General features: G+C 39.8%; 2 protein-coding genes across 2 annotated transcripts; both read right to left on the bottom strand.

Annotated features, from left to right (window-relative positions):
* Positions 1-13637: 13637 nt before the first annotated feature.
* Positions 13638-97085, bottom strand: lta4h (leukotriene A4 hydrolase). Its single transcript, XM_073065909.1, has 19 exons — positions 96870-97085; positions 91693-91823; positions 87385-87505; positions 69480-69548; positions 67007-67111; positions 53550-53602; positions 48311-48383; positions 44210-44350; positions 44061-44084; positions 42816-42886; positions 41137-41248; positions 25711-25855; positions 25517-25620; positions 22322-22392; positions 19998-20052; positions 18655-18750; positions 17551-17633; positions 15174-15278; positions 13638-13942 (listed from the first exon to the last, which is right to left on the bottom strand). Exons 1-19 carry the CDS (start codon positions 97047-97049, stop codon positions 13825-13827), a joined length of 1857 nt encoding a protein of 618 aa, XP_072922010.1. The 5' UTR covers positions 97050-97085; the 3' UTR covers positions 13638-13824.
* Positions 97086-105184: 8099 nt separating this feature from the next.
* LOC140738526 (uncharacterized) lies at positions 105185-109231 on the bottom strand. The gene is made up of 2 exons (XM_073065908.1): positions 107193-109231; positions 105185-106325 (listed from the first exon to the last, which is right to left on the bottom strand). The coding sequence occupies exons 1-2, from the start codon at positions 108663-108665 to the stop codon at positions 105345-105347; spliced, it is 2454 nt and encodes an 817-aa protein (XP_072922009.1). The 5' UTR covers positions 108666-109231; the 3' UTR covers positions 105185-105344.
* Between the last annotated feature and the right edge of the window lie 12810 nt (positions 109232-122041).

The following is a 122041-nucleotide window of genomic DNA, read 5'->3' as shown; positions in this document are numbered from 1 at the left end:
TGTGTTATGAACCAGAATTGATTAGAGAGCTTAAGGTAAACGAACTCTTTGGGGCAAGTGGTAACTTGTTAAGACCGAATTCACCCTGAAATTTGAGAAGCTAAAGTCGGATGTATCAGTATTACAGTGGAGTAAAGGGGATTACAGAGGCATGAGAGAGGAGTTGGCCAGAATTGATTGGAAAAGAACACTGGCAGGGATGACAGCAGAGCAGCAATGGCTGGAATTTCTGGAAGCAATTTGGAAGGCACAGGAAATATACATCCCAAAGAGGAAGTATTCTAAAAGAAAGATGACACAACTGTGGCTAACAAGAGAAGTCAAAGTCAACATAAAAGCCAAAGAGAGGGCATACAATTGAGCAAAATTTAGTGGGAAGTTGGAGGGTTGGGAAGCTTTGAAAAAACAACAGAAGGCAACTAAAAAGTCATTAAGATGATGAAGATGGAATATGAAAGTAAGCTAGCTAATAATATTAAAGAGGATACCAGAAGTTTCTTTAGATACATAGTGTAAAAGAGAAGCAAGAGTGGATATTGGACCACTGGAAAACAATGCTAGAGAGGTAGTAATGGGGGACAATGAAATAGTGGATGAACTGAATAAGCATTTTGCATCAGTCATCACTGTGGAACACACTAGCAGTATGGTAGAAGTTCCAGGTGTCAGGCGGCATGAAGTGTGTGAGATTACCATAACTAGAGAGAAGAGTTTTTGGTAAACTGAAAGGTCTGAAGGTAGGTGAGACACCTCAACCTGAAAGAGGTGGCTGAAGAGATCATGGAGGCATCAGTGGTGAACTTTCAGGAATCACTAGATTCTGGAATGTTTCCAAAAGACTGGAAAATTGCAAATGTCTCTCCACTCTTCAAGAAGAGAGAGAGTCAGAAGAAAAGAAAACTATAGGCCAGTTAGTCTGACCTCAATGGTTGGGAGGATGTTGGAGTTGATTGTTGAGGATGAGGTCTCAGGGTACTTGGAGGGTACATTATAAAATAGGCCATAGTCAGCATGGTTTCTTCAAGGGAAAATCTTGCCTGACAAATCTGTTGGAATTCTTTGAGGAAATAATAAACAGAAAAATCAGTTGATGTTGTGCACTTTGATTTTTAGAAGGCCTTTGACAAGATTCCACACATGAGGCTGCTTAACAAGTTACAAGCCCACAATATTACAGTAAAGATTCTAGCATGGATAAAGCAGTGGCTGATTGGCAGGAGGCAAATAGTGGGAATAAAGGGAGCCTCTTCTGTCTGGCTGCCAGTGACTAGTGGTTTTCCACAGGGGTGTGTTGGGACTGACTCTTTTTACATTATATGTCAATGATTTGGAAGATGCCATTCATGATTTTTTTGCAAAGTTTGCAGACGATATGAAGGTAGATGGAGGGGCAGGTAATTTTGAGGAAATAGAGAGGCTACAGAAGAACTTGGATTAGGAGACTGGACAATGGAATGACAGATGGAATACAGTGTTGGGAAGTGTATGGTCATGCACTTTGGTAGAAAAAATGAAAGGTTTGTCTATTTTCTAAATGGAGTGTAAATACAAAAAGAAAACTGAGATGCGAAGGGACTTGTGTAATGTTGAATCAGGTTTGTTGGTCTGACAAGTGAGACAGGAAATGCACTGACTTTGAATATGTATATTAATAATTTATTTACAAATAGAAAAAAATTCGACCAAACATTCATGTTCCCCAAGTTACAGACAATACAAAGCTGAATATTCAACAAACATATGTACATTCAGCAAACATACTTAGTTAAAAGTTCACATAGAGTATATCTTCTCAATTGTCTTGTACATCCTTGCCTTAAACAAAGGAAGAAGAGAGAAAGTCCCTTTCATGTGCAATTTTATATGCTCAGAATATTTGCAACTGGACACCAGGCACCTATCCAATGGGAAAAGCAGCTGCAGCTTCTAAACTAACCAATCACAATGGAAGTGGCTTTTAACAGTCAAAATAAGGCAGGACCCCTCAGGACACCCTACCGCTTGAAAGTTGCGAATGTGATGATCTAACTAGTATGACTCTCACAAACTCCCAACTAAGTTGTAGGTTAAACACAACAGTACAATACCCAGTACTTAAAACTGAATAGTCACCTCCCTGTATACTACAGTAATCCACCACCTCCCTGTGCCCCAAAAAGCTACCAGCCCCACCCTGGAGCAAAGTAACCAATGAACTGGTTCCTCACTTAACCTTATACACTGAGATATGATCAACCAGGTAAGAGATGCTACCCTATCCGTCAGGAATGTACATAAGAAATAGGAGCAGGAGTCGGCCATCTGGCCTGTCAAGCCTGCTCCACCATTCAATAAGATCATGGCTGATCTGGTCATGGACTCACCTCCACCTATCTGCCTTTTTCCCATAACCCTTAACACCCCAACTTTGCAAAAATCTATCCAACCTCATTTTAAATATATTATAGAAAAAGCTACAACACAATACAGGCCCTCCAGCCCACAATGCTGTGTCAACCATATACTCACTTTAGAAATTACTTCGCGTTACCCATAGCACTCTATTTTTCTAAGCTCCATGTACCTATCCAGTAGTCTCTTAACAGACCCCATCGTATCCGCCTCCACCACTGTTGCCGGCAGCCCATTCCATGCACTCACCGCCGTCTGTGTAAAAAACTTACCCCGACATCTCCTCTATACCTACTAAGCACCTTAAAACTGTGCCCTCTCAGGCCAGCCATTTCAGCCCTGGGAAAAAGCCTCTGACTATCCACATGATCAATGCCTCTCATCATCTTATACACCTCCATCAGGTCACCTCTCATCCTCTGTCGCTCCAAGGAGAAAAGGCAAGTTCACTCAACCTTTTCTCATAAGCTACACCCTCCATTCCAGGCAACATCCTTGAAAATCTCCTCTGCACCCTTTCTATAGTTTCCACATCCTTCCTGTAGTGAGGTGAATAGAAATGAGCACAGTACTCCAAGTGGGGTCTGACCAGGGTCCTACATAGAAACATAAAAAACCTACAGCACAATACAGGCCCTTCGGCCCACAAAGCTGTGCCGAACATGTCCTTACCTTAGAAATTACCTAGAGTTAACCATAGTCCTCTAGTTTTCTGAGCTCCATGTACCTGTCCAGAAGTCTCCTAAAAGACCCTGTCATATTCACCTCCACCACCATCGCTGGCAGCCCATTCCACGCACTCACCACTCTCTGCATAAAAAACTTACCCTTGACATCTCCTCTGTACCTACTTCCAAGCACCTTAAAACTGTGTCCTCTTGTGGCAACCATTTCAGCCCTGGGAAAAAGCCTCTGATTATCCACACAATCAATGCCTCTCATCATCTTGTACACCTTTATCAGGTCACCTCTCATTCTCTGTCACTCCAAGGAGAAAAGGCCAAGTTCACTCAACCTATCTCATAAGGTATGCTCCCCAATCCTCTATACCGTGGCGATAGTTTCCACATCCTTCCAGAAGATACCCAAGTGGGGTCTGACCAGGGTCCTATATAGCTGCAACATTACTTCTCAGCTCCTAAACTCAATCCCACGATTGATGAAGGCCAATACACCATATGCTTTCTTAACCACAGAGTCAACCTGCACAGCAGCTTTGAGTGTCTTATGGACTCGGACCCCAAGAACCCTCTCATCCTCCACACTACCAAGAGTCTTAACATTAATACTATATTCTGTCATCATATTTGACCTACCAAAATGAACCACCTCACACTTATCTGGGTTGAACTCCATCTGCCACTTCTCAGCCCAGTTTTGTATCCTATCAATGTCCCACTGTAACCTCTGACACCCCTCCACACTATCCACAACACCTCCAACCTTTGTGCCTTCAGCAAATTTACTAACTTCCTCATCCAGGTAATTTATAAAAATCACAAAGTGTAGGGGTCCCAGAACAGATCGCTGAGGCACTCCACTGGTCACTGACCTCCATGCAGAATATGACCCATCTACAACCACTCTTTGCCTTCTGTGGACAAGCCAGTTCTGGATCCACAAAGCAATGTCCCCTTGGATCCCATGCCTCCTTACTTTCTCAATAAGCCTGGCATGGGATACTTTATCAAATGCCTTGCTGAAATCCAATAAACACTACATCTACTGTTCTACCTTCATCAATGTGTTTATCACATCCTCAAAAAATTCATTCAGGTTCGTAAGGCAGAACTTGCCTTTCACAAAGCCATGCTGACTTTTCCAAGGTAGCCTCCACTGTTTCACTGGGCAGAGAATTCCACAGATTCACCACCCTCTGAGAAAAGCAGTTCTTCCTCATCTCTGTCCTAAATCTACTCCCCTGAATCTTGAGGCTATGTCCCCAAGTTCTAGTCTCACCTACCAGAGGAAACAACTTTCCTGCCTCTATCTTATCTATCCTTTTCATAATTTTAAATGTTTCTTTAAGATCTCCTCTCATTCTTCTGAATTCCTGCGAGTACAGTCCCAGGTGACTTATAGTCTAACCGCACCCCCCCCCCCCCCATCTCTGGAATCAACCTGGTGAACCTCCTCTACACTGCCTCCAAAGCCATTATATCCTTCTTCAAGTTACAAGACCAGAACTGCATGCAGTACTCCAGGTGTGGACCCATCAGTACCCTGTACAGTTGCAGCAAAACCTCCCTGCTCTTAAATTCAATCCCTCCAGCAATGAAGGCCAACATTCCATTTACCTTCTCGATAGCCTGCTGCACTGCAAACCAACCTTTTGTGATTCATGCAGAAGCACTCGCAAGTCCCTCTGCATAGCAGCATGCTGCAATGTTTTTTTACCATTTAAATAATAATCTTCTCTTTCATTTTCCCTTCCAAAGTGGATGACCTCACATTTACCAACATTGTATGCCATCTGCCAGACCCTTGCCCACTCATTTAACCTATCTATATCTCTCTGCAGACTCTCCGTATCTTCTGCACAATTTGCTTTTCCACTCAATTTAATATCATCAGCAAACTTAGATACACTACAATCAGCTCCCTCTTCTAGTTCGTTAATATATATCGTGAACAGTTGTGGGTCCAGCACCAACCTCTGCGGCACACCGCTCACCACTAATTGCCAACTAGAGTAACTCCCATGTATCCCAACTCTCTGCTATCTATTAGTTAACCGATCCTCTATCCATGCTAGTACATCACCCCCAACTCTATGCATCCTTATCTTATGGATGTCTTTTATGTGGTACCTTTTGGAATGCCTTCTGGAAATCCAAGTAAATAATGTCCATCTGTTCTCCTCCATCCACTGCACTCATTATATCCTCAAAGAACTCCAGTAAGTTTGTCAAATAGGACCTGCCTTTGCTGAATCCATGCTGTATCTGCCTGATGGATCCATTTCTTTCCAGATGCCTCGCCATTTCTTCTTTAATAATAGCTTTCCCAACTCCAGATGTTAAACTAACTGGTCTATAGTGACCTGCCTCTCGCTTACATCCTTTTATGAACAGTGGCATGATATTTGCCATAATCCAATCTGCCAAGACCTGCTCAGAGTCCAGACAATTTTGGTAAATCATCACCAAAGCCTCTACTATAACTTCTGCCATTTCTTTCAGTACCCTGGGATGCATTCCATCAGGACCAAGGGACTTGTCTATCTTCAGGCCCACAAGTTTGTTCAGCACTACCTCTTTAGTAATAGTTATTGTATCGAGGTCCTCACCTCTCATTGCATCCATAACTTCTCTCTTTGGCATGTTAGAAGTGTCCTCCACCATGAAGACAGACACAAAATAGCCATTCAAAGCCTCTGCCAGTTCGTCATTACCCAATATCAAATCCCCCTTCTCGTCCTCCAAGGGAACTACATTCACTTTTCTGCTTTATTATCCATTTTTATATTTTGTGCTGGTTTATGTTCATAATCTAGCTTCTCTTTGTTTATTGCTTGCTTAGTGGAACTTTGTTGCTTTTTAAAGTTTTTGCAATCTTCCAGTTTCCCACTACCCTTGGCAACTTTGTACGCACGAGCTTTTAGTTAGATGCCTTCTTTTATTTCCTAAGTTGTCCAAGGCTGGTTCTCCGCACCCTTACTGTCCTTGCTTTTAACTGAAGTATATTTTTGTTGAGCACCGTGAAAAATCTCTTTGAAAGTCTTCCACTGTTCCTCAACTGTCCCGCCATATAGCCTGCGTTCCCAGTCTACACTAGCCAAATCCTGCCTCATCCCATTGTAGACTACATTGTTTAGACTACATTGTTTTGGTACATTGATTTACCAAAATTGTCTGGACTCTGAGCAGGTCTTGGCAGATTGGATTATGGCAAATATCATGCCACTGTTCATAAAAGGATGTAAGCGAGAGGCAGGTCACTATAGACCAGTTAGTTTAACATCTGGAGTTAAAACAATATACTGGTTTTAGATTGAATTATTGCCTCCTCTATTTGTATGAGAAATTCAATCATACTGTGATCACTCTTTCCAAGACATTTCCATAACTATGTTAAAACTAATAGAACTATGGTCACTGGTGACAAAGTGGTCCCCCACTCACACCTTAGTCTTTTGCCCCTTAGCCTATTTCCCAACAGTAGATAGCCTTGCAAAACATAGAGGGAAACCTCTATATATTGTCCAAAGAAAGCTACCCTGAATGCACTTAACAAATCCCACCCCATGTAAGCCCTTAGTACTATGGGAGTCCCAGGTAAATTAGTAAAGTTAAAATCTCTACTATGAGAACCCGAGTATTCTTACAAATCTATACAATCACCCTGCATTTGTTCTTTTAATTCCTGCTGACTACTTGGAGGCCAATTGTGCAATTTCAACAAGATGATTACCACCTAATTTCTCAGCTCCACCACTGTCCCTCTCGAAGATCCCTCCGTAAAATGGCACCGCATGCAGCGGCCATGTTGCGAGCTCCATCCCAACTGTACAGTGTACTGTTGATTTCTGCGATTTCCTTTGCATTTCTTGTTCAAGTAGCTGATAGTCACATCAGATAGACTGACTCTTCTGAAGGCTGGGAAAACTGCATTTACCCCCTATGTGCCTTTTCTACATTGGGAACCCCTACTTGCGCGATCAATGGGAGGCTCACTTACTACTCTGCTGCTATCTCGAAAGTGACATCAAAGGTGAGGGAGAACGGCTGGCATCCTAGTGAGGTTGAGATGGCTGCTAATCAGCCGCCGCTCCCTAGCATATTCCTGGCTAACGTTCAGTCCATTGACAAAAAGTTGTGCAAACTGAGAGCCAGAATCTATCAGTGGGAAACAAAGGGATGTAACATTTTGTGCTTCGTGGAGACCTGGCTGATGGATGAGGTACCAGATCATACTATTGAGCCCTCAGGGTTCTTCCTGTTCCATACAGACAGGTCCAAAAACCTGTCTGGGAGGAGTAAAGGAGGTGGAGTATGCTTCATGGTCAATAATGTCTGGTGTGACCCCTGGAGCGTGCATGCCCTCAAATCCTTTTGTTCCCCAGATCTGAAGTACCTGGTGCCACTGTGTAGATCTTTCTGGCTGCCTAGGGAGTTCATGGCTGTTATTATCACAGCAGCTGTGTATATTCTGTCACAGGCTGATATTGACCTGACTCTCAAGGAACTGTACAAGACCATCAGCACCCTGGAGACTGCACACTCAGAGGTCACTGGTGACTTTAATAGAGTGTCACTGTCTAAAAGTCGCTCCGAAGATTTGCCAACACATCCAGGTGAGCACACAGGAAGATAGTATACTTTACCATTGCTACTCTCCCTTCCACAATGCTTACAAAGAGCTCTTTCACCCCTCCCATTTGGAAAATTGGATCACTCCTCCATCTCCAAGATGGCGGCACGACGCAGCGCACAGCGGCCACTCCAGGAATGAATATCTGTTATCTGTAAGTAGGGGCCGTGTACAATCCTGATTTGATGGAGACGGACATGTGAAGCACAGAGGAACATCTGGTGGAACTTTTGAAATGCCTGTTTCGCTGCCACTGCTACTGTGCGATCGGAGAAATCTCCGGGAGGAAGGCCCCGAATCCTTGGCTTTGCCTGTTGCTTGGCAGCCAGTGCCAGGGTCGAAGCACTCGGCAGAGATGGTGCTCAGTGCCGGAGGGCTGGTCGGAGGCTCTAAGTTTTTGGATGGACTCGGAGTTGGCTGTGGTTGGAGCTCCCAAAGTGCTGTATCGGCAAGCTGCGGCGCTGGAGGTTCATGGCAGGAAGAGTTTTTCTTCCTTCTACCGTCTGCGTGAGATGATGGGCTGTCGGGACTTAGAGACTTTCTTTTAAACCGTGCATGGACTGCTCTTTATCAGATTACGGTATTGCTTTGCACGGTTGAAACTATGTGTTATAATTATGTGGTCTTTGTCAGTTAGTCTTTTATCAATTATGGTATTGTCTGCACTGTTGAAACTATATGTTAACCATATGTAACTCGGTGGTTTTGTGTAGGTCTTATAGCTTTAGGTTTGTCTGATGGGTTTGTAGTTCCTTTCTGGGGAATGTGCTAAGACGGTAGCACGATATTGATACGCAGCAGCCTCTCCGGACTCTGGATTGGGGATTACCAAACGTTATGTGGTTTTTCTTGTGTGGTCAGTTTTGTGCTTTTTCGTGATACCATTCCGGAGAACATTCTCATTTTTTAACTGCATTGTATTTGTGGTTTATAAATGACAATAAACTGAATCTGAATCTGAATCTTGTTCAAGATGAACAAGAAGTACAAGCAGAAGCTGAAACAAGAGGTGGCCATAGTTAAAACCGTCCACTGTTGGTCCAACCAATTGGCCTCCATGATGCAGGACTGCTTTGATGATGTCCACTAAATGTTGTTCATGATGAGGATGTCTCCAAGTTCACGGAAGAATCCATGAGTTTCATCCCCAGAATTTGGTCAGGGTCTATCCAAACCAGAAACCCTGCATCAACAGTTTCATGTAAGCAGCACTTATTGTGCGACAGAGATTAAGTTGCCGGTAATCAGTAAGAGCTCAAGAAATGCTGCTATGATCTGCACTAAGTCATCATGGCAGCGAAACAACAATACAGGGACAAGATCCAGACACAACTCACCAGCAACAACACATGAAGCTTATGGCAAGGTCTGCACACCATTGCAGACTTCAAAGCTCGCAGTGGAGTTTCCAACATCGCTGCCTCTCTCCCAGATGAGCTAGTCATCATTGCCAACACTGAGCCCCTGAAGAGACCTAAAGCTTGGTCATCTCTGAGGCCGAAGTACACTGGTGATTCCAATGAGTGGACAGTCACAAGGCTGCAGCACCAGACGGCATCCCAGGGCAGGTACTCGGAGTGTGTGCGGCACAACTGGCAGGTGTATTTACAGACATTTTTAATCTCTCTCTCTCTCTCTGTAGAGTGATCTCCTGCTTCAAAACATCCACCATTGTTCCTGTACCTAAAAAGACCAAGGTAACATGTCTGAACGACTGGCATCCTTGACTTCTCTAGTGCCTTTAACACCATCCAGCCCAAGATCTTAAGGCACAAACTAACGGAGATGGGAGTAGACTCTCACATGGTGGATTGGATAGTGGACTACTTGACAGATAGACCTCAGTATGTGCGGTTGGGAGACTGTAGGTCTGACACGGTGGTCAGCAGCACAGGGGCGCCGCAGGGAACCGTACTCTCTCCGGTCCTGTTCACCCTGTACACATCAGACTTCCAATATAACTCGGAGTCCTGCCATGTGCAGAAGTTCGCTGATGACACGGCCATAGTGGGGTGTGTAAGGAATGGACAGGAGGAGGAGTATAGGAAACTGATACAGGACTTTGTGATATGGTGCAACTCAAACTACCTGCGTCTCAATATCACCAAGACCAAGGAGATGGTGGTGGACTTTAGGAGATCTAGGCCTCATATGGAGCCAGTGATCATTAATGGAGAATGTGTGGAGCAGGTTAAGACCTACAAGTATCTGGGAGTACAGTTAGACGAGAAGCTAGACTGGACTGCCAACACAGATGCCTTGTGCAGGAAGGCACAGAGTCGACTGTACTTCCTAAGAAGGTTGGCGTCATTCAATGTCTGTAGTGAGATGCTGAAGATGTTCTATAGGTCAGTTGTGGAGAGCGCCCTCTTCTTTGTGGTGGCGTGTTGGGGAGGAAGCATTAAGAAGAGGGACGCCTCACGTCTTAATAAGCTGGTAAGGAAGGCGGGCTCTGTCGTGAGCAAAGTACTCGAGAGTTTAACATCGGTAGCTGAGCGAAGAGCGCTGAGTAGGCTACGGTCAATTATGGATAACTCTGAACATCCTCTACATAGCACCATCCAGAGACAGAGAAGCAGTTTCAGCGACAGGTTACTATCGATGCAATGCTCCTCAGACAGGATGAAGAGGTCAATACTCCCCAATGCCATTAGGCTTTACAATTCTACCGCCAGGACTTAAGAACTTTTTAAAAGCTATTATTAATGCTTTTTGAGATAGTGATTTAGATGCATATCATATTTTTTACTGAGTTAAGTATTGTATGTAATTAGTTTTGCTACAACAAGTGTATGGGACATTGGAAAAAAAGTTGAATTTCCCCATGGGGATGAATAAAGTATCTATCTATCTATCTATCTATCTAATCACCTCAATAATAAGCAAATGCTTTGAGAGGTTGGTCAAGGACATCTGCAGCTTGCTACCACCCACACTGGGCCCCTTACATTTCGCCTACCAACACAACCGATCAACAGATGATGCAACAGACACAGCTCTACACATCGTCCTTACACATCTGGAGAAGGATCCTTATGTGAGAATGCTGTTCTTGGACTACAGTTCAGCATTCAACACCATAATTCCCTCCAAGCTCGACACAAAGCTCAGAGACCTCTGCCTTGTGCAGCTGGATCCTAGATTTATCAGATCGCTAGCAGGTGGTAAGAGTGGGCTCCCTCACCTTTGCCCCTCAACACAGGTGCCCCTCAGGGCTGTGTACTAAGCCCCCTCCTTTACTCTCTGTACAGTTTACCATGACACAGTGGTGTCAAGAAAACAAGCTCTCCCTCAATGTCATGAAAACAAAGGAGCTGGTTGTGGATTACAGGAGGAATGGAGACAAGCTAACTCCTATTGACATCAATGGATCTGGGGTTGAGAGGGTAAACAGCTTTAAGTTCTTCTGCATAAATATCACCGGGGATCTCTCATGGTCTGTACATACCAACTGTGTGGTGAAAAAAGCACAACTGCGCCTCCTGCACCTCAGATGGTTAAAGAAGTTTGGTATGGGCCCCCAAATCCTAAGAACTTTCTACAGGGGCACAATTGAGAGCATCCTGACCAGCTGCATCACTGACTGGTATGAGAACTGTACTTCCCACAATCACAGGACTCTGCAGAGAGTGGTGCGGACAACCCAGCACATCTGTAGATGTGAACTTCCCACTATTCAGGACACTTACAAAGCCAAGTGTGTAAAAAGGGCCCGAAGGATCATTGGGACCCAAGTAACCCCAACCACAAACTGTTCCAGCTGTTACCATCCAGGAAACAGTACCACAGCATAAAAGCAAGGACCAACAGGCGCTGGGACAGCTTCTTCCACCAGGCCATCAGACTGCTTAACTCATGCTGATACAACAATGTTTCTATGTTATATTGACTATCCTGTTATAATAAATAGTATGTATAAGTTACTATAAATGGCACTTTGCACATTTAGATGATGTAACGTAAAGATTTTTACTCATGTATTTGAAGGAGGCAAATAATAGTCAATTCAATAATTTCATCCATCGCTGTGACATTACCCTTAACTAAAAATGCAATTTCCCCCTCCTCTGCCATGCCACCTCAAGCACCTGGATTCAGAACATTAACCTGCTATCTTATCTCCCCCTTAGATATGCTTCCATAATGGCTATAATATCCCAAGGCCACATAGCTATGAAGTCCAAAGTTCATCCATTTTAGCTGTCAGGCTTCTTGCATAGAAGGATCAAAGTGCACTTACAATAGGTTTTCTTTGCTCCTGGCCATTCTCATGTTGGTCAGTCTTATTCAAATTGCTGTCACTGACTCTGCATCACTTTCTGGTCTCTTTATTTTCCTCCCTGAAGCTTAGCATCCTCTGCTGAAGGGGCCTGTCTGATTCATTCTGGGGCAGCTCACTCACCTTTGGTCACTAAGATAGGCAGCCAATCAATTGAGATAGGCAGCTCTCACCTATGCTTCCAAGTAGCTGCAAGAGTGGCCACACCCCAGTATACAACTTTGACAGCTGGGTCTCATTCCCGTGAGGTAGGGACATGGCTGTCCTAGCAAGTGAAGTCAGTTCTTAGCAGACAAGGCGGATAGGATCAACAGCGAGATCTAATGACCAGGAAAACAACTCTGCTGAGTGCAAACTGCATGACAAGACAGAAGTCACAGTCATCCACTGCACTCAAGGAAGATCCCAACTGTGACAAATACTCCTACCACATTTCAAACTCTCCTGCATGTTTCTGACTGTCATTATAGATACGACAGACAACCAATAACACTAGAAAGTCTGCCTGCCAGAATATTGTCAGGAATTGAATAATTAAGATTATGCTACACCTGAGGCATTGGTGAGACCATATACAGATTTGAACTATTTGAAGGAAGTAACAATTAGTAGTTCAGAGGAACTGTAGCTGGAATGAGAATGTTGTCTGATAAGGAAAGATTGAACCAATTAAGCTCATACTTGTTTAAGTATATTAGAGAGAGGTGATTTGACAGGCTGAACGTGAGAAGTCTAGAACAGCAACTGGGAGGTGGGATGCCATTGTTTACAAATATGTAGTCACCAAGAATGAGAATTCTTCTCCCCCCAAAAAAACCCAGATCATACACTTAAGGAACTTGAAAAGTACTGCAGGTGGAAAAGAACATGGAATTGAGGTTACAAATCCGATCCACCAAGGATTTATTGAATGGAAAGGCAAGTTTAAGGGGGCAGGTGGTATACTCTAGTTCCTAACCTGTACAAAATCAGTTGATATTAACCAAGTTTTGGAAGGAGAGGAACTCTGCCCATGACTCTCTACAGAGGCACACTGGGCCGGTGGACACAGGTAGCCCATGGGAGGTTTGGAGCAATAGGTGTGAAGTGGAAGCACTGATCCGAGACCCTGCTTATCTAACCAAACCACTAACCTTAAACACCTCCTTGATTTGCTGCAGATGCTAAGTGGCCAATATTGAGGAATTGTGCATCTTATTCCAGGAGGCATTCCCTGTGGTGAAAAAAATCATGCTATAGACAGTTAGTTAACTACACCCTTGTACCTTTCTAGGTGATCTTTAAGTTGAAGACAGTGGTTTTGGACCAGAGGCAATTGCTCTTGAACTTTATCTGGAATTCTATCCAATTTGTCTTTACTATTACCTTGTAGATCTTGAACACACAACAAATACATAATGTGGTAAATATTTAACACAATGTGTTAACTTCCTTCCATTATTAGCATGTTTAAATTCAAACCTATTCTTCTGAATTAATATACCATGGGTGACATGGTTAAGCTGGTATTTAATGCTCATCCCCAATGTCCAATGGGATTCCCAGTACTAATATCAGGTGAACCAAAATGGCCACTATAGCTGCAAAGATGGAAGCAAAAGGTAACCAATTCCATACAGATAAGCTATAATTAAAAGACAAGCAGAAATGAAAATAATTTTATTTCAAATTTATTTATTCCACAAACAATTCAAGACAGAACAATTCATTCCACTTTAAACCAGCTGAAATCTGTTTGGAATTAATAATCTGATCATAATTTTTGGATTAGCATCAAAGTAACTGAGATGATTTATAATCATTTTAATCCAAAAAGGTACAAATGCACCAACAGTCAATTATCAGACAAGGTGGAGATCCTTGGCCACAAGATTAGCGGTGATCGGATGCATGCTGGGTTTGTTTTTCAGAAAGGTATCAATTGCTTGCTGACGGGCCTTCTCAAAATTGTACAAATCCCTGTAATATTCATTTAATAACAAAGATAATATTACTTAAACATGTAAACAGAAAAAGTAGGGCACTTTAGTCTTAGCATTTAGTTTCATCCTAGTTTTTATACAAACACTAACAAATACAACACTCATTATATTGAAGGAGAGGTCCACCCCCTGACAAAATTCAATCTAGGTTTTACAATTGAAGGTTTCCTGACCACTAATAATTGTATTGTGATAAAAAACATTGTGGCCATTGCTGTCAATTCAGCATCAAAAATAAGAGGTGCACACCACATATTCAAATTTATTAGTTAAATAAAAGGAAGACACTTGCATTTCATACCCAGTGTTTACTTTGATATAACACATCATTAAATTGTAGAAAATAAAACTAAATAATTTTCAGTCCCACACAAAAATATTGCTAAATGACCAACTTTGTCAATTTAACTATTTTCATTTGCTGCATAATTATGTTTTTTAAACATTTAAATCCTCAAGCCTCATTCTTATATCTCCCCCCTTACAACCTGCACCCAACAATACATGAACAGCTAGTCCCCAAGCAGTTCACGTGGACTATTCTGGCTCTTCTCCCTTTTTGGATTTCAAGGAGCATCATCCCACTTTCATGCTTCTATGTAACCCAGACCTCTACTTTCATAATCATTTTAGTAAATCTCAACTGTTCCCTTGAAGACCACTAAAGCATGGTGGCAAAGACAAGATAACTTAGTTTTAGAAAGATGCATTACTTCCTTGCTCTTACACCTCTGTTTATGACGTCCAAGAGTGCACGTTTTTTAATTTTCTCCAATAGCCATGGCATTTTTAACCATGCAAGTCCATATTCCTTTCCATTTTTATACCCCTTTTAGAAATGTGCCCTCAAGATGTGCCTCTCTCATTTTATCAGAATTATGACATATCTTGGCATTAAATTTCATAGACCAACCATCCAACTATTGACATCATGCTGACAATACCTCTGCAAAGTCTTTGACTATCCTGACAATTTACTAGGCCTGCAGATTTTGCCAGACTCATCTGGATATTCAGAAATTATGCTCCATACACAATAAAACATTAAAATCAGTGATCCTTGAGGAACTTCTCCCAGCCGGAAAAAGAACCTTCACTACTATTGTATCACAAATTTAAATGCAGTAATATAATCAAAGATGTATATACCCACTAATTAAACATATATTAAAAATTTACACAGCAACTAATTGTCAAATTAAAAGCACCTGTAAAGAGGACGAGTGAACTTCATTCTGCCTTGCACGGTAACCATTTCCAAAGCAAGAGGAATGGCCTTCTCCCACTGACTCTGGAGGCATAATCGCAACCACCTTACATTGAAAAAAAGAATGTTTACAAAAAAAATTCAAGTAATTACTAAAAATACCATCCAGTTTAAACAGTAAAATGACATGATGCTGTATATGGGGAGATGGCAAGTATAAGATTTAGACAGTTCAGCTCAGATCAGATAGTCTGCTCTTGTGGTGTAAATTCAAGGGTCTAATCTTGATGAATCCATTTAGTTCAATTCAGACCTTATTTTGTGTAATATAAATTACAAAACAATGCAGATTCAACAATATTTACACTTTTAATCTAGGCCATTTTCCTCTGTTTAAGTTATTGTACAAATACTGTGGCAACATGAGGTCCGATGACAAGGATTCAGTAGCAAGTGACTTTCTAAAGCCTTTTCATCTTTGATGAAACAGAAATCAGGAATGTAACTGGATAATACCTCTTTCTTGAATGCATGTAACTTCACCAGAACTACCCAGGTGACAAGACACTTAAAACTGTAAGATGCAGTGTAGCAACTCAAAGCTTCAGCACATGTCCCAAAACTTCAACCTTGACCATTTAGTGCCTGCTGCCTTTGTTCAACAATCACTTGCAAGTTCCCCTTCAAAATGTACATTAACTTAGGAATATATTACTATTACTTCATATCCACTGTTCAATTCCTAGAGGTCCCTTCCCAGCACTACAATTACCTGCAGAACAAAGACAGTGGTGTCACAGGTAGCAATTCATGGCATCTTTAAGGGCAAATAGGGTTGGATATTCATTATCAGCCTTAACAGTTGGACCCAAATCCTGTTAATGTAAAACATTTTTTGCTGAACTCATTGCCAGAATCTGCTTAAATTAAACACTTAGAGTGTTCTCATCTTGCCCTTTCATCTGAAAGAACTGTCTCCAGCAAGAATGTCTGTCCTGGTGTAGTTCTCATTAATGGGTGCTTTATTCAATTGATCAATCATGTGGTGCTGTGAAATCAAGGTGGACAGCTGTTTGGGCACACAAATACTGGAAAAAGTTGTTTTTCCCCAAACATGAATCTAACAGAATAATGTAGTGGAAACCAGTTGATTTCCCACTTTCATCCCAAAATCATTCAAGATTGGATCACCTTGACAATGCAAATATGTCAGGATGCTGATTATTGACTATAGCTAAGCATTTAACACTACACTCCTACAGTCCTGATCAAAAAGCTACAGAACCTAAGCCTCTGTATCTCCTTCTGCAACAGAATCCTCAGCTTCCTAACTGGAAGACCGCAATCTGTAGAGATTGGAAATAACATCTCTACCTTTCTGACAATTAACACTGGCACTCCACAGGGATGTGTGCTTTGCCCACTGCTCTACTCTCTCTACATCCATGACTGTGCGGCAAGGCAGAGCTCAAACAGCATCTACAAATATGCTGATGATACAGCCACTGTTGGCAGAATCTCAAATAGTGACAAAAGGGCATACAGGACTGAGATATACCAGTTAGTTGAGTGGTGTCGCAGCAACAACCTTGTACTCAATGTCAGCAAGACCAAAGAGCTGATTGTGGACTTCAGGAAGGGTAAGACGAGGGAACACAAACCAATCCTCAGTGGGATCAGAAGAGGAGAGAGTGAGCAATTTCAAGCTCTTGGGTGTCAATATCCCTGAGGACCTAACCTGAATGCAACATACTGATGCAGCTATAAAGAAGGCAAGATAGCAGCGACATTTCATTAGGAATTTGAGATTTGGTTTGTCAATTAAAACACTCAGAAACTTCTAATGTACCATGGAGAGCAGTCTGACTGGCTGCACTGTCTGGAATGGGGGGGAGGGGGCTACTGCGCAAGATACAAAAAACAGTTGCAGAAGCTTGTAAAATTAGTCAGCTCTAACTTGAATACCGGCCTCCTCAGTATCCAAGACATCTTCAAGGAAGGTGGCATCCATCATTCAGGATGCCCAACACCTGGTACATAACCTCTTTTCACTGTTACCGAAGGGAAGGAGATGCCGATGCCTGAAGGCACACACTCAATGATTCAGGAACAGCTTCTTCACCTTGGCCACTCAATTTCTAAATGGACATTGAACCCATGAACACGACCTCACTACTTTTTTTAATTATTATTTCTGTTATTTTGCACTTATTTTAATTTAACTATTTAATAGACATATAAACTTAATGTAACTCAGTTTTTTTCCTCGGTAGACATTTATCATCTATTTTATTGTACTGCTGCCATAAAGTTAACAAGTTTCACGACTTATGCTGGTGATATTAAATGTAATTCTGAAGATGTTCAGTGAATTTTACCTGAACTTTATCTCTGCATTTTTGACGTCATCAAATTTGTAAACTTCTTGCATTCTTTTCACACTGTTGAGTCGCAATGGAGGCTAAATCCAAACAGAAAAATATTTACTGGAAAGAATTTATATTAACATTAACTGAACATTCTCACACACTTTAAATGCCATTCCACTTCATTATGAACTGCCACTTTAAAAGCATTTTACATAATTTCTGATTTATTTTGTAACATTCTACAATTAATTTTATAGTATTAAACAGTCTACAGTTTTACTGGAAGGTACAAGATGTTAATCTTCATTTTGGGTGCAATTAATTACTCCATTTAATATCTAAACCTTAAAGCTGTGGTGAATTTAAAATTGCTGTACAAAGGATATATTCATAAAAGTGAAGTTCAGAAAAGCATAAATTTCAACATTAATTGCTTATTCCTCTGCAGGAGTCAAAGGGGAAAACACTATTAAAACATTACACTTCTTTCCACCTTTAGATCTGTCCTTTTGAGTAAATTGTTCAAACTTAGTATCTCAGGAGGCTGAAAGTGAAATGTTTTAGGGATCCCATGTAAAATATCTGAGCATGTCTCACAACATTAAAGACACCTGCATATTGTAAGTAGTGTGTGGATTTAGCTTTAATCACATCTATTTTAAAATAATTTTCAAGATTACAGAATCTGGAAATTTATGAGCACCTTTGCATGACTCAGTGGTGCAACAGGTTGTGTAGATGTCCTACAGCTCCAATGATCCAGATTTCTGTCTGACCCCTGCAGCTCTTTTTGTGGAGTTTGCACAACCATGGGGGATTCCACTGGGTGATCCCACATCCCAAAGATAGCTGCTTACTAAGTGAATTAGCTACTATTTTTTTGCCATGGTATTTGTGGGCTGTGATAGGAAATTGGAAGAGGAGTTATTAATAAAATAAGAGAACAAGGTTGTAAGAAATAAGTGGGAAAATGGGAATAATGGAATTGTTTGGACAAATGGTTGCTTCTGCATAATAAAAAAAATTGCTATTTCTACTGCAATAGGTCAACTCAAGAAGCAATGTTTCCATCATCCTGGATGAATGCACATTAGTCTTAGATTATTTTCTTACCTTCTGTAGTAAAAGAGAAAGAAACTCTATTTTTTGGTGTGATGACATATGCTTCAGATCCACTTCACTAAAGCACCCCAGCTCAGAATCAGATGCCTGCAATTTATTTAACTTATTTTTGTCAAAATAATCTCCACATTCACTTATAAATGTACAGGTACTACCATAAAAAAGATTATCTTACAAAAAATAAAAAACAGATTCAGAAAACTATCTTTAAAATACCAAGCTAAAAGATAATAGATTTAGTTTAGCAAGTATAATAGCAAAAGTAATGATAAATCCAAACACTATGAACATCATTGAAAGTACCAAAATAAACATCAATTTAAAGTTCTGATACAACAAATTGGCACCAAATTCCGGTTGAGCTACATCACACTTCATCATTTGGAGTTGACGGCATCTGAATGAATCATTTCAATGCATTGCTTGAGAAAAAAATTATTTTTGGATTCTTATGGATTACCTGCCCAAGTAAATAAGGACTTGATCAGTCACCATCTTCAACGTATTTAAAACTATAGGATCTTCTTTTAAGAAAGCTAACTTCTTAGTGAGGATTGGACTCAAAGTTAGGTTTTTAATTTGTTCAAGTTTATATTTTAGGTTCTCAATCAAATAAAAGTACAATTGCTGGGAATTGTCTAATATGATCAGATGATCAAAACTGCACAGACAACACTACTCCATTGTGGCAGTTTTAACAAGGTGCACAATCAGATTTGAAGTCCAGAAGGTATGGAAATATACAGATCTGAAGCACTGATGGCTTAAGTTATTAAAGCAAAAAGTGCAGAAAACAATGAGTAGCAACTATGGAAAGAGTCAACATTATCAGAACAAAGACACCACAGCAAAGCCCATAGAACTAATGCCTCTCAACACAGGAGACACGAGCTCAATCCAAATTACAAGATGCTCATGTGAAGTTTTCATCTTCTCCCTATGACCACATAGGTTCCGGTTTCCTCCCATGTCCCACAGTCATATGGGTTGGCAAGTTAACTGGCCACTGTAAATTGCCCCTAGAGTGTAGAATCTGAGGGAAGGTGATGAGCATGGTGGAAGAATGAAAATAGCAGGGTATATATTGGATTGAAGTAAACAGACATGGCCAAAGGACTCCTTTCCATGCTGTACTTCTCCATGTCAATGAAGTGTCTCTGGCATTCTGCATTATTTTCAGGTTTTCCAGTATCTGCAGTTTTTTTTCCATTTCAGACAGTCTAGGTGTTTCCTTAATCATTAACCATACATTTCAGTTTATAATTTGGGGGATGACAGCTTCATATTTTTAGAATTTATGGTTTCTTTTTACAGGACAGATCAATTTTACTCACTGCGATCCACCGTTTACAAAGACATATGCAAGCATCAGCCAAAGAAGTGTCGTAACTGCAAAACAAATGCCACTATATTCACTTTGACTGAACATATATTTAACAAGTTGGATGATTAAATGTTTCACAAAGAAACTAACAATGTACACTGGGACCTTTTCATTAAATGGGAAATTGAAAGATCATTGTTCCCAATCAAATACAGACCCTCTATCAATACTGTACTTGATTTTCAATGGTAATACAACAGAATATCTCTGATCAAAATCCTGAATTTCAAATGTTGAACCAAGTACGTTCAATAGCCCTGATTTTTACTACACTACCTTTGACAGTCATGTTTTCAACTATAATCCAAACACTGGAATTCCCTCTTAAACTGTTCTTATCAAAGTCTGGAAACTCATCTCAGCCCTGATATACATTTGCAAATACCCCTGTGAAGCATCTAGAGATATTTTACTGTATTATTTTTATACAAAGTCTCAATATTGAAATAACCGGTTTTCTGGGCTTTAATGAAGTTCAATTATCTTTCCAACATGCAACCTAAAGAAATATTTTAAATATTTCTAAATGAAATTAGATAATTAAATTCTGGTCAACAGCAGATGCCATTTCATTGGCCCATCACTCAGCTTTGGAACACCTGGACAGTTAAGATGCATACATAAAGATGTTCTTTATTGACTACAGCTCAACATTCAATGCCATCATCCCCTCAAACTCTTCATTGAGCCCCAAGGCCAGGATCCCAATACCTCCCTGTGCAACTGGACCCTGATTTCCACACTTGCAGGCCACAGACAGTTCAGAATGGCAATATCTTCACAATCACCATTAACACAAGGGCACCATAAGGCTCGGTGCTTAGACCCCTGCTTTACTCATTTTATACCTATGATTGTGTGACTAACTACAGCACCAATACCATATTTGGGTTTTCTGACAACAAAACTGCTGCTGGCTGGATCAAAGGTAGTGACAAATCAGCATATAGAAGGGAGATTCAAAATTTGGTTGAATGGTGCCACAATAATCTCTCACTCAACACCAGCAAAATCAATGAGTAACTTTAAATTCCTTGGCCTTGGGATCTGTTTTGGGACTAGCACACAAGTGCCATTTTACAGAAGTTTGTGCAGATTCAGCATGTCACTCAATACTTTGATAGACGCACAGTGGTGAGTATCATGGCCTGGTATGGGAACACCAATGCCCAGGAACAAAAAAGTCTACAGAAAGTGGTGAATACAGCCCAGTCCATCACAGGCAAAGTCTTCCCCACCACTGAGCACATTTACATGGAGTGCCACTATAAGAAAGCAGCAACCATCATCAAGGACCCTCACCATCCAGGCCATGCTACTGTATTTTCTCCCTACTACCATCGGGCAAGAGTTCTTAGGTTCTGATCTCCTTTTTTTGTTATTTGTAGCTTTTCTTCTTTTGCACATAGACTATTTGTCAGTCTCCATATATAGTATGTTTTGTAAACTTTCTATTTTAGTTTTTTGTAAATGTCTCCAATAAAATGATTCTCAAGGTAGTAATATGGTGACATGTGCACTTCTGATAATATATTTTACTTTGACCTTGCTCTTGCTTCTAATGTGAATGGGCATGTAATTCTAAAGCCTTTCAGAATCTCTTCCAAATCAACTGCACATTTGATTTAAAAATTCACATCAGACACAGTTTTACACCTTTTCTAACAGATTATTTAATCTAGTATATACAAATCTGCAAGTTTAAAGAACTAGATTGAAAAGTTAAAATCCAAAACAAGAAATGTGTAGGCACCAGGACATACAAATTATTGGTCACAATATTCAAGCATTACAAAAATTGTATAATGTAATAAAATCTTAAAAGGTAAAAATGAGCTATAATTTTTAACATACAAGTCCACTCAAATTATTACTAGTTACTACTCTATAGCAACTGTTAATTTAGATAGTATTTTAAAATAATGCATAGCTTGCTTTCTGTTAGTGAATAAATCAAAGTAAACTGAACCAAAACCTCTCAATTCAATCTACACCATTTTAAGCAAGGCTTTCTTCTATATACTTAAGGTCTAAGATCCAGTTTACTTGCATTCGAAAATAACTTCCCTTGAACTAAATCCTATGTGGTACATTTTAAAACAGTCAAATTTTGGGATTTTTTGTTGTTTATGAATTTTATTTTATTTTAGTCTTTCCTGATAACATGGCATTGAATTACTGGGTGAACATGCAAACTGACTGAAATTCCACTGATCGTCAGTAAGTGTTAACCTATATGTTTTGGTTTAATTAGAACAAAAGATGACAACTCACCGTGGTGTAAATGGTGGTATCCCAGGAGAATGGAACCAAGCATTCCAGTCAACTTGATTCAAAATGTCAGTCTAGTAGAGAGTGAAAGTATTAGTGAGGTACTGATTGCTACTTTGAAATCTTGACTCTTCATGCAGAAAAAACTAAGCATTAAAGTACCGTAAATTCCAGTATATAAGCCGAGAATATGGCCCTAAATTTTGGTCCTAAAATTAGGGGGTCGGCTTATATAGAGGGTGCCAACTTTGGAAAAACGAATACACGGAAGACAAGTCGTATTTATTGGCTGTTTTTGAGTCAAATACAAGAGAAAATATAAACGCTTATGAGATCTACACAAAAAAAAAGATCTACAAAACACATTGTTTCTCAATTTACTTGTACACACTGTTGTCGTCAAACGTTCAGAGCTTGAAACTCTCACACTCTTCATTAACCGACTCTCCGAAAATCGCATCCCATTCTTCGGCAGTCACCATATCATCGTAAGGATTGTCAATTTCTGCTTCGACATCGTGATTTGCAGCTTTACTGGCTGCCAAATCTCCATCGTCTTCTTCCCAAAGCAAATGATCTTCAGTGCCATCCAAAGCACTGCTGATGCTGCACTTCTTGAAGGTCTTCACAATGTACTCAGCCTTCATTTGCTCCCATGATTGCACTACCCACTTGCAAACTGTAGCTAGAGATGTGACCCTCATATTTCCCACTGGAGTGAATGTCTGATTTCCAGACATCATCCATTCGTTCCACTGTTGACACATGAATTCTTTGAATTGTTTGTTTAAACTCACATCTAGTGGCTGGAGCACAGACGTCAAACCACCGGGGATGACTTCAATGTCCGTATTTTCAGCTTTCAATGCTGCTTTTGTCTCACCTGACAAGTGCGCTTTGAACATGTCCCAGACAAGTAGCGACTTTTCCTTCTTGAAACCTACGGGACGTCGATACCACACCTCTTCAACCCACTTCAAGCAACCCGCTTCATCCATTCAACCGTGTTCTTGAATGTAAACAACACCACCCTGTGGAAATTTTTCTTTGGGAATGTTTTCCTCTTAAAAATCACCATTGGTGGTAGTTTGGTCCCATCGACCATACATGTTAGCACAACAGTAAAAAGTTGCTACTCATGTCCAGTTGTTCTGACAAGGACTGTTTTCTCCCCCTTCTGATTGACAATGTGGTTGCCAGCAAAATCAAAGAATGTCGGTGTCTCGTCCATGTTACCAATCAGTGAGAGCGGTAAGAATGTGCCCTTCGATGCTTGATTACAAACGATTGGAAGGCCATAGTCTTATTCTCAAGGCTGCTTGGCAACTTCTGAGCAATCTTTGTTTTTTGTCTCAACACAAGATCACATCTATTCATAAATCGGGTGCACCAACTTCACGTAGCTTTGAAATTTTCGCTGATCTCAGTGTTTTTCGGCCCATTTCAACACTTGAACTCGAATCATTTCTCTGGTAACAATGTATCCAGACAATCGCTGGTGATTCACCCACTCTAAAACATTTTCTTCCAGTTCTGGCCACTGGCACGTTTTCCCGCGGTTTGCACATTTCGTCTTTGGCATTTCTCTCAGCGTGTCCTCTGCCTTTCTCCACTCTCTCACTTGTTTCTCATTTACACTAAACTTCTTAGCAGCTACAGAATTATTCGCTCCTTTAGCAAAATCAACAACCTTCAGCTTGAAGCCAGCAGCATATCGCATTGTTTTATTCTTTTGTACATGGTGGTCGTAAACTCAATACTGAGTACACATACTGATCCCGCCACCCTGTGTTATGTTTTAATGAGATTACGATGGGCACTAAATGGTTTCACAGGGGTTAGATTTCAGAGGATTCTTTACCATTGGGAACCTAATCCAAAATTTCCAGGTACTGGATCTGGCAAAGCTGAGTACCGGCATGTGAGATCTTGTGATCTTTTCTGGTTAAATCAAAAACCTCTACAAAAGGGGTCGGCTTATACAAAGGTAACATGAAAAAGTCACATTTTTAACCTTGAAAATGGGGGGGGGGGGTCTGCATATACTCAGGGTCGGCTTATACACTGGAATTTACAGTAATTAATAAACATTAAATCAACACTGCAATTGTATTGGGCTCTTAACATTTAAGCTCACATTTTATCCAATTCTACTAAAACCTCTGTGTTGGTCACTATTACAAGGAACTCACTGGCCAATCTTTCTACTTACATGTCAGCAAAAACTAAAGCATAAACAAATTAACTAGGGTAGAATTTAATAATTTAATAAAATGTTATACGTATGGCTCCCTCAAGTACAATAGTTACTTAACTACACAACTCTATCTGTATCCTAACATTTTAATCTACAATCTACACCAACCATTTTCCTTTTCAATTGGGGGAAGGGGGAGAAATTAAAATTACTCTTGGGTCATATTTCCCTAACATGGCATTCAATATTTCACTGTTATTATTAATCAAATTGCCTTAAGTGTAACTGGCTCACTTTTTTTTTTAAATACACAGTCAAGGAAAACACTTCTGGAAAGAACTTTTGAAGGAAGCATAAATGTACCAAAGCAGCATGGATTTTGTCTTCCTAACAATATACTTTTTTAATGTAAATTCAAGCAAGGATGCTCCAAAAGAGTATGTTCACTCCACCTACCGTTCAATATGCACAGTGACTGGTAAACAGGGAGGACACATCTGAATCACCAGGTAAAAGAGTCAACTTTTATTTCAACTCCATTTTCTTAGAAAATCAGCATGTTAGAATAACAAAACAACAAAACTGTTAATTTCCAGAACTTTTATTTTAGTGGAAATTTTAATTTTATTTTAGGTTATTTTAGCGGAAAGGGCTCCAAGGACAAAGGTTAGGTAGTCTTGAGGGAATAAAGTAATCAGTACCCAACTATGTTACATTAATGCAGATGTTAAAGAACCGAAGTGAACTTGGTATTTTAAATCAATGTTACAGAGCAAATGGACAACTGGCCTATTTCCAAGGCTATTCTACAGACATATGGTAGAGATATGGAGAGATTCCAGTGTAAAAATTTCAATAATGTTAACAGGAAAGTTAAAAACAAAACTTGCAACCTGCATCCATAGCTTACTCTCAGATTTCTATTTTAAAGGATCATTATGGTTTACTTTGACAAAATGAGAAATCAAAAATCATCATAATACTATTTTAAAGGCATTCACCTTATTAGAAAAATATGAATACAGGCACTTCTTCCACTCTTCTGTGGTTATGGCACTGTAGGCGAAAGTCTGAATATAGAACTTGAGGAAACCCATGAAGATTTCTAAAAGTAAATACATTGCACAAATTTGTTGCGATTTAGCTTTAAATCCCCAGTTAAGAAACTGAAGAACTTTGAACAGGTAATACATACCTGGCCCACCAAGCAACTCCTCTAAATGATAAAGTAAAGCAAATCCCTTCTCATAAGGAACTGAAGAAAATGCATCATCAGGGTCAGTGTCACGGAGGTCAGGAACAAGACTGGTCAAAGAATTAGAAGGACCAAAAGTCTTAATCTAATGGAAAAAATATATTTTAATTACATTTTTTAAGAAGATATTTACCATAGCATGAGACTAAACATACCTACAATAGATCCTATATACAGAAAATTAAACTGGAATTTTTTTTCATTGCATTAGTGAAGTATCTAGTTTATGCTGATAGGGCTTTCCCTTTTCAGTTAAAATGCAGAATTACACAAATAAAATAATTTAAGGCTTTAAGTTACTTACACATAACTGGTATTAACCTTCAGAATCAATTCCACTGCAGAAATTCTACTACTACAGATATAATTATCACAGTACTTTTAGAACATAGAATATTGCAGCAGAGGAAAGGCCCTTCGGCCCATGATGCTGTGTCAACCTTTTAACCTATTCTACGATTAATCTAACACTTCCTACCTACAGTCTTTCATTTTTCTGTCATCCATTTGCCAGAGTCTCTTAAATGCTTTTAATGAATCTGCCTCTACAACCACACCTGGCAGGGTGTTCCATGCACCTACCATTCTATGTAAAAAAAAAGACCCATGACATTCCCCCCTTTTATACTTTCCTCTAATTGCCTTAAAATGATGCCCCTTTATTCTAGCCATTTCTCCCCTGGGAAAAAAGTCTCTGGCTATCCACTTGATCTATGCTTCTTATCGTCCTGTACATTTCTATCAAATCACTTTTCATCTTCCTTCTCTCCAAAGAGAAAGGCCTTGCTCGCTCAACCTGTCCTTATAAGGCATGCATTTTAGTGGCATGCCTATAAGAGAACATTGTATCCAAACACCTATTTCAAGTGCGGCTGCCCCTCCCAGGATACATTGCTGTAGGTGGATATTCACTGCTACAGGTCCCAAGGGATGCTCACAAAATAGAAAAAACTATCAGACAAAGTTATTATTAAATATGCACAAATTTTGAAACACAGCAAATGGTGTGTTATATTCTGTGGAGATGAAAGAGACACCTGGATGATATGTTGCCTCCCATCGTCAGGGTCAGGAATATCTTGAATCAGGTCCACAGCATTCTAAATGAAGACAGTGAAAAGCTGGAGGTTGTAGTACATTTCAGTACCAATGACATAAGTAGGAAAAGGGAAGAGGACCTGAAGAGAGAATACAGGGCATTAGGTAGAAAGCTGAAAATCAGGACCTCCACGGTAATAACCTCTGGATCGCTGCCTGTGCCACACGTTAGAGGGGGTAAGAATAGGATGTTTTGACAGATGAATGCTGAGCCTGAAGAGTTAGTGTAGGAGTCAGGGTTTCAGATTTCTAGATCATTGGGATTCCTCTTCTTTACAAAATGGATGGGTTACACCTGAACCCAACGGGGACCTTGTGGCCAGGTTTGCTGGAGCTGTTGGGGAGATTTTAAACTAATTTGGGCAGGGAGTGGGAACCAGAATGAGGGCTGAGGATGGGTCAGTTGGTATACAACTAGATGCAGTGAGTAGTGAGTCTGTGAGGAAGGACAGGCAGATGATAAGATAAAGTTGCAGTAACTGGGATGAGCTGAAGTGTAACGGGGTCAAAATAGAAAAGGGTGGTGAATACAGGACTGAATGTATTATATTTGAATATGCACAGAATACTGAATAAGGTAGATGATCTACAAGCCCAGTTAGAGATTGGCAGGTATGATGTTGTGGGCATCATTAAGATGCCTGAAAGAAGATCATAATTGCGTACTTAACATCCAGGCATAAACATTGAAAGGATAGACTGGTAAGAAGAGGGAGTGGGGTGGCTCTGTTGGTAAAAATGAAATTGAATCACTAGAAAGGGGTAACATAGGACCAGAAGATGCAGAATCCTTGTGGGTAGAGTTAAGAAACTGCAAAGGTAAAAAGACACTTGTGGGTGTTATACACAGGCCTCTGAACAGTAGCCAGGATGTGGGTAATAAATTACAATGACAGACAGAAAAGGCATAAAAAAAAGGCAATACTGTGATAGTCATGGGGATTTCAATATGCAGGAAGATTGGAAAAATCAGGCTGGTGCTGGATCCCAAGAGAGGGAATTTGTAGAATGCCTATGAGATGGCTTTTTAGAGTAGCTTGTGGTTGAGCCCAACAGGGAAACAGCAATTCTGGATTGAGTGTTGTGTAATGACCCAGATTTGATTAGACAGCTTAAGGTAAAGGAACCCTTCGGAGACAGTGATCATAATATGGGAGAATTCACCCTGCAGTTTGAGGAGGAGAAGCTAATCTATCAGTATCACAGTGGAGTAAAAGGAATCACAAAGGCATGGGAGGAGCTATCAATATTGATTAGAAAGGGACACTAGCAGGGGTGACAGAACAGCATTAACTGGAATTTCTGAAAGCAATTTGCAAAGTACAGGAAAGATATATCCCAAAGATGAAGTATTCTAAAGGGAGGATGAGGCAACCATGGCAGACATGGGAAGTGAAAGACAGCATAAAAGCAGAGGGCCTGTGATACAGCAAATATTAGTAGGAAGGTATAGGATTGGGAAGCTTTTAAAAACCAATAAAAGGCAACTAAAGAGTCAAAAGGAAACAAAACATGAAATATGAAGGTAAACAGCTAATAAGAGGAACAAAAAGTTTTTTCAGAGATATAACAAGCAAAAGAGAGACAAGAGTAGATATTGGACCACTGGAAAATGATGCTGGACAGGTAGTAATGAGAGATAAAGAAATGGCGAACCAACTAATAAGTATTTTGTGTCAGTTTTCAATGTGGAAGACACTAGCAGAATGCCAGAAATGCTAGATGTCAAGGAGCAGAAATGAGTGTCATTGCTATTACTAAGGAAAAGGTGCTTGGGAAGCTGAAAAATCTGAAATAATTAAGTAACATGGATTACATCCCAAGGTTTTGAGAGAGGTAGCTGAAGAGATTGTGGAGGCATTAATAATGATCTTTCAAGTATCACTCTATTTGGAAATAGTTCCTGAGGACTGGAAAGTTTCAAATGCCACAACAAGAAGGGAGCCAAAAGACACAACATTATAGGCCGGTTTACCTGATTTCAGTGGTTTAGAAGATGTCAGAGTCCATTATTAAGGACAAGGTTATGGGATAATTGGAAGCTAATGACAAAGTAGGCCGAAGTCAGCATTGTTTCCTTAGGGGAAATCTTGCCTGACAAAGTTGTTGGAATCCTTTGAGGAAATAACAGGCAGGATAGTCAGTGGATGTTGTTTATTTGGATTTTTAGAAGGCCTTTGATAAGGTGACCCACATGAGTCTGCTTAATAAAATAATAGCCCTAACAAAGCATTACAGGAAAGTTACTAGCATGAATAAAAACTTGACTGGCAGGAGGTAAAGAATGGAAATAAAGGGGGCCTTTTTTGGTTAGCTGCCATTCTTTGCCTCCTGCCAGTCAACCTTTTATCCATGCTAGTAACTTTCCTGTAACAACACACACAAAATGTTGGTGGAACACAGCAGGCCAGGCAGCATCTATAAGGAGAAGCACTGTTGATGAAATGTCGACAGTGCTTCTCCTTATAGATGCTGCCTGGCCTGCTGTGTTCCAACAGCATTTTGAGTGTGTTGTTTGAATTTCCAGCATCTGCAGATTTCCTCATGTTTGCGTTTTAACTTTCCTGTAACGCTTTGTTAAGACTATTATTTTATTAAGCAGACTCAGTGTTGGGACCACTTCTTTTCATGTTATACATCAATGCTTTGGATGAAGGAATTGATGGCTTTTTGGTCAAGTCTGTGGACGAAATGAGGTGGAGAGAGACAAGTAATGTTGAGAAAAAAGAAAGTCTGCAGGAAAACTTAGATTGGGAGAATGAGAAAAGAAGTGGTAGATGGAGCACAGTGTAGGAAGGTGCATGGTCATGCACTTTGGTAGAAGGAATAAAGGTATAGACTATTTTCTAAATGGGGAGACAATTCAAAAATCAGGTGCAAATGGACTCGGGAGTGCTTGGGCATGATTCTTTAAAGGTTAACTTGCAGATTGAGTCAGTTTGTCCTTGAAATGTCAGTTAAAGTTGATACTTGTACCCAGCTGGAAGCCCGAGGAGAATTTATTCATCATATACACAGGGAAAGCACTAGATCCTGAAGTGTTTTACGTTTAGAAACATAGAAATTGAGAAAACCGACAGCACAATACAGGCTCTTCGGCCCACAAAGTTGTGCCGAACATGTCCTTACCTTAAGATATTACTAGACTTCCCCATAGCCCTCTATTTATCTAAGCTCCATGTACCTATCCAAAATTCTCTTAAAAGACCCTATCATATCCGCCTCCACCACCGTTGCCAGCAGCCCTTTCCACACACTCACCTAGTAAAAAACTTACCCCTGACATCTCCTCTGTACCTACTCCCCAGCACTTTAAACCTGTGTCCTCTTGTGGCAACCATTTCAACCCTGAAAAAGCCTCGGACTATCCACACAATCAATGCCCCTCATCATCTAATACACCTCTATCAGGTCACCTCTCATCCTCCTTCGCTCCAAGGAGAAAAGGCCGAGTTCACTCAACCTATTCTCATAAGGCATGCTCCCCAATCCAGGCAACTTCCTTTTAAATCTCCTCTGCACCCTTTCTATGGCTTCCACATCCTTCCCACAGTGAGGCAACCAGAACTGAGCACAGTACTCCAAGTGGGGTCTGACCAGGGTCCTATATAGACTTCTCAGCTCCTAAATTCAATTCCACGATTGATGAAGGCCAAAACACCGTATGCCTTCTTAACCACAGCGTCAACCTGCACTGCTGCTTTGAGCGTCCTATGGACTTGGACCCCAAGATCCCTCTGATCCTCCACACTGCCAAGAGTCTTACCATTAATACTATATTCTGCCATCATTTAACCTACCAAAATGAACCATTTCACACTTATCTGGGTTGAACTCCATCTGCCACTTCTCAGCCCAGTTTTGCATTCTATCAATGTCCCATTGTAACCTCTGGCAGTCCTCTGCACTATCCACAACACCTCCAACCTTTGTGTCATCAGCACACTTACTAACCCATCCTTCCACTTCCTCATCCAGGTCATTAATAAAAATCACGAAGAGTAAGGGTCCCAGAACAGATCCCTGAACCACACCGCTGGTCACCGACCTCCATGCAGAACATGACCACTTTTTGCCTTCTGTAAGCAAGCCAGTTCTGGATCCACAAAGCAATGTCCCCTTGGATCCCATGCCTCCTTACTTTCTCAATAAGCCTTGCATGGGGTACCTTATCGAAAGCCTTGCTGAAATCCATATACACTACATCTATTGCTCTTCTTTTATCAATGTGTTTAGTCACATCCTCAAAAAATTCAATCAGGCTTGTAAGGCACGGCCTGCCCTTGACAAAGCAATGCTGACTATTCCTAATCTATTATACCTCTCCAAATGTTCATAAATCCTGCCTCTCAGGATCTTCTCCATCAACTTACCAACCACTGAGGTAAGACTCTCTGGTCTCTACTCCCTTTCTTGAATAAAGGAAAAACATCAGCAACCCTCCAATCCTCTGGAACCTCTCCCATCCCCATTGGTGATTCAAAGATCTCAGCAATTCCCCATTCCTCAGCAATCTCTTCCCTCGCCTCCCACAGTAGCCTAGAAACATAACATAGAAAATAGGTGCAGGAGTAGGCCATTCGGCTCTTCGAGCCTGCACTGCCATTCAGTATGATCATGGCTGATCATCCAACTCAGAACCCTGTACCAGCTTTCTCTCCATACTCCCTGATCCCTTTAGCCACAAGGACCATATCTAACTTCCTCTTAAATAAAGCCAATGAACCAGCCTCAACTGTTTCCTGTGGCAGAGAATTCCACAGATTCACCACTCTCTGTGTGAAGAAGTTTTTCCTCATCTCGGTCCTAAAAGGCTTCCCCTTTATCCTTAAACTGTGACCCCTCGTTCTGGACTTCCCCAACATCGGAAACAATCTTCCTGCATCTAGCCTGTCCAATCCCTTTAGAATTTTATATGTTTCAATAAGATCCCCTCTCAATCTTCTAAATTCCAGTGAGTATAAGCCTAGTCGATCCAGTCTTTCTTCACATGAAAGTCCTGCCATCCCAGGAATGAATCTGGGAATCAATCAGTCAGCCTGGGGTACATCTTGTCCGGTTCCGGTGACTCATCCAACGATGCTTTCCAAAAGCTCCAGCACATCCTCTTTCTTAATACCTACATGCTCAAGCTTTTCAGTCTGCTGTAAGTCCACACTACAATCATCAAGATCCTTTTCCATAGTGAATACTGAAGTAAAGTATTCAGTAAGTACCTCTGCTATTTCCTCCAGTTCCATACACACTTTCCCCACTGTCACACTTGATAGGTCCTATTCTTTCACGTTATCCTCTTACTTTTCACATACTTGTAGAATGTCTTGGGGTTTTCTTTAATCCTGTCCACCAAGGCCTTCTCATGGCTCCACAAATATCCCCTGAACATTTGTCACATTTCTTCCGTACTTTTCCCTGAGAACACCTGCTCCCAATTTCCTGCCTGATAGCCTCATAATTCCCCTTACTCCAATTAAACGCTTTTCTAATTTGTCTGTTCCTAGCTCTCTCCAATGCTATTGTAAAGGAGATAGAATTATGATCATTATCTCCAAAATGCTCTCCCACTGAGACCTGACCAGGTTCATTTCCCAATACCAAATCAAGTACAGTCTCTCCTCTTGTAGGCTTTATCTACATAGTGTGTCAAGAAACTTTCCTGAACACACCTAAAAAAACTTGTTTAATGAAACTCATTTTATTGAACTCCAAAACCTAAACACAAAATGGCCCTAAAAATCTTTAACATAGTGTCATCATGTTAGACCAGCCTCTTAAAGTGAAACCTCAACTCAATGTCAGTGGTTGTGACTTACGTACATTTCTCCCAATTATGTTACCCTACATTTTCACCATTTAAATATCTGATCTTCCAGTTTTCCTTCCGAAGTGGATGAGCTCACATTTACCAGCTCTTCCTAATTATTAAAGTATGTATATCATGAACAGTTCAACAGCAACCCATGTGGGACTCTGCTCACAAATGACCGCCAACCAGAAACATGTATTTATCCCAACTCCCTGCTTTCTATTGGGTAATCAATCCATCTATCCACACTAATACATTAACACCAACTCCATGTATCCTTATCTCAATGTTAAGTCTTTTATGCGGCATCTTATTAAACACCTTCTGGAAATCCAAGTATACAACATCTTCCTGTTCCCCTCTATGCAATACACATTATATCCTTGAAGAGTTCCAGTTAGTTTGTCAAACAGGACCTCCCTCTCATGAATCCGTGCTGTGTCGGCCTGATGAAAGCAGATTTGCTGCTATTTCTTCCCTCATGATAGCTTCAAGTATTTCCCAAACTAGACATTAAACAAACTGGCAATAATTACCTGCCTTTTGCCTACATTCTTTTTTAAACAGTAGTGTGACGGTCACCGCCTTCCAGTCCACTGGGACCCACCAATAGTACTGAGAACTTCGGTGAATTATCACAAATGTGTCTAGTATAATTTATGCCATTTCATCTAGTACTCCCGGGTGCATCCCGGGGCACTAAAAGAAACCTTGTCTACCTTTAAGTCCATTAATATGCACATCATTACCTCTTTAATGACACTAACCTCCCATCACATCCCATGCTCTTTGGCGTGATAGATCTGTGAAGATCGGCACAAAACATTTGATGCCTTGGCCATTTCTACATTATCCAATATGAATTCCCCCTTCTCAGCTCATCATCCACATTTCTTTTAGCCACCCTTTCCCATTTTATACAATTTAAAACTTCTACTGTTTCTATATTTTTTGTTATATTTTACTTTCATAAAGTATCTTTCCTATTGTTCCTTTATTTTTTGCTTTTTCAAGTTTTCCCAATCATCTAGATGGAGTTTAATGCTGAGAAGTGTGAGGTTCTACATTTTGGCAGGAATAATCCAAATAGAACATACAGGGTAAATGGTAGGGCATTGAGGAATGCAGTGGAACAGAGAGATCTATGAATAACAGTGCATAGTTCCCTGAAGGTGGAGTCTCATGTAGATAGGGTGGTGAAGAAGGCTTTTGGAACGCTGGCCTTTATAAATCAGAGCATTGAGTACAGAAGTTGGGATGTAATGTTAAAATTGTACAAGGCATTGGTAAGGCCAAATTTGGAATATTGTGTACAGTTCTGGTCACCGAATTATAGGAAAGATATCAATAAATTAGAGAGAGTGCAGAGACGATTTACTAGGATGTTACCAGGGTTTCAGCACTTAAGTTACAGAGAAAGGTTGAACAAGTTAGGTCTCTATTCATTGGAGCGTAGAAGGTTGAGGGGGGATTTGATCGAGGTATTTAAAATGTTGAGAGGGATAGATAGAGTTGACGTAAATAGGCTGTTTCCATTGAGAGTAGGGGAGATTCAAACGAGAGGACATGATTTGAGAGTTAGGGGGCAAAAGTTTAAGGGAAACACGAGGGGGTATTTCTTTACTCAGAGAGTGATAGCTGTGTGGAATGAGCTTCCTGTAGAAGTAGTAGAGGCCAGATCAGTTGTGTCATTTAAGGTAAAATTGGATAGGTATATGGATAGGAAAGGAGTGGAGGGTTATGGGCTGAGTGCGGGTAGGTGGGACTAGGTGAGATTAAGAGTTCGGCACGGACTAGGAGGGCCGGAATGGCCTGTTTCCGTGCTGTGATTGTTATATGGTTATATGGTTATATCTAGTTTCCACTACTCTTGGTAACTTTGCAAGTAATAGGTTTTATTCTGATGCCTTCTTTTATTGTCTTGGTTACCTAAGGCTAGCTCTTCCCACCCTTACTGTCCTTGCTCTTACTTATTTAACGAGATACAGCACAGAATAGGCCTTTCTGGCCCTTTGAGTCACACTGCCTAACAACCGGCCTAATCACTGGACAACTTATAATTATCAATTAACCTATTAACTAGCAAGTCTTTGGAGCGTGGGAAGAAACCACATTGAGAAAACCCACGCATTCTAATGGGAGAACATACAGACTCCTTACAGATGACACCAAAATTAAACTCTTGACATCCCAAGCTTAATAGTGTTGTGCTAACTACTATGCTATTGTGGCTTTGGACTGGAATATACTTTTATTGAGCATTGTGAAAAGTTTCACTGTTCCTTCAACTGTTCCACCATTTAACCTGTGTTCCCAGTCTACACTAGTTAGCTCCTCCCTCACCCCATTGTAATCTCCCTTATTTAGGCATAACATACAGGTTTTAGAACAAACTGTTGCACCCTCTATTTGCATGAGAAATTCAATTGCGACTGTGATCACTACAAGATTGCTCACTTTACCCACGTCAATGCATAAGACTAAATCTCAGAATATTTTCCCTTGTAGGCTCACTAATATGCTGTTTAAGAAAGCCATCATAAATACATTTTATGAATTCATCTTCAGGACCAACTTGATTCACCCAATGTTCAAGCTGAAGGCCCCTATCATAATTGCTGAACCATACTCGCAAGCAGATATTTCTTGGTTTATTACCCATTAACTGTAATGCTAATGTTTGGTGGACTATTGACAACTCCCAGTGACTTTTTTCCACTTTACTATTCCGAATCTCTACCAGATGGACTCAACATTCTACACCTTAGATCTTGTATTGTCTCTCATTATAGCCCTGAATTCATCCTTCATTGAGCACTATCCCACTTCCCTTACTTCCTGTCTATCCTTCCCTATTATCTGATATTCTTGGATATTTAATTCCCATTCATCTCCGCCCTGCAAAAGTGTTCCTGTAATAGCCACTAAATCACTCCTTTGTACTGATTTGTGCCATAAGTTCACAGACCTTATTTCAATACTATAGGCAATCAGATGGAGTGCCTTTACACTCAAGTTGTTTTAGAATGTAGTAACCTTTATGCTCTTTGCATTTGTCTTTGCTGTACTCCACTCTGACTTTCCTCTTTTCTAACTTTTCCTTTGCTTTCTTGATTGTTTTGCTCTGACTTTCTACCCGGATCCCCATCCAGCTACCATATTAGTTTAAATCCTCCCCAACAACACGAGGACATAGATTCCAGTCCTGCCCAAGTATAGACCGCCTGGTTTATACTGTGCCACATCCCCAGAACCAGTTCCGATACTCCAGGAATCTGAAACCCTCCCTCCTATATCACTGGTCAACCACATATTCACCCTATGTTGCTATTCCTACTCTGAACAGCCTGCGCCACAGGTAGCAACCCTGAGATTATTACCATTGAGGACCTACCACTTAGTTATCACCTAGTTCCTAAAATTCACCTTGTAGGGCCTCCACCCACTGCTTTCCTACATTGCTGGTCTCTACAAGAGACAACTAATTCCTGACCCTTGCATCTGGGAGGCAACACACCAACCAGAAGCTCCTGTCTTATTGCCTTTACCATGGAATCCTCTACCACAACAGCTCTGCCATTTTTCTCTGCCCTCCCATTCAAAGCTACTCTGATGCCATGATTCTGACTTCCGCTGCCTTCCCCTGACGAGACATCCCCTTCAACAGTATACAAACTGCTTTGGAGGGAGATGACCACAGGGGTCTCCTACACCACATTCCTTCTACTGCTTTGCCTGCTAGTCACCCATTCCCTAGCTTTCCCTAGATCTCCAAACTGTGTGTGACCAGCTCACATCTTATACACATTCTCAGACTGCGGGTGCTCCAGTATATCCATGCACAGATCTATGGCCATCATGCCATCTGTCAGAAGCTGCCACTTGACACACTTCCTGTACACAGTCAGAAACTCAGGCAGCTTCCCTGAGTTCCCACATTGTGCAGGAGCACGAGACAGGGCTGAGCTCACCTGCCCACAACTTACTTTGGTGTTGCTTGCCTTCCTCACCAAAGCCCAAACTTGGACAACCAGCAGTCACTCTCAAAATAGCCGTGCCAAAATGGTTGCTATACTTGACCAAAGCAAAACGTTACTAAAAATACCTTTTCTGTGTTAAATTATTGCCAGAAACAGTGGAGGGGTGAGTGATGACAAGGCAAGTTCAGGAGATGAGCTGAGATGGTGTTGCAAAATCATTGCGGTTGGAGTTTTGGTGCCAGTACAGCTGGCCTGGGTGTGAGGTTGAATTGCTCTAGAGTCTAAAAGGAGAAGTTGGGCCTGGGCGGAGAAGCAAAGCTGGATTGCTCTGGGCGCTGAGCTGATCTGAAGAGCTTAAGAGCGGCTTCAGGCTGGCTGATGAAATCTAGGCCCAGAGCGAGTTGCTGGCTGGTGTGGTGTTGGCCCAGAGCCTTTCACAGCAGCGATGCCTGGGTCCAAGTGCGAGGTATGATACACTGTCTAGACAATTTAAATGCCCTCCCAGATTGGAGGCAAGGACTAATTTCACTCACTCTCCGTAATCTTCACTCCTCTCTCCAGGGTGCTGGAGCTTTTTGCTGTTCCGTCATTGGGTCAATTTAAACGTCAGCCCAAATAGACTGAAAAGAGAGTGCCGGTTGGGATGAGAGCCGATTTTACTCATTCTCTGCAATGGTTATCTCCATGGCTCTGAAGCTACGAAGACTACCCAGGTTGCTGTGCTCTGTGCCCTCTAATATTATGAGCGAAGCTTTGGGCCTACTCCAGGCTGTTCTGGAGTTCAGATCTGACAACTCAATTTTGTTTCGGAATGCCATTGTTGGCTTCAATTGTTTGAATGATTTGTATTTTTTCCTATTTCTTGCGCATAACGTGTTGGTCTTCTATATATTTTTTATCTTTAAATGGGTTCTTTCAAGTTTCTTGCTTTGTGGTTACCTATCAGCAAATCTCAAGGTTGTATAATTTATACATTCTTCAATAATAAATGAATCTTCATTTCATTTTAAAATCTTAAAATTGATTATTATTGAAAATTAACAAAAAAGATACATTAATTCATATTATATATGAAACTTGAATCATATTGGCTGCTGATATTTAGCTAATTAGACAAACATCCATTAACTAACAATTGAAGGATCTCAGCTCAAAACATTGACTATTTTCTCTTCTCTATAGATGCAGTCTGCCTGCTGTGTTCCTCCAGCATTTTGTGTGTGTTGCTAACAATTTGCAATCTTGCCTCTAAATTCCTGCAAGTGAAACTCTTGTGTAAACAACAGGACTTTTCAATTCTCCTGCTCTCACTCCAAATCCCGAATCCTGCAAGTGAAACTCTCAAATAATTCCCGGTAAGAGAAGCTTACAAAATACTCACCTGAGCCTCTGCCTCTTCTTGCCAGAGCACTGAGCCAAAACTTCAGTTCCCCGCTCCAACCCTGTCCACTCATACTAGGGCTTTCCATTTAAACCAAACTTTTTATTGGCCACAGTGAAACTCAAACAATGAGGCTTGCTCTTTTCACTAATTCCCATTCTCAGAGAGCTCACTCACGATCCTCCAAAGTGAAACTCCCATGCAACGAGACTTGCTCTTTTCAATGCCTCCCACTCCCACTCACTATCTTTCAATGTAAAGGCCATTTCTTTAGAAATCAATCATTCTAGTTAAGGGCCAACATTCAACTGTATGTTATTCTGAGATCTAAGACCCTGCCTTCAAAGTACAGATTCACACATGCATGAATTCCTTTGATTGTACTTTTTCAAGCCACGGTTGCTCAGCTTCCTAGCCTCAGGATTAATTAATGCTACCTTGGCCACATCAGGTAATTAACCAAGAGTTTTTCTACTTCAGCTTTAGTCCACAATGGATAGGTAGAGGTGGCACAAGGGAAGCCAGCACCACTGGCAAATTCAGCCATTCATATACTGCATTCATCAGATGCTGTTCCTGAGAAAGTAATCTCAAGCCCATCACCTTTTCGTGCCTTTAAGCCCTGGAAGGTATCCATGACTCCTCTGCATAAAGAAATTGCCTCCATAGATACTGTTTTATTTAAAAATCGACCTGTCTCGATTCCTCTGAACAGCATTTGCCACCCCACCCTCCCCCATATTCCTGAGAGCATTCACTTTCTCTTCCCATCATGACACGATACATCTTAGCAGTAACCTAAGAGCTGCCTGTAACATGCTCGTTTTTGTTTGATAACTGCAGAGGGTGCAGCTGCAAAATTGTGCAATTAATCTGCAGAGATGTTTGTACCAAAAGTGATGCTGCACGGTGTTACATGGGAAAGCAATGGTATCTTGCATTTATCTGTGCCATAGTATTTATGGTCCTTTCGTCATGGAGTCAGTGCATGAAAACAGCCCCTTTAGACCACCAAGTCTATGCTGACAATCAAGCACGCACTTACTCTAATCCAATTTTGTTCGCTTACAATTCCTGCAGGAGAGATTTACAGCAGCCAATTAAAACACCAACTCATACTTTAGAACACAAGAGGAAACTGCAACACCGGGGGAACCGACACAGGCACAGGGAAAACATTCAAACTGCACACAGGCAGCACAGGAGGTTGAACCTGGGTTTCCAACACCAGCACAGTTCCACCTGGATGAAGCAATACTAATTTAATGCTACTTAAATATAAAACAGTTTCTTGACCAAACACCTGATTGGTAGTTTATGAGGGGCAAAACTAATTAAATATCGCTCCAGCCTCACCTCTGGCTATAAACCTACTCACATGTCTGATGTTGACACCAGCTCTGACCACAAACCACTCACACCGCTGAGTGTGAGCTGCATGCCAAACCAACAGGATATCCAAGCAATTGGATGCTTGGATGGGAGTTTTACTACACCTTTTACAAAAACTTGATCAATTTTGTGTCCATACACAAATTCATCAGCAAATATAACAAAATCTCCATACATAAACTTCCAGATTAATCAGAAAGGCTGTGAATACATGACGGATTAATGCTCCAGACTTGTAATAATATGAGTCATGGCAATAAAAGTTCATCATAACTCAGTTCCTCTCTTCATAGATCACGGCCTAACTTGCTTAGGTTTTTGCTTTTGGATTCCAGATTAATTACCCTGGATTAATTTGGGAGATGAAACATTTCCACTGAAAATTTTCTTATTTTCAATTACAATCTCCAGCAAATGGAAGACATTAGCAGAGAAAATTCAACATTAGAGCAACTTAGAGACACAACTAGTGAATTTCTACTTCACCGCTCCAGAGAACTGAGTTCAAGCCTTACTTCGGGTACCAGCTGTGTGGAATTTGTATGGATTCCCTATTACTGTGTTGGTATCTTCTAGGTGTTCTAGCTTTTCTTCCCACACCCCAAAGTAATTTAATTTAACTTTGCATCATATTTGGCACAGATATTACTGTGCTGTGCTATGTTCTATGTGCAGGTTGGTAGGTTAATTGGATCCTGTAAATTGACTATAATGTTTAGGTAAATGGTAAAATCTGGGGGGTGGGTGGCATCGGAAGTCTTTTTATTTTTCCCATACATGCAAGATCAATGGATAACTGATGATTGGAGTAGACTTGGTAGGCTGAAAGGTCAGTTTCAGTGTTGACTCGATATGAATCTAAAATAGAAGCACTTTGAAAATGGAAGATTTAAAAACAGTTTAAAAGCATTTTAAAAAGGATGCATTCTTTAATGAAATAAAGACTTGTGTTCTGCTGTCAAAAGCATGCTAAAATAGTTCTATCTACTAGATTTGTTCAATTATACTGTACTTGCCATATAATTATACACATTTTGGGAAGTGGTAATGGAATAGGGGAAGGGAGATGGGCTAAAATGCTCAAAGTATGTAAAATTGCAAATGTAATAAACCTATGCAAAATAAGGAAAGAAACCTACAAGCCACTTACTGAATCTGATATGGGAAATGTGTTACAATCCATTTACAATTAGCATAATCAACAGTTTAATGAAAGGGAAATATAGAATATTGTGGTGCACAGCAAATTGGTGTACACAAATCGAAGTTAGCAAACAGGTATAGTAAGCAATTAGAAGTCAAATTAAATATTAGCTTATATTTGAAAGGGCATGCAGTTTTAAAGTATGTACTGTACAAGGTGTGGCAATATAACACATCTCTGATTCTCCAACAAGAGCAGTGAAGATGGAGCCTTCCAGGTATACTTCTGAATGACACAGAACTCAACAATTAGAAAAAGGAGGAAAGCTAGGTTAGATTAACTTTGGACTCAATGCACAATGGAACAGGCTCAAAGGGCTGCTCCTCTATCTTGTATTTTCTTGCACGGTAACGAACAAGACTACAAGTAATTGTACATAACATTTATCTCAATTTTCCCTCCCAATTAACTGTGAAGTGACATACACCAACACTTCTGATGGAAAAATACACTACAGCTACAGAATACAAGCTTATTAGGATTTGTTTAACTATCATGTACTTACTGCTTCCAGTAGATCTTTCCAGCCTCCAATAGCTACAAATTGCCTGAATTTCTCATCATACATACAACGAGCTATCATGCGTTCCAGGTACACTGTATGGCCTTCATTTAACCTAATATCAGGAATAAAGAAATCACTGGTTCATTCCATCAAATGTGATTCCAAAACTTGTTATATGTACTGGAATATAGCAGGCCAACACAAAAATATTGTAGAACATTCTACATGAATGCCGGAACTGGAAGAGTAACTAATCCAGTCATGTGGGGCATGATTTAAAATCAGCAACACCTAATTGGTACAGCAAGGCTTCTGTGGCAGCAGTATTGGATTATGCAGGTGTACTCTAGGATAACAGAATAAAAAATTAAGTATAACTAGCAACATGATTTTAAATGGTAGTTTACAAAGAAATTACATTACATAACACAGAATAGGCAAGAGGTAATATGGAAAGATGCAAAAGCAACAATAGTTGTAGTGGGTGTCTTTAGCTTCCTGAATATTGACTGGGACTCTTAGTTTCAGCAGCTTAGATGAAGCAGAATTGGCAAGATGCCTTCAGAAAGGTTTCTTTACACAGTATATAGATAATCCTTTCAGGAAAGGTTATACTAGATCTTGTATTGTAAAATGAGCCTGGCCAGATCATCAACTGTTCAGTGGGAGAGCATTTTGGAGATAGTGATTATAATTCCAAAAGTCTTCTGACAAGTATAGACAAGGATAAGGCTTTGACTTTTTGGGGGGGCAGGGGGGAGGAGATAAGAGATGGATGGTAGGAGAGCAAAATTGGGGAAAGACTAATTACAGCAGCATTATGCAGGAAATGAGGAGAGTAGTCTGGGAGCACCACTGATACGGAGGCCTGGTCATCTACAGGCCAGCAAAGCAGAATTCAGGACCAACTTGCTCCTGTTTTGAAGAAAGAGAGCAATGGCAAAGGTCAGGGAGCTTGGATGCCCAGAGAAATTTCCTTAAGGTAAATAAATGGAAGTATACATAAGGCTTAGAGAGCTCAAATACTCTATTTTCAGAAACATAAGCAAGCAGGAGAGCTGACTTATCTTTGGCAAATAGGATTAAAGACAATCCCAAACATTTTACAAATACTGTATAATAAAAGTAAGAGCTAATCAGGGAGAGAGTTGGACCTCTTGGAGATAAGGGAAGTCTTGAGCCAAAAGTAGGGAAAGTAATGAGATATTCTCAACACCTAGAAGGACATGGAAAATAGCAAGATCAAGGAGGGAAACGCTGATATTGCAGTGTGTTGGTATCAAGGTGGTGATGGCACTGGGGCTTTTGAAGGACATTAAGATCCTCAAGGCTTGATAGGGTCTAGCCACATTATTGAGAGGCAAAAGATTGCTTGGGGTCTTGACAGATTTTCATTTTCTGAATTTAAAATGAACACTTCAAATTCTTCCACATTGCCAGGAGTGAAGCACATGCATTTACAAATAAGCTGAAAATCTACCCTCTGATTAGATAAGGGGTTCCCAACCTTTTATGCCAGGGGCCCCTATCATTATCCGAGGGGTCCATGGACTCCAGGTTGGAAATCCCTGGATTAGGCAATGAATGATGAAAATTTAAGAAATTGCATCATCTATTGAAAGTGTTAATTACATGATTAACATATAATACAAGAATCCAGTCATCGTTCACGTACATACCAAAAATGCTCCCAGGTTTTGTTGGTGACCAGATTTCCAGTCCAGCTGTGGGAAATTTCATGAGCAATCACCTACAAATACAAATTGTTTATTCAATTAATACTCTGACATTTGACCATGGATGGGTGCACAATTGTTCATCTCCTTCACACAACAAAACTTCAAGCTGCAACATACTGGCAAATGTCAAATTGGATCTCAGTGCATGAAATGTCCCAACAGCCAGCAGGTTACCAACAGCACACCACACCACTTAATTTCCTCACAAAGTGTGAATTTGCTAAAGTGTTTTCAAGCCAAACACAGAAACATTTAAATGCTTTAAATCATTAACACATTTAATTCTTTCACTTTCAGGGAGTCAGGAGTATTAAAATTCTTCAGTTAATTTGAAAGATGTCCAAACTCAGGGTCTTATACAGTGCCTTATCCTTGTGTTAGTTTCTCCCTTTTTACAGAGGAAGTTTGTCAGTGCTGCTGACATGACAATATTTTGTCACAGGAAGATGACCCCGACAGAAACCAAATTAGCAAGCTTATATTTGTCAAGTACTGTAGATCAGCTGCAAATACAGAAGTCTCACTGCTGGTTGAAATCTCTGACCATTAAGTTGAAAAGCTTTTAGTGCAACACTACATAAGAGACTTGAGACTTTAAGAGAATTGTAGATTTTGCAATAATAGACCCAAGTTTTTATTTCCTTGGACACCAATGCTGATTTTCAGAGTGCTCTGGCTGTCTAATCCAGAAGAGGAAGCAGTAGGGAGACAGTATCAGTACTGCAGGATAGAGGTTAAGAATAGAATGGGCTGTAAAGGCCAGAGACCATTAAAGTAGGAAAAGTGAGGAATGCAATGTATTGCTGACAGACATTTGTGGGAGTTGGCCCACCACAATGGCAAGAAGCATTTAGCAGGTCAATGGGTACAGCTCACAAGAATAGTGTGAGGGAACGAAGCTGTCCCTTAATCACAAGCCATCATTACCACCCTGCTCACCCTGATTACCAGAGAGGACAGAACCCAGAGCTCACCAGAAGTCAAAACGCCTTTAGTTACAAGGGTAAAATTATTTTAACAAATTTCATGTGTTTTGTGTTATTTGACCTTAGCAAATCACTTTCTTTAAAGTCAATTTGTTCACTGTGACATTAGCTAACAATACACAGTAAGTTCTATTTTCAGTAAAATTTAAGTAATCACAGAACTTCCAGCAAGATGCATTAAAATAAAATGTTTACTTACATTAGAAAGACTTTTATCACCAGCCTAGAAGAAAATAAAAGCAGATTATACATTCTGCAAACTGGAAATGAAAATTCATTACTGGCAAGAACACAAGCATTTTGGGAGACGGTCAGAAACCCAAAAAACTGAATATTTTCATATCTTACCAGCAAGGTTGGTGTTACAAAAGTGAGACATGGGTTCTCCATCCCACCATATGGAAACGATGGAGGAAGGACCAGCAGATCATACTGTCCCCAGACATATGCACCTACAAGATTTTCAGCGGTTTTCAACATGATTTCAGTCTATCAAGACAAATGGTAAGGATTTAAGACACACTAAACACAGGTATTTTACTTTCAGATATAAATTATTGGAGAGAAGCTCCCGGTATTTAATCTTTTAGAAACACAAACATAGAAAACCTACAGCACAATACAGGCCCTTCGGCCCACAAAGCTGTGCCAGACATGTCCTTAACTTGTAACTACCCAAGGCTTACCCATAGCCCCCTATTTTTCTAAGCTCCATGTATCCATCCAGGAGTCTCTTAAAAGACCCTATCATTTCCGCCTCCACCACCACCGCTAGCAGCCCATTCCATGCACTCACCACTGTCTGTGTAAAAAACTTACCCATGACATCTCCTCTGTACCTACTTCCAAGCACCTTAAAACTATGCCCTCTCATGCTAGCCATTTCAGCCCTGGGAAAAAGCCTCCGACTATCCACACGATCAATGCCTCTCATTATCTTGTACACTATTTTTTATTTAAAAGGTTTATTCCTGCTTTGAAATGAGACAGCATCACCATTTTAAATAAGGACATAAGACGCAGGAGCAGAAATATACCATTCAGCCCAATCTGCCATTTCAACATAGCTAATTAATTATCCCTCACAACCTCCTTCTCGTGCCTTCTCCCCATAACCTTTGGCACCCTTACTAACCAACAGCTTATCAACCTCTTCTTTAAATATACCTAAAGACTTGGCCTCCACAGGCATCTATGGCAATGAATTCCATAGATTCACCACTCTCTAGCTAAAGAAATTCCTCATCTCTGTTCTAAAGGGACATCCTTTTCTGAGGCTGTACCCTCCTAGTCCTAGACTCACCCACTATTAGAAACATACCCTCCACAGCTCCTAAGCCTTTTAATAGTCAATAGCTTTCAATGAGAACCTCCCATTCATATAAACTCCAGCGAGTACAAGTCCACAGCCATCAAATGCTCCTCATATTAATCCTTTCATTCCCTGGATCATTCTGGTGAATCTTCTCTGGACCCTCTCTATAGTCAGCACATTATTTCTTAGGGTGCTAAAGACTGCTCACAATACTTCAAATGTGTCTGACCAATGCCTTATAAAGCCTCAGCATTACATCCTTGCTTTTAAATTCTAGTACTCTGGATATTAATGCTGACATTGCTGAATATCAAACCTGTAGATGCAAACCTTTTGAGCCTGCTTTACCATTCAACAACTATGGTTTACTCTCAATGCTAGGGCATATAACATGCAATTCAACAACTCTCCCTCCAACTTTCTTTACTTTCCTACAGAGGTAAAAAATAGGCCTGGAGGAACCATCTAGAAAAGTACCAATTCTCACCAAAGTTGAATGTATTTTGAAGGAATCATAGCAAACATACTTCGAAGAAAAATGACACACGGTTGGAACTGAACGCTTAAGTAGCACTGGATTACTTGATGTAGGTAGAGTTGGGTGATACAGGTTGAGTACCATTAACTGAATTGCTTGAGCCTGGAAGTGCTTTGGATTTCAGAATATGAGATATGTTGGGATCAGCATCATTTCCAAACTCTGAAATTATGTGTTACTGGTACGCAGTTTTTGTCTTACACATGTTCATCACAAAAGGAGGAGGTCTTGAAAACAGAATACAGTGAGTTAGGAAGTTGAGAAGCAGGACTTCAAGGGTAGTAAAGTTGGGATTGCTGTCTGTGCCACATGACAGTGAGGATAGGAACAGAATAAGGTAGCAGATAAATTTGTGGCCGAAGAATTGGAGCAGAGGGCAGGGATTCAGACTTCTAGATAATTGGGGCAGGTGTGAGATAACAAAGGGGATGGGCTGCACTTGAACCCAAGGGGGACCATATCCTTGTGGACAAATTCACTAGAGCTGTTGGGCGTGGCTTAAACTAATATGGCAGGGGGATGGGAACCAGTATGATCAAGCTGAGGATGAGCCAGCAGGTTTACAAGTAATTGAAGGGTGTAATATGAATGTAAGGAAGGACAAGCCAATGGCTGGGCACAAATGCAGACAGTGCAAAGAGTTAAATTGTACCACAGAAACAAAATTCAAAAGGGCAAAGGTGCTGTATTTAAATGCACATAGTATTTGGAATAAGGTGGATGAACTTGGACTAAGGCGCGATTTAAGATTGGTCAGTATGACGTTGTGAGCATCACTGAGTCGTGGATGAAAGAAGACCATGTTTGGGAGGTGAACATCAAAGGATATACTTTGGATTGAAAAGACAGGCAGGAAGGCAGAGATGGCAGTGTGGCTCTGTTGGTAAGAGATGGAATTACATCTTCAGAAAGAGGTGAAACAGGGTCAGAGAATGCCAAATCTTTTTGGTGGAGTTAAAATGCAAAAGTAAAAAAAAAACATTATGGGAATATATACAGGACTCCAAATAGTATCCAAGACGTGGGGATGAGATTGCAAAGGGAGCTGGAAAGGGCATATACGGGTGTACAATGCTGGCATTTATTTCAAAGGGAATAGAATATAAAAACAAAGAGATAATGCTGTGGCTTTATTAGACACTGGTCAGGCTGCACTTGGAGTAGTTTTCACCCCATATCTCAGAAAAGAGAGTCCAGAGGAGGTTCACAAGGATGATTTCAGGAGTGAAGGAGTTAACATATGAGGAATGTTTGGCAGCTTTGGGCCTGTACTCACTGGAATTTAGATGAATGCAGTGTGATCTCATTGAAACCTACCGAATGTTGAAAGGACTAGATAAGGTGGATGTTTCCTATGGTGGGGGTATCCAGAACTAGAGGATACAGCCTCAAAATTGAGGGGTGACCCTTTAGAACAGAGTTATGGAGGAAATTTTTTTAGCCAGAGTAGCGAGTCTGTGGAATGCTCTGCCAAAGACTGCAGTGGGAGCCAAGACCTCGGGTATATTGAAAATTGATAGTTTCCTGACTGGTTAGGGCTAGAAGCAGGTGTATGGGGTTGAGTGGGATCCAGGATCAGCTATGATGAAACAGGGAGTAGACTCGATAGGCTGAATGGCCTAATTCTTCTTTAAGGTCTTATGATCTTGTGTCCTGATGCAGCCATTCAGCATGTAAAGATTTTCATCAGCAACAATCTTGGCAAAATCAATGAATTTCTGTTACTCTGTGATCAGCAGACGCTTTATCACCACAAATCTTTAAAAATTTAATTCCGTGTTTTTTTTTATATTTCTGCCACCAGCCTGCTGAATATTCACAATTACCTTTAATTTTTAGTTCTTCGTGAGAGATCTGTTTCATGATCAGCACATCACAAAGCAGCGCATGTTCACTCCTACACTGATGAATGCACTCTTTCAAGATCGTGTTTCACTTTACCAAGATTTTTCTATTTTTCATTAACTTCTTTTCATTACATATGAGAGGTCACCTCTCAGAACTGCCTGTGGTGCATAGAGATCTGTGCATGACCTGGTACCTTCTCAGCACCTTGTGGAATTTTCCTGTCATATCATAGATAGCAAAAAAATTGAGATTTTTGGATTTTGGAATTATAGATAAGAGGTACAGGTGTCTCTCCCCCCCCCCTTTACAAAAGTAGAGTGTTCCTATGAAACCTTTCTTAAGCCGAAATGGCGTAAAACAAAGAACCATTAATTTATATGGGAAAAGTTTTTGTAGAAGCAAAAATCCTCTTTGTAATAAGAAAACAGGTTACTAACGTAGGTCTTTTGTAAAATCGAAGCAACGTAAAGCGAACATTCGTAAAGCGGGGGACACCTGCACTCAACCTGTATTAACATATTACATAAAAACTAACCATCCTTCAATCACATTACCAAGGAACTATTAGCAAATCAGGCTGGAGCAGGGAAATGGAAGACAACAGAGATAAAATATAACAAAAGGAAATGTGCTAACTATGGCTTAATTAGAAGAAAATGAGCCAATTGGCCAAATAACAAGTGTGTTTCCACACAAAGAATGCAATAGCACCACTTCAGATACATATCCAAAAGCACTCGAAACAAACCTCTTCAAATTCATAAGCAGCAGCATCCACCATCTCTTTCTCGGACCAGACACTAGACCGCGGACCAATCACTCTGCAAAGTAAGGGACATGTTTACAGGATTTAACAAATTCTTTTAATTGCCAAAAGGCACTGGGAACTGGATATGGTCATTAATGACTAATCTTAAGGGTAATACAAAATCCTTTCCCTGTCATTCAATAGTATCCAAAACAACTCTAGAAAGCCCTCCTCAATCAAAGCCATTAGTGTATTTTCCTGCAGATACTGTAGTGCACAAATTAGGAAAAGGAACTGACTTAGAAGAGTTCGGGCACTAGCAGCATGTTGATATTTTATTGCCGTAATCTTAAGATTTATTGGCAGTAATTTAAGAAATTTCACAGACAACAGTTACTAAGTTCATCATGTGTAAGGGACCGTCACTCAAGATGTATGCTCCAAATCAATGCAAGGATGTTTGTGCAATGGCGGTCTTTGATGGAGGAGTCTATTGCTGCAATTTTTGATCAACAGTCAAAAATCAAACTACTATTTACAAGTCTTTAAAACAAAAATGGATTCAGATTGATACCATTACTGTTATCATTGAGAATGAGTGTAAAATTCTATAGTGTTGAATTACTGAAGTTCCAGGGACCATAACCTTAATAAGGGCATTGAACTGTTTACTTCAGTGATCTGCCATTCCCCATCACATCTGCAAGTGAGTTTATTATTAATTCTAACCTTCTGGATTTCAGAATGTTTCCCCTTTATTCTCATTTATCACAATTGTTCATAATTTGACATATAACCACAACACAGCAAATTTCCCTGTGCTCTTTTACATGAATATTTTGGTAGTCCTTATGATCAGAGTCACGTTTTCTCCTTTACTTGTCTCTAACACTTGCTTTTCTACTCAGGCAGTCTGTCCTCCAAATTCTTCTGCCAATTCATCTGTCCTAGAGAGAAAGTCAGCGTTATACAGCATGGAAACAAGTCCTTCAGCCAACTCATCCATGCCAACCAAGACATCTATCTAAACCAGTACCATTTACTTACACTTGGCCCATATTGTCTTTTCTATCCACGTACCTGTCCAAATGTCTTTTAAATGTTATTGTTCCTGCTTCAGCCACTTCCTCTGACAGCTGATTCAGTATGAACCACTCTGAATGAAGTTGCCCTTCAGATCCTTTTTAAATCTTACCCCTCACTTTAGACCCAAGCTCCTTGGTTTTTGATTTTTCTGTGAAAACACTATGTGCATTCTCCTTACCCATGGACCTCATGATTTTATAACCACTAAACGATCACTCCTCAGTCTCCTGTGCTCAAAGGAATAGTCTGAACCTGTCCAATCTCTCCCTATAAATGATTTGCTCAAGTCCTTACAATATTATTGTAAATCTACTTTGTATATATTTTTAAGCTTAATGCCTTCAGTCCTACAACTAGATAAATGAAACTGTATACAAAACTGCAAGAATGGCCTCACCACTTTGTACAACTACAACACGTCCCCACTCTTGTACTCACTGCGCTAATTGATGAAGGCAAACATGCCAAATGCACTTTCAGAGAATCACACTTGCACTCCTAAATCCCCCTGCTCTACGATACAAACCAGGGTCCTACCATTACCTAGGAAAGTCCTTCCATGATGCAACTTCTTGAAATGCAATACTTCACATTTAGCTGAAGTGAACACTATGTGTCATTTCTTGGCCTGCTTACCCAACTGATTAAAATCCGATTGCATTTTGATAATCTTCAGTTTATGATACCACCTATTTTAGTGTCATCTACAAATTTACTAGCAATACCTTATACATTCACATCCAAATCATTTATATAACAGACAAACAACGATGGGCCCATCATTGACTCCTGTGGCATGCCACGAGCCACAGGCCTTGAGTCCAAAAAACAACCTTCCACCTTCACTCACTGCTTTCTACTATCAAGCCAATTATGTATCAGATTAACCAGCTCTCTCTGGATCCCATGTAATCTAACCTCTCAAACTAACCTTGTCAGGACTTTGCTAAAGTCCTTATAACCATGTTTACCACCCTGCCCTCAGCAATCTCAGGGTTACCTCTTCAAAAAAAAACCTTCCCTTTCCTGGCAGTCATCCAGCTGCCAACGGCTTATACCTTCAATGTGATCACCTCACCAAAACTCCTATCCATCATATGCAATGCATCCCAGAGAACACTAAGCATATCCAGCTCCAGCTCTCGTTCCTTGACACAGTCAACTAGCTGTATGCACTCCCCACAGGTGAAGTCACCAGGGACACTGGAAGTTGCCCTAATCCCCGACTTCCAGTAGTAACACTGTCTTTCTTACCACTCCAACTACACCTACTCTGTAATTACCTCAAAATCCAACAACTTACCTTCATTACTTCCCTTGTCATTCTTTGAAAGATTTATTGCTGTCTCAATAACAAATAACAGCAATTGCTCATCTTGCTCTCACTGCTCATCTCGCACTCAGTGCAGCCATAAGAGGTTAATCTCACCAATCTACGCATCTATTAACCTTTCGCATTCACCTCACTGCCTATTGTCAGATTAACTAGGACAAACTCTTTCCACATCTTATGGAATTCACCATTCAATTTTAAATAAACCTTTGTCAACAGTTTACATCAACTTACAGCCCAGATATACTTCAGAAAATATTCAACTCTGCCCTTTATCAGTACAATTACAAATACTTACACTGATTTTTTTCCCAATAAAATAGACCGACTATACTCTTCTGGATAGCCTTCCTTCTTACATCCTATACAAGAACAAAATCTCTGACTGTACCTCAGCTGAGAGATCCTAATCATAAATAATCTTATTTACATTTGCTCCCTGGTTGGAGAGGAGTGGAGTAATGATGGCGATAAACAACAACTCCTTTGCTTGCACCTTTGGAAACAGCTCTATTTCCATCTTTATTTTTCCCTTTCAGGGCTCTTTTGAAGACCCTGACCTGGAGCTACACACTGACTTCTGTTCTTTGCAGGAATGGGACCTGCTCTCAGGGTTTCACAACTGGCCGTTGTTTGGCACGCCAAAGGCTCAGCCTAAGAGTCCAGCTTGGATTTGGAAGCCTAGGATCTCAGGACTCTGGAGATAGGAGGATTGAAGGTCGGCGTCACAGCAGGAGACCCATGTGTTGTCGGGGGAGTCAAAATATCTATGGCTGTGTGCCTGGAGACCGGGGATCTTTGAGATCTTCAGGCACAGAGCTCAAAGAAAGTGATGTAACGGACCTTTAACACTGTAAACCAGTGAGTTGTTTATTATGTCTCCCCACTCGCTGGGAAAACAGACACCTCCTTCTCCCTTATTGGGGGGGGGGGGGCAGGGGAGAGAGGGAGCCTGTGGTACATTGTATACCGGGTAAAACATTTAGTCTTTGGGGTAACTACAAGTCTGTGTCTTTGCTATTACTTTGCTCACACTGAGTGCTCGGTGGCGGTGCTGATGCTCTTTTTTGCCTGTGGGGGGTGGGGTATTGTTGCTTTCTGCTGCTTACACGTGGGAAGGAGGGGAGCTGGGTGGGACTTTGGGGTTTTAACAATTAACTGTCATTCATTCTTTGGGGCACTCTATTTTCGTGGATGGTTGCAAAGGAAAAGCATTTCAGGATGTATATTGTATACATCCTTTAAATTGAACCTTTGGTCAACAAGGTTTTATTTTGAATTTTTCATTTTTTAAAATTGCTCCACAGATTTACCCATCCTCCTTCACTCCTCAACCTTAAAACCTCTTCACATATGCAATCACTACTACTATCAATACTTTCTGATATCTCAAAGCTCTGGATTGCTCTTTAAATCCTACTACTTTTTCTTCTTTCAAGAAATACATAACTTCTATTTAACCAAGTTTTAACAATCCATCTTGATATTTCCTTCATTGTTCGGTATCATGCTTTAATTGTTTGCAAAATCCTTCGGGTGTTTTGTGACATTAACGCAGCAAACAAATTAATTTGTCTTTATTCAAGTAGTGACTTCCAGCAAAATTAGCTTCCTCACTGCTGCCCTCACTTAGCTGCAGATTTGATTAGTGTTCTGTATTCTTCAGTCCCATACCAGCAGCGTTTTCTGTCTCTCATTGCCGCAAATTGGGAACAATTTGCAACAAAGATGCATGCACTTCATGACATACATAGGCAAAGGATAATGTGACCCAACTTAATTCACTCTGCTGAATCAGAAAGTTACATTTTGTGGAAGCTCATGCATAATTTCAAGATTAAATAAACTCTGGAGACAACAGGAAACTAAATAGATGTCACAATGAGGCAGCTGTAGTTTCCTAGGTAGCCAAATCAAGTTGGGACAAAGCACTGGATACAGCAAGTAGCCATTTTTGAGTGAGTTCCATATCATGCAATAAGTGCCACCTGCCTGAATATTGTTACATTTGTAAACAATACAAATCTGAGATTCAATTTTCCCTCTGGCAACAAAATACTCGGCAGGAGTACAGAAACGGGACAGAATCCCGGGCGCTGCCAATTAGCTGATTATTTGTGTAACAGATTTTCCCCCAAACCATCAGACTACCAACCTACTGACCTCTGCTGTGCCTATTGTCTTGATGAAGGTGATGAAGTTGATTTTTAAAGAACATATATTTAACACCTAAAATAATGGCTCACACTCAAAATAGTAACGGTAGGACAAGATAGTTTCCTGAAAGGCAACATTTAGCAAGTGTGAGATCAAGGTTCCTGATAAAATGAAATGTAGTGGAAAGCATTTCAATGGCTGGGGTCATATTTCACACAAAGAATAGTGGTTGTTGGAAATCAATCACTCCAGCTCCACCATTTGCAACTTCTCCACAACATACACAATTTCAGCTTCATGCAAAATTCAAAAAGTATTTAATTTAAAAATTCATTTCATTTACTATTTAAGATGGCAGAGTAGCGGTTAGCGCGACGCTATTACAGCTCAGAGCATCCTAGAGTTCAGAGTTCAGTTCCAGTGCTGTTCTGTAAGAACTCTCTGTATGTCCTCGCATGGAATGCATGGATTTTCCCTGGGTCCTTCGGCTTCCTCCCACGGTCCAAAGACGTATCAGGTAGGGTCATTGGCCGTTGTAAACTGCCCCATGATTAGGTTAGGGTTAATCGGATTGGCGTGGTTTGAAGAGCTGAAAGGCCTACACTGTGTTCCATCTTCCCCTTCTAATGCTCCATATTGAAATAATTTTTAAAAATTAATTACCTGCTTTCCAAACATCCAACCACCAGTGCAATTAAGTAACTTGGCATCGGAACCTACAGAAAAGTAGAATTACATTATAGAGTTTATATTTCGTTGCACTAGTTTCAGAAATTGGCAGACTTACTTAGAACAGTGACATTCTTTGATCAGACCATGTAAAATAAAATGCACTTTATTACTTTGATAATGAGGAAATCAATTATTATACCATAGAAAATGTATCTATTGCTAACTGAACTTACACAAAAGTTTACATCCTAAGTGGATTCACAGGATATTCACAAGTGGGACACGTGAGTGTACCACTGGAAGTAAGAATAGGAGACATAGCACTGGAACTTTTAATAGTGTTGGTGGAATTACCCAGGGAGAAGAAACATATCTGATTATACAACAAAAGCGGGGCTTTGTTTTCAACCAGTGAATTGTATAATTTAGCAGATGCCAACTGGCATGAATACAGATCCCAGCAGGAGAATATCAAGATAGAATATTCACAGTGCGTGCAATGTAGATAAAACTGGAGGAAATAAGCAAATTTTACTGCACAGAACTTCAAGAGCATTGGACAGTACAAACATGACTGCAGAAAGATGGGTGGCAGTGTGCGCATTCAAGGTCCAGATCCCAAACCACAGAAACAATAAGGGTTTCCCAAAAAAAAGAGGAAAATGTAGATAAGGTAATATAGAGTTTGGTACAATTAAGGGATACCAAGGCCAGTAGCCTCCACTAATAACTCACCCATATGGACAGTGAGGAAACCATATGGTGGTTGGAGGTCGACAATATACTATCGAGAGCTGAATAAAGTAACCCTGTTAACAGCCCCAGCTGCAGCAACTAACCTGGAGACAGTGGTCAAGCAGAATGAAAGAGCACAATGGTTCAAAGTTTAAGACAAATAATGGATTTTGGTCTATTCCACTGGAATGAGAGTGTCAATACAAGTTTGCATTTACCTTTCAGGGACAGCAGTATACATGGACTGCCCTACTACAGGGGTTTCATAATTCCTCATCTATATTTCATCAGTGCTTAGGGGAAGGGTTAAAACGGTTTTCAAAGCTTTGTGCAATACATAGATAATCTATTTCTGCAGACTGAAACCAAGTAGGAATACTATCAGCTATTGACAGAACTGCTGCAATTATTACGTGCATTGGGACTAAAGGTAAAAGCTAAAAAATTACAGGAGATGAAACAAATAGTTAGTTATTTGGAAGAAAGAGAAATTTACAAGCAAAGAGTAGAAGTGGTTAAGAAGCTGCCTATTCCCCTGAGACCTCAAAGAGCTGCAGTCCTTTCTGGGGCTGATAGGATACTCGAGAGATCACATTAATGGATTTTCCACTAAGGCAGCCCCTTTAATGGAGTTATTAAAAAAGAATGTGGCGTGGGAATGGAAATCAGAACACACCCGGGCCATCACAGCTCTGAAGCAAGTGTTAGCCATTGCGCCTGCTCTAAAAACCCAGAATCCAAATGAGCCATTCTCACTGGAGGTTGCTACAACTGTTACCATTCTCTCAGCAGTGCTATTACAGGAGACACATGGGAAGCTAAGATCAGTAGCATATGCATCACACATGCTCTCACCAGTAGAACAGAGGTATACTGTATGTGAAAAACACTTGTTAGTGGTTTTCTGGGCAGTACAACATTTTGCCTACATAAAAGGGATATATCCATTTTGCCTACATCCACTTACAATACTGACAGAACACACCCCACACAATTATTGTTAGATAGAAGGATTAAAAATGGTTCAGTAAGCCAAAGCAGAATTGCTAGATGGACATTGCTGCTGCAAGAGAGAAATATTAGCGTAAAGCGAGTAAACACAACCTCTATGTCAGCCAGTAACCTGGTATACCAAGGAAGTGAACATGAGTGTCAAGTTATGATAGCAAATGATCCCTAGGGACCATTTGCATCAAAACAAAAAGGAGGGGGTGGAAACAGTTCAGATAATGTCTGAGAACAAAGACACAAAGCGAAAAGAAAAACCCTATTTTAAAATATGGCTCATCAGTATAGGATGGTGAGAGGAGAACTGAGTGTGGCAAGCTAGGAGAGGATGAACATAGCCAGGAAAGTTGCCTAAAACCATGAGTGCACAGGCAGCTTAACTGGCAGCTGTAGCATATGTGGTTAGCTACCCAGAACAGTTCCCACTCGGGTCAGTCATACACGCTGATAGCATACATGTTTGTAACAGCCTCGCAGAACATTTGCCTCTATCTACTGCTTTATTACTATATAGATTTGAGGCAGCAAAGGTAAAAGAATAAAGTCATGAAGGTGAAAGCCCACTCTAAATTATCTCCTGAGGGTAATAGAAAGGCTGATGAATTGGCAAAGAAAGGTACTTTAATTGGCAGGAATGACAGCCATAGATTGGGGAGATTGGGAGGCAGAAGGAACAAGAGACTAAGGTTATGGATTTAATAGAGGAGCAGAAGAAAGAATTTTTTTAAAAATAGAAGGAGCAGGGTCTGAAATGTATAAAACGTACAAGGGAGTGTTTGTCAAAGATGGAGCTGTCCTTTATGAAGGAAAGCTTATGGTTCAAAAGAGAGGAAGAAACCAGATGATCCAATGGTACCATGATCTATGGGGACACCAGAGGTGCAAAAGCACCCTGGAAAAGATCAAAGAAGTGGGCTGGTGGCTCAAGATGAAGGATGATGTGGAGCAAAACTCGCTTGATCTGTGCATAACAATATCCTGACAGAAAGGCAAAGAAATGACCCCTTCAACACATCAGACCAGTGGAAGGTCCTTGGACTAATTTGCTGATAGATAATATTGGTTTTACACCACCTGCCCCAGGAGTGTACAAATATATTCTGCTAGTAATAGATAACTTTATGAAGTGGGCAGAACCTTTCCCGGCTAAGACAAACACAGCACAGGCCACTGCAAAAATCTCATTGGAAAGGATATTCGCTCGCTGGGCACGACTCAAGAGTATCGAATCGGATCAAGGCACACACTTCACAGCCCAGATAATGCAAGATGTCATGGCACTTTTAGAGATCAAGCAAAGATTTCATATACCCTATAGACCAGTCTAGTGGAATTGTAGAAAGGATGAATCGAACACTAAAAAATATGACTGCAAGAATGGTGCAACATGGAACATGGCAGGTAGTTTTGCCTTGTGTCTTGATGATTATAAGTAATACAGTGGTATCTTCAACAGGTTACACCCCTTATAAACTCACAACCGGAAGAGACATGAGAAGATTGGAGTTGTTAGGATTAGATTTGTCAGAACCCAAAATCGGTGGAATTGTGTCAGAAAAGCAGGTACAACAATTGGTAGAGACAGTGAAAGAGGCCAATTACATAACAGCCCACCAAATAGGAAAGAAACAGCAACATTGTAAAATCTACTTTGACTCAAAAGTCAGTCCCATAGAATTAAGCCCAGGACAAAGTGATGATTAGGACACACTAGCACCCCATTTTTAAATCCAAGCTTTGCAGGGTCCCATGAAATTACAGACAAAGCATGCCCTTCAGTGTACAAAGTACTAACTTCTCCAGATAAAAATGGGTGGTACCACACCAACCAGCTGAAACTGGTGGGGAGAAACAGGAATGTTATCACCATTGGCACACAACAATTGATGTACATGATGGCCTCGATTTGGGAGACTTGAGGATGGAAAACTGTTCCAAGAAGATGGGAACAGGTCCTATCAAGGGGGTGATTTTCAGTTCCCTTGTCCTGAAAACCAGGGGAGCTTTGTCAGAAAATCAAAAGGAAAAGGGAAATATGCCAGTGTTCATTTCACCTATCCAGAAAGAAAATTGGATGAGGAAAAATGGGCGCCTTAAGTCCAAAGACAATAGGGAGTCCAGTTTGGATGGTCTAGAAAAACAAACAGAAAATATGGACTAAAAATAATTTAAGATATAAACCTAAAAATATGAGCAGAAATTATCCTTGTATGTTACAGATTTAATTCAACATGGAGAAAATAATGTATTTCGTTGTAATGGAATTAACCATAACTGGGGCCTTTTATCCATATTGCTTCAGAGACGGTCCCTGGACAAACCCGACAACAGTGAAGCCATTGCTTGGAGAATACTCAGTGAACAAAAATCTTCTCAACGGACACGGGCAGTGCGGGCTAACAAAGGAAAAACTGAGGATTCAAGTTTGTATTATAATGGGGTAGATGGCTTGACATGTGTGGACAAAACTACATATTTCAGAAGGTACAAAGGTACAGTTCCTATGCAGTAAAATTCTAGATGTCACATTAATCAGTATCCCAGAGGGGATAATCGTAAGTCAGTCTGTAGGTCCAATTATTGAACAGCCTTCAGGTAATGGTGGCCATGATAAGATTACAGTTCTGTGGGATCACACATGTGAATATTGAGTGGAGTAGTGATCTACACTACCCCACTCAATATTTGAGTACATTGGCGAAATTCATCCGTGGGTGAGAATAGTATCGCATGCTGCTGTAATTAAGCACTGATAATTGTAATGCCCAATGTATATCAAATGAGAAGGTGGAAAGCTGAAACAATGGAAAAATAGAGGACAATACTTTCATGAAGCAGCACAGATGATTGTCAGTCTAAATTTAGTTAGTAAATGTTATTACTTATAGAATACAAGCGTTGCACATCTACTGAGAATCCATGGCAGTCAGCTGAATGAGACGAGGAAAATGATCTTAAGATAATTATCTTTGGATCAAAAGGAGGGAAATGTTGGGCATAAGGAACTAAAGTCTACAAATTAGTGGATTTGATAAATCAAGGACCAGGGGTGATTCTTGTAACGCTCCCTAGCCACCCTTTTTATTCTTGAGATTTTCCTTAACCTTACCTGCCAGATACATCTCATACGCTCTTTGTTTTCCCGATTCCCTCTTGTATATTCCTAATCTTTATATAATCAAGGGATTAAACAGATCTCTGACACATCTCAATCTATGCTTCCTTGCTGAAGGGTCTCAGCCCGAAACTAATCTTTTCTATGGATGCTGCATGGTCTAATGAGCTACTCCAGCATTTTGTGTGTGTATACTCTTCTCTAGTTCTGCTCTAGTTTAGGGCCCTAACACCAGTATACCTTTTCTATCCTTTTCCATCACCATCTTAAAACATGGAATTATGTTTGCTTGAGCCAAAGTGCTCCCTTGACTGCCGCCTTGGTTAGTTACCCAGCTCATTCCTCAGCAGGAAGTCCATTGCACCATGTGAATCAGCAAACTTTCCTGGATACATTTCACAATTACTAATCCATTAAGGCCTTAAGCACTCTGTATGATTCATTCAATACTGGGGAAATTAACATTTCCCACTAACACAACCCTGTTATTATTACAACTATGAACAGTTTCTCTACACATTGCTCAAGTTCTTGCTGACTATTTTGAGATCCATAATACAGCACCACTAGAGTGACACTTCCCTTCTTGTTACTCCTTAGACAACTCCAAGTTTGTCATCTCTAAGAACTATGACATTTCCCTTAATCAAGAAAGCAGCACCCGGGGGGCGTCACGTGATGACGTAGGATCGAGACGTTGGGAATCCAGCTCCCTCGTAAAAAGTAATGAAATAGGGTTTAAATGAAGAAGAGTTAACAAATATCTACTAGAAACTATTTATAAGTCACTCAGGATTATCTTTTGATATGGCTCCTAAACCGAAACAGAAGAAAGCTACTACTTCGAAGACTGCGCAAATCGGCGGGGAAAAAGGCCTAACCGTCTCGGCAAAGCCTCGGACTCAAGTTGGATCTCCTCCCGGCGAAGTGCATGGCACTTCTGATGATGCGGGACAGGAAGCTGCAGCAATGTCGGCGGTCTCCAAGAAGAAACGGCAAGAACAACGCATGCGCGAAGGAACAAGTATGCATGAACAGATATTAACAAAACTACAAATCCCAACTACGGCTGGAAGTGAATCGGAAGTGAAATCAGACTCTTTGGGAAATTCAGAGGAAGAAGAGGAAAAGAAGGAGATTAAAGGAGACATAAAAGATATCCTGATATATATTATGAATGAATTAAAAGCTATAAGGATGCAGAATACACTCGATAATGCGGTGGAAAAACAAAAGAAGGTGGATAATAAAGTTAAAGCGATGGAAGTAAAAGTGGAAGAAAACACTGAAAGAATAGATAAGATAGAAGACAATAATCTTGCCTGGACAAAAGAAAGAAAACAGATGTTGGAAAAAATAGATGCACTTGAAAACTCTAGTAGATGAAATAATATCAAAATTGTTGGTCTTATGGAAGGTACAGAGGGAGAAAATCCAATAAAATTCTTTCAAGAATGGATTCCGAAAATTTTGGAAATGAAAGAAGGAAGCCAAGTAATTGAAATTGAAAGAGCACACAGAGCTTTAAGACCAAGACCTCAACAAGATCAAAATCCAAGATCAATTTTGATAAAATGCTTAAGGTACCAAGATAAAGAAATGATCCTGAAGGCAGCTACTCAAGGTGCTAAAAAGAGAAATGGGCCATTGATAATAGAAGGGAAAAGAGTTTTTTTTTAATCCAGACATAAGTTACGATCTTCTGAAGAGGCGGAAGAAATTTAATCCAGTGAAAAAATCTTTATGGGAAAAGGGCTATAAATTTTTAATGAGCTACCCAGCAAAATTGATAATTTTCCTGGATAATGAAGAAAGAAGATTTTTCGTTGACTATCGGAAAGCGGAGAAATTTGTACAAGAATTACCTGATCTCCACGAAGAGAAGTAAAGAATTATAGAAATGAAATGGACTAATGATGAAGACTGAAACAAGGTTGGACTTGACGGACATTTATAAAAAAAATAGTTGAGGAGTATTAATTGGGAGTAGAGACATTAATTATTTTCTTTTTTTTCTTCACTAATATATTTTCTTTTTTTTTGCGGGGGAGCTGGAAGAGCTCCTGATCGATGGCTGCGAGTTTCACGTGTACAATCATGGCGATTGCCATGACCCGTAAAATGGGGGGGGGGTAATGTTGTGTTCTTTTTATTCGCAACATTAGTGGGGGGGTACTTTGTTTTTTTTTCTTATATATTAGTTATCTTTCTTCTATTTTTCTTCTTTTTTGCCTCGATGGTTGGGGAGAAACTCATAGCAACATGGAGAATTTTAAAAAGTTCCCAAGGTATTATGAATGATTAATTTACTTAATTTTTTAAAGTTTTAATGTTAATGGAATTAATGGACCTGTGAAAAGAAAAAGAGTTTTAACATATGTTAAGAAAATGAAAGGAGATATAGCTTTTTTCCAAGAAACACATTTAACAGAAACAGAACATAACAAATTAAAGAGGGATTGGGTTGGAAATGTCATTGCAGCTTCATTTAATTCAAAATCGAGAGGAGTTGCAATTTTGGTTAATAAATCTTCACCAATTAAAATACAAAATGTAATAATTGATTCTGTGGGGAGATATGTGATTATACATTGTCAAATTTTTTCAGAATTATGGACTTTTATGAACATTTATGCACCAAATGAAAATGATGCAAAATTCATACAAGAACTTTTTTTGAACTTGGCTGATGCACATGATAAAATATTAATAGGTGGAGATTTTAATTTTTGTTTAGATCCAGTTTTGGATAGGTCAACTAAAGTTGCTACAAAATCAAAAGTAATAAAACTAACTTTATCATTAATGAAAGATTTAAACCTGATTGATATATGGAGAAAAATTAATCCAAGAGAAAGAGATTATTCATTTTATTCAAATAGACATAAAACTTACTCAAGGATTGATTTTTTTTATTATCAAAAAATATTCAAGATAGAGTGAAAAGTGTGGAATATAAAGCAAGAATACTGTCAGATCATTCCCCCTTGATAATGACAATGATAATGATGGATAAGGAGGAATCGATTTATAGATGGAGATTTAATTCAATTTTATTAAAACGTCAAGATTTTTGTGATTTTATGAAAAAACAGATACAATTTTTTTTGGATACAAATTTACATTCAGTTGAGGATAAAATTGTATTATGGGAAGCGATGAAAGCATATTTAAGGGGTCAGATTATAAGTTATACATCTAAAATTAAGAAGGAATACATGGCAGAAATAGATCAATTGGAAAAAGATATCATAAAGTTAGAAAAAGAATCTCAAAGATATATGACAGAAGAAAAACGAAGACAACTTGTTAATAAAAACCTACAATATAATACACTCCAGACATATCGTACAGAAAAGGTAATTATGAGAACTAAACAGAAATATTACGAATTAGGTGAAAGATCACATAAAATTCTTGCTTGGCAGTTGAAAACAGAACAGGCTTCTAAAACAGTAAATGCAATTAGAACAAGTGTAAATAAGGTTACTTATAAACCTTTAGAAATTAATGAAACTTTAAAAAAATTTTATACTGAACTATATCAATCAGAATCACAAAACAAGATTGCTGAGATAGATAAATTTATCACAAATAACCCTTCCAAAATTAAATTTAGAAGAACAGAAAGGATTAGATATGCTCTTTACATTAAAAGAGGTTGAAGAAGCTTTAGGATCACTTCAGAATAATAAATCCCCAGAAGATGGTTTTCCTCCTGAATTTTATAAAAAATTTAAAGATTTATTAATTCCTCCTTTTATGGAATGAATATACCGTGGAAAGAATGCATAAACTCCCAAAATCTTTTTTAACAGCGATCATAACTGTATTGCCAAAAAAAAGATAGAGATCCTTTAAAACCAACATCATATAGGCCTATTTCTTTGTTGAATATAGATTATAAAATAATAGCAAAAATTTTATCTAATAGAATATCTAAATATTTACCAAAATTAATACATATGGATCAAACAGGTCTTATTAAAAACAGACAATCAATGGATAATATAACCCGGTTACTTAGTATAATTCATTTGGCACAAAAAAGAGAGGAAATGAGTGTGGCAGTTGCTTTGGATGCAGAAAAAGCATTTGATAGATTGGAATGGGATTTTTTTATTTAATATTGGAAAAATATGAGTTAGAAAAATCTTTTATACAATAGATTAAAACCTTAAATACTAATCCTCAAGCTAAAGTAGTTACAAATGGTCAGATTTCAACACCATTTTGCTTAGCAAGGTCAACTAGACAAGGCTGCCCATTATCACCTGCTTTATTTGTATTGGCAATAGAACCAGTAGCTGAATTAATTAGAACAGATTCAGACATTGGGGGCTTTAGCGTTAATCAAGAAGAATATAAGATTAATTTATTTGCTGATGATGTTTTGATTTATTTAACAAACCCATTGCAATCTTTGCAAAGATTATCTTTTAGATTGGAAGAATATGGGAAAATATCAGGGTATAAAGTAAATTGGGATAAAAGTGAAATTTTACCCCTTACCAAAGGAAATTATAATCAATGTCGATTAGTAACTCAATTTCGATGGTCAATAAATGGGATAAAATATTTAGGTATTAGAGTTGATAATGATGTAAAAAATTTATATAAACAAAATTATTTGCCATTATTTAAAAAAATAAAAGAGGATCTTGATAAATGGATGATGTTACCAATAACATTAATAGGTAGAGTTAATGCTGTAAAAATGAATATATTTCCTAGATTGCAATATTTATTCCAAACTTTACCAATACAATTACCTCAAAAGTTTTTTCAAGAACTGAATAAATATGTAAGGAAATTTCTTTGGAAAGGAAAGATGTCAAGAATATCATTGGAAAAATTGACATGTAAATTTGATTTAGGAGGGTTACAACTTCCAAATTTTAAGAATTATTATAAAGCAAATCAACTTAGATTTATTGCGTCTTTTTTTGATGAAGAAAAACCGGCATGGATTAGAATAGAATTAGATAAGATAGGAGAAAACATACCAGAAGATTTTATATATAAATGGGAATCCAAATGGATACGGGAAAAAAAAGAATCTCTTATATTAAGACACTTGATTGATTTATGGAATAAGGTAAATATGGATGATGAGATAAAGAAATCTTTATTAGCAAAAAGAACTTTAATTCAAAATAGGCTTATTCCTTTTACAATGGATAATAAACTTTTACATAATTGGTTCCAAAAGGGGATTAAATATATAGGTGATTGTTTTGAAGGAGGTATATTGATGTTGTTTGATCAATTAAAAAAATAAATATCAAATATCAAATAACACTCTTTTCTGTTATTTTCAATTAAAGGCCTATTTAAGAGATAAACTGGGTCAAACAATGTTGATGCCAAAACCTAGTGAAATAGAAATAGTAATTCAAAAAGGAAAAATTAAAAAATTTACATCTTGTATGTATAATTTGATTCAAAAACAGAATTAAATCAGGAATTCATAAATCAAGACAAAAATGGGAATCTGATTTGAATGTTAAAATTGATAGAAAAAACTGGTCAAGATTATGTTTTGATAGTATGAGAAATACAATAAATGTTCAACTTAGATTAATACAATATAATTTTTTACATAAATTATATATAACACCACAGAAAATAAATAGATTAAATTCAAATACGTCTGACCAATGTTTTCGATGTAATCAAGAAATTGGTACTTTTTTTTTACATTCTACCTGGTCTTGTCTTTTAGATTCAACCATTTTGGATAAATCTAAGACCTTTATTGGAACAAATTACTGGCGTACAACTCCCACATAGTCCAGTATTATTTTTATTAGGAGACATTGAAGGGACAATACCGAAACTTAAATTGAATAAGTATCAGAAAAAATTTATTAAAATTGCATTGGCAGTAGCCAAAAATGTTATCGCAGTTACTCGGAAATCTGATTTATATTCAACTATTGATTGTTGGAATAATGAAATACATAGTTGTATTCCACTTGAAAAAATTACATACAATCTAAGAAATGAATATGATATATTTTTGAAAATTTGGCTCCCATACTTACAAAAGATAGGATTAAATACATAGGTCCTTTGAAGATAAAATTATAAAGTAATTGGGGAAAGTAAAAATAAATATTAAAACTATTTTGAACTCCATGGAGCATGTGGGGATCCTCCGATATCCAGGCAATCTTTCTCTTCTTTTTTTTCTTTCTTTAGATAAGGGTTAAGGGGGGGAGGGGGGAGGGTTAATATTATTTTTCTCACTATTTTATCATCACATTTATTCTTTGTAATTTTCTAAAATTTAATAAAAATTAAAAAAAAGGAGGCAGCACCCCTTTCTCACTTATCTGTATCTCTCATTTATCTGTATCTCTGTCATATCTGTAAACTAGATAGAGCTGCCAGTCCTGCCCTTCTCGCAGCGATATTTTAGTTATAGCTATAACATCCCAGACCCCAGAACTAATCCACACCAAGTTCATCCATTTTACCGTTCAGTTTTGTGCACTGAATAAATGCAGCTTAACGGAGTATCCCTTTCCTAATTACAAGACTTGCTTGTGCCTTCTGTTTCATCCCTTAACAACAACTCAGAGTCCCCCCCCCACCACCAATATTGTTTCTACCTTCCTATTTTACACCAAACTTCCCTGCAAGGACATTAGTCCCTCTCTGGTTCAAGTGCTACCTGTCGCTCTTGTATAAAACAGATCTGAATGGTCCAATATACCAGCTCATCAGCCTCAAATTTATCTGGTCTACCTTTCAATCCCTGACCTCACTTACACATGGCACTGTGACCATTATCTCCAAGGTCCTGCTTTTTACTAAACACCCTTTACTCATTCTGCAACACATGGTCTACCTATGTTGATTGTACCAGTGTGTAGCTCGGCCTCTGGCTAACCGTCCTCCCACTATAGAATTTCCCACAGCTGCTCAGAGGTTTCCTTGATCCTGACACCTGGGTGACAACACAGCATTCCGGCATTTCTTCTGCAGCCACAGAACCTAACTATTGAGTATCTATCACAATCACTGTCTCTCTGCACCCTTCTCCTCTGAGCCTCAGAGGCAGAGACCCGCTACTAGCCCCTTAAAGATTATTCCCCTTGACAGTATCCAAAGAGATATGCCTGTTAGTGAGGTTTTGCTTACTCTCCTTGTTTTTCCTGGTAGTCACCCATCTAACTGACGCCTGCATCTTGGATGTGACCACCTTAGAAAAAAAAAATCCTATTTATTATGTTCTCAGATTGATTCACCATTTTGCCTAGATAATCCATCTTTGAAGAAATATTAATTTGTCAGTCTTAAATACAATTTGCAGCCACCTGGATACAGTAGCCAAGAAAGCCAACCAGCACCTCTAGTCCCTCAAAAATCTAAGGAAATTAACCAGGTCCACTATGACTCCTATGAACTTCTACTGATGTACTATATAAAGAATTCCATTTAGATGCATCACAACTTGATACAAGAATTATGAACACAGTCCAGTCCATAATGCAAACTAGTCTCTTCTCCATTAATTGTCAATACTTCCCATTTCCTTGGAAAAAAACAGCCGGCATAATCAAATTATCAATGTACTGATGTGATAAAATTACCTGTATGATCAGCATATGCTGCATTTTTTTCACCTTTCACCTCAATGTCCTTATGTATGGAATGATCTGTCTGGATGGCAAAGTCTTTTTTAATATGTTCGTTGCAGGATCAATATGTATAACTTGAGAAATTTGACTGTATGTGTATGTGAATGGTACAGAGAGCATTGGTTCAAGCACAGTTGATAGGACTATGCAGAATAATAGTTTGGCATGGACTAGATTAGTGCTTTATATCTCTGTGGTAGAGCAGCACATGACAATAAATAAAAATCACAAATATAAAGAATTTCAGGGACTTTTCAACTCCTTTTGTCAACAAACCTAATTTAGTCATCAGTAGCAGAGTTGTTCAGCTGGTCATGGGTTCAAAATTTCCTTCCACATTGTTGCAGAATCTCTATTGAAATGAATGGATTTGTATTTCCTGTGCCAAGCCAGTTAGGCAGAAGGCACTTGTTCCATCTTGGCTGTGCAGAGCCAATATTGAAGTGTAACTCTGAAAATGCTAGTGAAACCAGTACAATCAGAACTAGGTCTTTGAAGGGATGTCACCCGTTGTAGAAATGCCTGAGTCATTCAATTTTTCAGATATCCCAAAGTGCTTCATTTGCCTGTTATGCAGTCAGCAAGTCACTTTTGTGTCTATATTTAAACACATCAGATTAATTACAGTACATTTGGGTTCTTTTTCTGATCTTGCACAACCTTGCTGATGTTCAAATTATGAGCAACACTATCCCAATGACAGAATCCCAAACCCGATTTCCATATACTAGTTTTTAGCCACTCTCATCCCAAAAGCTACCTAATTCAACATATACACAGTTTCCCAAATATAGTGACAGTTTTAAGTACCATTGAAGTTCAGTGCTTCACAAGTCTGATTGTACGAAATCAGTACAATCAGTCCGATTGCACTAAAGTAAAACATTTCAACTCTTTACGGAGTGAGCTTGCTGTGAAATGTTACATATCCCATTACTTACAGTTTGCCGAAAACAATAAATCTTTCTACTGTCATCAAGATCATCAGGCATTTCTCCATCTCTGTTAGCACTCATAAGAGCAACCAATTCTTTTGGAACAGATACCTAATAGGAAAAGAGTGTTCACATTCATCAGTCACTTTGAACGTATTCTTACAAACATTTTCCTCACTCAGCTTTAATGATACCTACAAACGGTACTTACATTACACGCTTTCAGTGCTGCATTCCAAATAAAATTTCAACAAAATCCTGTCCTCTCATGACTTTTATTAAAAGCAATTTTTAAAAGGGCTTAAGAACTGTTAGACCTTGGAATTTATGTACACTTTTGAAAGAGTTGATTATTGCTTGAAAATACTGGACTTTCGACTGCACAAATAGTTGCAAGGGGTAAAAGGAAAGAAACATTGCTGCCCTTAATATATTGTCATTGAAATGGTGTTTATTCTGAGCAATATGAAAAACATCAGAGCCACTGAAACTAAGAGATTTACCAAAAGCATCCAGATATCCTGTTTTTTTGGAATGAACACAGAAGCCAAAGAAAAATGAGAAAATATCCGAATAGCTTGAGCATTCTTTTTATAGAACTTTACCAAAACAAGGAAAGAAATGAATCAAACCCAGACAGCCATCATAACACTGAGTACAGAAAGTATAACCGAGGAAAATTACTAATTCCCACATATTCTTAAATATCTACTCATTCTTGGTTGGTTTTTGAAAGCAATTTTCTGGGACAGATTACTTTCTCAACATTTTGCTTTCCAGTCATATTGGACTATGAGAAAATAAAATGTAGCTGAAGCCTAAATTGCATAAATTGAGCAAAAAAAGTAGTAAACAAGCCAGCACCCTGATACTAACAAAAACATACTTCACCTCTTTTATAGAAAGTTAAGTACCCACCCTTGAAGTGCAATAGCACCAGTGTTGCTAATTCCCTACTCTTAATACTCTGGGTGCCACCATTGACCAAAAACTCAATTGGACCAGCAATACAAATACAGGTATCCCCCACTTTTCGAAAGTTCACTTTACACCACTTTTATGAAAGACCTACATTAGTACTACACTAGAAAGAAATCAGAAGAGGATTTTCGTTTTTACGTGAAAGGCGAAAAGCAAAAATAGCGTTCAACGTTTGTTTTGCAGCGAGCCATTATAGAGGCAGCGAGCAGTTGGGTTTGTGGAAGTTGACATAGATGATGTTGAAGAGGTTTTGGCATCCCATGACCAAGAACTGACAGGTGAAGAGCTGATGCAATTGCAAGAGGAAAGGATAAGTGAAGTCGTCCAGGAACTGAACGTGAAGCACTTGCATGAGATTTTCACTATGATTGACAGTGCTGCAATGATTGCAGAAAAGTATGACTTTAACTTTGAAAGGGCACGTAGGTTTAGGGCAGGTTTGCAGGATGTTTTGAGTGCTTACAAAGAACTGTATGATAGAAAAATGCGCAAGGCTAAGCAGTCAAGCATACTGTCATATTTCAAGCCTTCCACATCAGCCACAGCAGACGACGAACCTCGACCTTCAACATCGAGGCACGCAGACATAGAAAGTGTAGGCGTTAGTGACCTGCCTGCCCTGTTGGATTCAGATGATGATGAGACCCTAACCCTAACACCACCCCAACCTCCGACGACTCAGCCTAACACACCATCACCACCTCTCAACCTCCCAGTGTGCTCGCTGTCTTCCCAATTCGAGTAAGTGAAACTACACTGTACATACATTATTTCTACTTTATATAGGCTGTGTATTTATCATATCATTCCCGATTTTACTATATGTTAGTCTTATTTTAGGTTTTGTGTGTTATTTGGTATGATTTGGTAGGTTATTTTTTGGGTCTAGGAACGTTCAAAAAATTTTTTCCATATAAATTCATGGTAATTGCTTCACGCCATTTCGGCTTATGAAAGGTTTCACAGGAACACTCTTTCAGATAGCGGGGGAAACCTGTCACAAGAATAGGCTGATATCCTATAGTGCGGAACTCTTCTCTAGTAAGGACCTCCCACCATTTGCAAGGCACAAGTTTGAAGTGTAATAGAATAACTCTCAAACTGACTGGATGAGTGTAACTCCAAAACCTCAACAAGCTTGATACCAGACAGGAAAAAAAAGCAGCCCGCTCAATTCTACCTCATTAACTAGACTATATGTCTACAGGGTGCATCATTCCCAACATGCACTGCAGTTACTTGGCAAACCTGCAACCTCTAGGGCATCAAGTATATAGGAACCTGACATCTGCAGATTCCCTTTAAATTGTAGAAATATATATGTTCCAAAATACTCGGCTTCCCCAAAACACTAAGTACTTTTCCTAGAAGGACACCACCACTATCTCTTCCAAAGAGCAACTAGGACTGGGCAATAAGTGTTGGCCAAACTATCAATGGCCAGATCTCAAAATAAAATTAAAATTGGCCAGTACATCTATTTTATGCAGTTACATACCCGTGCAAAGTAAGTACTTTTCACAGATGGAGTATCCTGGCAAGGCACCATACTTCTGCAATGTATAGCCTATAAGGGGGGAAAAAAAAACAAAATTTATAATGTCATGTCCTTAATACAGAGCTTTAATAGATCAAGTGAATATAGGTGCTGGTTTATAGGTGTTACAAGACATTATTCCAAATGTTTATGATTAAGAACTTTCAAGCAAAATCACAGCCCAAAACAGTGTCATGCTGGAGGGCATCTGTCAAGGGTAACAGGACCTACAACATGAGAACCATTAAAATAAGCTAAAATGGACCAGTAGCAAGTCCAATTGGAAGTCATGCTTAAGCAGATTAGCATTTTCAGTAATGCTCCAGCTTTGACCAATTCGGTGTAACAATAATAAACCAAATAACCAGAAACTTACCTCTTTCACATATCACCCTCCTTTCATGCATATGCCACACAGCAATAACTGCTCTCCACAGAAGAATTAAATAAACAGCATACTTGAGTAAAACTCACTGTATTCTCCTTTATGACTGGCTCATTGTACTGAACGTTATAAAAGCTTTACTTCATTTTATATTGGCACAAGATATTTCAGTTGCCTGGAGCAAAACTACTGCCTTTACCCAAAAAGATTAATTTTTAGTCTCTATAAGTTCAAGCCCAACTTTGGAGCAAAAACTAAGCTGTTATAATAGCCTACATGGAATACACCATAGTTGGCAGATGGAAACCAAAGATTCTGTGGAAAGGTGTTCTGACAAAAAGAATTGTTTAGATGTGGCTGCGGCCTGACATGGTTCCTGCTCTGTATTTCACTTTTGTACATTCTTGCCATTATATTTTGTCTGTGTTCTCAGTCTTTAACTGTTTTAATTCACTTTGACCAGATATCCTTACTTACCCCTTATCCCCATGGTCATTTCTACTCAGTGACATTTCTCCCTCCCCTTCCCCCACCCTGCTTGCATCTCATCGAGCTTCTTGTCTTCCCTTCTCTGTGAAGAAAGATCTGTTCAAAATATTATCTGCTTTTCTTCCCACAAACCTAGACTAACTTGCTGAGTAGTTTCAGCATTTTCAGGTTTGCCCAACACTATTCACTCAATCAGCACCACCAGACATAATCATTCATTTACTTGTTATTTGTAGAACTTTTGTGTACAAAACTGGTTAGAATATGTTCTTGTTTAAAAGCATTTTCCATTCAAATATAAATTTGGCTGTAAAAATGGTACAGTGATCCAGAACTTTATATGGTGCTATATAAAGAATGTGTTTATGCAAACAATAATTGTCCTTTAGTTATCATAATTTTTTAAATGCAAGAGATATACAGGTCTGTGATGACTATGATAATGTTGTAGCCGAGATATTAAACATACATTTGGTGCACAAAAGTTATATAATCTATTTGTTAGATGTTACTGACACTGTATTAGTTTCCACATGGAAATCAAGGGAAGAAATTGCTGCACCTTTGGTGATGAACTTTACATCCTCACTGGCCACAGGAGTGACGAATGAAGGGTGGTAAACATTATTCATTTGTTCAAGAGAGAAGGGATAACTTAGGAATTATAGACCAGCAAGTCTTACTTCAGTGGTGGGCAGATTGGAAGTAGCTTTTAGAGAAAGGATTTATGAGCATTTGGAGAAGCAGATTAGGGATAGCTAGTATGACATTGAAAGTTAGGTTATACCTCATGAGGCTGACTGAATTCTTTGAGGATGTGACAAAGCACACTGATGAAGACAGCAGTGGATGTCATGTAAATAGATTTTAGCAAGGCATTTGATAAGGTTCCTTATGTTAGGCCGATTTAAAAAGTCAGGTGCAAGGGATCCTGGAAAACTTGGCTTTGTGGATTCAGATTTGGCATGTCTATAGAAGGCAGAGGGTAGTTGTAGATGGACTGTATACTGCCCAGAGATTGGTGTCTAATATTATTCTACAAGGATCTGTCTTGGGACCTTTGCTCTTTCTTTTCTTTCTTTTCAAATCTTTTTATTAATTTTAAGAAAAACATAAGTAAAATATGAGTACAAAACATTTGAGAGTACACAATTAATAGATTAATTAAACAATCAGATATGTATTAATCAATATATAGTCTCCCAAACTCATAGTATTAATGTAAAGGAAGAAAAAGAGAAAAAGGAGAAAAAAAAAACCCCAAAAAACTAAGAGAATTAAAAAAAAACTAATAAAAAAAACTAACCAACATGGGCAATCGCATAATGTTAAATACATACAGTAGTGCCGATGACTCCGAACCTCCATCCACACAATTCAGGATAGTAACAATAAGGTTCAGGATCAGACCATTTAATTCATATGAAAATGTTGAATAATTGGTCTCCAAGTTTCCTCAAATTTAACTGAAGAATCAAAAACCACACTTCTAATTTTTTCTAAACTCAAACAGGAAATAGTTTGAGAAAACCACTGAAATACAGTTGGAGGGTTAATTTCTTTCCAATTCAGTAAAATAGATCTTCTAGCCATTAATGTAACAAATGCAATCATTCGTTGGGATGAAGCGGATAAACGCTTATTATCTATCATTGGTAGACCAAAAATTGCAGTAAAAGGATGTGGTTGGAAATTAATATTTAAAACTCTTGAAATAATATTAAAAATATCTTTCCAATAGTTTTGTAAACAAGGACAAGACCAAAACATATGGGTCAATGAAGCAACATCAGAATGACATCTATCACGGTTGGATTAACATAAGAATAAAATCGAGCAAGTTTATCTTTAGACATGTGAGCTCTATGTACAACCTTAAATTGTATTAGAGCATGTTTAGCACAGATAGAGGATGAGTTTACCAATGATAAAATTTTTTCCCATTGCTCAGTAGATATAGGACAATGCAATTCTTCCTGCCATTCCTTCTTAATTTTTTCTGATATATCTGGCTGTACATTCATAATCATATTATAAATGATAGCTACTAAACCCTTTTGACAAGGATTGAGAGCTAAAATTCTTTCTGTAATGTCCAATGGACATTCTTTCGAAAAAGACTTTAATTCATTATATAGAAAATTTCTAACTTGCAAATATCTAAAAAAATGGGTTTTAGATAAATTATATTTATTAGATAACTGTTCAAAGGACATAATGTTATCATCCAAAAACAGATCACGAAAACATGTTATACCTTTTGTTTTCCATAAAAGAAAAGCTTGATCTATAGATGATGGTCGGAAGAAGTAGTTAGATATTATAGGACTTGACAGCATAAACTTATTCAAGCCAAAAGATTTACGAAATTGAAACCAGATTCGTAATGTATACTTGACTATGGGATTAGTTATCTGTTTATTCATTTTGAGTAACGAAAAAGGAAGTGAAGATCCTAAGATTGAGATCAATGAGAAATCTTGCACAGATTTACATTCCAAATTTACCCATTATGGGCCAGCAACTGTAGTCGATTCTTGTGTCCAAAATATCAAATACCGTATATTAACTGCCCAATAGTAAAATCTTAAGTTTGGTAGAGCCAAGCCACCCTCCTTCTTAGGCTTCTGTAAATATTTTTTACCTAGTCTAGGATTTTTGATCTGCCACAAATATGAAGATATTTTAGAGTCAACCATATCAAAAAAAGATTTAGGAATAAAAATTGGTAATGCTTGAAACAGATATAGAAATTTAGGTAGTATCATCATCTTAATGGCATTAACTCTGCCTACCAAAGACAAAGATAGTGGGGACCACCTATTAGCAAGTTGCTTAATTTGATCTATTAAAGGTAAAAAATTAGTTTTAAATAAATCTTTATGTTTTTTAGTAATTTTAATACCTAAATAAGTAAAATAATCTGTAACAATTCTATATGGTACATGATTATAAATTGAAACATGCATATTTAATGGAAATAGTTCACTCTTATTAAAATTCAATTTATAACCAGAAAAATTACTAAATTGAGCAAGCAAAGAAGAAATAGCAGGAATAGATCTTTCAGGGTCAGATATATATAATAACAAGTCATCCGCATATAATGATACCTTATACATCGTCTCCCCACGGGTAATACCTAAAATATTGGGTGATTCACGAATGGCTATAGCCAAGGGTTCTAAAGCAATGTCAAATAATAAAGGGCTTAAAGGACAACCTTGCCTTGTACCCCGAAATAATTGAAAAAAAGGGGATCTTTGATTATTGGTAAAGACCGAAGCTAAAGGTTTATGATATATTAATTTAATCCATGATATAAATTTTGAACTAAAATTAAAATGTTGCAATGTATTAAATAAATATGACCATTCGACTCTATCAAATGCTTTTTCGGCATCTAAAGAGATGACACATTCTGGCATTTTAGATGAAGAGGTATAAACAATATTAATTAATTTTCTAATGTTAAAAGATGAATAGCGACTTTTAATAAATCCAGTCTGATCCTCAGAAATAATCCGAGGCAATATATTTTCTAATCTAATAGCCAAAATTTTACTAAAAATCTTAAAATCCGTATTCAGCAAAGATATAGGCCGATAGGATGCACATTCAGTAGGGTCTTTATCTTTTTTAAGAATTAAAGAAATAGAAGCTTCATAAAAAGATTGTGGTAGTTTGCCTATACTTAATGCATCTTTAAAAATTTTACAAAGCCAAGGAGAAAGTATGGAAGAAAAGGATTTTAAAAATTCTGCAGAAAAACCATCTGGACCCGAAGCTTTACCCGAGTTCATTGAAAAAATAGCCTTTTCTATTTCAGACTCCGTAATAGGTGTATCCAAAAATACACTATCCTCAACAGTTACTTTTGGAATATTCAATTTCCTTAAAAATTCATTCATTATAGAAGAGTCCTTAGTACATTCTGATTGATATAAGGAATTATAAAAATCTTGAAAGGCTTTATTTATCTCTTTATGATCAATCGTCAGAGTACCATCTTGTTTGCGAATCCTAGTAATCTGTCGCTTATCCAAAGCAATTTTCAATTGGTTAGCTAGTAATTTACCAGACTTATCTCCATATGTATAGAATTGAGCTTTCGATTTAATTAACTGACTTTCAATCGAGGAGGATAATAGTAAACTATGCTCCATTTGAAGTTCCACTCTTTCTTTATAAAGTTCTTTACTAGGGGTCAATGAGTAGATCTTGTCAATTGCCTTAATTTTATCAACTAATGTTAATATTTTAGAATTAGTTCGTTTCCTAACTCCAGCAGAATATGAAATAATCTGTCCACGAATATATGCCTTAAAAGTATCCCACAAAATTCCACTAGAGATCTCTGCTGTAGAATTTATTGAGAAAAACAAATCAATTTGCTGTTTAATAAAGTTGACAAAGTCAGAGTCCTGCAGTAAAACAGGATTAAACCTCCAACCTTTAGTACTAATATATGAATCCGTCATCTTAATAGATAACTTCAAAGGTGCAAGATCAGATATAGTAATAGAGTCATATTTACAATCCATAACATCTGTAAGTAAATGCTGATCAATGAAAAAGTAATCAATTCTTGAGTAATTATGATACACATGGGAAAAGTATGAGAACTCTTTGTCATTAGGGTGTAAAAAATGCCAAATTTCACAAATAGCTGAATCAATCATAAAAGAATTAATAAGAGAAGCCGATTTATTCGGAAGAGTTTGAGTGGGCTTGGATCTATCCATCAAAGGGTTTAGACAACAATTAAAATCCCCGCCCATTATCAATCTATATTGATTCAGATTGGGAAAGGATGTAAACAAGCATTTAAAAAATTCAGGACAATCAGTATTTGGAGCATAAACATTAACTAAAACAACTTTTTGATTAAAAAGTAAACCAGTAATAAGCAAAAATCTACCTTGCAGATCTGAAATTGTTTCATGATGTATAAAAGCAGTTGATGAGTCTATAAAAATAGAAACACCTCTCACTTTGGCTTGCGAATTTGAGTGATACTGTTGGCCCTTCCAAAACCTAAACAACCGCTGACTATCCACCTTCCTTACATGAGTCTCTTGTACAAAAATAACATTAGCATTCATTCTATGGAATACTTTGAATATTTTTTTCCGTTTGATCGGATGCTTTAAACCATTAGTATTCCAAGAAACAAAGTTAATAGTCTTATCCATATTGACAATATATATTACAGTTAACACATAAGTTTGAAAGAAAAGTGAACCCGGAAGAAGGAAGTAAGTTCAAGGGGAAACCGGAAGTCACAGCACTGCAGCCATTTTTGTAGTTTCATATAAGCCCATGAAATAAAACTAAGCAAAAAGCAAGCGAAAAAAAGAGAAAAAAGAAAAATCCCCCTCCCACCACCCTCAAAACCCCAGGAAAAAAGCCAAAAAGAGGCAAGCAAGCGATCTAATACTAAAATTACCCCCTTGTCTCAAGACGGCAACTCAAACATAACAAAGTTAAAAAAAATACAAACAACCCACATTATAAAAAAGGGTTGATATAACAAAAGTTAAAATATAAAATTAGTGTTATAAATGTATATAAACAAAAGGGTTAAAAAAAGAATTAAAACAATAAATGAAAGTTTAAAACTTTCAAACACATCAAAACAGTTATGACGCTCCAAACACTGAAGTCTGTCGGGAAGAAGAAATGCCATTTTATTTTTTTCCCAATCTTAATATTCAAATGTTAAAAGTATAAAAGAGAGCGTATATCGATTTTAAAAAAGAAAAGCAAAAAGGAAGAAAAAACCCTAATAAGTTATTTTCAACGCTAATAGATTAATAATATGAAAAAATATAAAGTCAAAATAAACCCAGTAAAAAAAAAGCTTTAACCGTATGTAAGAAATACATGTAAACTGTATCCAAAAAAAAAACCAAACGTCAATCTATAACAGATCCAAATCTATAGGCTAGATTACATTGGTCAGCCCGATAGAATGTCATTGTTCCAGGAAACCTTGAGCATCCGCTGGCGATTTAAACAGCCGGAAAGTTCCATCCTGAAGAGTGACTCTCAAGTGTGCTGGAAATAACAGCGCTTGCTTGTAGCCTTTCTGGTGAAAATTCGACATAACCGATCTAAAAGCCAGCCTAGCCCGTAAAACCTCAGGACTATAATCTTCCAAAATGCGAAACTTGAAATCTTGATGGGTTATCATACCTTTTTTACGAGCTGCCCGAATCAAATGTTCTTTGATATGGAGATAATGGATCCGGAGAATTACGTGTCGTGGTTTCAAACTTGAATCAGCCTGAAACCGGGAAACCCGATGTGCCCGATCAATTACCGGGGGAATATCCAGTACCTCTGAACCCAGGACCTCCCTTAGAAATTTAGAGAAGAAAACGGTAAGATCACCGCTTTCAAATTTTTCCGGAATCCCAATTAGCCGAAGATTTTGTCTTCGAGAGCGATTTTCCAAATCAGTAATTTTAACTTTATAGCGATCCATCTGTTGAGACGTCAAAGTTTGCTCTTCTTGTATTTTTTCGATTATACTATCTTTCTTAAGAGCGGCTTCTTCAAGAGCCAAAATACTTGCTTGTTGTTTTTGTGATTCCAATGAAAGGGTCTGGAACTTTTCTTCAAGTGATTTCAAACGTTCGTCATACTGTAAAAACTTTACGGATATTTTTCTCTCCAGTTCTTCAAATTTGACTTCTATAAGCTTCACAATTGTTTCTAAAGTTATCGGTTCTTTGGTCTGTTTCAATTCTTTTGCTTTAGACATTTCAGCAAGTTGAGAATAATTCAAATAGTTAAAAAGAAAAATTCTGTATGTTTAGACCCCATTAGAATAAGTTTAAGGGGTGTTTGTAGGTTAAAAAGACGTAAAAGGTTTGGAGCAAAGCCTAGAAGCGGTTTACTCCATGAGCGCCATCTTGAGACTCCCTTGGGACCTTTGCTCTTTGTGCTTTTATAAATGACTTGGGTTTAAGTAGTGAAAGGATGAGTTAATAAGGTTGAAGATACCAGAAAGGATGGTGAACTTGTGGATACTGTGGAGGGTTACCACAGATTGCAACATTACATTGATAGAATGCAGATCTGGCCTGAGAAGTGGCAGATGGAGTTCAACCTAGAAAAGTGTGAAGTGATTCACTTTGGAAGGTTGAATTTGAAAGCAAAATTCAGAATTAACAGCAGGATTCTTAGCAGTGGAGGAAAAGCAGGATTTTGAGGTCCATGCCCATGGCTCCCTCAAAGTTGCCACGCAAGTCGAGAAGGCAGCGTATGAAGTATCAGCCTTCAATAGTCAGGGGATTGAGTTCAAGAGCCATAAGGTAATGGTACAACTCTAAAACCCTGGTTAGACCACACTCAGTATTGTATTCAGTTCTAGAATTATAGGAAGGATTTTTTTAGAGTGGGTGTATAGGAGATTTATCAGGATGTTGCCTGGTTTAGAGCATGCCTTGAGTTTAGATTGAGCAAGCTAGAGTTTTCCTCTTTGGAGTAAAGGTGGATGAAAGGTGACTTGATTTAGGTGCACAAAAGGCACATGTAGATTTAGTAATTGCCAGGGACTTTCCCCAGGGTGGAAATAGCTAACACAAGGGGGCAAAGTTTTAAGCTGGTGGGGGGAGGGGGAGGGTGAAATGTTAGATGCAAGTATTTTTTTTAAATACAAAATGATGGGTGCATGAAATGCTCCACTGGGGTGGTGGTAGCAATGGATATATAAGGGACATTTTAGAAATTCTTATATAGGTACTTGGATGATAGAAAAATGGAATGCTATGTAGGAACAAAAGGTTAGATTGATCTTAGACTGATTTAAGAAGTCCCTGGTGTGTTTAAACTAAGTAGTGGGGTGGGGGGAAGAGAAGAACTGGAAATATAAGGATGGAGTTAAAGGGAAAGAGAGAATAAGAAAAGTTAAGAAAGACAACAGTAATTAATGGGGCAGAAAGCTCAGGAAGGGATCAGAGAGTATGGCCAAGTGCAATAGGAATCGACGTGAAACGTGAAGGGAGTAATGGAGTAAAAGTATTATATATGAATGCACAAAGTATAAGAAATGAAGTGGATGAGCTTGAAGCTCAGTTGGAAATTAGCAAGTATGATGTTGTAGGAATAACAGAGACATAGCTGCAAGAGGACCACAGCTGGGAAATGAATATTCAAGGCCATACATCCTATCGAAACGACAGACAGGTGGGCAGAGGGGGTGGGGTGGCTCTGTTGGTGAGAAATGAAATTCAGTCCCTTGCGAGGAGTGACAGAATCAAGAGATGTAAAGTCAGTATGGATAGAACTGAGAAATTGTAAGGGCAAAAAGACCCTAATGGGAGTTATCTACAGACCCGCAAACAGTAGCCTGGATATAAGGTGCAAGTTGAATCAAGAGTTAAAATTGGCATGTAGCAAAGGTAATGCTACGGTTGTTATAGGGGATTTCAAAATGCAGGTAGACCGGGAAAATCAGGTTGGTACTGGACCCCAAGAAAGGGAGTTTGTGGAGTGCCTCCGAGATAGATTCTTAGAGCAGCTTGTACTGGAGCCTACTAGGGAGAAGCCAATTCTGGATTTAGTGTTAATGATGATGCTCACACTTATCAGCATTAAACTCCATCTGCCATCTTTTTGCCCACTCTTCTAACTGGCCTAAATCTCTCTGCAAGCTTTGAAAACCTACTTCATTATCCCCAACGCCACCCTCCTTAATATCATCTGCATACTTTCTAATCCAATTTATCACCCCATCATCCAGATCATTAATATATATGACAAACAACATTGGACCCAGTACAGATCCCTGAGGCACACCACTAGTCACCGGCCTCCAACCTGACAAACAGTTATCCACCACTACTCTCTGGCATCTCCCATCCAGCCACTATTGAATCCATTTTACTACTTCAATATTAATACCTAACAACTGAACCTTCCTAACTAACCTTCTGTGTGGAACCTTGTCAAAGGCTTTACTGAAGTCCATATAGACAACATCCACTGCTTTACCCTCGTCAATTTTCCTTGTAACCTCTTCAAAAAATTCAATAAGATTTGTCAAACATGACCTTCCACTCACAAATCCATGTTGAGTGTTCCTAATCAGACCCTGTCTATCCAGATAAGTATATATACCATCTCTAAGAATACTTTCCATTAATTTACCCACCACTGCCATCAAACTTGTTAAGTTTACTCTTAGAACCTTTTTTAAGCAATGGAACAACATGAGCAATACGCCAATCCTCCGGCACCCTCCCTGTTTCTAACGACATTTGAGATATTTCTGTCAGAGCCCCTGCTATTTCTACACCAACTTCCCTCAAGGTCCTAGGGAATATCCTGTCAGGAACTGGAGATCTATCCACTTTTATATTCCTTAAAAGCTCCAGTACTTCTTCCTCTTTAATCGTCATAGTTTCCATAACTTCCCAACTTGTTTCCCTTACCTTACACAATTCAATATACTTCTCCTTAGTGAATACCAAAGAAATGAAATTGTTCAAAATCTCCATCTCTTTTGGCTCCACACGTTGCTGTCCACTCTGAATCTCCAAGGGACCAATTTTACCCCTCATTATCCTTTTGCTATTAATATAGCTGTAGAAACCGTTTGGATTTATTTTTACCTTACTTGCCAAAGCAACCTCATATCTTCATTTAGCTTTTCTAATTCCTTTCTTAAGATTCTTCTTACATTCTTTATATTCCTCGAGCACCTCATTTACTCCATGCTGCCTATATTTATTGTAGGTATCTCTTTTTCCTAACCAAGTTTCCAATATTCCTTGAAAACCATGGCTCTCTCAAACTTTTAACCTTTCCTTTCAACCTAACAGGAACATAAAGATTCTGTACCCTTAAAATTTCACCTTTAAATGACCTCCATTTCTCTATTACATCCTTCCCATAAATCAAATTGTCCCAATCCACTCCTTCCAAATCCTTTCACATCTCCTCAAAGTTAGCCTTTCTCCAATCAAAAATCTCAACCCTGGGTCCAGTCCTATCCTTCTCCATAATTATATTGAAGCTAATGGCATTGCGATCACTGCATCCGAAGTGCTCCCCAACACATACCTCCTTCACCTAACCTATTTCATTCCCTAACAGGAGATCCAACACTGCCCCTTCTCTAGTCGGTACCTCTATGTATTGCTGCAAAAAACTATCCTGCACACATTTCACAAACTCTAAACCATCCAGCCCTTTTACAGAATGGGCTTCCCAATCTATGTGTGGAAAATTAAAATCTCCCACAATCACAACCCTGTGCTTACTACAAATATCTGCTATCTCTTGCAAATTTGCTCCTCCAATTCTCGCTCCCCATTAGGTGGTCTATAATACACCCCTATGTGTTACTACACCTTTCCCATTCCTCAATTCCACCCAAATAGTCTCCCTAGACGAGCCCTCTAATCTATCCTGCCAGAGCACCACTGTAATATTTTCCCTGACAAGCAACGCAACACCTCCCCCTCTTGTCCCTTTGATTCTATCACACCTGAAGCAACGAAATCCAGGAATATTTAGTTGCCTCCTGCAACCATGTTTCACTAATAGCTACAACATCATATTTCCAGGTATCAATCCATGCTCTAAGCTCATCCACCTTTCTTACAATGCTCCTAGCATTAAAATAGATGCATTTAAGAAATTCTCACCTCTTCCTCTCTGTTTATCTCTAACAGTACCAAGAGCTTTACTGTATTCTTTTTCTTCCTTCTCCCATACATCTGTCCCTACACTCTGGTTCCCCTCCCCACCCCCGTATCTAGTTTAAATCCACTGGAGCTTCTCTAGCAAACCTACCCGCAAGAATATTCGTCCCCCTCCAGTTGAGATGCAAACCGTCCTGCCGGAACAGGTCCCACCTTCCCTGGAAAACTGTCCAATTATCTATAAATCTGAAGCCCTCCCTCCTGCACCACGTCTTCAGCCACGTGTTGATCTGCACTATCTTACTATTTCTAAACCCACCTGCACGTGGCACTAATAGCAATCCTAAGATTGCTATCCTGGAGGTCCTGTCCTTTAACTTGGCACCTAGCTCCCTAAACTCACCTTTCAGGACCTCCTCACTCTTCCTACCCACGTCATTGGTCCCTACATGGGCCACGACATCCGGCTGCTCACCCTCCCTCTTGAGAATACTGAGAACTCGATACGAGATATCGCAGACCCTGGCACCAGGGAGGCAACAGACCATCCGGAATTCTCGATCTCTCCCACAGAACCTCCTATCTAACTATCGAATCCTGTATCACTACTGCTCTCTTCTTTTTCCTCCTTCCCTTCTGAACTGAGGGTCCAGTCTCGGTGCCAGATACACAACCACTGCAACTTGTCCCTGGTAGGTCGTCCCCACCAACAGTATCCAAAACGGTATACTTATTGTTGATGGGAACGGCCACAGGGGTGCTCTGCTCATTCTGTCTATTCCCCTTCTCTCTCCTGACAGTCACCCAACTACCGGACTCTTAGGGGCCATGAGGGAGGAGATAGCCAAAGTTGACTGGAAAGATATCCTAGCAGGGATGACAGTGGAACAACAATGGCAGCTATTTCTGGGAATAGTACAGAAGGTGCAGGATCAGTTCATTCCAAAGAGGAAGAAAGATTCTAAGGAGAGTAAGGGGTGACCGTGGCTGACAAGGGTAGCCAAGGACAGTAAAAAAATAAGAGAATAAATATAACATAGCAAAGATGAGCGGGAAGCCAGAGGATTGGGAAACTGTTAAAGAGCAACAGAAGATAACTAAAAAGGCAATACAGGGAGAAAAGATGAGGTACGAAGGTAAGCTAGCCAAGAATATATAGTAAAAGCTTCTTTAGGTATGTGAAGAGGAAAAAATTAGTTAAGCCCGAAGTTGGGCCCTTGAAGACAGAAATGGGTTAATTTATTATGGGGAACGAGGAAATGGCAGATAAGTTGAACAGGTACTTTTGATCTGTCTTCACTAGGGAAGACACAAACAATCTCCCAGATGTAATAGAGGCCAGAGGACCTAGGGTAACTGAGGAACTGAAGGAAATTCACATTAGGCAGAAAATGGTGTTGGGTAGACTGATGGGACTGAAGGCTGATAAATCCCCAGGGCTTGATGGTTTGTGTCTCAGGGTACTTAAGGAGGTGGCTCTAGAAATCGTGGATGCATTGGTAATTATTTTCCAATGTTCTATAGATTCAGGATCAATTACTGTGGATTGGAGGATAGCTAATGTTATCCCACTTTTTAAGAAAGGAGGGAGAGAGAAAACAAGGAATTATAAACCATTTAGCCTGACATCAACAGTGGGGAAGATGCTGGAGTTAATTATAAAAGGTGAAATAGCGGCACATTTGGATAGCAGTAACAGAACCGGACCAAGTCAGCATGGATTTACGAAGGGGAAATCATGCTTGACTAATCTTCTGGAATTTTTTGAGGATGTAATTATGAAAATAGACAAGGGAAAGTGGATGTAGCGTAGCTGGACTTTCAGAAAGCCTTTGATAAGGTCCCACACAGGAGATTAGTGGGCAAAATTAGAGCACATGGTATTGGGGGTAGGGTACTGACATGGATAGAAAATTGGTTGGCAGACAGGAAACAAAGAATAGAGATTAACGGGTCCCTTTCAGAATGGCAGGCAGTGACTAGTGGGGTACCACAAGGCTCAGTGCTGGGACCGCAGCTATTTACAATATACATTAATGATTTAAATGAAGGGGTTAAAAGTAACATTAGCAAATTTGTAGATGGCAAAGCTGGGTAGCAGCGTAAAATGTGAGGAGCATGTTATCAGAATGCAGGGTGATTTGGACAGGTTGGGTGAGTGGGCAGATGCATAGCAGATGCAGTTTAACGTGGATAAATGTGAGATTATCCACTTTGGTGGCAAGAACAGGAAGGCAGATTACTATCTGAATGGTGTCGTTAGGAAAAGGGGAAGTACAACGAGATCCAGGTGTCCTTGTTCATCAGTCACTGAAAGTAAGCATGCAAGTACAGCAGGCAGTGAATAAAGCTAATGGCATGTTGGCCTTCATAACAAGGGGAGTTGAGTATAGGAGCAAAGAGGTCCTTCTGCAGTTGTACAGGGCCCTGATGAAACCACACCTGGAGAATTGTGCGCAGTTTTGGTCTCCAAATTTGAGGAAGGACACTCTTGCTATTGACGGAGTGCAGCGTAGATTCACGAGGTTAATTCCCAGGATGGTGGTACTGTCATATGTTGAAAGACTGGTGCAACTGGGCTTGTATACACTAGAATTTAGAAGGATGAAAGGAGATCTGATTGAAACATATAAGATTATTAAGGGATTGGACACGCTAGAGGCAGGAAACATGTTCCCAATAATGGGAGAGTCCAGAACCAGAGATAAGAGTTTAAGAATAAGGGGTAGGCCATTTAGAACAGAGTTGAGGAAAAATTTTTTCACCCAGAGAGTTGTGGATCTGTGGAATGCTCTGCTTCAGAAGGCAGTGGAGGCCAATTCTCTGGATGCTTTCAAGAAAGAATTGGATAGAGCTCTTAAAGATAGTGGAGTCAAGGGATATGGGTAGAAGGCAGGAACGGAGTACTGCTTGTGGATGATCAGCCATGATCACAGTGAATGGCGGTGCTGGCTCAAAGTGCTGAATGGCCTACTCCTGCAACTATTGTCTATAAAAGGTCAGTACAACATTGTGGGCCGAAGGGTCCTGGACTGCACTGTTATATTCAATGTTCTATGAAATTATTGGATCAAGGCAGATCACCAGCACATCCAAATTATCCATCCCACATAGAAGACTATCAGAGTATCCAAAAGTTTCTTTTTCAGCTAAAGTATCATGTTACATTTGAAACACTTAACCCTGAAGATAAATCTATAAGTGGTTTCCTTTTCGTTTGATAACTCTGTTCTCAGATTTAAATGTGAAAATAAACATCAATACAGCTCATGATGGGAGTTGCTGCATGTTTGCATTAGAGCTTCAAGAGAATTGCAAGCATAAACCAAAGTTTGGAAATTATCTACAGCAATTTCAAGCTGATACCAGAGACTGCTGCTCATACAAAAACTTCAAGGTTATCAGCAATATTCAGCGAATTTAAAACATCATAAAATTTAAAGGAAATATGGATAATTTTATTGGTCTCTGAAGAATGAGAAAGATCTAACTAAAATTATACAGTTACACTTAAAACCTTGCTTGCCAATCAAAGAAGCAACACATGCGGAAACAGAATTTATATTATTAATTGAAATGTACAATGGTTAAGAGAGTATCATAGAACAGGGAACACTGAAAATTGCTGCCTCAAATTAAGATTGTTGAGTATTGACCTGTTGCACGTCTAATTAAAGTTAAGATGTTCCTTTGGATCATCTGATGATCCTGAATGAAACTTTTAAATGAACAGCAGTCTCTCAAATCAGCTTGAAATTGCAAGTGATATTTTCCCAAACTGGTCTATGTTTCTAATTCCCTTGAAGCTCCAACTTCTAGCATATGTCACGAATCCCGTGACAAGTTGCAAAGGACCAGCAGAAATGGAACACACCTGAATTCTGGTTTACTATAAATTAAGACTATATTTATTACTACTACGAATTAATATAATTAAAACTGGATAATACGATACAGGTTATAAACTATTATACATCTCCGTAAATGTGTGTGTGGATACAAAGATAATAGTCCTGGAGGTAGATATCAGTCTTACGGTGTCAGGTAAGTTTAAGCAGTTCAGTTCACTTTGTGTTGCATCGAGTTGAATTGATGGAGAGAGACAGAGTTAATTGAGTTGATGTTTAAGTTGGCAGCTTTAGTTGTTCTTGCTTCCAAAGTTTTTAGAGTCACTTCTTATGAACCCCACACAGACACAGATGGACAGAGCCCCTTCTAGGGAAAGGTCTACTAACCCATGGCACGGGATCACCACCAGACCCCCAAAGGCAAGCTCTTACCCACACTGGTCGAAAATAATCGGTTCGTGGCCTCCACCCTCATGGTGGTCTTAAACTCCACCAGTGGTTTCTTGGGTAGCTTCCGCAATTCTCCCATGTCGTGTCTCCTCTGCCCTTATCAGACCAAAAGCCTCAACTTTTTATAATCCATTCGAAATTCCAGCCGTCCGTTAGCTCAACCGCTCTGAGCTGTTACCATGGTGACTTCCCAGCTCGTGTCTCAGCTGGTGCCGTACTCTCTCTCTCTCTCTCAAGGTCACAATTAAAAGTGTTATCAAAACCAAGACAGAGTCCTCTCTGTCTTTTAATTGCCTCCTTGTTCATTAGACTGCTGAATTTTCTAGCAGTTTCTCACCTGTGTGACACATGCATCAGTAGAATTACAAGTTTCTGGCTATATACTCAATCTATGCCTCTTAGCACCCTGAACAGTTCTAACATGTCACCTCGATATCTGCATTCTCCCCAGAGAAAATTCCAGGTTTACTCAACTTATCCTTGCAAGGCATGCTCTCCAGTTCAGACAACATCCTGGTAAATCTTCTCTGTACACTTTCCAAAGCTTTCACATTCATATAATAAGCGGACCAGAACTGAAAACAATACTCCAAGAGTGGTCTAACCAGGATTTTATAGAGCTGCAATTTTAGTTCATGGCTTTTGAACTCAATCCGTTAACTAATGAAGGCTAGCACACCATATGCCGACATAACCATTTTATCAACTTGTGCTGCAGCTTGAAGATCTATGGTATGGACTTGGACCCCAAGATCCCTCTATTCCCCTTCACTGCTACGAATCCTGCCATTAACCCTGAATTCTACCTTCAAGTTTAACCTTCCAAAGTGAATCACTTCACACTTTTTCAGGTTGAACTCTATCTGCTATTTCTCAGCACAGCTCTGCATCCTATCCTTTGGTACCTACAAAAGCCTCTTGCACTATTATTTTCGCATCTTTCCAAAATCTGCCTCCTGATCTACACCTCAGTGTCTCTGTTGCTATTACAGGGTCTATAGAATACTCCCAATACAGTGATTACTCCCTTCCCGTTTCTAACTTCCACCCTCACTCAGTAGAGGATCTGTCCATGACATTCTCCCTTTCTGCAGCTGCAACGCTACCCATGATTAGCAATGCCACCCCCACCATCTTTTACTTTCTCCCAGTCCCTTTTGAAACATCTAAACTCCAGAACTTCCAGTAGCAATTCCTGCTCTTGTGACAGACAAGTCTCTTTAACGACCGTGTCACTGTTCCATATATCAACCCATGCAAGAGGTTCATCACCCTATATTCTCCTTTCAACACCTCATCCCTTTTCCTAGCTATGTAGTTGGTACTAATGTGTACTACGAGTTCTGGCTGTTCACCCACCCCCACAAGAATGCTGTAGACCCGATCTGAGACATCCCTAACCCTGGCACCTGAGAGGCAAAGTACTATCTGGAAATCTCTTTTACATACATAGAATCTTCAGTCTGTTCCTCTAACTATTGATCCTCCATCATCACCGCTCTACTCTTCTCTCCCCTTCCCTTCTGAACCACAGAGTCAGACTGATTGTCAGAGACCTGATTGCTGCAGCTTTTCCCTGGTAGGTCATGCTCCCCAACAGTATCAAAAGCAGTATACTTGTTGCTGAGGGGAACAGCCACAGAGAAAATAGGCACTATCTGCACATTTTCTTTCCTGGTGCAGTTCAGAGGAACCACTTACCAGAACAGTTCTAACACAACACCAAGATAATCATTTCTACAGTTGAAAGTTAACCTCATTAGAAATAGTTATCAGACACAGTAACATTGTATAACATTTTAAGAAACAAGATGTGCCTAGATTACAAAAATGGTAGAATGAATAATAAAATGACTTTTTATGTGGTCGTGTAATGTGATAGTTCAATTTCCTCAACATTCAATTGCAAAACATCACATAGTGAAAATGACCTCAATTTCAACATCAGTCCAAACTTAGGACCAACAATATACACAGATGCATTATTTACTTTCCACAAAAAAAAACACAGCACATTGCTTTGATAATGATCGTACCTGACATTGGCTGAACAGGTAAGGGTGTTTCTTCCCAGCAGTTTGCTCAGCAGTGAGCCACTGTAGAGCTGAAGATTTTGGAGATGTTGCATATGAAACCTCCACCACTGTCTGCTGGCCTCTAAGATTAGAAATTATAGAGATCAGTACAGAGTAGAAATTTGTCCACTTGAAGATCATCTATGGATGGAGCTGAAGAGATGAGGTAAATCCAAATGAATTTTTGACATCTGCATTTACTCAGGAGAGTGACAGTCTATAGAAAGGAGTCGAAACAGCAGTGAGGTAATGGACCATAACAGTTACAGAAGAGGAAGCTCTGCTGCCTTGAGATAACAGGACCTTGTGGGAGCTGGTGCAGAAATTGCTCAGGCCCTGCAGATATTTAAAACATCAGCTATGGGTAAGAGAATAGCTAATGTTGTTCCATTGTTTGAGAAAGGTTCTAAGAATGTCAGAAAATTATGGGCTGGTGAGGCTGACATCAGTAGTGGGCAAGTTATTGGAAGGTATTTCAAGTATTTCGAGTATTTGCATAGACAGGGCCTGATTAAGGATCGGCAACATGGCTTTGTATATCCTAGGGTGTGCCTAACCAATCTTATACAGCTTTGAGGAAGTTACCAGGAAAGATGATGAATGAAAGGGAGTAGATATTGTTTAGATTGACTTTAGCAAAGCCTTTGACAAGGACCCAAATGGGAGGCTAGTCAAACAGATTCAGGCATTGGCATTCAGGATGAGGTAGTAAACTGGATTCCACACTGGCTTTGGGAAAGAAGCCAGTGATTGGTACTAGGTGTGTTGCTGTTTGTCATATATCAATGATCTGGATGATAATGTGGTAAGATAAATCAGCAAATTTGCAGATGACAAAAAAGACTGGGGGTGTAGTGGACAGTGAGGAAGGATATCAAAGTTTGCAATGGGACCTGGACCAGCTGGAGACGTGTGCTGAAAACGGCAGATGGAATTTGATGCAAACAAGTGTGAGGTGTTGCACTTTGGGAGGACAAACCAGGGCAGGTCTTGCACTGTGAATGAAAGGGCAATAAGGAGTGCTGTAGAACAGAGGGATCTGGAAATACTGATCCATAATTCCTTGGAAGTGGCATCACAAGTAGATAGGACAGTAAAGAGAGCTTTTGGCACATTGCCCTTCATAAATCAAAGTACTGATTATAGGTGTTAGGATGTTATGTTGAAGTTGTACAAGAAGTTTCTGAGGTCGTATTTAGAGTATTGCATGTAGTTCTGGTCACCTACCTACAGAAAAGATATTTAATATGATTGATTGAATGAATGCAGAGAACACTTACAAGGATGTTTTCAAAACTTGAGTTCTTGAGTTATCAAGAAAGGTTGAACAGGTTAGAACATTATTCCCTGGAGCGTAGGAGAACGTGGGGAGAATTCATAGAGGTATACAACATTACAAGAGATAGAGATTAGTTTTAATGCAAACAGGCTTTTTCCACAAACATTCACTGAGACTAGAAATAGAGGTCATGCGTTAAGGGTGAAATGTGAATTATTTAAAGGAAACTTGGGGGAAAACATCTTCACTCAGAGGGAAGAGTGAGTATACAAGTTGCTGCAGAAGTGACAGATGCAGGCACATTTGCTACATTTAGAGAAGCTTGGATAGTTCATGGATATGGACAACTATATTCCAGGTGTGGTTGATGGGTCAAGAAAGAATAACAGTTTGGCATAGATTTGATGGGCCGAGAGGCCTATTTCTGTACTGTAGTGTTGCATGATTCTGTGAATATGTTCATTTAAGTTCACGTTAACTTGTTTGTTATGTACAAGAACATAGGCAAATAACAATTAGGAGGACGCCATCTGGTCCATTGAGCTTGCTCTGCCATTCAAAAATATCATGACTGATCTGGCCGTGGATTCAACTCCACCTACCTGCCTTTTCCCCATGACACTTCTTTTCTATGTAAAAATACACTGCATCTTAAAAATATATTCTACTACTGCCCTGAACACAGAATTTCAGATTCACTACTCTGAGAAAAGCAGTCTCACACCCTCCATCCTAAATCTATTCCCCCGAATCTGGGGCTATGCTCCCTATTTCTTGTCTCACCTACCAGTGGAAACAATTTTCCTGTTTCTATCTCATCTGTATCTTTCATAATTATATTTGTGTTTCTATAAGATTCTCTCTCATTCTTCTGAACTTCAGCAGGTATAATTCCAGGTGACTCGATCGCACCTCGTATGGTAACCCCCTCATCTCCAGAATCAACCTGGTTAACCTCCTCTGCACAACCTCCAAAGTCAAAATATCCTTTCAGAAGTAAGCAGACCAGAACTACCAACAGTACTCTAGGAGCAGTCTAACTAGCACTCTGTAAAGTTGCAGCATAGCCTCTCTGTTCTTAAATTCAGTTCCTCTAGCAATGAAGGCCTACATTTAATTTCCCTTCTTGTTATCCTATTGCACCTACAAACCAACCTTTTGTGATTCATGCACAAGCACTCCCAAGCTACTCTGCACAAAAGCATGCTCCAACCTATCACCAATTAAATAATCTTTTATTTTTCCTTCCATATGGGTGACTTTGCATTTACCAATGTTGTACTCCATCTACCACACCCATGCCCATTCACTGAACCTATCTATATCTCTCTTCAGACTTTCCATATCATCTGCACAATTTGCTTTCCCAGTCTATTCAGAGACATCAGCAAACGTATACACCACAGTACATCCCATCTTCCAAATTGTTAACGTGTATCATGAACAGTTGCAGGCCCAACACAGACTCTTGCGGCAATCCGCATATAACAGACTGCCAACCACAGAAACACCCATTTATCCCAACTGCCTTCTACTGGTTAACCAATGCTAATACACACAAAGTGCTCGAAGAACTCAGCTGGTAAGGCAGTGTCATTGGAAGGGAGGGGAAAGAATACAAGCTAGCAGGTGATAGGGAAAACCAGGCAAGAGGGAAGGTGTGGAAGGGAGTGAAGTGAGAAGCTAGGAGGTGGTAGATGATAGAAGTACAGGACTGAAGGAAGAATCTGACCAGAGAGTGAACCATGGGTGAGAGGTGAGGAGAGGAACCAGGGGAGTTGATGGACAGGTGAGAAGAGAAGGGGTATGTGGGGAACCACAATGGTGAATAGAAAGAGTGGGGGGGGGGGTTTAGAAATTACTGAACTTTAGAGAAATAAATGCTCGTGCAGTCAGGTTAGAGGCAACCCAGACGGAATATGACATGCTGCTTCTCCAACCTGAGGGCGAGTTCATCATGGCTGCAGAGTATCCTTCCCCAACCCCCACCTTATTCTGATTTCTTTCCCCATTTTTTTCAGTCCTGATGAAGGGTCTCAGCCTGAAACATTGACTGTTTATTCCTTTCCATACTTTCTGCCTGACCTGCAGTTACTCCAACGTTTTGTGTATGCAGATGCTGGATATCCAAGGCAACAGAATCTCTTGTGTTTATTACATGGTAATACAATACCCCAAGTTCATACATTCATACCTCATGGATACGTCTTCTATGTGACACCTTATTGAACACCTTCTAGAAAACCATGTATACAAATCCACCTGTTCCCGTCTATCCACTGTACTCACTATATCCTCAAAGAATTCCAGTTAGTTTGTTAAACAGGACCTGCCCCTCATGTCTGCCTTGATGGAACCACTTCTGCTTGGATGTCTTGTTATTTCTTCCTCAATGATAGCTTCAAGCATTTTCCTGACTACAGACATTAAGCTAACTGGCTTATAATTAATCTGCCTTTTGCCTATATTCTTTTTGAAACAGTGATATTACATTTGTTGTCTTCCAATCTGCTGGAACGTGCCCAGAGTCCAGAGTATTTTGGTATTTTGGTCCACCACAAAGACTGACATGAAATAATCATTCAAGGCCTCAGCCATTTCCACATTACCCAATATCAATTCCCCCTTCTCATCTTCCAATGGACTTGCTTTCATATCCAATTCAGTTTAAGAGTTATTCATGAGCAGAAATTTTAAATCTAAGGCCATGCTCAGGCTAATGTCATAGTGTTCTTTGCTATATTGTTCTATATCCTTACGTAACTGCAGCAAGTACTGTACAGGCAGTTGCCATTTTGAAGCTGAACACAGAAGCTTATCACAAAAGATAAAATAAAGGACATAATGAAAGCTTTTAAAATTAGATCAGATCTCTGTAATCTGCTACATTTAGCCCATCTCGTCATTTACATCTGCACTGCCATGAAATTGCTTAGTACAATGGATGCTGATGAGCCAAATTAGGACTTCAACAGATTTAATATCCATACCGTAACAATTCAAATGGAAGGGAAATGGTCAAGGGTGTTCCTTTAAAGCTGTGCTCTTCTCCAAGTGAAAACTTTGTTTCAAGTCCATTGCTAGTAGCCTTGATTATTTCAAGGTCTCGTGTATCCAAGGTCTGTAAATAAAATGCAAATACTGAGTCCAAACAAAGTATGGAAAGTTACACATCATTATTTTCTGAATTTTACACAATGGTAATTAAATTAGTTCTGTGGATGCACCATTTAAATTGTGAAAATGATATAAGTGCCATTAAAATATTGTTTTACTTCATGAGAGCAAGTGAAAACCTTCTCCAGCAAGTTAATTACATCACAAGAACACAAGCAAATAGGAGCAGAACACCATCATGTTCTTCGAGCCTGCCTCACCACTTTATACAATTATGGCTGATATAAGCTACCATCAACTACTCTTCTAGGCTATTTCTATATACCCTTCTATACGTCAATCTATCAAGTATTTATCCATAACCACTTTAATTACTTCTGAAGATCCAGCTTCCACCGCATGCCAGGCAGAGAACTGCAGAGATTCACCACCCTGAGCAAGAACATATTCTAATTAGCTCAGTTTTAAATGACTGGCCCCTTATTTTATCACTATATTCCCTTCCTAGAGACTCTCTACACTAGTGAAAACATCTCAACATCTATCCTGTCACACTCCTCAGGATATTGCATTTTGAACAAGGTAATTCTTCTGAACTCTAAGGAATATGGGCCCAAACTACTCAGTCTTGGAAGGTCAACCCTCTAACCCATGAATCAGCCCGGTGAATTTCCTTAGTACTATCACCAGTATTATTCTAGCTTTTGTTTTTAGGTAAGGGGACTAAAACTGTACACAGTATTCCAGATGTAGCCTCACCAATACCCTGTACAATTACAACAAAATCTCATCTTTAAAATCCAATCCTTTTACAATTAAGTCCAAAATGCTGTTTGTCTTCTTAACTACCGTAGATTCCGGACTACAGAGCGCACCTGATTAAAAGCCGCTGGCTCTAATTTTAGAAAGAAAATCAATTTTGTACTTGTACAGGCCGCACCGGATTTTCGGCCGCAGGTGTCCCACGTTGTAATATGAGATATTTACACAGAAAGATATTACACGTGAGGATTTTTTAACTTTTAATTAAATCCATATGGTAACATAAACAAATACATATTGCAAATGCTTTTTTTCGAACCGTGCCTGTAACGCGGCTACTTTTAAATACACGTTGCGTATACTTTTTTACTGAACAACATTCCAATATCTCCTAACGACTGGTAAAAAATATATATACTGCAGCCTACCAGGAAAAGTTATTGATCGCCTTTAACTTAAAAGCAGCGTTTTCGCTCCGCCGCTCGCCCCCCGCCTTCCCGTTTATCGCAAACCGGCATTTTTCCCACAAGACGCGGCGAAACCGGGTGTGACGTCATAGCATCCCGGGATGTAGTACAGAAAACAAATATAGTTAAAACAGTTCTAACTTTAACTAACAAATGAATTACTAAGCGAAAATATTATAAACTAAATAACTGCCATAAAGGCAGCACAATGCTTTTCTTCGAGTGTTTTCCATGTTGATGAGGGTGAGTACAAATGACTGATTTACAATAATTTAATTGTGAAAGTGCGCTTGATTTATCGTACAATTTCATTGGACCTCTGTGAACTACTCATCAATTTTATTGGTCTACTGTTACGAGGCAAAATGTTTTTGGCGGCATGAAAAAAAACCATGCATTAGCCGCTCCGTATTAAAGGCCGCAGAGTTCAAAGCTGTTCAAAATGTGGGAAAAAAGTAGCGGCTTAAAATCCGGAATCTACGGTAATTGTTTGACCAGCCTGCTAGCATTTGGGCTACATTCACCGGATAATTTTGAAAACGCCGGTTTCGCGTAAAAACGATAGGCATCCACACTATGCATTTTTGAAAATATCTCTATCCACACTGAAACAGAGATTTTGGCGAATCTCCTCCTCCTGCGCATGCGCAGGACACATCTACCGAAAACAAGCAACATGTTTGGTAAACACGAGGAAATCTGCAGATGCTGGAAATTCAAGCAACACACACAAAATGCTGGTGGAACGCAGCAGGCCAGGCAGCATCTCTAGGGAGAAGTGCTGTCAACGTTTCAGGCTGAGACCCTTCGTCAGAAGTCCTGTGGAGGATTTTCTCCTAAAGTAGAGAACTTTCGCTTCTAACATTAGAAATATCTTGTATAAAAGGATTGAGATATTAGTGGATTATGGAGAGCAAAATAAAATAGGATAATGAGAAAACATTATGGATGGCATAATTGAGTAAGTGATGCTCTTAGAATCTCAGCTCTTCACAATACAGTGGATTCTGGTTAACTGGGCCAACAGTTAATTGGGGCAGTTGCTTACTTGGGACAACTCTTAAAGAACAAAAACAAAACTAGAAAATAGCCAGGATTCCCTTTGCTTATTTAAGACAGGAGACTGTTGGTGAACACTTGCTAACTAATGTCAGTGTGTGCATATCGTGTGGCTATTAGACAGTATACCTGACTTAGAGCGAATAGTTTTTAAAAGAGCTTCATTTGTGTGTCTGTGTTCAAAAAGCAGTGATTTTTTGTCTCTGATAGTTGGCAAGAAATAAACAGTAAGACAATTCAGAACTGTTTTACTCACTGTGGCTTCAACTATTCAGGTTTGGAGATGCCAGAAATGGCTGGGAATGAAAATGAAATGATTTCACTACTTCAACAAGTTAGGCTCTAGGAAGAATTAAGGTATCAATCGTTTTGACTGTTACAATTAAAGTGAAGATTTGAAGGATTCAATTATCATAGGCACTGTTTGGAGGCAACCCACTATCGGCACTAGATGTCTGTGCTGATTTTGTTCATTTACAGTCAAAAGAACACATCAGCATCCACTGAATGAATTCTTCTGTCAATAACAATTAGCTTTATAGTAGGTGCAGTAGTTTCGGTTTTATAGTAGGTGCAGTAGTTTCGGTTTTATAGTAGGTGCAGTAGTTTCGGTTACATTCCAATTTATTCTGATTTGCATTTAAATACATAATTTATTACTCAGTCAAGTAGGCTGTTTTTAAATACCTTTTTAACAATTTCATGAGACCTTAGCTAATTGGGGCAGCCACTTAATTGAGCCAAAATGTACTGGCTCCCATGTGTCCAAATCATCCAGAATCCACTATACATTTAAATGACTTGGCTGATCATAATCATCTTAAAAGGACCACCTTCTCATGCAGAAATGTTTGTTTTTGCCCTTTATGCATTTGAAACACAGTATTTTATATAACTACTATAAAACTATCACCTGGACTTTGTTTTGTAACTCTTGACTTCAGTTTACTAAAAATCTTAGCACTAGACTCCTATCTGACTTTTTGTCTGCAAGAGTAAAAAAATGGAAAGCTGTTTACTGTTATAATTATTTTTGCAGAACCAAGGGTCTTTTGGGAATGGTACCATTCAATTAACCTGTGGCAAGATTTTAACAGATAGCAAGGTTTTCAGAGCTTTACGGTTAGGTGGGAGTGGGACTTCGAAAGAAGTGTAATAAATTGCAGACTTTTTTAAAATCATGTAATAAAATGTCTACATTGACAATTTTTTACAATGTAATAAAATGTCGACATCTACAATTTATTACCCCTTTTTGATGTCAGCAAATTTCAGAAAGATAATATCAAATCAAAGTGTACGATCCAAGGGTCAATCCAACAAGTTGTCGTCAAAATTAGCTCATTGCTTACTCCACAGTAAATGCTTTGTGTTTTCTCAGGTGCTCTGATGCAATTTTCACAGAAATCCCATTAAAAGGGATGACCACACAGAAGTGTGCTTTCAATTTTACTAAAAGCTGACCATACAATTCTTTAATGTCTGTCAATGCTTTTCAAATCCAGTTTTCAAAAAAGCATTTAAATTTCATTGACAACAAACTGCAGAATTTTAAAAGGAAACATTTCTCCCCAAACCTACCACATACTCAGTTTTAGCAACGTTATTTGTTTAAACACATAAATGGAAGCAGTTTCTCTGCAACTTTGGAACTGAGATCCTATCAACATTTCTTGGCACAGAGAATCAGATAATGCTGATTAACTGCCAGATTGCACAAGTGAGTAAAAAAGCATCAGTTACCAAGACAAATAGCAAGTGCAAATTAAAAGACATAATAGGCAAAAATAAGACCTGCCCAACTAATGAATACAGCATAAAACACACCTGTCTTTATTAAAGACATTTCCCAGAAATCATAAAATAGCCTTCTATGCCATAACATTTCAAATATTTTTTCTAAATATTAAGTGTTGAGAGGTGCTACCTCTAGCACTCCTTCAGGTAGAGAGCTTCAGGTTGCAACCACACTGAGAAAATATTCCTAATAACACCCCTCCCAACTTTAATGAGGAGTAACATTTGAAACGAGGGAAAGTGATTACAAGGATTAAGTTGAACAGTTCATTGATTACATTTTCATATTTGTATATATTTCTTTCTGATACTATGGGAAGTTATTCATCACACTAAACCTCTCTTGTCAATTCAATTCTTCCACGCATTGCCTCGAAAGCTATTCTCTCCCAGATGCCTCTAAACTTCTGATTCCACTACTGGCCACGTAGACTAGGAATAATTTATGGGCCAATCAACCTTTCAACCAGCACAAGTTTGGGACACGGATAGGAACCCACTTGAAAAACGCGTACAGATTGGCACACCAGACGTCCAGATCAAACCCAGGTCACTGAAACACCACCGCAATTCTCCTCCTGATACAAGTACTATATTGCGTTGTTTGTTTGGCAATTATAGAAACGATCAAGATTTAGTGAGCAATGCACCTTAAAACTCATCCATGCAACTTATGCGACACCTCATTCTCAGGCAAGAGGCATATATTTGCAACATAAGACCACGATACAGGAACCACACCAACTTCCAGGACTCAGTGCTCTCTAAAAATGACCACAGCCCCAACATCCCATTTCATTCCACCCCGTTCAACCCGCCAGATATCACCAATCTCTCCCATCGCTCCCCCGGCGACAGAGGCAAGGCGAGGCCGAGGGACAGCCCAGAACAAGCCGTAGTACCATACACCAGTCTCGGGAAGAAGCTCCTCTCCCTCACCGTTCCCCACCCCGGACGGCACCTACCAGAGAGGCCAGCCCATCCCGCAGCGCTTCAACCGTTAGCGCAGCACGGGCTTGCAGCCGGCGGCACTCAAAGTCTACGCGCAGCGTCAGCGCCAGGTGCCGTGTGGTCCAAGCACACTGGTCCGTGAAGGAGGTGCTGTCCCTGTCGCTGTCGCCATGCCAGAGCTGCTGCTGCTCCATCGCTGCCCGGCGCCGACTCCCACTGTGAGCGCCTCTCCGCCAGCCCCGCCTTCTGATTGGATGAAAGACACCCATTTCCCATCAAACCTTGCGGGAGGAAGCGCATGAGTTCGGTTTTGTGCGGAGGAGCCTGAGGAGGGCTGGAGTTCCTGAGGGCACTGAGCAGGAAGATCCACATATCTTCCTCGTGGAGACATGTAAGAATTTTGTACATTTCAATGACTGATCTCCCATTTTTATAAACTCCAAAAAGTAGAGACAAACCTGGCCAATCTCTCTTCATATACGTAGTTGACCTGTCACCCTGAGTCTAAGCCTCACTTTCCCTGCAGTAAAAATATCCTCTCTTTAGAAAGATCATTTTCAGGAAACCAAATTGCACATGATATTTTAGGTGTGATTTCATCAAGGCCCTGTATAATCGAAAACATAGATTAATTTTTGTTTTCCCTAATGGAGAAAATCTTTTCTATCTCATTTAGAATATCTCAATCAGAACTGTAAATGCCTAACAGCTCAGGTGTTTCATTCCCTTAACTTTGTTTCCCTCACCACATAATACTTTTTATAATGCTGATTACATTGTAAGTACATGCTGGTATTCACATTTTATTACATATCCATACTATAACCTCTAACTGATTTTTATATAATTCTTTATTCTTTGGAATTGTTGTATATTGTGCCAACACACCACAGTCAGTTCATGATATATGTAAATGAATGTAGCAAATAAAGTTTATTTTTGATCCTTCAGTATCTGTGTACCTACAATACATCCAGCCAGATATTTCATCCCCTTCTTCAAAAACATTAACTTTTTTCCCTGTCACCTATCTGCCTGTCCTGATCTGCATCTTCAGAATTACATTTCTAGTTTTCAGCAACTGCAATTTTGTTGCTTCCTGTCCTTTAGTCATCCCAAACAGATTATTCATTGGTCCTCTATATTTAAGAGAATTCAAATCTACTATTTAAGTTTAACAAAGATTAGCATGCACCCCCCCCCCCCGACCTTGTTTATTGCACTCATTGCTTTCGATGTGGCCTCCTCTACATACAATGGCATACAGATGTGGTGATTGAATTGTTGAGTGCCTGCAATCCGTTGATATCTGGAGCACTCAGTTGCCAGCCATTTTAATTCCCATTCCCTTTCTCACACTGACCTGCTTGTCCTCAGCCTCCTCCTCTACCAGCATGCCAAACACGAAGAAGGAAGCAGCACCTCATGTTCCATCTGGGTAGTCTACAACTTAATGGCACGAGTACTAAATTGTCCAGTTTTAGATAATCTGCCTCCTTTTTTCTTCCTTTTTTCAGTCTTTTTTTTCCTGATCATCCCATCCTTTAGCCACTGATCAGCCTATTTATTTTCCCCTTCTTCCACCTAGTCCATCTATCCATCACCTAACACACTCTCACTAGGTTCTCTTCCCCCCCCACACTGTTCCCATCTGCCTGTCAACCTCTCTTATTTGACTCCATGTTCCCTCCTCCTGTCCTCTTAGCTTCCATCGTCCACAGCCGTTTCACCTCCCAGCCCTATTTCCACTCTTCCCACCTCCATCTGCCTATCATGACTCCTCATCTAGCATATATTATTTGCCAACTCTTAGAGTCATAGAACACGAAGGCACAAAAACAGGCCCTTCAGCCCATCCAGTCGATACCAAAGGGTTATTTTCCTTTGCAAACACAAGAAAATCTGCAGATGCTGGAAATCCAAAGCAACACACACAAAATGCTGGACAAATTCACCAGGCCAGGCAGTATCCATGGAAAAGGATAAACAGTCAACATTTCGGGCCGAGACCCTTCATCAGAACTGGAAAGGAAGAGGAGAAGTCAGAGTACGAAGGGTGAGGGGAGAAGTACAAGATGGCAGGTGATAGGTGAAACCAGGAGAGAGGGACTGGTTGAAGTAAAAAGCTGGGAAATTGATATGTGAACGAGACACAGGGCAGGAGAAGGGGGAACTCATAGGAGAGGACAAAAGACTATGGAAAGAAGGGAAAGGGGAGGAGCACCAGAGGGAGCTGATGGGCAGGTAAGGTGAGAGAGGGAAACAGAAATGGGGAATGATGAAGGAGAGGGGGAGGCAATTACTGGAAGAAATCAAACCTCCCTCCTCCTGATTTCTATCACCTGCCACCTTATACTTCCTCTCCTAACCCCAACTTTGTATTCTGGCTTCTCTTCTTCCTTTCCAGACCTGATGAAGGGTCTTGGCTTGAAAAATTGACTCTTTACTTTTTTCCGTAGATACTGTCTGGCCTGCTGAGTTTCTCCAGCATTTTGTATGTGTTGCTTTGGTTTTCTGCCCAGGTCCCATCTTGCTGGCTTCTCTTTATACTGGCTGTCTTTAGTCTCCTTTCAGGCTAGTTGAGGAACTTGACCTCAAACGTTGACTGTCTATTTCTCTCCACAGATCTACCTGACTCGCTGAGTTCCTCTTGCTTTTTGCTCTTTTATTAACGCTTTGCCTTCATTATTATAAGAATCAGAATCAGGTTTATTATCACCAGCATGTGACATGAAATTTGATAACTTAGCAGCAGCAGTTCAATGCAATACATAATATAGAAAAGGAAAAAAAATAAAATTATATAAATAAATAAATAAATCAATAAATCAATTACAGTATACATATATTGAATACATTTTAAAACATGCAAAAGACAGAAATACTGTATATTAAAGAAAGTGAGGTAGTGTCCAAGGGTTCATTGTCCATTTAGGATTCAGATAGCAGAGGGGAAGAAGCTGTTCCTGAATCACTGAGTGTGTGTCTTCAGGCTTCTGTACCTCCTACCTGGTGGTAACAGTGAGAAAAGGGCATGCCCTAGGTGCTGGAGGTACTTAATAATGGACACTACCTTTCTGAGACACTGTTCCCTGAAGATGTCCTGGGTACACTTTGTAGGCTAATGCCCAAGGTAGAGCTGACTAGATTTACAACCCTCTGCAGCTTCTTTAGGTCCTGTGCTGTAGCCCCCCCCCCCCCCCCACCATACCAGTCAGTGATGTAGCCCAGCAGAATGTTCTCCACGGTACATCTATGGAGGTCTTTGAGTGTATTTGTTGACATGCCAAATCTTTTCAACTCCTAATAAAGTATCTTCTTTATAACTACATCGATATGTTGGGACCAGTTAGATCCTCAGAGATCTTGACACCCAGGAACTTGAAGTTGTTCACTCTCTCCGTTTCTGATCCCTCTATGAGAATTGGTATGTGTTCCCTCATCTTACCCTTCCTGGAGTCCTCAATCAGCTCTTTCGTCTTACTGATGTTGAGTGCCAGGTTATTGCTGCAGCACCACTCCACTAGTTGGCATATCTCACTCCTGTACACCCTCTCATGCTTGCTTCCTGAAGAAAAAAAACTAACAAATTTCTCTGTATGGAACAGGTGAAAGAAGTCTATGGCTTGTACAATTGAGATAATGTCAAATTCCCTTTTGATTTATAGACCAAAATTGTATAAGATCCATTTTTGTAACATGATTAATTATTGGTTTTAAAGGACATAATTGCAGTTGAAAACATGATGTGGCAAATGTCAATAACCAATAAACCGCATTCTTATAATAATACAGGAGCAGGCTACTCAGCCATACTTAATATGAATGGGTTCTACTCAAAAGTTGTTAATTTTGGTTACTGTTAAAACTCTAAAATATATCTAAGGATGCATTTTCTTAATTCACTCATGGCCTTGCCAACATTTAGAACATTCCAGCACAGTACAGGCCCTTCAGCCCACAATGTTGTGCCAACCCACATTAACTTATTCCATGATTAATCTGGTCCTTCTTTACTACTCAGTCCATTATCCTCTATTTTTCTTTCAATTACATGCCTATCTCTAATAACTGTCCCTGGTGTATCACCTCTACCACCATACCCAGCACTGTTGTCTGTGTAAAAAAAACAGCAATTTTATGCCTAAATGCTATAATTTTTGATTTATCAGTAGTCCAGAACTCTGTCTTTCTCACTTTAAATATTCTTACTTACTCATCATCTTTCTGGGAGAGAGAATATAGATCACAATCCCTTTTCCCCTCTCCTTATTTCCTGTATCTCTATGACTTATTCTTGTACATTTGTGCATCAGCTTCCCTCAGGTAGCATGGTGGTGAAGTTGTCAGTGTGCTGCTTCAGGGAGCCAGGTTTAAACTTGTCTTTGCATACTCTGTACATTGAGTTTGCATGATCTCTCTCGTGATAGTCCGGGCCTCCGCTGACTGCTCCGGTTTCTACGTCTTGTTCCAAAGAAGAGTCATCTGAGTGTGGCATGGCAGCATAGCAGTTAGGTTAACCCTACCACAACACCATTGTTTGCACTGCTGTTTGAAAGCAGTTTTTATGTCCTCCCCATAACCGCGTTGGTTTCCTCTGGGCACCCCAGATTCCTCCCATATTCCAGAAACGTATGATTAGGGATAGTACATTATGGGCATGTTATGTTGGTAGTGGAAGTGTGGTGATATTTGCTACTGCCTAATATATAATCCTCACTAATTTGATTTGACACATTTCACTGTATGCTCCGATGTACATATGACAAATAAAGCGAATCTTTATCTTTAAAATTTGGCCACTGTAAAAAATATTCCTTGGTGCAGAAAGAATCAAAGGAAAGTTAATGGGCATGTGTGGGAGGTAATACATTGCAGGCATAAGGAGAGGTGGATGGAACTTGATGGGATTGATCCCGCTCGAGATGGTTGGGTCCTAATGATCTTCTGTTAGTTAGATTCCACCTGCTGCTGATAAACTGAATAGCCAATAGAGGGCACTCTGTGGTGCTGACTTTTAAAAAACTGCTGTGAAGTCAAAAACATTAAGAGCAGTTTCAGCCCTCTAATGCACAGGATACTTGGATGTTAGGTCTGTTCTGCTGTTCTAGACCAGATGTCGGTTATAAGAATTTTTTATATGTAACTTTATGTCTCTGCCATGTTAAAAATTCTTCCCTATAAAACTGTGAATATTAAAAGTATGCATGGAATCTACTCACTACTTCAACTTGCCAGTATCGGGACTGCTTAGTAGTGAAATTCTGAGTTCTGTTTAAAAGTTATCTTGAACCCCTCCAGGCTTGAAGGAGTGTGACACTATTGGAAGTACTAGCTTTGGAAAAAGATCTATGGAAAAGATCTGATAGCATTCTTCAGAGAACAGTAGCATAATTCTCTTCCATGTCCTATCCAACATGTATCCCTGAAAAATATAATTAAAGCAAAATATACTGTATGTTGTTTTGTTGTTTGCAGGACTTTGCTATACTTAACTTCTGTTTGGTCTGTTTAAAAGCCACTATATTTCAAAAGGCTTTGGCACATGCTGAAGATATGAGAGGAAAAGAAGTGTATGTAAAATTCCTTCCTTTCTGCTCTGTTAACGAAATGGCATTTCTTCCATTTCAAAAACATGTTCCTAGTTTTGTATCACCATTCCCTTTTTAATCTGTAATTAATTTGTGCTTATTCCTTAAACTTACTTGGATATAAGCAAACAGGACAATGTATTCTTTAACCAAAGCATTTTACAACTTTTTTTTAAAAAATTGAAAATAACTTTATTGAAATTTAAAGCAAAACTGAATTTGACTGTTCTGTATGGTAGCAATTCAAAGTAAGAATCAAGTGGACTCAATCCAATACATCATTGGCACATCCCTCCCCACCATCATAACTATCTACATGAGGTGCTGCCTCAGAAAAGTAGCATCTGTCATCAAAGACACCCAACATAAAGGTTATGTCATCTTCCCACGGCTATCATCAGGCAGATTTACTGAAGCCTGAAGTCCCACATCACCAGGTTCAAAAACAGCAACTTCCCTTCAACTATTTGGTTCTTAAATTAACCTGCACAACTCTAATCACCCTTTCAGTACAGTCATACTTCGATGGCTTTGCAATATAATGAACATTTTTTGATTTAATTGTGTTCTTGAACAATTATTGTATAATATGTTTATTTTATGCTTATGTTTAGTTTTACAGTGAATGTTATCTATCTGTTCATATGTGCCTGGGATGTTGCTGCACACAAGTTTTTATTGCATCTGACCATAAATGTACTCGACTGGACAATCTGAGAAAGAACCTTCCATTATCACCTATCAAGCCAATATCATAACCCATTGGCTAGTTTATTCTGTACCGTGTGTTCTAACCTTCCAAACTGACCTACTACATGGGATCTTGTCAAATGTCTTGCTTAAGTCCACATAGGCAATATCTACTGCTCTTCCTTCATTCAATCATCTTGGTCACCTTTTCAAAAAGCTCAATCAAATGTATAAAATGACACGCTGATCATCCCCAGTCAGTCTTGCGATTGAACATAGAACATAACGGGGTCCTTCGGCCCACGATGTTGTACTGACTTTTTAACCTACACTAAGATCAATCTAACCCTTCCCTCCTATATAGCCCTTCATTTTTCTATCAGCCACGTGCCTCTAAATATCCCAAATGTATCTGCCTCTACCACTACTCCAGCCCACAAACCACACACCGCTCACCTTTCCAAATGCAAACAAATCTTGTTCAGAATCCCTTTCAATAACTTTCCCACTACTGGTGTTAGGCTCACTGGCTTGTAGTTCCTTGTAATTTATTTTTTTATTGAAGTTCATCATCAAACAAACATTTCCATAAGATGTATTTCAGACATTGTACATATATATCATATAATTATATATATCACAAATCTCCACAAAGTATTTATCTGAGGTATACACTTATAGAAAAGAGTGGAAAGAAAAAGCAAGCAAAAGGAAAGAACTAGGTACAAGTAGGGAGTGATCTTTTTTTTACATACATATTCATTGATTTGTGACAATAAAATCAGGCCTATGAGGCATTATGTAGTTAAACCATTTTCCCAGTATGAATCAAATTGTTCCAGCTTATGATTAACAGATGCTGTTATCTTCTCCATTTTGTAAATGTCCATTGTAATTTCCATCCATGCATTTAAAGTTGGGCTCTCCTGTGATAACCATTTCCTAGTGTTACGTACCCCGTAACTGGGTCACTTAACCAGCAAAGATAGAGAGGTCCGTTGAAGTCTGATGGTACTATTTTTAACAGTATTTATTGATAAAAATACACAAAAATAATATCAATGCAAACACACAGATAATATACGTCATCAATACTAAATCTAAAAGCGCGGGTAAAATAATAATCAATAAGAAATAGCTCTATCGTTGTTTAGGGGATAATGTATTGTCCGATGGAAATATAAAAGTCACTTTAGTTCAGTCAAGCTGTAGGCTGCAGCCTTTTTGGTTGGAGAGAAAGACGGAGGTTTAACTTGCCCATTCCTTTTATGATGTCAATCCTTCGAGAGTCGTTGGGGGACTGATTTCCCCTTTGAGGTTAGCTAAAGCCGTGCTTCCGTGGCAAGACCCACCAATTTCGAGGCAAATAGAAAAGGACGCACGTGGGCTGGTTCCACTGGCTTTTGCTGTTACGCTGTTACAGGAGTTCTAGCATTTCTTCTGGTGCGTCTGAAGGGGCTGTTCCTCAGACCCTCTTTTATCCTGACTCACAGGGTCTCAGATGTCAATCAGGGTGGGATGATGCAATCCCTCCACCAACCCCCCCCCCCCTCGGTTCATTGCCTGGGGCTTCGATGCATCGTACAGGATTCAATACACAAGTCCATCTCCAAGAGACAATAGCCGTTATCAATGGTTCCACCTTTCGGAGGCCAGGACACATTCCAAACTCTTTGTGGATTCTGCATGTCTTTCTCTCATTTCCTGGGTCTCCTGACTCAAATCAATAGCGATCCTGCCATTCTCAAAAAGGAGGGGGCCACGGGCGTAACACCCCCTTTCGTCAACACGTTTTTCCCATCGGTAAAAACGGAGTAATACAGAGTCTTGCAGGATTTTAGAATCTAACACAATACAAAAGCTTTTCCTTTCACTACAGAGTAATACAGTTATACATTCAATTCAGTATCTAGATGGTTACCAATTACATTGTCACTTCCTTTAATATCTTGTACCCTACTAAAGTCTTGTAGCATCAGACTCCAATTTAGTAACCACCTTTTTTTTTATTTCTTTCTTTCAGCAAACAAAACTAAAGAGTTGTGATCTTAAGCTTACGTGTATACTACAAAAGTTCATGCAAATACTAATCTTTATGTTGCTTTCAAACTTAACAGGCAGGCTTCCATGGGGGTTGTCTTTTATTATTCACAGGCTTTGTCGAAATCCCTTAAAACCAGTTTCAGCTATTTAAAAATGGCGTCCCCATTAACCCTCGCCTCTTTTCCGGTTAGTTCCCATGTGGGGAGCTGGCGTACCCTGGCGAAATAGGCCTTCGTCCGCTCCTTCCATAGGAGTAATTTTATCAACAATGTGTTCCAAACTTAGCCCATTTCCCGGATTTCCACCCAATTCCTTAATTTTACTCAAGTGGCTAGTTTTCTCTTCAGGACCCCGGAGGCTAGTGGGTCTCGATACCAGCGATCCCTCTTTGTTCAAACAGCATTTCGAATTCTGAGGTTTCACACCACACTCTGGAATAACAATAGCGTGTGGGGCCCCTTTACCGTCCAACTCTATCTGTAATGGATCCACAGGTGCCGCGGTACCAAGCCTTTGTCCCTGTAGCCTGGTGGCTGCTTCTAATATCAATTCAGACTTTAAACTTCCTTCATTCGATTTGGAAACCACACTTTTCCCTTTTCCTGCAATAATAATGGTCACTTCACCACCCGCTATCTCCTCGCTAACCTTTAACACCTCTTCGAGCACAAACACCTGGGAACTCTCACTTCCCACTATTACCGAGGTTAACCCTTTCTTCACTGAACCAAGTCTATCTGACCCACAAGGACTGCATTCCTTTTCAACTGAATCAAATACCTCAGACTTTTTCCGAGCTCCATTACTAGGTTCAGTACCACGTGCATCCACATCTTGGACACACTCAAACGGGACATTTGCCTCTTCCAGGCTTTCAATACCCGTACCCGGTCCAAATTCTAAATTCCCCTGATTCTCCCAGCTACTCTCTGGGCAACTCCCTTCCGGAGTAAACTCAACCCCGTGGGCTGAAACAACCTCATCTGCCAACCCAGCAGACTTCTTCAAGGTAATGGCATCCTTTTCATCTAGGACTGCCCTCATTTCATTATCGGGAACACCTTTAGAACTTTCCACTTCTTCAAACAGTTCTGCCAAGCCAGACAGATCATCCATGTCCAACCCTGGACCTTTTAACAGCTTTACCTGTGTTATGAAACCAGTAACTGGTTTCACTTACCAGCAAAGATAGATATGTCAGTTGAAGTCCAATGGTACTATTTTCAAAAGTTTTATTAATAAAGGGGCACAAAAATTAAGGTTAATACAAACATTCAGATAACATGCGTCAATACTCAATCTAAAACGCAGGTACATTAATAATCACTCAGAAATAAGCTCTTTCGTTGTCTAGGGTATAATACTGAGTCCAATTGGAAATATAAAGAGTCACTCTGAAGTCTGCAGGCTTTTCCCTTTTGGTTTCACGTGTTGGAGAGAGAGAGAGAGATTGTTAGGAAAAGAGAACACTTGCCGTTGTCTTTATGAATCAAATCCTCAGCCTCAGAGGATTTGGCTTCCCTGGTGTTAAATAAAAGCGGTTTTCCGTTGGTTCTAGCCACAAACTCCGCATTCGGAATTTAACGCACGTGGCTTCCTTCAAAATGGCTTCCCGTTCCCACGGGAAGCGATATCGTGCTTCTCGGTGTCTCCTTGGTGCGTCTGAGGGTCGTCCTCTTTCAGACCCTTCTTTATACTGCCTCACGGGATCTCAGGTGTCAATCAGGTTGCAGGTGATGCAATCTCTCTCTCAACCAGCCCACTTTGCCCGAGGGCTTTACAATGTCCCTGCGAGTTGGCACGTCTGCAGTTCCCAGGTGTCTCCTGAGAACAATGCCACAGTCGCCAGCTTTTGTCCCAGTGGAATGCGGTATCCAGCACGTCGCTGTCTTTCCATTTCCTGTGTCCATTCGGCATGTCTCTCTCTCTCTCTTGCTCTCTCTCGGGTCATTGACCCCCCTTTCACTAGGGCTCTTGCAATTCTCACAAAGGAGGGGGCTGGTATCATAACACCTGTTTCTCATCTTCATTTCGTGCCTCTAGCACTTCACTCCTCGCTAAGGGAAGGGCTACCTCCTCTCCCTTACTCTCTTTCACTTTACTACTGTCTGTTTTACCACCCTCCAAACCCTCATGGTACAGGGTCGGTAAAAACGTCTTGGCCAAATCGATACTGGCCAGATTTAAACTGCTCTCGTTCTCAGCTGCCTTTCTCGACATGCTGCGAGTGACCGCGCATACGGGATAGATCTTGGACTCTAGGGGCAGGGCCGCAACGCTCACCGGCTGGGTCGTCAGCGTCATTGCTGACCAAACCTTACCACCGGCTAAATCGTTACCCAGAAGGACGTCCGCGTCAGTTCTCAGGAATTCTGATCGCACCCCAATTTCGACTGGTCCAGAGACTAGCTCGCAATTCATAATGATCTTATGCAAGGGCACCATTTCCATCCCTTTTCCTATTCCTTTCACAGCTACCACTCCCGTCTTGCGACCAAAATCTAGTACCTTACTGCTAATCAATGACAGTTCAGCGCCCGTGTCTCTCCAGATCCGTACTGGAACTGGCGTACCTCCCTCCCTCACAGACACGGTTCCGTTTGACATACAAGTCTCAGACCCTTCTCGTACTCTGTCTACCCGGGGATTTCTTGTCGATTTACTGATTACCACAGCACATCCGATAGGGACCGCTGCTTTCCCTCTTCCTGTCTCCTTCCTTGGAGCAAAGCACCTAGATGCAATATGTCCCCCCTTTCCACAATTAAAACAGGTCAAGCCCAGAAATCTCTGGCCATCCTGCCTCTCCTCCCCAACCTTACCACTAGCACCCGGCGGGACCTCTGCCTCAGCCGGCGGGCTTTCTCTATCGTTCCCACGGTCTCTCTGGGAACTTTTATTCGAGGAAAACTTTGTCTTGTGGGTTAGGGCATATTCATCTGCGAACCTAGCAAATTCGGAGATGGACTTATTCGGCTTCTCATTCAAATACATCCGGATATCCTCCGAAACACAACCTTTAAATTCCTCAATCAGAATTAACTCCCTGAGACGCCAAAAATCCTCTTCCACTATCTCTGCTGTGCACCAACGGTCCAAGAGCACACCCTTCTCATAGGCAAACTCGGTATACTTCTGATTCCACCCTTTCTTTAAATTTCTGACCTTTTGTCTATACGCTTCAAGTACTAACTCATAACTCCGGAGAATGGCCGCCTTTACTTTTTCATAACTCTCCTCCTCTTCCTCCTCCATGGACAACACCATATATGCCCGCTGTGCCTTCCCTTTTAACACACTTTGTAACAACGCCACCCACTGATCTCTGGGCCACTTCTGATTCACTGCCACCTTTTCAAAAAGCAAGAAATAACTATCAACATCCGTCTCCTCGAACGGAGGTACTAACCTCAACTCCCGACTAACATTAAACCGCTCCTCTCGGTCTGACCCCTGAACTCGTTGCTCTTGCCTTAACTTCTCCATCTCCAAGTCATGTTTCCTCTGTTTCTCTGCCTCCCTCTCCTTCTCAGCCCTTTCCTTCTCTTTTTCAGCTGCTTCCAGCTGTTTTAACTGAATTTCGTGCTCTCTGTTTCTCAGCTCTTTCCTGCTCCCGTTTCACCTCTAACTCCTTTAGCTGGAGTGCATGCTCCCTTTCTTTCTCCTTCTCAGCTCTTTCCTGCTCCCGTTTCACCTCTAACTCCTTTAGCTGGAGCGCATGCTCCCTTTCTCTCTCAGCCCTTTCTTTCTCCTTCTCAGCTGCTTCCAGCTGATTTAACTTAATTGCATGTTCCAACCTTAATTTCTCCAACTCTAACTGAGCCGTCCCACTAGCTGGTACCTTTTCAGGGATATTTTCCAATACCTCAGCTGCAAACAGATTCTTCCCAATATAATACTGAGTTATTGCCCTTCGCACCTCCCGTTTTTTCATTGACAACCTCACCTCTGCGAGGTTTAACCCCTTCGCCAAATTTATCAAGTCTGATTTGGTGGCTGCCTCTAGCGCTTCCAGAGTCGGGTTTTCTATAAATTCACCCACGTCCATCTTTGCTGGTTTCCCGCCTGGCTACCCGTGTAACCAGATCCAAGTTTGGACTTACAAGCCCGATTCACTGGCCTCCCAATTTGGTGTCAAATCCCAGATGAGCCCCCAATTGTTAAGTACCCCTTAACTGGGTCACTTACCAGCAAAGATAGAGAGGTCCGTTGAAGTCTGATGGTTCTATTTTTAACAGTATTTATTGATAAAAATACACAAAAATAATATCAATGCAAACACACAGATAATATACGTCATCAATACTAAATCTAAAAGCGCGGGTATAATAATAATCAATAAGAAATAGCTCTATCGTTGTCTTGGGGATAATGTATTGTCCGATGGAAATATAAAAGTCACTTTAGTTCAGTCAAGCTGTAGGCTGCAGCCTTTTTGGTTGGAGAGAAAGACGGAGGTTTAACTTGCCCATTCCTTTTATGATGTCAATCCTTCGAGAGACGTTGGGGGACTGATTTCCCCTTTGAGGTTAGCTAAAGCCGTGCTTCCATGGCAAGACCCACCAATTTCAAGGCAAATGGAAAAGGACGCATGTGGGCTGGTTCCACTGGCTTTTGCTGTTACGCTGTTACAGGAGTTCTAGCATTTCTTCTGGTGCGTCTGAAGGGGCTGTTCCTCAGACCCTCTTTTATCCTGACTCACAGGGTCTCAGATGTCAATCAGGGTGGGATGATGCAATCCCTCCACCAACCCCCCCCCCCCCCCCCCCCGGTTCATTGCCTGGGGCTTCGATGCATCGTACAGGATTCAATACACAAGTCCGTCTCCAAGAGACAATAGCCGTTATCAATGGTTCCACCTTTCGGAGGCCAGGACACATTCCAAACTCTTTGTGAATTCTACATGTCTTTCTCTCATTTCCTGGGTCTCCTGACTCAAATCAATAGCGATCCTGCCATTCTCAAAAAGGAGGGGGCCATGGGCGTAACACTAGTAAGAGTCTTTTTACCAGCCACCAACAGTATATTCATTAAATATTTATCTCTTTTCAACCATTCTTGAGGTATATATCCAAAATATATGGTCTTAATCTCTAAGGGTATTTCACATTTAAAGATGTCTTGTAGGGCATTGTGTATCCCCCTCCAAAAGTCTTTGATAACAGGGCAGTCCCAAAAAATATGATAATGATTTGCATTTTGATTTCCAGTTTCTCCAGCAAACAGGGAGGTTACTATCATAATGGGATTTCTGAGAGGGTGTAATAAAATATCTTATCAAGTTTTTCCATCCAAACTCCCTCCATTTACACTTCCATTGATACCTCCATATTGTTGTCCATTCTTCCTCAGATATAATTATCCCTCCCTCCTTCTCCCATTTTGTTTTAATGTATGAAGTCGAATGTGTTTTAAGATTTGACAACCCCTTATACATGCTTGAAATGATTCTACTACCGTTATCTGAATTATATGCTTTTCTAAATCGCTCTATCAAGCATGTACTTGCCTTTGTCACAGTATTAAGCGTCTTATTAACATATTGTCGCATCTGTAAATACCAATAAAAATCGTGTTTTTCTAATTAAGTGTTTCTCTTTAAGCATTTCAAAACTGAACGATGTTCCTTCTTTCATTATGTTGCAAAGAACTGTTATTCCTTTAGCTGTCCAGTCCTTAAATCTAGCATCCAATTTATTTGGTGTAAAATCCGAGTCATATGCACACCATTTAAGAATTGCAATATCTCCCTCTAGATTATACTCTTTTATAGTAGTTTTCCATATTTTAAGAGTCAATTTCACCCATGGGTTATCAATAGTATTTGTGTACCTTTGCAGGTTGTTATCAACCAAAGTTGCTTGTATGGGGATGGGAAGTACCCGCTCCTCAATGTTTTTCCATTGAGCATCATATAATGGGTTGCACCAATATATCACAGCTCTCAACTGTGCTGCAAAATAATAATCTCTAAGAGAAGGTAGGCCCCATCCCCCCTTTTCCTTTGCTAATTGCAAAGTTTTGAGACGAACTCTAGGCCTTTTACCCTGCCAAATATACCATGATAACATCTTGTTCCATTCATTGAATTGATTTTGATTAGTCTCTATTGGTAGGGTCTGAAAGAGATATAACAGTCTGGGCAGTATATTCATTTTAATAGACTCAATCCTTGAACTGAGACTGAAAAAAGGAATCAGGTTCCATCTTGCCACATCTTCCTTAATTGTTTTATATAAAGGCTGATAATTACATTCTGATAATTTTGTCAAATCTTTTGGCATAATGATGCCCAAATATTTGAAAGACTCTGTGTGCCATGCCCAGGGATATCTACTTTCAATTTCTCTTGGTGGGCTATAGTAATATGGAAGTAATTGGGTTTTATCTATGTTGATCTTGTATCCTGATAATTGACCATATTGTTCAAAGGATTTAGGTAAAGAGTATATCGGTTGCCCTAGATAGATCAAAATGTCATCCGCATAACAAGCCAATTTATGCTCTGTCCCTTTAATAGTAATTCCCCTGATATCTACATTTTGTCTGATGTATTAAGCTAATGTTTCCAGATATAACGCAAAGAGTAGCGGTGACCATGCACAACCCTGTCTCGTGCCCCTTTCTAGGGTAAGACTATTTGATAAATATCCATTGATTTTAATCCTAGCAGTAGGATTGTCATATAGTGTCTGTATAGTTTTAATAATTGTGTCTTGGAAACCAAATCTGTGTAAAACTCTGTAAAGAAAATTCCAATTAACCGAATCAAATGTTTTTTTCAGCATCCACGCTTATCACTATTGCTTCGATTGTATTTTTTTGTATATGATCCATAATGTGAAGTGTCCTTCGTATATTGTCTTGTGTCTGGCATTGTCGTATAAAACCTGTCTGATCGTTACGTATCAGTATGGGTAGAAACTCCTCTAATCGTTTGGCCATGATGGAGGTAAATAACCTATAATCTACATTAAGAACGGACATTGGTCTAAATGATCCGCATTCCATTTTATCCTTGCCTTCTTTCGGTATAGCTGAGATTATCACTTCCTTCCAACTGGGTGGCATTTGTGCCTTTTGTAGAGCCCAGTTCAGTGTGGGGAGTAAAACAGGAATTAACTCATTTTTAAATTCTTTGTACCACTCTGTCGTATACCCATCTGATCCTGGTGAACTTGCTTAATTTAAGCCTACTAATTGCAGCTTTTAATTCAACTTCAGTTATGTCAGCAGTCATCATTCTATTTTGTTCTTTGCTTAAAGTGGGTAACTCTAGAGAATTCAAGAAGGTGTCAATTTGGGTTATGCTTCCCCCTGGAACTTTCCACGCCAGTATTTTCATAGATTTTGATCCACTTTCATACTGTCTCTGTTTCAGAAACATTAAGTTTTTCCTGATTTCTTGTGTAGCCAAATTATTTATTTCATTCCTAATTCTTTTAATTTCCCCTAATGTATCCTGTACCAAATTCAATTTGTGTTTTTTTCTCTAGTTCCTTCAGCCTATTTTGTAATTCCTCTAATGTTTTATTCCTTATTTTTTTCTTATATGAAGATATCGCTATAATTTTCCCTCTTAAGACTGCCTTCAGAGTATCCCATAAAATGGGAGGTGAAACCTCTCCATTATCATTAAATTCTAAGTAGAGACCAAGTCCTTTTTTAATTTGTTCCTTAAAGTATGGATCATTGAGTAGACTTGAATTTAGTTTCCAATTTGTATTCTTTGGTTGTAGGTCAAAATCAACAGATAAATATATATTTGCATGGTCACTTACATCTATTGTCCCAATTCCACAGGTGTTTATTTTGTCTTTGTCTTTTCCAAATGTTATGAAATAGTCTATTCTTGTATATACAGAATGGGGGGCAGAATAATGAGTGTAATCCCTTCTGTCAGGGAAAATGTCCCTCCATATATCAATTAAACCAACATCCTCAAAAAGTGTATTAACTTTCTTAGGTAAAGATTTTGTTTCATAGATCTTTCTATTGGAAGAGTCTAAGTTTGGTTGTAATTGTAAATTTAAGTCTCCCCCACATATCAGGAGACCTTCTGTTTCCACTACCATATCAGTAATTTTCTGAAAGAAACCAATATTACTTCCTGGGGGTGTGTATATATTCAATAGAGTAACTGAATTGCCATCTATATTCCCCCTTACCAGAATATATCTGCCCTCTTTATCTCCCATTTCGAATACTTTTTCAAAATTTAGTTTACTTGAGATAAGAATAGCAACTCCTCTCCAATGCCCTGATTTATATGAGGAGAAAAACAGATTAGTGAAGCCCATTCTCTTTAGTTTTTTTATGCTCATTATCACTTAAATGAGTTTCCTGTAAATATACTACATGGGCTTGTTCATTTTTCATTTTGGATAAAATTCTCTTATGTTTGATTGGATTTAATAGCCCATTGACATTAAAAAAAAATGAATTTTACCTTGTCCTTAGCCATCTGTATTTATCTGTCAATGTATCATTGAAATTAGAATAAAACTTAATCGATCTTCTCCCTGAACAAATAAGAACCAAGAAACGCAAATAGTAACAAAAATGGCAATGAACGTGTGATTCCAAGGCTGAGGTCTCTAGTAGATGACCCTGCATTGAGCTAGAGGAAATGTCTAACTGTGGGGGATAACCCCTCCTACTTGTGAGTTGAGGGCCCCCATTGCAGTATTCATAAAAGTCAGTGAACAAATCCATTACACAGAAAAGATTTCCCTGTGTACTCCTCCTATATATACATATATATATGTACACACACACACACACTACATACATACACCTATATGCACACATATATATATTCTCATTTTGGTGGGGAAAAGGAGTAAGTGAGCAAATAAAGAATAACAACTAAGTAATATAAAATCCACATTATAATAAGTATTTCTCAAGATAGGTATATCACCATGTACTTTTGCTTCCGTTTAGCTTCTCAACATTTTTAAAGTTAGCCAAACCTTATGGCTCTTCTGAAGGGGGTGAGGACTGTCTTTGGGAAATGCCCGGTCTCTTCCTGATATATTTCTCTCGGCCTCCTCCCGTCTCCTGCCATCTCGATTCTCGCACTATTTCCCAAGCCGAGCGGGACAATTCCTCAGCCAGGGTTTCCTTCGTTTTGGTCATGCTGACGGGCAACCCTCTGGCCTTCATGTCTATAGTCGCCTCTTCCACTGTCTGGTACAACCGTGACCCGTTGTCATAAAACACTCGAAGTTTAGCAGGGTATGGATTTTGAAATCTAATCTTATTTTGCTTTAGTACTCGCTTTACTTCGGAGTATTCTTTGCATTTCTGGAGGACCGCGGTGGGGGGGGGGTAATCTTGGTTGAAATATATTAATTTATCCTCTAAAATCACTCTCTTCTTACCCTAGGCCCTTTGTAGAATCTCCGCCTTGGTGCTGTACTGAAGGAATTTAATTATTATTGAGCATAGCTTTCTATCCTGGGTAGGTTTTGGGACTAATGCGCGGTGGGCTCTTTCGACTTCCAGCTCCATAGCCGGGGGAAGATCCAGCGCGTCCCGCAGTAACTTTCTGACAAACTCCATCATAGACAAGCCCTCCGCTCCTTCGGGAACATTGTAGATTCTGATATTTTTCCGCCGTGATCTTCCCTCCAGGTCAAGCAGTTTACCTGCTTGGTGATTTAATATTTTTATCATCTTACTCAGTATCCATTCCATGTTTTGAATGCGATCTTCCACCTTCTCAATTCGAGTCTCTGCCACCGCTATTTTTTGATTGACGCTGGTGAGCTCTGACTTAATATCACGGAGCTGCTGCTTTATATCTTTCTGGACCTTCATTATTTCTTTCAGGATTTCGAAGATATTCGCCGCTTCGCCTGAACAAGGCCCAGTGTCCGCTTTGCTAGCATGCGGTTGGGTAGGAGAGCCAGCCGCTGCACTCCTCTCGGCCGCAGGCTCCGCAGTGTCGCTTTTTTTATTTCCATTCGTTTTCCCCATTCTTGCCCCTCTTTTCAGTTCAAATATTTTTCAAAAAATATTATATTTGATGGGTTAACGGGGTTTAATATGCATTTTTCCGTAGGAGCTAGTGACTTAAGCTGCCATTCTCGATGATGATATCACCGGAAAACCCCCCATGGGTATCTTATGACCATGATGTAATTGAGTATCTGGTGATCTTGTGATGGTGGGGTGACGCATTTTCCCCCAGTGTGAGGTCATGTGTTGTAATTTTCCCGCCAGTGTGAGGTCATGTGATGGCTGTTCCAACAGGTATAAAATGGGGAAAGCCTGCTGTGACACGAGTTTTTGTTGGGATGTCATTTAAGTCGTCCGTTACTCCGTTATGCTGCATATTTGATTTCATGGCGCAGTTTTGTTTTAAAGTGGAGTTTTCATTTCTACTGTATCTACTGAGTTTACATTATTGTTGTGCCGGCAGTTTTCAAAATCACTGCCAGTTATGTTTGATGTATCTTTGATTTAATTTTGAAGTCTAAGTATTGGAGAATGAAGAATTTACCAAAGTATGGAACCCCAAAGGATCGAGTAAAGTTGGTGTTGTTGGCAGTTTAATACAGGATCGACCTTATTGGATCTTCGTTCAGGAAACAGTAACCTGCATCCGAGATAGCCCCTGCCTTGTGAGAGCAGAAAGGGTTGGGCGCAGTGTTATTCGCCAAGGAAAAGGTCAGTTCCTTCAAGCCATTTTTAATTCCCTTCGTCGTGAATCCTTCAGGCAAACCATATTTCCGCTGGGATCAGCAGTAACGTAACATCGTCGAGGGATCTACAGGGAGAAGCACTGTCGATGTTTCGGGCCGAAACCCTTCGTCAGGACTAACTGAAAGGAGATATACTAAGAGATTTGAAAGTAGTGGAGGGAGGGAGAAATGCAAAATGATAGGCAGGGTTTGAGGGTAGGGTGAAAGTTGGAGGCAAAGTTAATGATGGTGAGGACAAAGGGAACCCTATCCCGAGTGGGGTGGCGGGCAGATGGGGTCTGCCTTTTTGTTGGCTTTGTGGAACAGTCCATGTTCCAACTCTATACGGGTATCCATCCCCCTCTTTTCCTTCGCTACATCGACGACTGCATTGGCACTGCCTCCTGCACGCATGCTGAGCTCGTTAACTTCATTAACTTTGCCTCCAACTTTCACCCTGCCCTCAAATTTACCTGGTCCATTTCCGACACCTCCCTCCCCTTTCTTGATCTTTCTGTCTCCATCTCTGGAGATGGCTTATCTACTGATATCTACTACAAGCCTAGACTCTCACAGCTACCTGGACTATTCCTCTTCCCACCCTGTCTCTTGCAAAAATGCTATCCCCTTCTCACAATTCCTCCATCTCTGCCGCATCTGCTCTCAGGATGAAGCTTTTCATTCCAGGACGAAGGAGATGTCTTCCTTTTTTAAACAAAAGGACATCCCTTCTTCCACCATCAACTCTGCTCTCAAACACATCTCTCCCATTTCCCGCACATCTGCCCTCACCCCATCCGCCCGCCACCCCACTTGGGATAGGGTTCCCCTTGTCCTCACCTACCACCCCACCAGCCTCCAGGTCCAACGTATAATTCTCCGTAACTTCCGCCACCTCCAACGGGATCCCACTACCAAGCACATCTTTCCCTCCCCCCCCTTTCTGCTTTCCGCAGGGATCGCTCCCTACGTGACTCCCTTGTCCACTCGTCCCCCACCCCCATCCCTTCCCAACAATTTCCCTCCTGGCACTTATCCTTGTAAGCGAAACAAATGCTACACCTGCCCTTACAAACTTCCTCCCTCACCACCATTCAGGGCCCCAGACAGTCCTTCCAGGTGAGGCGACATTTCACCTGTGAGTTGGCTGGTGTGGTATACTGTGTCCGGTGCTCCCGGTGTGGCCTTTTATATATTGGTGAGACCCGACGCAGACACCAGAGAAAGCAGGATCTCCCAGTGGCCACACATTTTAATTCCACATCCCATTCCCATTCTGATATGTCTATCCATGGCCTCCTCTACTGTCAAGATGAATCCAAACTCAAGTTGGAGGAACAACACCTTATATACCGGCTGGGTAGCCTCCAGCCTGATGGCATGAACATTGACTTCTCCAACTTCTGTTAATACCCCTCCTCCCCTTCTTACCCCATCCCTGACATATTTAATTGTTTGTTTTTTTTCTCTCTCTCTGCCCATCACCCTGCCTGTTCTCCATCTCCCCCCTCCCCCATTCTTTCTCCTGACGCCTCCCATCCCATGATCCTTTCCCTCCTCCAGCTCTGTATCATTTTCGCCAATCACCTTTCCAGCTCTTAGCTTCATCCCACCCCCTCCGGTCTTCTCCTATCATTTCGCATTTCCCCCTCCCCCCACTACTTTCAGGTCTCTTAGTATCTCTCCTTTCAGCTAGTCCTGACAAAGGGTCTCGGCCCGAAACGTCGACAGTGCTTCTCCCTAAAGATGCTGCCTGGCCTGCTGTGTTCTACCAGCATTTTGTGTGTGTTGTAAGAGGGGATATGATCATTTTATAACTGAAGGATTTGTATCCTTGAAAGAGGGATCCACTCCGGTGCCAAAAAATATCCTTAGGGATACTGGAGCTTCTCAATCACTAATGTTAGACAGTGTGCTGAAGTTTAGTGATGAGTCCGACACTGGTGAGGTAAACTATATACAAGATGTTGGGAGTGCCCTTATGCCTGTACATTTGCATGGAGTAAATTTAAGGTCAGGGTTAGTTACAGGACCTGTTAAAGTAGGACTACAACCTAGCTTACCCATGATTGATGTTTCTCTATTGTTAGGAAATGACTTAGCAGATGGACAAGTTTTTCCTGAAGTGCATTTGACAATAAAGTCAGAGGAACCACGGATGGAGTCTAACACATATTCCTCCTGTGTTGTAACTCGAGCTATGGCTAAAAAGCTTGATGTGCAGGATGAGGTTGTTACCCATGATTGTTCAACTCAGGATTCGAATTTTGAGGATGTGTCGGAAACTTTTTTACCTTCATTGTTTGATCAAGATTCTTGGAGTAAGTCTGACCCTGAAGATTTGTCTCTGTCTCGGAAGGAGATGATAGCAGAGCAGAGTAGAGTCCCTGAGATTATCAAATTAGAGGAACAAGCTCTTCCAGATAGTGAAATTGATAAGGTGCCAGTAGGATATTATTTTGAGAAAGGAGTATTATTGAGGAAGTGGAGATCACCTACAATTCCTGCAAGTGATGAATGGAAGGTTGTTCACCAGGTAGTTGTTCCTAAGTTTATCAGAATGAGATTTTAACTTTAGCTCATAGTGTGCCCTTGGGTGGACATCAAGGGGTGAAGAAAACTGTGAACAAGGTTTTTGAACATTTTTACTGGCCTGCTTTGAGAAAAGATGTGGTGACATTTTGCAGAACATGTCATACTTGCCAAATTGTGGGCAAACCTGATCAAGTTACTCCAGTGGCCCCACTGCAACCTATTCCCACATTTGGTGAACCGTTTTCTAAAATTATTATAGATTGTGTAGGCCTATTGCCAAAATCCAGAACTGGCCATCAATATTTATTGACCATAATGTGCACTGCGTCTAGGTTTCCAGAGGCAATACCACTTAGGAATATAGCAGCTAAAACTGTAACAAAGGCTCTTATAAAATTCTTTACTTATTTTGGGTTGCTTAAGGAAATGCAATCAGATCAAGGTAGTAATTTTATGTCTGGATTGTTTCAACAGATAGTTCATAAACTGGGAGCTAAGCAGATTACCTTGTCTGCATACCATCCAGAATCGCAAGGAGCCTTGGAGAGGTTTCATTCTACCCTCAAGACTATGAGTAGGATGTATTGTGTAGAAAATGAAAATGGTTGGGATGAGGGCATATATTTACTTCTATTTGCAGTACAGGAGTCAGTACAGGAATCATGAGGTTTTAGTCCATTTGAACTTGTATTTGGGCATAGAGTTGGAGGACCTTTGGCCTTATTAAAAAAACAATGGATTAATAAAGAGGTACACACTAATTTGCTGGATTATGTTTTAAAGTTTAAGGATAGATTACATAAAGCTTGTAGCTTTGCCAGGGAAAATTTAAAACTGGCTCAGGAGAAAATGAAAACCTGGTATGATAGAGAAGCTAGAATGAGGTCATTTAAGCCTGGAGATAAAGTGTTGGTTCTTTTTCCGGTGCAAACGAATCCTTTACAAGCTAGATTTTATGGTCCTTATGAAATTATGTCTAAAGTTAATGATGTGGATTATGTGATAAAAATGCCAGATCGAAGAAGGCCAACCAGTTTTGTCATATAAATATGATAAAACCATATTATGAAAAACAGCAGAAAAAGGAAATTGTAGACTAGTTAGTCTGATCTCAGTGGTTGGGAAGATGTTGGAGTCAGTTGTTAAGGATGAGGTTTCAGGATTCTTGGAGGCACATGGTAAATTAGGCCAAAGTCAGCGTGGTTTCTTTTTGGGAAAATTTTGCACAATCAGTCCGATGGAATTCTTTGAGGAAATAACAAGCAGGATAGACAAAGGAGAATCGGTGGATGTTATGTTCTTGGATTTTCAGAAGGCCTTTGACAAGGTGCTGCACATGAGGGCTTAGCAAGTTAAGAGGCCATGATATTACAGGAAAGATGCTAACATGGATAGAGCATTGGCTGATTGGCAAAGAGAGGAAATAAAGGGAGCTTTCCTGATTGACTGCCAGTAGCTAGTGGCATCTGCAGCGATCGGTGTTGGGACCACTTCTTTTTATGTTGTATGATTTGGATGATGGGATTGTTGGCTTTGTGGCCAAGTTTGCAGATGATACGAAGACAGGTGGAGGGCAGGTAACGTTGAGAAAGCAGGGAGTCAGCAGAAAGGACCTATGAAGATTACGAATATGGTTATGCAATTTGGTAGAAGGAATAAAAGCATAGACTACTTTCTAAATGGGGAAAAGATTCAAAATTCCTTACCAGTAACAACGATGTCATCCAGTAACACTGTGTTTGGACAGCCTTGCAGCACCTGTTCCACGGTTTTCTGCCAGAGTGCAGGTGCAGATGCTACTCCAAAAATAAGCCTATTATAGCAATAAAACCCTTTGTGAGTGTTTATGGTGAGAAACACTTGGGACTCTTCTTCCATCTCCATCTGTAGGAAAGCCTCAGCTAAATCCACTTTGTTGGAGTGTTTTTCTCCAGAAGGGTTTGCAAAGATATCCTCCATCCTAGACAGAGGGTACTGATCTACTTTCAGTACTGGGTTGATGGTGACCTTAAAAATCAACACAGATCCTGACAGACTCATTCTTCTTTACTACTGGGACCACTGGCATTCTCCACGGGCTCCATGTGATCTAGCTCACTGGATACTTTATCATGGAAGGTATAAGGAATTCGATGGGCTTTATAAAACTTGGGTGTGACATTGTCATTTTGCACTATTTTACCCTTGTTATGTTTGAGTTTTTCATTGCCATCCTTGAACACTGTTGTGGCATCATCCAGTACCTTTCATAATTCACTTTCAGTTGACTCTGTTGCAGGGGCTGTGGCATGCAAATGGTGGATGGATTTCCAATCAATTTGTTGTTGTCTCAGCCTATCACTGCCCCACAATGCTGTCCCTCCAGTTTTTACCACATACAAGTTCTAAATGTTCCTGCATTACTTTATCATTATCAGCAAATTACATTTTGGCTGGTTTTGTTGCAGTGGTTAAGCTTATAAGCAAAATATATGCTCTTCCACTTATTATACTCAGTAACACTGGCACTCACTTCTCATTGACTTTAATTTGCTTCAAAATACTGTTCAATTTGTTCATATACAACACCCAGTTATCTTTTGTGCAATTGAACGCTTCTATCTTTCTGATGTAGCCAGCCATTTTTACAATTTTTAAATTTTATTAAAATCACCTGATATTCACTTTTTATGAATCCATAAATTTTGTCTGTTTTCTGCCTTTTTAAATTCAACCATCTCTTTCCCTCTTTGAAAATGACAAATGCTGCATTTTAAAAAAAAATTGAAATGTCTCTCTTGCGAAGGAAAAAACTTTTTTTTTTTACCCAATTCTCTCCTCTTACCTCTAATGAAGAAAGCGTGGTACGCTTTTTTAAGCTCGAACATCTCACTGCACTTCAACAGGTTTGTAGTCATCAAACAATATACTTACAATATTACTTAAATATTTAATACACAACATAATGAATCTTTGGAATTGGTATCTAGAGGGCTGTGAAGGCTAAGATGTAGTACTCATTCAACACAGAGACAGATTTCTGGGTAGAAAGGGAATCAAGGAATGTGGAGATAGTGTTGGAAAGCAGTGTTGTGACAGAAGATGAGGCATTACCTCTGTGAATAGCGCAGCTGGCTCAAAGGCTTGACTGGCTTACTCCTGCTTTTCTCATGTTCTCTTCTCTCAGCAGTCCTGCCAGACATTGGCTGCAGTCAGAAATTTATTTCACACATTTCAGTAACACCCTCTTAAGCTGAAATAGTAGTAGGTTCCATGAGGGATTCTCACTGTGTGGCTTTAGAGCATTTTAAGACAACATCAGGAGATGCTCAATGCTGGTAAGATTGTGCTGGGGAATACCTGGCCGCTTGAGTTTGGACAAACACAATGGGCCAAATGGAGTGTAGAGTTCAAGCACAAATGTTCTGTTCTGTTTTGGACAGAGGTCATTCAGTCATACTATGCAACAGGAATTTGTTTCCCTGTGGCCCTCTGTCCATGCTGACCATTAAACACCATTTACACTAATCCTACTCTTATCTTCCCCCTATTCCCATCAGTTCCCTTCAGATTCTACCACTGACCCATTCACCAAGGGCAATCTGCAATTGCCAATTAACCTACCAATCCGCACAATGTGGGAGGAAACTGGAGAAC

The sequence above is a fragment of the Hemitrygon akajei genome, chromosome 14 (assembly GCF_048418815.1).
Source record: "Hemitrygon akajei chromosome 14, sHemAka1.3, whole genome shotgun sequence".
NCBI lineage: Eukaryota > Metazoa > Chordata > Chondrichthyes > Myliobatiformes > Dasyatidae > Hemitrygon > Hemitrygon akajei.
This window is presented reverse-complemented; position numbering and strand designations above follow the sequence as displayed.

Coding starts and splice junctions, on each gene's coding strand:
- LOC140738526 (XM_073065908.1), bottom strand. CDS start 108,665: ATGGAGAAGTTAAGGCAAGAGCAACGAGTTCAGGGGTCAGACCGAGAG. Junction 106,326..107,192: donor GAAATGAAGATGAGAAACAG/GTGTTATGATAC, acceptor TTCATAACACAG/GTAAAGCTGTTAAAAGGTCC.
- lta4h (XM_073065909.1), bottom strand. CDS start 97,049: ATGGAGCAGCAGCAGCTCTGGCATGGCGACAGCGACAGGGACAGCACC. Junction 42,887..44,060: donor GTGATAAAAGTCTTTCTAAT/GTAAGTAAACAT, acceptor TTGTATTTGTAG/GTGATTGCTCATGAAATTTC. Junction 18,751..19,997: donor TTTGTAAACGGTGGATCGCA/GTGAGTAAAATT, acceptor AATAAATTGCAG/GCATCTGATTCTGAGCTGGG.